This window comes from Emydura macquarii, unplaced genomic scaffold (assembly GCF_026122565.2).
Source record: "Emydura macquarii macquarii isolate MOO-44397 ecotype Brisbane River unplaced genomic scaffold, CSIRO-AGI_Emac_v2 contig_3451, whole genome shotgun sequence".
Lineage (NCBI taxonomy): Eukaryota > Metazoa > Chordata > Testudines > Chelidae > Emydura > Emydura macquarii.
In genome coordinates this window covers 1,152,863-1,267,249 of record NW_027133588.1, presented here as the reverse complement: position 1 = coordinate 1,267,249, position 114,387 = coordinate 1,152,863, and the positions used below count along the sequence as shown (strand labels likewise).

The 114,387-nt window shown below is 46.0% G+C and overlaps 1 protein-coding gene and 1 long non-coding RNA gene across 3 annotated transcripts; both read left to right on the top strand.

Annotated features, from left to right (window-relative positions):
- The first annotated feature begins 9,918 nt into the window (after window positions 1-9,918).
- LOC137144391 (uncharacterized) lies at window positions 9,919-14,477 on the top strand. The gene is made up of 2 exons (XR_010917392.1): window positions 9,919-10,890; window positions 13,832-14,477. It is a non-coding gene; the product is annotated as an uncharacterized lncRNA (long non-coding RNA).
- A 10,553-nt stretch (window positions 14,478-25,030) lies between these two features.
- Window positions 25,031-84,300, top strand: SIN3A (SIN3 transcription regulator family member A). Of its 2 annotated transcripts, none has more exons than XM_067534586.1 (21): window positions 25,031-25,471; window positions 44,635-44,856; window positions 47,597-47,773; window positions 49,856-49,962; window positions 50,535-50,811; window positions 53,768-54,019; window positions 54,380-54,532; window positions 54,872-55,030; window positions 56,474-56,563; window positions 58,261-58,379; window positions 61,861-62,071; window positions 63,795-63,911; window positions 65,034-65,272; window positions 68,277-68,460; window positions 69,014-69,587; window positions 71,325-71,494; window positions 76,258-76,431; window positions 77,698-77,790; window positions 78,194-78,288; window positions 78,876-79,083; window positions 81,515-84,300. In XM_067534586.1, exons 2-21 carry the CDS (start codon window positions 44,668-44,670, stop codon window positions 81,743-81,745), a joined length of 3,819 nt encoding a protein of 1,272 aa, XP_067390687.1. In that variant the 5' UTR covers window positions 25,031-25,471; window positions 44,635-44,667; the 3' UTR covers window positions 81,746-84,300. The 2 variants fall into 2 exon arrangements, with proteins under 2 accessions (XP_067390687.1, XP_067390686.1); XM_067534585.1 differs by having other exon boundaries at window positions 44,632-44,856.
- Window positions 84,301-114,387: the final 30,087 nt, after the last annotated feature.

The following is a 114,387-nucleotide window of genomic DNA, read 5'->3' as shown; positions in this document are numbered from 1 at the left end:
ATTACTGTAACAGAAAGAGATTAGAGGAACAATGTTCTGTATTTTTTCCATGTGGCAGCACTTCGCATATAGTCAGTTTCCCTTGTTGTTTGTTAGGGTCTCTTATTTGGCAACAGAGGAGATAGAAACACTAATGTAAACCCACAAAATTTGGCCGGAGGACTCAGAGATAGGTATGGAGGCCTGCTTTTAACTCTCTGTGTGAAACTGACCAGATTTCAGGTTGATGTTGCTTTTACTAGAGACAGATCCATTCTGAACAGCTGGTGCACTGGTTTAAAAATAAACAGGCTATCTAGTTTGATCTCTTTTGTTCTATATCCTTGATATGACTCCCGATTTTGTTCAGGTCTCTTAACTTGGGTTTTAAAGCAAACCATTAAAAAAGAAAAGGAGAACATAAATCGCAATTCTATACTAACTTGAGGAAATTTACTTAAATGGAGAAGAAACTTCTATCTTCTTAGATGTAAATAGGACAAAAGGTTATCCCTCCCCATTCTTCAGACTGCCCCTTAAAGGCAGGGGCCATACAACTTAAATGTTCAAATAAAAACAATACGTAGCTGTTACATAATGCTTTTCATCCATATGTCTCTGAGCACTTTCAAAAGGAGGCTAGTGTGATTAACCCAATTTTACAGATGGGGAAACTGAGGCACAGAGCTGTGATGTGACTTGATGTTGCAAATCCCTTCAGTGTGTGCATTGGGGAGGGCCCGTGCACAGAAGTATGCACACTTTGAACATTTGGGCCATTTTCTACCCTGCTCTAGAGATGCACCATCCCCAGTAATGCCAGTGGGAGCACATGCAAGGGTAGCTAAAGGCAGAATAAGGCCACTAGCGAGGACACTAGATGGGTAACTGTGAACCTGGTGGCTAGAGAGCGAGATGCGTTCTGATCACATGGGGATAAGCACAAGAGCGAAGCTTGAGTGATTTGAGGTGTCTGTGAGATACAGAGTCGTGTTTATCCTTAAACATTCCCAGCAGTGTGTTAATACCACAGGACGTTAGCCAGAAAACCAGAGATGTCATGGCAGTGACTGGCTGCCAGTATCTTAACCCAGGGCCCCCACAACATGCCTCCTTAGCCAGTAATAAGCCCTGTGGGCCAGGTGCACACGTGCTGCAGAGAAGACGGAGAGGGACTGGGCAAAATGTCAGAGGCAGGGAAATCCTAGCCTTCCTTTCAATTCATTTCGAGAATTTTACCATGCGCCTCTCGAGAGCCTCCTTCGGCACTTCCTGGTTGGGTGGGCACCCCATCGAAGCTCTCTGAGCCCACCCTCCCCAGCAGACCAGCCAAGGAGGGCTGAGTGAAGCTCCCAGCAGCTGCTCCCTATGGAGGGGTTGCCAGAGACATGGCTCTTTCTTGCCACATGAAGCATGGGAGCAAAGAAATGTCTTCATCAGTGCACCTCTACTCTAACTGCTCCTTCCTGCCTCTTGATTTTTAGAAGTATCTGTGCAGACTGGGAGAGAAACTTGGGGGTTTTCTCCTTGCCAACGTGCCCTGGTTCATGAGGGCAGGAGGTGGCATGGCCAGGCTGGCAGTGGTTACAGAAGCCATCTTGCCAGGGCAGGCCAGTCAGTGCCCAGTGGATTGCATGCTCCTGCACTCTGTCCTCTTTTTAAAAAGAGCAGTGCGCACTCCTGGCTAGCATGTGACAGCAGCTTGTGTGCTAACCGGATGGGGTTCTGGCCACACCCCCTTCCCAGCAGGCCACACCCCCATGTGCAATAACTTGTCCACCAGCCACTCCCTCTTGTAGGAATTCTGCCCTGCTGGTGGTGGGGAGAAAATGCTCCTGACATCCTTTGCCCCCACTAACTAGCCCTGGCAGCGGAAGGCAGGATCTAGCCCTTTGATTGCAAGACAGAGCTGAACAGCTGATGGTTGTGACACCAGAGGTAAGGCAGCAGTTGCCATGTCGCCATGCAGCTGACTCAATTGTTTGCACATTGCAGACTTGCTGACTACAACTGCTGTACGATTGGGCTTTCCTTGCACTAAAAAGACCTTTCATGGCTATATCTCTTCCAGCTGTGACATGCAGCCCTCTGCCTCTCTCGCAGCAGAGATGCATTTCTCACTGGCAGTGAGTGATGCGTGGTCCCCCTCTAACTAAGGCTGCTGGAAATACACATCACAAGGCTCCGCGGATTCTGCTCTTCTGCACCTGGGAAAGAATGGACCTTTGTGAGTCAGGGGGTGTCTCAGAGCAGGAAAGGGAGTGGTCAGTTCTGAAGCCGGACTGAGGAAAAGGCAACCGGGTCGAGCCCCATCGAGTGGGATGGGGCCCAAGTGGGGGCATCTCTGGGCTGGGAGGCAGCCTCTTGGAGAGCTGGGACAGCTAGACGTGTTGGTGCAGCTTCTTCCCTTGTTTGAGGCGACACCAGCACATTGATTCATTAAAATAAACTCTCCATTGGCTTTGGGGGATAAACTTTGTAGAAGCTTGAATCCATGGATTCCCAGCAGCCTTCCCCAATCCCCGTACCTCATGAGCAGCAGAATTCTGCCATGCACTTAATATAGTCTGATGAAATAATACAGTTCACTGATCTACGCCCGTACAGGTGGGAAACTCCTTTTTCTGTAGGTACGATGCGTTCAGTAGCTCAGCAAATGCTTCTTTTGAGAGCTGGAGCTTCATAGGAGACCCAGATGTGCATTATCCAGCCTTCAAAATGGAGCTGCCCAAATAGATGTATGCAGCCGTGCCCTAAGGAGTGGGTAAGACTGGAGTTGAGGGACCAATCACTGAGACGGGCACATGGCGGAAGCCAACACTTAGGGCAGTCGTGATGTCGCAAAGGGACACGGCTGACTTCTTCACTAATGTGCTCTCTCCCCTTGGTCCATGTAATATCATGTATCAAGCATATGCACACATGGCCGTAGAGTAATATGAAGTAACACTCTGTGGTCCTAAAGATACCCATGCGCCTTGTGGGAAGAGTACAACTGCACACTCTGGAGTAAGTTATTATTCCACTTATAAAATTGTACTTTTTATTTTTAATAAAACACATTAAATGGTTACATCTCCTCCAGTCTGGGGTACGAGTTGTTATTTTAAGTGTGTGGGGGGAGGGATTGCTACCACTGCCATTTCCAGGTTTTATTTTCAGATGAAATGTTTGGTATGGATGGACAGGAGCTGTTGTATTGGCGGGAGAATGAACAACACACTCCTGTGACTTCCAGCCAATGCCCCAATTCTGGAGGGTTCCAAAATCTACCATTACCATGGGATGGACCAGTCAGGGCACGTCCAGATGCCAAAGTGCAGCTGAATGCCCATCACAGTCTGTTGCACTTGGGTGCAGCGGTTTACTGATAGCAGGAATAGAGTAGAAGAGACTCTCCCTCAGAACTTGAAGGAATTCAATCCAGATTTATTCCTGGAGGCTGTGACAGGTGCATCTTACCCATTGATTACAGCCAGGTATCTAATCAGTTAAACCTTCCCCTGTGGCCAGCACCATTCTCATGAAGGTGCATGCTGCTTCTCAACACTTATTGGCAAAGTTTGCAGACTGGTTGCATCACATCACTTGCATTGACGGCCGTAAATTAGCACTAGGACCCTGTGTGCAAGGACAGCGTGCACATAACGGAGTTCCTGCCCCAGAGAGCTGGCTGGCTGAAGAACACGATGGGAAGATATAGCAGGTGGATCCTTTGGGATACAGGTACATGGGGAAACATATAGCAGTGGTCATTCCATGGGGAAAGCCTGAGTTGACGGTGAGCCAATCTCAATTAGCATAATTAGCAACGGTCACTGCACACTAGCTGCCTAGCCACTGTTGAGTGTTTTGTAAGCAGCCCAGCAGAAAGGAGTCTTAAGTGGGGACAGTGTGGCGGCTAGGCTCTTTCCATGCCAAATGGGCAACGCAGGAGAAAGTGCAAAGCCACTTGTGGGCAGACGGATGGGTGGGAGAAGCTGTCATCGCTGGCAGAGTGGAGGCAGGAGCGGACGTCCTGAGGGTACACAAGAGGTGAGAGGCAGGCTGCCGCTCAGCTCTGAGGGGTCTCAACAATTAAAACAATCGTAAGAATTAAGGGTAAGATTTTGCCACAGAGCTCACGGATTCTGTGACTTTCACAGACCTCCGTGACATTTTTTTCAGCTTCAGCCCCGGGCCCTGGGGTGGCAGGGCCAAAGCTGCCAGGGGCAGGAATCTGACCGCTCTGAGCCGCCACAGGCAGCGGGGGCCCAGAGCTCTGAGCCACTGCGGGCAGGAGGGACCCTGCAGCTCGGCGCCACTGCGGGCGGCCTAAGATCACCCAGTAGCGTTGGGAGTAGAATCCAGCTCTTCTGAGGCCGTCCGCTGCTCTATGCACTAGGGCACACTGTTACTCTATACAGGGAGTTTGTGTTGGATGCGGAGGAGAAGGGGAGCCAGTGGAGGGAGACCAAGAAGCAGGTGATATGTTTATAGCCCCAAACCAGAAAGATGTCTGCAGCAGCAATTTGCCTGACTGGGTAAGAGAGGCAGGCTGGCATTAGTCTATGACAGAGAGACGACGCCACAGCTGTCAATCTGTGTGGTGATAAGGGCCTAACCAAGTTGCATTTTTCCTGTGGATTTTCCCCACCAAGGGATGTGTGGGGAGACCAGGGGGGGACCTTTCCATCCCAGTGAGGGGTGAAGAACGGATTCTCAAACGGGGCTGCGGGCTGGCAGGGGTCTCTCCAGCACTTCTCGCTGGTCTGTGGAGCTGTTTCTGTCACAGCGATCGAACCTCTGTCATTCTCTCTGCTTCGCTCCAGAACCGTTTGGTTTGCCAGCGGCTAATTATCGACCATTTAGGTTCAGGAAAGCCAAGCGCTTCTTGTGTTGCCTTGGGGTGAATTCCAACCTGGTTAAATTTGCAGGTGTCACCACAACTGGAGGAGGCGCAGCAGCAGCAAACCACCAGGACAGAGCCAAACTGCAACATGAGCAGAGGCCAGAGAGCAGGGGAGGCTGCATGCAATAGAAGGCGCCTTGGTCCTCACGCACGCAAAGTGCTATAGCCAGGGAGAGGAGAGGAAAAGCCCAGATGCAGATGAGGGGTCTAGTGGAGCAGCCATGCCCACCACGTTCAAGGAGGCTGAGGGCCATGGGGGTTTTAGAATGCTGGTCTACTTAGCTTCCAGGGGCTGGGCGTGGGGAAGCTTGCTGTGAGCAGGCAGTGTGAGGACTTAGTCCTGGCTGGCTGCTGGCAGAGCTGGTGGGCATAGCAGTCAGGCAGTTCAGCTCCCCTCCGTACTAACACTCTGAGCACGCAGTTGCACAGGCCAGTAGATTGGGCACAGGACTGAGTTTCGGGAGACCCCGGTGCTGTTTCTGCCTCTGCCACTGATCTGCTGCATGACCTTGTGCAAATCACTTCCCGGCTCTGTGCCTCAATCTCCCCTCCCACCATTTGCCTTGTCCGTTTAGACAGTGAGCTCTTCGGGGCAGGGTCTGTCCTTACTGTGTGTTCGTACTGCACCTAGCACCGTGGGGCGGTCATCTCTGCCGGAAGCTATTGGAATACAAATAATCAGCAGCCGCAGCAGCGTTCTGAAGTTAGTGGTTCTGGGGAGAAAGAGAGGCTCTCCTCTAACCAGAGGCACAAGTCTGAATGCTGATCCTTTGGCACAAACAGTGGGGCAATGCCAGCCACTGAAGTGCTTGCTCAGCTGCAGCCTAGACAGTGCTAAAGCCAGAGAGGATTGCAACATTTTAAGCACATGATGAGGAGAATCATCTGCGCTCCAGGGGGGGGGAGATTTGGCTGCATGAATCAGAGTCGTGCAAAAGGACTTGACTCAAGGGAGCTGAGAGCAGCCAGCGCCTCTCAGGACTGAAGCCCAGAGTGGAAAGAGTGAAAAGCATTGGGGCAATTCTAAAACGTCAAGGGAAAGGAAATCCAATCAGCCGACTGACTGGTGCCTAAGCCGCTGGGTCACGGACGTCATAGAGTAAATAGCTTCTTCTCCCGCTAAAGTCAACCTAAGCTCGTAACATAAATGTTTTCTTCCTTTGGAAAACCCAGAGCCAGGAGGTACCTCAAGCAACAACCACTTGGCTCAGTGCCTTACAGCGCACCTGAAACGTGTTCGGGACACTCTAGGGCACGGCCCACCATGCCTTAGGTCTGCATCTAAAGCCCAGTGAAATCAAGGGGACTCTTTCCATCAGCTCCAATGGGCTTTGGATCAGGCCCTTCCTGTGCCCATTGTCCCGCTCCCTGGGCCTGGACATGCTATTTTCCACCCTCTCCCCCCGTAGGTGTGTGTAGGTTTTGTGTTGCGGTTAACAAACGGCACGAATGGCTCCTGCACTGTGAGCAATGACAAGTGCTGCTTTGTGCAGTACCCTGCACTTGCCTTTAGCTGGCTGCACTGGACAGTGAATTACCTTCAGGTTGGCTTGTTTAATCTCTCGTCGCCCATTCATTTGCCTGTTCCTGGGTGTGAGACTTTTCTTTTCCTTTTTGTAAACTCTGCAACTCCTGAAGCTCCCCCCCCCGCCCCGGAATCAAGCCATCTTTTGCCAGCTTGCAGAGGAAGAGTGGAGTTGAGATCAATAGTGGAATACATCACCCTCTCCCTGAACTACGGGAAGGGTTCCCTTCCCAGTGAGACACTCTCTGGTGCTTCCAACACCTGTCCGCCTGGGAAAAGAGAGCCTCCGTTACTTGGAATCAAACCCAGATTTCAGCTCAGGCATTAATCAGTAGGCCACCAGGCCACTCCACCTATGTCTCCAGCTACACGGGACCCTTATGGTCATCTAGTGTGACCTCTTGCATGACAAAAGGCAGAGAGCCTCACCTGATAATTCCTGCATCAAGCCCATGACTTGTGGATCAGCTAGAGCCTCTCTCTTAGAAAGACGTCCAAGGGAATTCACCCTGCAGGAGAGGAGGACTTTTAAGCCTCTGGTGTAGTACATGGTTTGTAGAACACACAGGGATCCTGTTGGCTGGAGGCAGTAGATGAGTACATGACTGACATTGTCTTCAGCATGGAAGAGCCTTGGGATTTCCTTGTCAGCATGCTCCAGGAGGGAAGGGAAACCTTCTCCTAATGCTACGGATCTCCTGGGAGAGATTCAACTGGTGCAAATGATTCCAGTGGAACCAGGACTTGGGCCAGTATCTCTAAGAACCAAAACCCAAAGCAAACAGAATGGGTGTCAGGCTCCACCTCATATTACCAGTTTCCTTCCTCCACCAGGTCACGGGTTTGTATCCAACTCAGGTCAAGCTAGATGAACAAAATGAAATATCCTTCAAGTGTGCTCTTGTCAACGTCCTGGAACAAGCTGGCATGTTACTCTTCGACTTCTATATAATATCACTCCGATGGGATTCAGAAGCCAATTAGTCATCTTTGCTGCTGCTACACGCTGCATGGAATGTGAAAACGTTGACTATCAATACACCAGATCCTGTTCTTCTACTGTACTAACTAAGGCCAGGCCATTTAAACTACACTCCGGTTTGGTATTATTTTTATTTGCCTGCATCACTGTACACGTATGATATGTCTACACTAGGAAAACAGGAATGTGTTTAGAACCTGATAGCTGCACTATGGAGGAATATAGGGTTCACCTCAACCAAGTGTTAAAACTACCACATTCTCTGTCTACACAGTTAGCTAAATGCTACTAAAATGTGCTTGCTCTCATGTTTTAATGACATGTCTTGTTTCTTAACATAGACAGACACAATGGGACCATTTCATCCCAGCTGTTATTCTATAGACTCAAGGTGGGTCACAGCAGGGATGAATGTGGATCCTTATTTTTTATATTCTATCTCTGAGCCCATATATCTAATCTGTCAAGACTGTCTTGTGAACCAGAACTTTGTTTGGGATCCAGTTCTGAACTGGGGTAAATTGATGCAGCTCCACTGAAGTTAATGGAGCTGTACCATTTAAACCAGCTGACAATTGCACCTTTGGTTTCCTCTAATGTAAACAAGCTTCCTCAAGGACTAAAAGATAAGCCTTTGGAAAAGGTACCTGCCGCATGGCCACTTGGATATAGTTCCTCCCACAACCAAGCTTTCTCTGCTCCGGGAGAACCAAGCTGCCTCATCATAGACCCTGTTCAGGCCCCGTCTGTGCTCTTCCACCATTTGCTATGTCTAAGGGCTTATGGGAAAGAGCCTTGATATTTTTGCACTCTAGACCAACACTAATGGCTTGGAAGAGGGACTGGAAAAGGCATAAATCAAATGCATGGATGCTATGAAGCTGGAGCCCCACAGACACTCTGGAGACAGGATTAGAAGGCAGCACCACTGTGACAGAGCAGTGCAGTTAGCTGAAATCAGGAAGGTTAGATTTAAATAAAGACCGACATGAAGTGGTTCACACAGGGAGGAGTTCATGTGGGCAAAGAGAGGCACTCTGAGCAGCAGCTTGCAGGGGGAGGGGCACCGAATGGGGGGCAATGGTGACTGGAGATCCTGTCACGGCAGCAGCAGCAGCACAGAGAAGGATCTGAAGCTGAGCCCATGCAAGACAGGTGATGCTGGTGGACAGAGCAGAAAGCACTTTGAAGAGTGAGCAGCCAGACAGCCATCATCTTTGGTTGAAAGGATCCACAGTTGGTCAGTTCCAGCCATAGCAGGGGGTGCTCTTGGATTCCTCGCTGATGCTAAGCTCTCGCATTGCAGCATCCACAGGTGCTGCTTTCTGCCATCTCCCGCTGGCTAGGGGACTCCATCCCAGTCTGGCAGATGATGAGCTGGTCTCAGTTATTCACCCCTTTGTCACCTCTTGGCTAGACTACAGCAATGCAATGTACGTGGGCATGAAGCCTGCAGCACTTTGGAACCTCCAACCAGTACAGACTGCGGCCCTAGATCTCCTCGGCAATACGAACTGCTATGGGCACGTCAAACCTGGCCTCCACTTTCTACACCGGCTTCCCATCGAATAGCCAGTCAAGATCATAGTCCTTATCATTACGACTCCCCATGGCCTTGGCCCTGGGTATCTAAAAGACTGCCTAAAACTCTGGGACAAAGACTGGTTGACAACTGTGCTTCTCTGGCACAATGGGACTCTCAACAAAAAGGGTAAAGCTCATCTGTGCGGGAGAGAGAACTTTGTTGGGGCCTGGCTGAAACTATGGGACAAACTCCCCCAGGAAATAAAGACCATCACAAACTTCATCACCTTCCATCTAAAGTGCAAAGGACATTTCCTTGGCCTTGTCTTCTCTGCCATAAGTACACAGCAACATGGATGTTTATATTAAAAGAAAAACAAAAATCCTACCCAAACCAAACCTTCCACTACACACACCACAGAGGTACTTACATTAATTAATTCTCTACTGGAAGGCGCTCAGGTACTATGGTAATGAGCGTGGTCTAAGAAATTACATAGAATAGAATCTAGGGATGATAGAGGATGACAAACAGAATGAAGCAGCAATGCAATACTGCTGCATAAAAATCCAGTGCTATATTGGGTTGATTTAATAGCTGTGTGTCAAATAAGCAAGGTAATCAGCTCTACCGAGCACTGATCAGGCCTCCACTGGAGTATCCTATTCAGCATTTGTTAGGCACCACATCTGGAAAAAGACAGACAAATTGGAGGGAGAGTCAGAGGCAATCAGCAGGAATGGCTAGAGATTTGGAAAGCAGACCCTGTGGGAGAGATGATAACAACCGAGCAGGCTCAGTCTCAGTCTAGACAAGGGAGGGGAGATTTGATAATTGTCTACAGCTACATGAAGGGATGTTCTAACGAGTAGAGGGGCCAATTATTCTCATTAGTCAACAGGGCAGAACAAGCAGCAATGAGCTTCAGGGGCAGCAGGGGGAAATTAAGCTTAATATTAGAGAGAACAAAATGGTCTAACGAGGAGGGTAGCTCAGTGATGGAACAAGCTGTCAAGGGAGGCAGTGGAATGACTGATCCTGGAGATCAGATCAGCTGCCTCACTATTACAGCTGTTGTAAGGCCAATGAAATCAACCCTGCCATGAGGGTTTGGGCTAGATGGCCCTCTAGAAGCACCTGCCAGCCTATGCAACTCTAGGAGTTGTTCATTTCCATCCTCAAACTTCACCTCTCCGGCCCCCCTCCTGATTATGCTGGACACTTGGGGTAGATGTACCAGACCTGGGTACAGCTCCTGATTTCAGGTGAGCCCTGATGACCAAGTCTGTGCTTTGGAGGCCACTGGCCTAAAGCCCTAGAGACTGCCTAAAGCATCAGCAAGTTTCTCAGCAGCCCCCTTTCAGACTCTCTCTCTGGAAAGGGAGTTTTTGTTGCATTTACACAGACCATGTAAAGCCTAGGAGGTCAGCTGAGGATGCGGAAGCTCCATGTTCGCCACATGCAGGCGCGCTGAATGCTGGGTGGTTGTGGTGAGACCCACACTCAGTACAAACCATGTGGCTCCATTGTCTGGGATGAGAAGAATTTGAGGAGGCCACATGTCCTGCAACCCAGGTCCAAGGAGGCATCCAGCCCATCCTGGCACAGCAGGGTTTGGAGGCAGGTCAGAGAAAAAGCAATGGCAGGGCTGGTGGATCTGCTGTTACACAGAGAGCTAGGACTCAGGACCACGCTAGCACCACCAGCCTGCTACTCCAAGGCCTAGGCCTCTTCTCCTCCCTGCCAGGTCCCTCAGCATCAAGCCCAGCGCGACAAGCAGGATGTATTGGAATAGCATGGGGGGAAGGAGAATACCTGATGAGGGGGGTCACTTATTTTTGTTGCTATTTTTAAAATTAAAGTGGAACTACCTCTGAGCATCCAGGATCACAGACTGAGCCCATGAAGACCCTGATACTGGCAGGTATTAACCAGCACCAAGTCCTGTTGGATCAGGAGCAGATCCTTGTGTTGTCAAACATGGACAGGTGAGGTTTTCAGAAGAGCCAGATTCCCTGGAAATCTGAAGTGAGCTGGCTCCTAACTCCCTCAGGTGCCTTTGGAAATTCCATCCTCAGCCATTGTCTGAAAGCAATACTCCCTATTCTGTTTCAGTGCCAGGTACAGCTTTAGTTGCAAAATAATTAGCAGTAGTAATAATTTCTTCCCAAGGGCTTTGAACAGAGTCCATTTCCCTGGATATTGCTCATTAAACACAAGTCAAGAAAAGACAATTGTCATTAAGAACTAAATTTAAAAATACTGGATTGGACATTTCCTCCAATCTCTGGCAACATTTTGCATTTATTCTAAAAAGACAAAATCTTGTTTAGTTATTTGCACTGTGGTAATGTCAAGATCCAAGCCCCATTGTGCTAGGTGCTGTACAAACACATAGTGTGAGAGCCCCTTATAGTCTAAACAGACAAGAAAGAGAAGAGGGGAAAGAGACACCATGGATGTCCTGACTCTGTCCCATATCTTGTCCAGTAGATCACACTGCTTCTCATTTTAATAATCACTGTTCTGCTCCTGGTTATGCTGGTTTTTTTTTTTTATTTTTTTTTATTGTTCAGATAAGAAACCAAGGAAAGGACTATGGAAGGGATAAATTTGCCAGATTTTGATGAGGAATTACTCATTATTTCAGATTTTAGCATATCTCTTATAGGTTGTGGGCAGAACTGATTTTGTTGTCGGCTTGAAAAAGAACGTAAGTGTTTTCCATGACAAAATATTTAATCTCTGTGTGTGTGTGTGTGTGTGTGTGTCTCTCTCTCTCTCTCTCTCTCTCTCTCTCTCTATATATATATATATATATATATATATATATATATATATAGTAGTAAATATTTCCTGTTTGTTAAACTTTTTTCCAAAACAAAAATTCATTTCATAACCAAAATCCTGTTTCCAGAAAGGAGTGGCTCCCCACTATATCCCCCCCATCAGAAAAGTGGGGAGAAATAAACCACAACCAGAGAAAAAAAATATTGAAATTTGACAAAACAATTTTTTTTTAAGTTGGAAATTTTTACAGAAAATTTATATTTTCATTTGAAAAACCATGTTTTTGATTGAAAACCTTTTGAGGAAGAAATTCCCACACATGCTTACTTTGCTGCCTCTGCTTTTTGGGCTGGGTTTTTTTTGTTTTTGTTTTTGTTTTATTTTGTTTTTTTGTTTGGTTTGATTATTTTCCTTTTCGTTACCTTTTAATATAATATTGTAACTGTCTTGTTTACCAGCCTCTAACTTTGGCACTGATCCTGAAATGAGCAGCCTTGCGTAGCCACATGGAGCTTGACTAACTTTAGTGGCTCTCGACAGGAGCCTGTCTGTCCACGTGGATCCTGTTGCAGGATCAGGGCCTTTCTTTGTGACTTTATTGAGGTGCCAGCAGACAAGTCTGAAAAATTCAAAACTTCAACCAAAAAATACTTTAGAGTGTTCTGCAGCCTTTGCTCAACTGATAAATGTAATAAACTGAATGTCCTCGCTGATGATCAAAGTCTCTTCCTCTTTGCACTTTGGGAGCCTGTCTAGACTAGAGGACTTGATGGGGGAGGATGGATCCCAGCTATTGGCAGAAGATTTGCATTCTATCTTTAGCAAAGTGATTTTTCTCATGCCCGTTACTGGGCGTGGTCTTTCAGATGAAACCTCAGAACCACAAAGCCAATTTCTCTGTCCTCTATCTGCTCTGACTGTCCTGCCCAGAGGAGAGCCAGCACAGAGTTAGTATAGAGCCAGCACAGCTCTAGACCCCCATTCACCCCTCTCTCCATGTAGTGGGCATACCAGGGAGGTAGCGAATCGGAGTGTGCTCGAGATAAGGTGGAACACATAGCTCTCTAGTGGCCGTTGGCAGGTGCAGCAACCCCTGTGGGACAGCCATAGGCTGCTTTAAATCAAGGACCATGATGGCCCCTGGCTGCCCCAGAAGTCAGGAAGTGGAAAAGTGTCTCCCTTCAGGATGAAGCTGAGAATCTGGTCTAGAGATGCTATCTGTTCACAGCCAAGAGGGGCTGGGCTTGAAAGGCCTAGGTCAGGAATGGCGGAATAGTAACATTAACTGAATATACAAACTTGTAAACTCTGAGAGCTGAACTATTTTGACTTTAAAACAAATTAAAAACAAACAGGGAAATTAAATCCAAAGGCTGTGTTAATGCCTAGTCAAGGTCGAGCAACAGAGTATGCCAAAGTTAGGGATGAGGTCACAACGAGTTCAGCCATACTGCTGAGAATACAGACATTATTTTTCATTCCTGTTTTCCTTGTCATGTGTAAATCTTCATGTCTTATTTGTTATGAATGGATCTTCATTGTTTGGTATGAACGGATACAATACAACATAGAGTTTGCGCAAGACAGCAGAATTAAGTCCTGTGCATTTTGAAATATCCTGACTTCATAGTGCTTAATTTTTCAACCTTAGTATTGAATTGCCACAAGGGATATTTTATTTTATTTAGCATTTCAGGACTGCCCTTTCTTTTATGGAAGTCACTGGCAAAATTCTCATTGAATTACATGCGAGTAAGATCAAACCTGTTATATTAATAAATTTTATATTTTCCAGCCTTACTGGAGAACCTTCAAACTATCACTGTAATTTGACCCTCCAGGTCTTACAATAAAACTAATTTTCCTGGAGACAGTTCTGATTCTTCTGTCCTAATTACTCATGTTTTGTTAGTTCCTCATGGGGCCTTCTGATGTGTTCATTGATCCTCAAATGTAAAGACTCCAGTTTTTTGTCTGATAATTGCATGTCCGTCTGCAGTCTTTATGGACGCTGAGCTGAAGGGTGAATCTTTGAGAGGGGAAGGTGACCTGCATGTGTGACCTTTTCTTTGCTTCATTGTGTTGAATTGAATGATCAGGCCTGAATAATTTTTTTTTCTGCTTTTTTTTTTTAAACAGAAGAAATGCAGATCTTTTATTTTTCCTGGAAGACACTCTGGATGACTGGAGAATTAACAGAACATCATAGACAGCAAGGAAATGAAACTGACCTGGAGGAGGAAGTGGTGTTTACTCCTGGGGTCTGATTTCCAGAGGTTCTGAGCACCCACCACTCTAACTAAATTCAGTGGAAATTGTGGATGAGCAGTACCTTCAAACATCGAGCCTTTTTCTTTGTCACTTACTGCCTACCAGCAACTGGAAAGAAAGCTCTCATGGTAAAGACTTGACACCTCTGTTCTGCAGGGGCAGAGAGAGATCCTAATCCACATTTCTGGGTCCTCCTCTGGGGAAAATCCAGTGCTTAAAGTGTAGGAGGGGAGGAGGGAAGGCTCACAAAGGATGGCATACATGCAAAACCAAACAAACAACTCAATCAAATCAAGCCAGGTCCCTGAAGGGTGTTCTTTAAGCACTGTCTTACCAAAACTGCTGTTCCCAGATTGATAGGACCCCTCCCAAAAAGACTTTTTTTCAGACCAGTTGAAGCACAGGGGAGACCGCCAGCAAAACACAGAAAACAAAACCTGACATTCTTGATGTTTCTGGGTGGGGGAGCCTTAAAAAATAACTCCCCTCTCAGATTTTTGTAATACATTATAAAGCATCACAACAGGGCACAAACCCACCAGTCTCTCCCCCTTCTTCACTCAACACCCCCCCCCCCCTTCACATCACCTTTAACTTTCTCTGATTTAGGGATATTTTCACCACAGAAATGTACCCAGAACAGTCAGGGATGTCTCACTCACACACACAGTTTCTCAATTGCACTAACTTTACCCCACTTTTGAAGCACAAAGTGCTATAAAGGGGGTGTAACCAGCCCCCTGAGACCACCTGTTGTGCATGGAGTCTCCCCGTCTGGTGCAGAGCTGGCACAAGGTTGTACACTTGCCCTGCTCTCAGTCCTCTGGTGCAGGGACCACATCATAGGTGCTTCAGGGGCATGGCCAAAGTGCACTGCACTACAGTTATTCTCTGCTTCCTTTGGCCTACAGGGGGCTATGGTAAGTAACGTGTAAGTTAGAGCAGTCTCAAGGCTACTCTAACTTACTGCTGGGGCACAATCCAGACTAATTAGTAGCTGTGTCACTCCCTGCCATGTAACCTGGGGTGTCCTTTACGATGCCTTGTTGCTGTAGCCTCTAACCTGGCCTGCTCACAAACGGCCTCCACAGGTAAGTCACTCCCAGCTATGTCTATGTGTGTGCTGCAGCCATCCAGCCACAGCTGGGCTCTTACCAGCCTTAGTTATGCTGCAAGGTGACCCAGTACATCCCCAGTTCCAAATTTCCCCCCTGAAATGTATGTACTGTACTGCCCAGCCCTCTCCTGGACAGTGCAAATATATTAAGTTTGTTATTCCTTTAATGCCATAACATGCCAGTTTTTTTTAAATTCTACCTTACAGTGGTGTGTAGGGTGTGTTCTGTCCTGGCATGGCCCTAGATTATAGGGAGTGGCAAGGAGGTTTAAAGTCAACTTTGGTCCCCTCTTCCAAGTGCAGGAATAGAGCAACCAAGAATCAGGCCCTCAAAGTCCAGCTGCTCCTTGACTTACTGTCGATCACAGATGGGTTTGCATGTAAGAATCTGGTTTTTAATTTGGTCACTCTGAGTTACCCCAGAGGTTGGAGCAAAGACTAAGGCTATGTGAATACTGACGGCACAGGCGACACCACCAGATCGATTCACTGGGATCAATTGAGCGGAAGTGGAGACTCACTCACTCAGTCGATCTAGAAATCGACGCTGCTAATCCGCTCTTGCCAAGAAGAGTAACGCTGCGTTGACGGGAGTGCATTTCCCATCGGCCCAGCACAGTGGGGACGCTGTAATAAGTAGAAGTTAGGAAGTTGACGGGAGATACGCAAGCTACTCTACATAGCTTATGTATCACCCGTCGACTGCTGCCCAATTTCGCAGTGAGTGTAGACAGAGTTTGAGAGGGGGTCTCAGCTGATCCTGGCATAGTAGAATCTTCTTAATTAGCTCCCCCAAGACCACATTGACCCTATTTTTAAGAAAGAAAACTGGAACCTCTCTCACATCACTGTGGAGTGTAGCTGGTAGGAGGGTCCAGGGAGCTGGTGGGATAATTTAGGCCTCTAACAAAACCTTATTCTAGGAAGGGCAGGGAGTTGAATCTGGAATGGGAAAGGGGCTTATTCTAGGGAGTGTGGTGCCATCTGAGTGTGGGGAAGGGCTGGAGGCACATGGCACTGGGAGCACATGCAGGGTTTGGCAATCCAATGGCAAAGGAGGGTGTGCTTAGGGAAGGATAGAGTGGGAGGGTTTAATAAGTGGAAGAGGGGAGAGCAACTGTTCATAAAGAGGTATCTAACAAATCAGGGGGCTCTGCTAATCCCTAATTAACCTTTTTGCCAGCCAATGTGCCCCCAGCTATTTGTCCCAACTAACCAGGCATCTCCACTCCCTTAGAAGTAAGCTGCAAAGGAAAATTAATTGGAATTGTGCACATCTTTCTTTATGATGTATCAAAGAGAGACTGGAGGGCTTGTCCCAGCTTGGTTTTTATGTTAAGTATTCAGGTGGTGCCTAAACTTGGAGGCTCAGATGAATGGTGAGCCAGTAAAGTGGTGACATCCCACGAGTCAAGGTAGCAAAAGCTGAGTAATTGAGAAGGGAAAGGAGAGCTAGATCAACGGCTTCCTTTTTGTATTTATTGCACCTATTTAACTTCAATTTACAGATGGTCCCTGCCCTCATATTGTTTACAGTCTAGGTAAAGTTCCCACAAAGGAAACCCAAAAGGGTATGAAAAGGGCTGGAGCTATTGGATACAAACTTTGGCCCCAATCTTGCAACAAGCTCCACATTTCATTGAAGGATCCAGGCCATTGAATTTTGTCCATATACGCACAGCTCTAATAATAATGCATTAGCACATACATTGCACTCCTCATCTTTAAAGCACTTTACCTGCTAATTCCCTACACCCTTGAGAGAGAGTAAGAACTAGTGTCCAATGTTACAAATGGAGAAACTGAGGCAGAGATGTTAGTGCCATGTTCCTTGTGTCAGAACCCAGGCTTTAGAAGTCAGAAGTTCCTGGCTGTGTACTGAGAGAGATTCCCTTTTATTACCTCACTTTAAAAACAAGGGATGTTCAAACACTTTTTAAAAAAACACAGCAGGGGAACAATGTGAAATGAACAAGAGACTGGCTAAGGAGAGATTCACATTAGCAGATGCTAATTCATACCTGTCAACTGGTTTACAGGTACCACCAGGCATGCCACTTAAGGGCTTCATCCTGCATGGTGCTAAACAACTCCAGCAGGTGCCAAGCACCCTCAGTTCCCATTGAAGTAAATGGGATGTAAGAATTCTCAGCATTATTCAGAATCAAGCCCTGAATGAGCTAATGACCCATCTACGCTTAGATCATTGCTACCAGTGGCACCAATAGCATAAATGCAAACTTTGACCAGACACTGAAAGGTCCAGGGATTTGCTTGTTTTTCACCACAAGTGTGCCTGATTTACACTCGCAGTTACCGGTGGTAGCACAGGTGCAGAAAACAAGGTTGCTGTTTTGTTGCGTGTAGATGCATTTCAGGCAGGCCACTTACCCATTGCTTAGAGCCACTGAAATGTACTTGAATCTCTCTTAGGAATCGTCCTAGTTAAGGAGGCCTGCTGTTTACCAGTGAATGGGGATGGGGACTTCAATTGTGTAGGTGAGCTATCCAGTTGGGATTATGGTAGGTGATCTTTCTCTCTGAATGAAAATGCTTCTAAGCAGTGCTGTTGTAGCTGTGTTGGTCCCAGGTCATTAGAGAGACAAGGTGGGTGAGGTAATATTTTATTGGACCAATTTCTGTTGGTGAAAAGACAAGCTTTGTTGGGCCCATAAAAGGTATTATCTCACCCACCTTGTCTCTCTAATGCAAACCTGAGATAAATCTAGTTCTATTTTCTTCTGTCTTCTTTCTGGAAATGGGGTCACAGATCTTCACCTGTTGGGACTGGAATGAAGTCCAGATTTTCCATGAAACTGGAAAAAGAGAGCATCAGATCCCAGGATCCAAATGTCTCCGAGACTCCTGGTGTCCAGGACCAGTTGTGTCTCATTGTTTCCCTGTACTCCCCCCATCTGCTCCTATCCAGCTGTTGTCTCTTGTCATATATAGATAAGATCTTTAGGGCAGGGACTTGTCTTTTTGTTGTATGTTTGTACAACACCTAAGCACCTGGAGTCCTGCTCCATGACTGGGACTGCTAGGTGCTATAATACTACAAATAAGTCCTATACATTTACATAGAACAGTCGGGGGCGGGGGAGAAGAGAGACGGGAGAGTGTCCCTTCCCAGCACTCACCCCTTCTCTAAGCGGTTCCCACTCTTCTTCCAAAAGAGGATCCTGTGCTCTCCATCCACCCTATGAGGCTCTTGCCCTTCTCACCCATTACACATTTGCTGTTTAACAAAATGTGTATGGCTGGCATAACAGCTTAAAGTGGAGGACCGAGACTCAGGAGATCAGAGTTCTGCTCCCCAGTCTGCCACAGCCCTCAGGCAAATTACTTACTCTCTCTGCCTCGGTTTCCCTGTCCATACAATGAGGGTAGTACCTACCTCACAAGCTTGTTGCAAGGGTTAATCGTGCATGCTTGTAAGCTGTCCTGAGATCCTGGGCAAGAAGACACTATAAAAGTGGGAGGATGGTGTTCCAGGAGTTAACGCTTGGATGGAAGCTGCTAGGATGAGGCACAGTACTATTGTTATTATTAAACAAGAACAATTTATGATGCTGTTGCTGTGCTCTCTGCCCTAGAGTTTAGCTACCAAGGGGGGCGTCTCCGCACAACCACACCGCTCCGCTCCCATGGCCCTAAGACTGGCACCGTGTGGCAGTCAGCCTAACTTTGCTTTGCCAGGGTGCTCCCTTAACACTGTAACAGGTAGGTTCCGAAAGTGCTTCAAATGCAGCTAGACACGCGGAAACCAAAGCTCCTGCAAGCCCTGGTGGGTGAGAGCTCACTTCACTCCCCGTCCGGCAGGCGTGAGTTTGATGGACGTCCATGGCTGATCAGCACAGCAGCCCAACTCCACTTTTGCACAAAGCCCTGCGTGTTTCGGGGACGAGGGCGTGTTTTCGGCTGCAGGTTTGGATCCAGCCTTCTTTTCACCCTCCCCTCCCGCCCCCTGATGGGTGGGATTAAAGTGACGAGTTTGAGCGGGCGGCCAATCCCGTCTGGGGGGAGTGCCCATCCATTCAGGACTCCTCGCCTGGGCTTTGAGGGTATGTAACAGCTGCTTTCAATTTAGTCCCAAAAATATTGGGCATTTTGGGGAGGGTGTGTGTGAAAATCACCCGCTCCGAGGCGGGCCGCCACCAGAGGAGGAAGGGGGTGGTGGCGGCAGGGGCTGCTGCTGCTGCTAGGCAAGGTGGGGAGGGACTGGGCAGTCGGCTCAGTTGAGGAAGAGGGGAGACATTAAAAGCAGTTTTCCCTGGGTTTTGCTTTGCCCTCGCTCTTCCTCTCCTTCCTCGCGTGGGGAGCCGGGGACGAGCAAGCGTTTGATCGGGTGGCGTGTCTGCTGGCGGCGCTTCTTCAACAGCGCGCTGGGTTCCTTCGATGCAGTTTGGGGGCAGGAGGAGGAGGAGCAGGGAGACTTCAGTGCCCCCGCCCCTTATTTTGCTTGGCAGTTGGCATAAACAAAGCTGCGTTGCGGGCTAGGGTCCCGACTCCCGGGAGGAGGTTTAGGACTTTGTTGAGTTGATTGTGGGGGCGGCTTTTGCCGCTCGGCGAGGGGTGCAGGGCTTTTCCAGGCGCTGCCGGCCGGAGCGTGGAGCTAGTTTACAAATCCCAAGGCCGGATGTTTTACGCACAAGGAGGGCGGAATCGGAATCTGTAGATTTGTGCTTCTCTACGTGAAACTTGGGGGGGGGGGGGGGAGAGGGGGAGGTTGTGTGTGTGAGTGAATGGATCTGCCTCTTGGCGCAGGCGGCAGCTCCGTCTTCCCTCTCTCTGCACCCGGCGGCAGCAGCTGCCTGAGTGTTGTTTTCAAATGCACACCACAACAACCCTCGCTGGAGCCCCGCTGAATGGAGCGGGGCCTTTAGCAGCCGCCGGGGCGGTCCTTTGCCGAACGCAGAGTAGCCAGGCAGCGGCTGAATGTTCCAGCGCCGAACCCCGGGCGACGCGTGGACGTTCCAGCGCCGAACCCTCGCTGCCTCCCGCGCACCGACCCCCCTTGACTGAACCTGATTGCCTTCCCTTTGCAAACATGGAGTTGCATCTCTCCACCCCGCCTCCTATCATGCCGGTGGGAGGGAAAGATGGGCAGCCCCGGGGCTGGGCTACTCCCGCTGGCAGCGGCTCCGTTTTCTCCCGCAATCCGGCGGTGGGGTGGCCCTCTTTGCTGCTCTCTTGCACAGTGGCTCAGACCAGTTTCAGGAAGCAAGGGAGCCGTGAAGGTCGGGGAGGGGGGACGAACTGGGATGGATCTGACCCGGGAAAAGGAAACGCTACAGAGGGGGCGCCCATCAGATGTGGGAGATAGGGAAGAGGGTTTAGGGGGTTGTACTGATCTGCATGGAGTTAGCTACCGTGACGGGCTGGCCCTCTCCACGCTGGACTCGCTGCCCGAGGGAGGAAGGGGCTTCTTTACTCTCTCATTACAGCACTAGCAATGTCAGTGAGGCCGCCCGCGACTCGGAGCCGCGGCCCGCCCCGCGCCACCCAGGCTGACTTCAGGGGCGGACTCTGGAGGGGGCGGGAGCAGCAGCAGGCTGGAAAGCGAAGGAGGGATCTTTACAAGGCGTGGATTTGGGTGAAGGAGGAGGGGGGATTTTGCCTCTTCTTTCTAAAGGAGACCCCCCCACACACACACACCCCACTGCCAGGGACTCGGGTGCTGCTAGCCTGACTCGCTTCCCCCCCCGTGTTGGAGGGAGACGGCTGTTTGCAACCCCAGCTATGCTAGCCGCAGCGGCAGAGCATGCGCCTGTCCGCGCTACCCTCCTAGCCGTGAATACGCAGTACACACACCCCACCTCCCTTCCCTTCTTCCTCATGTAGTCACAAGGCGGAGTTAGCCCCGCCCCTTCTATTTTATAGGGTTCCAAAATCGTCCCGCCTATCAAAAGACCTGGCTGTGTTTCAGGTTGGGCTTCCCGCCCCAAATGGTAAAAGACTCTCCAATTCCGTCGGGGAGAGGGAGGAGGGAAGTTTTCCTCTCCTTGCAGCTGATTGGTAGAAATGAAAGCATGGCCCCGCCTCCTTCTGCCTCCAAGAGGGAGGGAGAATGGGGGAGGGGGAGCAGGCAGGTTCGGTGTCTTCCCCCATCCTCCTCCCCCCCACGTGTAATAGATCCGCCCCACGTGGGGCGCAGCCATCCCGGAAGTGAAGCTGCCCAGTCAATGCAGGGCGGGGCGTAGGGACAAAAGGATTCGCCCAGAGAGATCAGAGGTGATCTCGCTCGGCAAAGAAGAGGAGAGGGGCAGTGCAGTCCCTCTTCCCCCCGGGCAAGCCCTCCTGCAGGCGAGCGGGGGCTCGGTGCCTCCCCTGCCTCTTTCCTAATAAAATCTCTCCCCCCTCACTGGGCAGGGGCAGGGGGTGCCTGACTGCCCGGTACGTTTTCGGGGGGAGCTCTCTCCCGCACCGCGGCTGTCGATTCATAGGCCAGCCCCTTTCTCTCCCAGCTTCGTGGGGGCGGGAGAGTCTTCCTAGCTTCCTTCTCCATTGCCTGGCAGCAAAAGCACTTGGCGGCCTTGTTTCCTCCCCCGTGCCGCACGTTTTTCTTGAGCGGGAGGCAGCAGACATCCAGCCTGGGCTCACTCCGGAGTCTTTTTAATCCGGAGGCTGCAGGGAATCTACTGGGCTGGGTATTTGAAATACTACAGATCCGCCGCTTGCAGAGTGCTTGCGCCCGTGAGATGGAAAACTGAGGTGCAGAACAGCTTGCATCGAGCTTGGCTTTTTGCGATGAAAGAACCACCTCCCCCCACCCCGCCTTTCCTAATGTCTTTTCGCTTCTTCCAAGTCCAGTCTGGCGCCAGAACATTTGAACTGCCTCGTGGGGGCAGATGTTGCTTTTCCCCTTCTCTGAGATCTAGCCTGAAGGTACGGAGGGTGGGGGTGGGGGGGCGAAGCTTGGCGTCCCTGTCCCAGCACTCTTCGTAACGCGATCGGGGAGAGGTGATGGTTTTCTCCAACCATTTTGTAAGTGTATCTTCCCCCCCATATTCGTGTCTTGAGCGTGTACCACCTTCTCTTGTGATGCCCCCCAGTACCTGGATAGACGAGCCCCAGTCAAAAGCAGACTGCGGGGTTGATTTCAGTGAAGCTCTTTGGCTGTGGATTGTACAATGTATCTGCCCTCGGGTTAAGCTACAAATCCTGTACTATGTAGTCAGCAAGGAGCAGAGAACGGGAGCTGCCTTGTGCTTCAGTGTCTTCCCGAAACATCACGTGTGGAAATGGTGTGTGCAGTTCGTGGATTTTCCCCTACGCTCTGTGTTACCCTAGTAGTGTTGTCGTGCTTTGCTTGAAGGTGGGAGGAGTGGCCGTGGTTGGTAGGCAGCTCATCATGCTTTCAGGAACAGACAAGTTAGTTAACACGTAGGAAGGAGGTATACTCCATGGACTAAGGGGGCGGGGCAAAAAAGCAAATCACCCCAGTTTTTCGGGACGGGTTAGTCGTTCCGAATTGGACAGTCCAATGCAGAGAAATCGATTCCCTTCCGCCCTGCTTTTACTTAGGCTCAAACTCATTGTAAAGGAAGGATGAAACTTCTCCCACTCTTTAGAAGGGAGTTTCATTGAAATCCCTCTTAATTCAGAACTACAAGTCCAGTCATGTTGGACGATTTTTTAAAACTAAAGCGTGCACGTCTGCTCCAAAGCTTCTGGCAGCTGGAGGCGTGTCTGTTGGAGGAAGCTAAAGCGAGTTTAATAGTAGCCCTCACTGTGTATGTGTGTGTACATGCACTAAGAGAATGTGTGACTGAGGGTGCTGGGCTGGCACTTGAGGATTTCAGAGCTGGCTGGGCGATGCGTAACCGGCTTATGTTTTTATTTTAATTACAATCATGCCTCGAAATATGAATCAGAAGGTCGCTTGTTTGAAACTGCAGCAACAGGCAGCATCCTGCCACCCCAATACTACAGCAAGGTTTTAAGTGGAATGTGAGAGACAATCTCCAAGTGATCCAGATATGGTCCCTTTTTACACCAGGGGAGAGAAAGGTGTTTGTCAGGCAACACACGAGAGGTATAGAAGCAAATCTTTAAAATAGTATCATCCATGTGCTTAAGACCTGTGTGCTTTTTTGCCTTGATTGTCCCATGCCTATCACAGTAGGCTCTTCCAATCAGGCGGGTGTTAAAGTCTCTGGTGTACTCTTGACTGTATCTAAGGTACCAATTATACTTCCAAATAATGATTCTGACAGTTTTAAAGTTTGGAATAGAAAGTGTGTGTAATGGTATCATTGACTTTTGGGAGGAGGGAGGAGCAAGGTAGGAAATAAGAATGCAGTTTCATTAGGGTATCACCAGAATGTATCTTTCATTTGTTGTCTACCTGGTGAGTTTTTAAATGGTGGGAATTTACTGTGACTCACAGTGCTAAGGATTTATTTTGACTCTCCTCTCCCTTGGAAGCATTTGGTTTGTATTGAATGGATACACTGTGTCACTGACTTCTGTAGTAAGGAAGTATTGAAGATGAGAACTGTACATGTTGCTGGCTTCCAGAAACCTCTAGGGCAGTTGGTCAATGCTCTGCCAGTCAGCAATGATGGAAATACACAGAAACTCCTATGTTGAATTAATAAAGCAAAGTCACCATAGTGGCTAACAGTGATCTAAGACTTGGATTCCCGTCTCAGTTAATTAGCAATGGGGTCATGTAAATTCATTGTGCTTTCTGTAAAAAATACACACTTTAATTTGTGGTGGTGTTTGCCTTATGGGCCTCTCTGTCCTTTGAGAAACGTAATGCCTTCTTGTTGAAATTTAGATGAAAAAGATTTCAGACTAGAGAAAAAATACACCTCTTTAATCCCATGGTAGCTTTTTCTTCCATGTGAATGTAAAAACATAGCTGAACTTTAAATTTGAATAGAAACCTGTCTTCCACATCTACTACCCTTTGGAGTAGCTCTGATCCAAAATGTGCTCAATAGGTTACCGGCAGTTCTTTGAGTCTGGATTCCAAATCCAGGGCGTGTGGTTTAATGCTACAATCCAATACAGTTTTTGTGTGGTTTTTTTTAAAGGTGTTCTTTTGGTATATGTTTCACTTGTTACCTCCTGTAAAGTTGCTGCAAGTTTAAAACTGGAGTAGAAAGAAACTAAATACCTTGCTTCCTGGAGGATGATATCCAAGAGGTTTCATCCCAGTTTAAATAGTAGGCAGGCGGATAAATACTTCCGAGATAATCTTGAAACTGGGAGGTATGATTGACCTCATGCAACTTGTTGCATTCATGCATTCTTAGTGCGAGCGCATAGTAGCTGGAGCTTGGGGGCTGCGTGTATTAAACAGGGCCACTGGCCGTGCGGCTGAAGCTTGCTGCAGCCATGCATCGTGCGTTAGTGATACTGGGCATACCGCTGCTGTGTTGGGATGGGGAGTTGTACAGAACTGGCGCCCGTGCTGCTGCAGCTTGTTGCACCCGTGCATTGTACAGCGTTAGTGCACGTGCTGGGACCACACGCTGAAGCAACAGGGGTGCAGCAGGTACAGAACACGCAAGTGCACCCCATGCACTAGCTGCTGCCCCCAGATCGTGGGCGGATTTTGCAGGGGCGCGAATCTGGATCCACTTGCAGATGTAAACATTCCACAAAAGGGCTCCCTAGAGAGGGGGCGGAGCTTCCTAGTATCCCGGGGCGGAGCCTGAGATAGGGGGAAGTCTAGGTTTGAGTGACATGCACCTCCTCCAGTCGTTGATCGGTTCCTGTAGGCGGCATCCAATGACAAGGGACTGGAGGAGGGACTGGGCGGGGCTTGTTTCCTATACGGACATTTTTCCTCCGTCCCCCCTTCACATCCCCTTCCTGGGGGTAGTGTCCAATGGGGGCGGAGGAGGGGGGCGGGCACTGTGCTATGATTGGTAGACGTGCTGAGTGGCAAGCGACGTACCCAGTGAGACCGCGGGGGACTCCCCCCGGGCCGGGGAGGGGCGGGATTTCCCGGGGAACAGAGAAGCGGGCAGCGCTCCGGCGGCCGCCGCCGATAGACGGTTACTCCATCTTACTCCCCCTCACCGGGGCCGACCGTCCCTGGTATCCGCCCAGGCCCCGCCGGCCCTCACCCCCCCTCCACTGCCCGGGCCGAGCAGCCGCCGCCCCCGCCGGCAAGAGGAGGAGGAGGGGCCCGGGGACCCCCCACCCCGCCCGGAGCAACCGCTGGGGCCGGGGCGCCCTCCCACAGCCCGACCCCGCCAGGGACCGTCCCTCTCGAGCAGCTGCCGGGGCCCGGAGCCGGGCTGGGAGCAGTCGCCGCCGACCCCGCCAGAGGCGGGAGGAGGGGCCCGCGAGCCGCCCCCGCGTGAGGAGAAGAGGCCCGGACAGCCACCGGCGGGGCGAGATCCCCTGGGCGCAGGGGCGGCTTTGAGGTGAGCGCCGAGGGGTCGGGCGGTGTGACAGTCCCGCCGGGCGCCGTGGGGGGCGGGTCGCTCCCTTCCCTTCTCGCTCTCCGTACGGGGCGGGGACTCGCGCCGGTGGCTCGCGCGCTTCGGGCACCACCGGGGGAGGGGAGCGGAGCGAGCACAGCCTCCCATGCTGAGCCTGTGCCGGGAGGGACGGCCCTTTCCCGCCCCGCCGTGAGAGGGCTGCGCCGGGCACGGGCAGCACCGGGCGCGTAGCGCACAGGGGTCGGTCCCCTCCCCTTCCCTCCCTCGGCGAGCGCAGCGCATTAGGAGCCACCCCCAGCCTCCGTCCTGGTCGGGTTGTCTTCCCGGGCTCTGGCTTAGCGGAGCGGAGCTCCTCGGCCCTTTCCTTCGCTTCGGATCGCCCGCATTGCACGCACAGCCGCCCCTTTCGCCGGGCACTCGGTGCGGCGGACGTGGGCCCGCCTCCCTTTCCGCGACAAACTCTTTTCCCCCAAGAACCGAGTGCATGGCCCATAAGCCGCACTCGGGGAGCCGGCGGGCTGCATCGCATTCAGCCCGCCACGCTCGTTCCCTTACCGGGCTCACCCCCCCCTCCCGCCCCCCGGTACCGAGTGCATTGCACACGGGCCCCGCCCCCGGCCTCTCGGTATTAACTGGACGCGTTCCACACAGGCTCCACCTCCGGGGCCACCGCCTTCCCCGCTGTATTGCACGGGGGCTCCTCCCACTCCCCCTTCTCTGCTGCTGACCCCGTGCCGGGCGGATGGGACACAGCCTCCTCCCCCGCGCCCGTCCGTCAATGGGAGCATTGCACACAGGCTCCACCTCTGGGGACGCCGCCTTCCCCGGTACACTGCACACTGCCTTCTCGTCCCACTCCCCTTCTCCGTTCACGCCGGTCCTGGAGGGATTGCGCACAGCCTTCTTCCCTTAGGGGGGCGTTGCATTTCGGCTCTGATCCCTTACCGGAGACTCGCAGTTAGCGGGTCCTTTGCGTCCAACACCCCTGCCGTCTCTTACTGAGGACCCACGGCGAGTGCGTGCACTGCCTCCTGGTTAGTCACTGCCTCGGCTAGTTGCACGGAGCAGTGCTGAGCCACGCCGCGGTGGCACGTTTCTGGCCGTTTTCCTCGGTTGTATCCCGTTCCAAACGCTCCGGAATAGCCGACTGGATTTGCTCGCTGTAGGGAGGCAGCGGTGCTGGAGGGTCTCCTTCCTTTAGCTTTTTGCAGGGTGGGTTACTGGACGCTAAGCATTTGGTAACTGACTGATGGAAGCTGGGTCAGCAAAGGCCAGTGTCCTGGGGACCCCCTGCCTTCCACGTGCCCGAGATGTGTGCCTGAAGGTGTCCAGAGCACATCCATACCTCCAGCCCACTTAGAGCTGTGTAACACAGCCTGTGTTGTCCACTGGGGCTCCTGCCGGCTCGCTAGGGTTATTTAAGGGCATCGAGGTGAAGTTCGGGGCTGGGATGAGGAGGTGTTCTGCATTTTGGGGGCAGTGGGAAAAGACTGTTCAGTGGTCCCTTATACTGCAAAGTCAGTTATCACGGGGGAGGGGCAACCAATCACTTCACAGGGTATAGTATGGCTGTAGTTTCTGCATTAATCATCAGCCTCTTTTGCCAGTGTAGCCTGTCCTCAAATGCTCCATGCATGTGCAGAGCCAGCTAGGCGATAATCAGGCAAGCAGAGTAAGGATGCTGAACTGCAGGAAAATGGGCATAGTTACTACAGAATATTTATGGGTTCTTGTAAAATTATCTGGTGTGTAATACTTAGATTTGGAGAATTTAAATCTCTTTTTAATGATGTGCATTTCTATGGTAATCAGAAACTTCAGGTATTTACAGATTAAAAAAAAATACAAACTGCCTTTTAGTACATTACTCTCATTTGATTCCTTGCTGTACATTGCTTATTGTTTACAAATACAAAGGAACAAGAGCTAAATAAAATATGTTTGAGGTGTGGAAATAAACTGAACTGAGTTTTAGTATGGATGAGCAACTGAAAGTGATATTAATGGGGTTTCTGCAGGTTTTTCATAAACTTAATTAAAATCTTCAGATTTCTTCCTTCAGCTCCCTTCGTTCATGACATATTAATCAGGTATTGGAGGGGTAGTCAATTATTTTTTGTCAAGGTCCAAATTTATTGGTCAAGGTATAGCCAAGGTCCAGACTCCAGAGAAAATAGTAATTAAAATAAGTAAATAAAAAAATTTGGGGGTCTGTTACGAAAATGTCTCGTGGTCCAGATTTGGCCTATGGTCCACCTATTGACTATCCTTGGTGTACAGTAACTGTTTTGAGTATTTCCTGTAGAAAGTGTGGTTTTTAAATTAAAAACAATATTTTACGTTTCCCATACTTCCTAACAATAATTAAATATATGTGGTTAGGTACCTCTGTGTCTTATGCTGCTGCTCCTTTTTGGTTTTGGACACAGCATCATTTATGAGTAACTGACCTATGCTGGTTTCACTCTTTATGCCCAGTCTGAAGGGGCGGGACGGACAAGTTTCCAGATAGGAGTTCTTTCAAAAGCAATCAAATGACCGTTGCAGTTTTTAGATATAAATACTGCACAGCTATGCATAAGAATCCTGTGCAGAATAACATATAGGCAGGTATGAGTGAGAATTACTCCGATAGTATTCTGCTAGTAATATTAATTTTTAAAATAGTTTAATCAAGAACTGGCATCCTTCCCTACAAGTATGCTCCCCACAGTCTTTAAACTTATCAGTGGTCTGCACTGAGTGTTTCAATTCCAATATGTTTAGGTTTTTTTTACCCCATTGCTTATTGTAAAACCCCAATACAATGTATTGATTTACCTGGGGTTGTAGATAACTGGTAGTGGTGTTCTCATATATTGTAGAAGAGGGGTTCTCAAACTGGGGGTTGTGAGGTTATTATGGGGGAGGGGTCGTGAACTGTCAGCCCCAAGGCATGCTGGTAAGGATGGCATGAACATGGGATGTCCTCACTTTTTTTGGAATGGTCACCACAGCCTGAAATATTTTCAAAGGGCGTCCCAACAAATAAAGTTTGAGAAGCCCTGTTGTAGAAGCACTAATACATTTTGTATCTGTCTTGTCAAATGCTATGCTTGCCTTGAATCTTGGCCAATGAAATCCAGAATAAAGAGGTGGTTTTTTTAATAGTATTGCCTATACAGATATTACATCATAAGAACATCATAACATGAGAACAGCCATACAGGTTCAGACCAATGGTCCATGTAGCCCAGTATCCTGTCTTCCAATAGTAGCCAATGCCAGGTGCTTTAGAGGGAATGAATAGAACAAGTAGTTATCAAGTGACCCATCCCATCGGCCATTCCCAGCCTCTGACAAACAGCAGTCCCTGCCTATTCTGGCTAATAGCCATTGATGGACCTATCCTTCAGGAACTTACCTAGTTCTTTTTTGAACCTTTACATCAGTGCATGCATCAATATAAAGTGGTAGCTGCTTAACATATGTCTGCTGTGTCAGAGCAAGATATTTTATTTGAACCACTGAAACTGTAAAACCGATAAATACTTGCCGTTTAAGTTGCAGCTGCTTGAGTGACCAAAAGTGAGTGTCAGGAATGTGTAAGCATTTTAATTACCAACTCTTTCTGAAAAATTGCAATCTAGAGCTGTGTTAGGCACATTACTAACTTGAAGGGGGTCAAAGAAATTTAATAATATAGGCTTTAAATCAATTTGTCAACTATGGCTTGTTTAGTGTCTAAGTACCCATTAAGTGAACAAACTTATTTAAAAGCACATTATGTACAATGAAGCACCTATAAATGAATATCTAATTAAATAGACTTGTGAGGTGGCATTGTGGTTATGGTCTGCACTACTGTGCTGGAGGCCCAGGCCCAGGTTTGATTTGGGGTCTCTGCCTCTGTGTGCCAACCATTATCTGTTTTGTAGCCCAGTGCACTCTTCTGTTGAAGCAGGGTATACCTGGGTGTTCAAGGTACTCCCTCTGGTTAGTTAAGGTGTGGATTTGGTGAGCACTAGCGACCTGTCAGTTCTAGGTGAAATTCACTGAGCAAAACCTTCATTAGTACAGAGTTAAGGTTGCCTGGTGGAATCTTGTGCTCTTTCAGACTGTTGAGTTCAGCAAAAGTCTAACTTCAGAAAATGAAGAATTAAGGTACATGCATGCCAGTGCAATCTTAGCTCAGCTCCCCTGTGTCTGGCAATAGCCGCTGGGAATTATCTGCATCTATTCTCTCTCTGTTAGGTGTAGCTGTATTGAATTGTGGAAGAATTTCATTAGTTGGAGCAGTTTTGCAGAGCTGTGATTGTGATATGAAGCAATTTGAAGGGGTGTGAGCCCCTCTCCCTAAACCCTTTGTGTGTGATCAAAGGAAAGAGGCGCATGTGTACCTTGAGAAATCCAGTATGCTTTATTTTGTCACTGTGTTGTATAGTTGTCAGTAGGAGGGCACTGGAGTCTTCTTGCCATGGGGATTGTCATCTGTTAGGTGGGAGACTGGCGTGATCTATAGGTTTAATGAGGGTAAGTGAATAGTGTTCAGTGGCATAAAGGTAAAACAGTTGGAGGAGTTGTAAATTTTAACGGATGTTGTGGTCTTTCTGTGGAGCAGGCAAAGTGTTTGAGTGTAGGGCAGGTGTAGTGTAGGTAGCTCCTGTTCAGGACAGTGCAAAGGCAGTGTATGTGTGATATGGACATACTGATTGTGTGCTGTGGTGTTGTAGCTGTGTTGGTCCCAGGATATTAGAGAGACATGATGGGTGAGGTAATATCTTTAATTGGACCAGTTTCTGTTGGTGAGAGAGACAAGCTCAGTGTAAGCTCGAAAGCTTGTCTCTCTCACCAACAGAACCTGGCCCAATAAAAGATATTACTTCACCCTCCTTGTCTCTACTGTGGACGTATTTAGGCATTGCCAAAAGAAGACAAAGTTAGGGTTGCATGGGCCTGTACCTTAACTCTTTATTTCCTGGTTTTAAGAAGATTTGAGCTTTGCTCAGTTCAGCATTCTGGAACAGCAGTGCACAAGATACGACGACCAGGCAACCTTAACTTGGTAATGAAGCTTTATGTGAGTGAATGTTCTAGTTTTTTGTTTTTGTTTTAACAAGCAGAAAAGCTATGGGAACTAATGGTCGTTTAGGCAGTTGTCACCATGTAGGTTTGCTGTTGAAATGCTTTTGTGGCCAGATGATGATATTCTATAGTGTTTTCATCAGTAGATCTCAAAGCGCTTCATCAAGGAGGGAAACATCATTGTACAGTGTTGGAAATTGAGGTACAAGGAGGAGAAGTAATTTGGAAGAGGCTCTACACATCTATTTGCCATATAGGAGGCCCAGAAAGGTGTGAAGTGGCCAATTCATTTTAATTTGATGTTCCCATCGTAATGAGAACAACCCATGGAGGTAAATACAGCCTGAAACAATAGCTCTGAGATTTGTGAACTCCATCTTTCATCTGCGTGGGTGTTCATTCCCTCTCCCTAGTGTCAGTAATATGCATCAAGCATGCCCCTCAGCTCCTACCCCCCAATCTTGCAGTGTGTTCTGGGTCCATGCCCCCAGCCTGCGTGGCTTCAGGTCCCCACCCAGAAGACACGGCTTCCTCAGATGCCTGCTCATATGGGGGTGGAGGGGCAGAGAGAATCTCAGATCTCTTCAGAGTGAAGAGGGCTCCCCAGATTCTGGCTTGTATGAGGGGCAGGGAGAGGGGCTCAGGTCCCCCTGGAGAGTCAGATGCCCCCAGATTCTGACATACGCATAGAAGGGGAGTATGTGGGGTGACAGGTTCACCACACATCCATCTCCATGTCAGCCCTCCTAGCATCCCTCACCTACCTCCTGTCCCCACGTATTCCCCTCCTGATAACCCTGAATTCTCCTCCTCCCCAGCAAGCATTTTCACACATAATTTACAGGGTTGATTGATTTAAATCAAGGCAATTTAAATCACTGATTTAAATCACCAAGAGAAAATCATTGATTTAAATCAAGTTTCCCACTGATACTTCTTCATACATTTCTTAAACAATGGTGCAAATCTGATCACTAAAACATGTTAATTTACAACTCAGTACAGCATTTTACAACATCTAGGAGGGTATGCTTTGTGTAATTTTTTAGATAACTTGATTTTTATTAATTTAGGAAATAGTACATAATACTCATTACCTGTGTCAAGCTGCAGATGCAGCAGCAGTACATTAGGAATGGTAAGAACTAAATCACACACACAAACACAATTGCGCTTATATTTTATTAAACTAAATCTTAAATGTTACATAAATGTTTTGCAATTGCAGCAGTCTCCTGAGTTGCCAGCTGATGGCTGTCCTTTAAACTTTTTTAAAAAAAATTTTCAATGTTAATTAACTCTTAACAGACAAGTCATCACAACACTAAACGTACGCTATCCTTAAAACTTCTACAACTAGCTCTCATCTTCCTCACTTCCACTGTCATTTTTATTCATAGACTGAAACAGAAATACGAGTTTTCCTGCTTTTTCAACTCCCAGTCGATTTCTTAGCTTTGAGTGAATAATACCAAATGATGACAATATTCTCTCTGTGCCTGCAGAGAGAGGAAGCTACTGCTCTGAAAAGTTGACTTAGCATCTGAAGGAACTCTGTTTCAAGGTGCCTGGCTAATGATTTCCACCAATTCAGGTGGAATTGTTTGTTCAAAACATCATCAGTAAACATGTACTGTTTAAGTGGTTCCGCTCCAGCCCTGAAATCTATTATGACTGGCATAACTCAGGAGTGATTTTGAGATGCCTGTGCCATCGCAGCATCATCATCTTCAGAAGTTGGGCATCTACTTTTATATCTGGGGTCGAGAATGTTCGCAAGAAAATGAGGTGGAGTTAGTGCTTGATCCATTCACTTCTTTATTGCCTGCAGTTTAACTTTCTGGGGAGGTATTTCTTTCTTCAATGTCTCTTGAAGTGCCTTCCAAATTTTGACAGCATCGGTAATACAGCAACAATTTCTCTGAAGTTTGTTTAAGGCCATGGATATAGGCGTCGGTATACTGAACATACCCTTTACATTCCTCTTTAATGCAACGTAGTTTGGATGAGATATTTCCATCTATTTTATCCACGGGTTTCTTCACAAAGTTTTATGAAAATAGGCCAGTTCTTAATAAATTGTTCATAACAATCAACCACAGAATTCCGTTGAACAGGGAAAATGAGTTTGGATCCTCCTGCTCTCTTCAGTGAAGCTGAAACGAAATGATTGTTATGGAAGTGTTTTGCGATTTCAACAACATTTTCTTTTATTCCTGGAGAAGACGTACTTAAGTCTTTGGCTAAAAGGTGCATTAAATGGGCACTGCAGCCATGTTATTAACGAGCATTCTTCCATTTCTTCATGACATCTTCATGATGTTCCAAAATAAGGGGCAAGTATTATGTAATATAAAATAAGAAAATGACACCCAGTGGCAACTAGATTTCTCTTATTGCAGCTTTCTGTATCGTATACTTGGGTGATAGATTCTAAACCTAGTTAACTAATTAAACAAGCCATAAGGATTACTACACTAAACTTTTTTTTCTAGCAACCTCCAACATAGTAAACAGCTTTGGAATTTACTTGTTAAATCACACTTATACTAAAAGGCATAGAGAGAGTCTTGAAGAATGATGCATTGCAAAGTGAATTATTTAAGTTACTAACCTGTTGATCCACATGGTTCTTCAGACATATCCACATCTTCATCCACATCATTTTCTCCCAATAAGCAGTTTTCATTATGATGTTTCATTCTTGCAACTAGGCCCTTCATCTCCTTCTTGCACTGCTTACGCTTGACACGTTTTCCTTATTTATCCAGGGAAGGAATTTATTAAAAATATTCCCAGATAGGGTTTCTCTTACACCCAGAAGCCATGACAGTTTTTCTGTGGCAGAAGTGTGGGGGAATATAGGAAGCTGTATGTGTACTGAATAATGTCTTCCCTTTTTCTTTCCAGTCCATTCCACTGTTCCGTCCTACTCTGCCTCCGTCCTTTGTCTCTCTGTTTTTAAGACACTGTCTTAACTAACTCCTCTGCCTTGCTTGGCCCAGCTCCACCACCACATAAGCACAGAACAACAGTCCTATCCAGCCTGTGTCTTTCTTTGCACATGTGACTTTAGTCTGCTGAGAAACAGAAACTGAAAGCCCAGAACTTTCAAGATGCAAGAGCTGGTAGTTAGGCTGGACAGACTAGAGCCATTAATTCATTTTTATGAGACCGCAAGTCTAGTTTTAGTGTGTTTTTGATGATATTTAATTGTAACTGTTGTTTTTTAAATGAGAGAGAAATTCAGGATTTTATTGATGATTTTAAAAAAAATCTGATTTAAATCAAGAAAATCCAATTAAAATTTTTTTTTTTTTAAATTGATTTTTATCCATCCTGGATTTATTTTCTTTTTGAAAATAGCTTGAGCACCTTCTTAATTTTATGATATACTCAGATTGTATTCCCCCTCTCCCCCAAAAAAACCAAAAAACCCTCTAGCAATATGCCTACATTTCATTTTCAGATTTCTGCGAGGAGCTGGGTGTTGCGCAGGTTTAATGGCCAAAATATATCCCCTTGAACCCCTCAGATCCTGTATTAGTAATTGGCCAGCATCCCTCTTGGGTTTTCTGTCTGCACATGAACAGTTTAATCTGTTTGGCTCATAAGCATTAGGCATGCATCTATCTAGAGACCCAAACTCAGTTTTGAATACTGTTCCTAATTTTGCTCCCAGAGGATTAGTGGGTGCCATGCACTAGCTGGGATCAGTGTTGAGTGATGGAGACCATTGTGGGCATGATCAGAGCCACGGTTTGATTCCTTAGGTCTGCACAAAAAAAGTTAGTAGAATCTTTCAACTTTAAGAAATGTTTCCCCCTCTCCAGTGCCAGGGTTCTATATCTTGAGAATTTCTTGCTTGAATGACCCCAAATTTGGATCACTAACCCTACCCTGAATCCCCTTGAGGCATACTAAATTTCAAAACAATATGAGTAAGCATATGGATTTCAGAGGATTTGAAGTCAGCAGAAATGAGTTCTCAGCCTTAACTATCGCAGAGCTGGTACTCGACAATAATAAGGGCTGCAGTATGGAATGGGAAAAGGTATGTATTTAGAAAATGGGTGTGTTGTTCGAAAATGGTTATATCCTCAAGAGTGTGATTGGAATTCAGTGGACGCTGTGTGCAAGGATTTAGAGAAAATTTCAATACACTAAAAGGTAAAGTGTAAAAGAAAACTGACTCAGTAAAACAGAAAACTATTAAATAATGCTCTTATTAATAAAAATGTTTAAGGAAACAGGAGTACGACCTTAAATGAGTGTCTACTGACAAGATTTTGGTGTAACAAGATGCTAAAAAACTCACCTTTGGTTGAACTGAGGAACAGTCTGAAACTTAGCTGGAGGCAATTTGTTGCATGCCCTTCCAGTGCAAATCTGTGAATTCCAGATGCCCTCAGCATGGATGATGGCACTTCAGTCTCCATCTTAGCTTTCATAGAGGAGGCTTTAGGATAAAGTGGCACTGGTAAGTGGGGGGTTTTTTTGGGTTTTTTTTTTTTGGTTTTTTTTCTTCCCCAGTGAGTGATTTCAGTTGGCCTTGATGCGTGTGTGCAGTGTTATTGATCTTGTGGTTAAGGCACTGGATTGAATCTCATGAGATTGCAGTTCAGTTCCTAGCCCTGCCATAGAAGCTCCCGTGTGACGCTGGCCAAGTCACCTAATCTTTCTCTGTGAACTTCCAATCCAAATGGGGATAAATACTCTCCTACTTAATGGGGCTGTTGTGAAAATAAACTTGTTGATTATTGTCATGCACTCAGGGAAGGGTGTGATCATACACACCTAGATGAAACATAGATTCATTAAAAATTAGACACATTTAGTTTTTGCTAGCTGGAAGGACAGTCCTGGCTGTCTCTAATCTGATTCTGCTTGGAACAGAGGTGCAGGTCTGACTTCCCAAACAACATTGGGTTTAGTTAGTAAAATAGTGGCTTTCAGTGAAATAGTGTGGAGGCTATTGTCTACTGCTAACACTGGAGACAAGTATTAAAAATATAAGAATAATATTAAAGACATTGAAATTATTAGATGTTGGCAGAACTGCACATTTGGCAATGTCTCTGCCTTGAACTGCATATGAACACAGTGTCATTGTAACAAAATATCACAGACACTAAACTATGGAAAACTCAAATTAAGAAATATTAGGCTGACTGGAGTTCCTGACGGTATGTAAAGAGGAGAGAGATACAGGATGTTTTTCACATTGGATTACAATGTGCAATGGACAGATCTCTTCAAATTTCCTTTGCCTGCTGTTGTGATGTGTCATATCCATGGTCAGGCCAGTCAGGGAGCACTCAGCACAGGTCTTGTGACACATGTAGGTCTTGAAATGAGAAATGTCATGTTGAAATTGGCACACAAGTCTGGTTTCCAGGATTTATGAATTTTCTGTCCAGATTGCAATTCTGGTCTTCTCCATCATTGGAAAGCTTTTATGGTTGTTAAAGCCAGAACAGAAAATATAGGCCTGTAATCTGTGTTCCTCTGTCCTGGCTGGCTGGGGATAAGGTCTTGGTTGCACACTTCTATCCTTTTCCTACCCGTTGCCTGGTTCTTAGGTATTCTGACCACTAATGATGGAAGAAATGTTCTTGTAGAAATTGGACACCATGGAGGTGGGGAAATATACTTCTTATGTAAAACTTTGATTCACTTTTTGTTCCCACAAGTTACCATGGAATTTTCAGAGTTGGGGCCATCATTAACAGCTGCTGCTGTGACAAAGTGTAAATGATCGTCCTACCAACAATTTTTTTTCTACCCTCCCCTTTCATGTCTGGGTTGAGGTGAATGGGGTTTAAGATTGCCCTAGCTGTCTCTAGTCTGAGGCCAAGGTAAGATCCATATCTGTATAATCAATGAACTGCCTTGCTGTCAATTCTTCTGAATGTTTCAGAGAGTTCATTTACAGCCTCTTCAGTATCTATATTAGGTACTTATATGGTCCCCAGTTCCATGGTGCCTCACAGTGAGTGCCTCACTGTCTTCAGTATATATTTGTTCTAGCAACACTCTTGTGAGGTAGGTCAGTGCCGCTATTCCCATTTTGCAAATGGGGAACTGAGGCGCAGAGATCAAGTAACTAGCCCAAGTTCACATAGGAAGTCTGTTGCGGAGCAGGAAATTGAGCCCGTGTCTTCTGAGTTCCAGGCACTAGCTAAGGTTCCTGCTGTTTCCCTGCCCCTACCCACCACTCTTTTCATGTCCTAAATGAGAAGAAGGGCCTAAAATACTTAAGGTGTTTTACTTTTTCAGTAAAACCTATCCATGTCTGTCTCCATCAAAAAAACAAAACCAAACCCAAAACTTTTCTGTCCCTCTTTCATCCTTTTCTCTTCCTCTCCCCCCTCCACCATTTTTTGCATCCACGATCCTTTTATTTCTGCTCTTTTACATCACCACACTTCCTTTGAGGTCCTTCTTTCTTTTGTCGTGTGTGTGTGTGTGTGTGTGTGTGTGTGTGTGTGTGTGTGTGTGTGTGTGTGTGTGTGTGTGTGTGTGTGTGTGTGTGTGTGTGTGTGTGTGTGTGTGTGTGTGTGTGTGTGTGTGTGTGTGTGTGTGTGTGTATTTCTAAGGTCCACTTGTTTTCTCTCCATATCAGGTCCTCTCCTCAATTGTAAAACCTTCCTCTCTTTTCTTTCTCTCTCCCCTCCTTTCATTAAATCAGGATGACCAGCCTCCTACAGACCAGATCTACACTACACTTACATCAGTATAACTACATCGCTCAGCGATGTGGATTTTTCACACCCCATAACAATATGATCTTAGCCCCCCCATGGAGACAGTGCTATGTTAGCGGGAGAGCTTCTCTCACCCATATAGCTACTGCCTCTCATGGAGGTGGAGTTACTAAAACAATAGGAGCGCTCTCTTACGTCAGATTAGAGCATCTTCACCAGATTAGAGCGTCTTCACCAGAACCTCCATAGGAGCCCAGCTCCATCAGTGCAGCTGTGCTGATGCAAGTTTGTAGTGTAGACCTTCTCCTCAGTTAGTGCAGTTCTGTGCAGTCTGTAACATTTAAAATCCAAAGTCATAACAGAACTGTCAGCATTGAACATATTATAGTTATAATGTATAAAAACCTTTAGGAACACACGTTAAAACTTCAGACAGCTTGTGAAAAGACATATGCTGCATGCAATTTGAATTAGGACATGAGGGTCACTGGGTAAATCAGTCTGTATTAAACTGTTCCTTGTTACACTTTTTTCTAAGAAATCCTGGAGTTTGGGAATATATCGAGCTCTCCCATTCCTTTAAAAAAAGGAGACAGTCTAGGGATACATGTTCATCTCCAAGTCCTTGATACTCTATCTAGATACTTAAATGGGTCACAACCATTACACATGTATCCTCAAAACAACATGTGTGCTTTCCTCATTCACAAGTACATGGAGAGAAAAAGATGCCAGAACAACCCTCCCCAAGGCAATTCATATATTTTACAGGCTGTCTTAAAAGATGGCACAAGTGCTGGGATATTCCACCCATTATTGACTCCACAGTCATATCGTCAACGAAGAAGTGTACTCACCTATGGAGGGGTCACTGCCTTTGAAGGACTTGTGTGACTGAAATTGGGAAATTTACAATTTCCTCTATGATGCTTTCCTGATCTTGTTCACACAATCTTCTTTCCTTCCTTACCATTCACTTTATGGATGGGAGTGTCTTCTAGTAATGCTCAGGGAGGGAAGAATTTGCCACAGAGCAGAAGCTCATTGCATCTCCCTTTTAATGGTGAAAAGTTCTTTGGGGAAGCACTAGATCATGCCTGCAGGATCTCAGTGATGAAAATAATGTAATTCCAGAGCCCAAGAGACCATATTTGTCTTCTCAGAATAGAGACTGATGGGCATAATGAAGGATCTCCACCCAGGCCTTGGTACAGGCCAGCGCTCCAGAGATTATGGCTGGCCAGAACCTCTTGAGTCGGCCCCTCTCCCTCAGCAGAATAGAGGATCTCTGATTTCTGTATGCTACTTTGTGAACTTTTGTACCTTCTTGCAATGTTATAGGTTTTTCCCCTAGCATTGGCTCAATCTCCACAAAGAGTGTAGCAGTGGCAGAGTCAGAGAGGAAACATCATGTTCTTCCATATGTGGGTGGCTGCTTGGCTGGAGAAGGGTCTCCCCTTTGCTAGGAGCAAGGGAAGCTGTCCAGGAATCAGCCACTCTTTTGATGTGGCTAAGATTTATGATCAAATACAAAAAAGCAAAACCTGATCCCAGCTCAGCAACTGAGTGAGGCCTTGCCTACGCTAACACTTAATGCCAACAAAACTTTTGTCACTCATGGGTGTGAAAAAAACACCCCCATGAGCGACATAAGTTTTGCTGGCATAAGCACTTGTGTGGAGAGTGCTGTGTTGGTGGGAGAGCTCTTTCCCATCAACATCATGCGGCTACACACGCTCTCTTACAGCAGCACAGCTGTATCGCTGTAAGTTTTAACTAGCCCTAACTAAGTAGACTAGCCCTTAGTATGGTGGCAGGCATGGGTCTCCCATCACAGAAAACAGACTAATAGCAAGACAACTTAGCAGAGCAGGTCCAAGTATCCTCCAGCATCTGAGCCAAAAAGATGTCTTCCTTAATTGATCTAGCTCTGTGGGTCAGGAAGCATTTTGATGCATCATCTGCTCTCACAGTGGTGACCAAAGGAATGGGGACTTACATATGAGGATCCAGCATCTCCTGGAGCTCAGGCAGTCCCTGCAGCTGTGGGAGAGATGTGACTAAACTTGAAGGCGGAGCTCACTTCAGGCCCTCAAGATTTGGGATAATGACTGATGCCCTGCAGTCCCATCCATCCCACTTGGGAGAGATCTCTGCATGTGAATTGGCTGGAACTTAGAGCAGTCAAAGTAGTGTGTGCTGGTCTCCAAGGATCAGATATGAGGATAAACGATGTTGCCTGGGTTGCCACCAGGCAGGAGGTACTAGGAGTGGAAAGCTGTCTCAAGCTGCAGTTATACATTGGGCAGAACACAATTTGTTGTTCACTAAAGTGGTCCATGTGGCATGGCCCCTCAACATATGGCCTGAGCTGCCAAAGATTCCATTGGAGGGATTTGTTGCTCAGGACTGAGGTTTTCCATCTAGTCTGCAATCTCTGGGGTGGGTTGCCCAGGCAATGACTTGTTTGTGACAGAGAGCAACAGTAAGTTTCCAAAACTATGCACCTGGATCAAGGAATCTTAAGCTTTTCTCCACGAATGGATCAGGCCTTCTGCTGTATCTTTCTTGTTCCTCCCTCTCATCCAAGAGTTCCTCAGTAAAGAAGCAATTGTCCCAGAGTGGAAATTTGTCCTCCACAAAATGTTTTTTCCTCACGTAAAGACCCAGAAGAACAGAACTGAATCAAGGATAGCTATGTTGGTGATTACCACCTCTGCCAGAAGGGGTCAGGAAATTGCCTGCCCTTTGTTGTAGGTACACACTCTGACTTTTCATAAGGATTGAGGGGGCACTTCGAACAGAATCCATTTCTTTTGGTCCCCAGAGTCAATTCAAACTTTCATAGGTGGGTAACTGTTTAATTTCTGCTTTTTTGCTCTGCCTTCCCCAGGGAGATTCTGCATCACACTCAGCTCTCCCGTTAGCTGGCAGAGTTTCTGTTTGAAATGATTATTGTAATGCTGCTGGGATTTTATTATATTGTATTATGGTGTGTAGAGCCCTGTATAGACTATTTTTAAATTTAAATATAAACAAATAACTGCTCTTGAACATGGTGAGGGCATCGAAGCACTCTTAGCATACAGCTAAAGACATATGCAAAGGAAGGGAATTCCTTTTATGGATTCCAAAGGGACTAGAAAAGATAACAAAGCCTCTAGGTCTTTAATAGAAAAATGGTTATTCAAGTGCATTAAGGAGACTTTAATTAACAGATGGATTCCCTTGCCTCCCCTTTTCCCCTTTGAGTGAAGGCTTATTTCATGGGGCATAGTCACTTCTTGGGCCAAGAAGATGTTTGTGGATGAAGACTGACAAGCAGCAATCTGGAGTTTGGTCCACACGTTTGCTCACCATTACAGAGAGTGAAGGTTCGCGCATCTGTGGACGTGGCCTTTGGGTGTAGTGCTAAGAGCTGCTCTCAGACATGAAGCGTCCTAGTCTCCCAGGTAGTGAGTGTGCATGGTATATCCCAATCCACAATATGGGGGCTTTCCATCACAGAAACGAGGCTTTTGGTATTCTCTTGGAAACTCACTTTCTTCACCGGTGTACCACAGTTTGGAAGCCTTGCATCATCTGAGTTCTAATTGGGTTATTGTCAGTTTCATGCTTTCCTTATAGTAACATTAGATGATGAGTAAGCATTCAACTAGAGAGCAGAGGCAGCTATAGTGCCTGTAGGGGAGCGGAGGTGCCAAAGCCTCACCACCACTACCTATCATTAAGAGAGCGAGGAGGTCCAGGTTTGGATGGACTGCTCACCCAGTAAATGAATGTACAGGAGAACGATAAAATTTGTCTAAATACAATGCCATTCAATTACTGTTTACTCTGGTGTGCAAGGCAGCTGTTTAGCCTATAATGTGCAGCCCCTGGGTGTAATTTGTGCAAAAATGGCTTTGGGATCCTTAGTGAAAATTAAGAGCAAACTGGGCCTGGCTTTAAGCTTCCATTTGGAAGATCCACATACAGTATGCTGTGTGGAACTGCATTGTCTACCTTGGGAAGCTAAAGGGTTGAGTTGACCCTGTAAGAATTTTAAACTGTTTTAGCAGGCAGTCTAGGAATTCCAAACTTGATGTTTAGACCACTAAGCCAGTCTTGCCAGCAGATGACCAACCTTGCCAGCAGATGTAGCTGATAACTCATCCATGCATCTCTGCGAGACAGTAGTAAGTCTATATCCAGTGGTCTTCAGTTGCTCCTTGGAAGAAAAGGCTGCCCTTGTAGCCCAAGGTGGAATTGTAATCCTCATGACAGGCGAGAGAGCAAGACTCTTCTAGCAGTTTTGTCCTTACGCAGCCTTTCATGCCAGCTCAGCATCTACTTTAAACCTTGACTAGCCGCAAAAAAGTGAGAAGTGGAATGTGTTTCTTTGGGCGAAGAGCAGAGCTTCATTAGGACATGCACATTGTCTGCAACTGTACCTTTCACTTCAGGGTTTCTATCTTGTGGAATTATACCCATATGCAGGTTATACATTAGGCCTATTTTAGCTGGTTTACTTGGGTGCAAACTGTGTGAATTTTGATTGAAAAGTTTCATGCCCAGCTTGTTGGGGTGAAGTGGGAGGAGAGAGAGCATTAACTTTGTAACTGTTGGAAGTGCTTTTGTGATGGTTGCCATACTAATGGTGTGCTACTGCTCTGTTAAAAGGGCAAGGAGTGAACTAAGCCTAGAGAGTAACATTGTAATGGGAGAGGAGGGAACAAATATTAAGTGCACACATAGAGATTTACCTCTCAGCTGCTCCGCATTCCTGAGCACGCATTGTGAGTGACCTCTACCAAAGCTTTGCTTTGACTTGACTTACTCCTGGTCTACACTACAGAGAGAGGTTGACGTGAGTCAGCTTACCTCGACCTAACTCTGTAAACGTTTACACTAAAATGTAGCTCGTACCAATGTAAGTCACCCACTACATGGACTTAATAACTCCACTGCTGCGAGAGGCATAGTGCTTAGGTTGACAGTGTCTGGTTAGATGCTGCGTTATTTACCTGTCGGCTGTCAGCTGTGGGGGTGGGTTCCAGCTGTGAGCCAGCCCCATGTGGGGCAGTGGGGCTTGGGCTGTCAGTGTCCGACAATGCCTCACACAGTTAAGTTGGTGGAAGCATTGCTGGTGAGGACGTGTGCCGCTGACAGAAGGAGAGTAGTACGGATGTGAAACACCACTTTAATTATTGCGATGGCTGTATGTCCGCTTAAGTAGACTTAATTTTGTAGTGTCGGCATGCCCATATTGTCACCATCTTGATTTGAAATCCTAGATGGGACTTCTATCAAATGGAAGATGCTTGGCCAAATTCTGCTGTTTTACTTATTTAGATTCCAGCTATGCTAACTGTAAAATAACTTTTTACAAAGCTAAAATGTTTCTAAACCCGAGGAGGGTAACAGTAAATGAAATAATGGGTCAGATGCTGGAGTCATTTGCAGAGACCAGTCCAAAAACAGCAGATAAAACCAGGAAAATCAACTCAGTGTCTCTTGGGTTTTTGCCTTTCTGTTCTCCAAATGTCACTGTTGTCTGCTAGGCCCAGTACCCTGTGAATTAGGTTTTAGTAATCTCCTGCTCGTTCCAGAGCTTATTGATCAATAGAAGAAGGCCCCTCACATAGATGTGAGGTACCTGACGGGGGATTCTCTTCTGAGATAGAGGGGCAAGCGTCACAGCACAATTTCAACAAATAAAAAAGAGATCCTGCAAGAGGGAGAGAGAAGGACTAGTGAACAAAAAAAGAGGCTCCAGGGAAAGCAATTATAAGTTACACAATTGAAGTCGGTACCTTCAAAAGCGTTCTTCAATGCTAAGAACACACACATGGATGCCAATAAATAGACAGTTTGTTGTGCGTATATTTGTTATACATACATGTACTGATTAATTTGATCACTGTTGCTCATCTGGTTGGCTAATTAAGCATTCAAACTGAAGAGTTAGTATAACTTCACAGTTTAGAATTTGTTTGGAAGCTGATGTTTGAAGTGAGGTGTGAGGGTTGTTGGTTTGTGGGTGTTTTTGGGGGGAGAAGGGTGAGCCCAGTTACATCTGCTGGGGGACCACTTCTGTTTGCTTCCTTTCCACCAATGAATTGTGTTAGTTAATTACACTGAAACTTACAAGGTTATATATTTGCTTTGGAAAGACCCAGGTGAATTCCAGACCACAGAGAGAGAAAGAGTTTCACTCCTTAGAATGTGGTGCTGGATTGGAGAGAGAAACTGAATGTGCTTCGATGCTCTCTGACCAATAGATAACGTCTCAGGAATGACATTAATTATCATCATCTAGAAGGCAGCAGTAGTTGAATAAATACCCTGCCTGGAAAGGAGAGGTGGTGCAATTAAAGTGAAGAATTTACAGCATTTGAAGGGGTGGAAGGGCAGAAGAGTGACACAAATTTAGAGTGAGTTCAGGAAACACTATTTGGATTAGAGCAGAAGCGTGCGCCTTTTGGGTACGTGTTGCAGGAAGATCTTGAGGGAGCTGTGGGAGGGGTTGTTCATCATTGTCTTCTGATGTCCTGAGCAAATATTGGGGCCAAATTTTGGCACTTAGCCCCACTTCAGTTTGTGCTTCCCTTTGTGACATTGGTGATCTGTAATGACACTGGGGAGCTGCGTAAAAAATTATTAGGGCAGGGGATGTGGAATCAAAGCTAAATTTACTAGCAAGTCTGCAGGATTTTTCTTATTAGGGATTTACTAATAACTTTGTTAGTATGTAAAATCTGAGAGGACCTCATTTTGACCCCTAAATTAATTAGAATTTAATCCCCAACCCTCTCCCAAAACTTTACTTCCTGAAAACCCTTCCCACAGGTCTGGCTACCATCCTACCTGGACTGTTGCTGCTGCAGTTTCACAACTGACATAATATGAGGTTCACACTTACAATGTAAGCATGTTAGGCCTTTAGTTGTCCACAGAAGATTCACCACCACAATGAAAAAGTTACTTGGACTTCCCTTGCCAGAAACTCCTCAACCCTCTCTAGTCTGTGTTGTATGCAAACATGGCTTTGTTCAGAATCTACATATTAACGATGTTCAAATTAGAAATATACTTCTGTTTGATAATTTCTTCAACAAACTAAATTAACTTCTACTTTTAACCTGAATTTTTAAATTCTAAAAATGGCTTGTATTTAAAAAACTACAATTTTACTATTTAGCCTGAAATAATTATTCCTAACTCCAAACCCACTTCGTTCCTCAAAAAAATGATCTAAGAAATAATTAAGTTAAATGGATGCCCAGAAACTTGCCTTACCTCTGTTATGCCTCCTGTTGATGAACTCAGCATCCTATTCATTGAGGGAGAATGATTAATCACTTATGTTTATCAATTGACCTGTTTTAGCAGGTTTTGTAGTGCTTCCCTGAGCATGAATTCAGAATGAAGCGGCGATTGGATGAGCAGGAGTCACCGGTGTATGCGTCACAGCAGAGACGTATCACCAGCAGCACAGAAGCTTTCCAACACCAGCACCGTGTGCTTGCTCCAGCACCTCCTGTATATGAGGCGGTTTCAGAGACCATGCAGTCTGCCACTGGAATTCAGTACTCCGTAACTCCCAGCTACCAGGTACACCTGCTTGTTACTTAGTGTGCACCAGGGGAATAATCCACAGTCTCGTTGTGTGAATAGCATTGACCATATAATGCAAGACACTTGTTTATTAATCCATGGTAGAATTCTACATGTGACAGCAGTTATTATTTTGCCAATAATGGCCTTTTAAACGAAGACCCGAATTTAGCAGTATGCTTAAACACGTGCCTGGTTTTAAGCACTTGCTTTAAATCCCACATATTTTAGTGGCAATTGATTACAACCTTAAAATTAGGTATGTGCTTAAGTACCTTGTTGAGTAAGGCGTAAATTGGGGACACTTGTATCCTGATCTCTGAATTATCTCCCCTAGTCAGAAGTAGGCCAGTAAGTAGGATAATTTGTCTTGCAGCCACTCAACCTTTGCTATGATTTTTTCATCTCATAAACGCAGCAAGACTGAATTGGATCAATACTTGGATGGGAGACTTCCAAGGAAAATCCAGGTGGAGCAGGAAGTGATGTGGGTGGTTCATTAGGTGGCTCTCTTCCCTTTGAGAGCCTGACTATTTGTGCTTATTAAAGGAATATTGCCAATTTGAAAATCGCATCATCTGAAAAATTTGTATTACTTATTCTAACAGCAGCATTTAAGATTTCTATAAATGAAACACTGGAGAGAAAATATTTGTCCTTTATTTTTCTTGGTGTTTACTTAGCTTTTGCCAGCACTCTATATATAATCCATGCCATGGTTTTGTTGTTGGTCAATTGCACTTCCTGTCTCATGCTCTGACCTGGGGAGCGACTCGTGCACACGCTACCCCAGGCTCTACAAAAGGATGTTCACTACTAATAGCAATAGCAGCAAATCTCAAACTGCAGAGGTAGCAGGCAGGCATGTACTCAGAGGAGGGGATAGAGGTCAGGAGAGGCGGCCCAGGTACGTTTGAGATTTGTTCTCAGGCCTTCTTAAAAGAATCTTCTAAATGTGGATGGGGGAGCAAAAAACCTTTTTTGTTTTTGTTTGTTTGTTGCTCTATTAGAAAACTAAGGCCTTTTAAATCATATTTTTTAAAAATTCAAGCTAAGTATTCCATTAAAGAATTTTTTAATTGAACTTGTTTATGATGTATAAAGGAGGCCTGAAAAGTGTGTGTTTAAAAGAATTTGTTCTGCATGTCTTCCCTAATTTATTTTTCTAAAGGTAAACGTCAAGTTTGGGTCTTCCCAGGTTTTTGTTGGAGGATCTCTGAGAGGTCCAAACGATGTTAAATGAGAGCTCTAACACCTAAATTGAAGAGCTACTGTGTTGAATCTTTAACAAAGGCTTTCTTCATCCAAAATGTTAGTTATTGTGCCATTAAATAGGCATTAATTGATTCAAACTCTGGTTTTGTTTCTGTCTCATAGAATCAGAGTTTAAGGCCAAAAAGGACTACCAGATCATTTAGCTTGATCTCCTGTGTATGTCACAGGCCAACAATCCTACCCGCACACCAACCACAACAACAGAAATGAGATCAAAGTATTACAGCCTACAGAAGAGTAGACTATTATGTTGCCACAGGCAGAGAATAGGAAGGACCCAGGTGCACTGGTGCCTGAGGCCCCCAAAATGTCAGGGAAATGATTAAGTGAGATATGCCCAGATAATCCTGGCAAGTGACTAGCACCCACATGCTGCAGAGGAGGGTGAAACACCCCCATGGTCACTGCCATTCTGACCTGGGGGAAAATTCCTTCCTGACCCCACATTCAGTGGTCAGTTGGATCCTGAGCATGTGAGCAAGAGCCAGTTAGCCAAGCAGCTGAGAGAGACTGGCCCACCCCTCAAATGTCCCATCGCCAACCAAGGCCGTCACTGATGTGTCGGAGGAAGGAGATAAAAAAAATCCTGCCAGAATCCATAGGGCAGGGGCGGAGAATCCGTTCTGTCCCTTGCCAGTAGCTGGCTGAAACCCTGAAGCACCAGCCTTTTTAGAAACGTAAGACATAAACCAGAAGTGAGCCCCAGGGCTGTTGACCTCACCCCCCACCATCACAAGCAACCCTGATCATACAATCCCACTCATAAATTTGTCCAAATCTTCCTGAAAATCTCTTCCCCTTCTCTACTTTCACTCCTGACTCTTGGGCTGGTGTCACTTCACTAGTTCTACAGTCGTTAAAGAGTCTTCAAGGCTGGACAGGACCTGAATTTCTATCATAAACAGAGAGAGGGTTCCCTTCTTTCATACTTTTGAAAAAAATCTTCAAGACCTTTGTAAATCAGAAATAAGTTGAAAGACACCAGCCATTTTTTTTTCTTTTTTCAGGTCATGGTTAAAGAGCCCAAAATGCATTTTACGAATAAGGCTGTTAGCCTTGGTGCTCTGATGAAAGTACAGACTTGGTAACATTCTGCCAATTCAAAATTGTATTTTGTACTTTTCATCCAGAGATGCTGAAGCAATTATTTATAAACAGCTACAGTGCACAGCTGTAAAGGTTATCATACCCATATTACAGATAGTCACCAGATGAAGTTCACGCAGCATCTGTGCAGTCAGGGATAGGACTCAAGGCTGCTTTTAAATTAGCTTTGCAATAACCACAGAAGTGGTTGCATTTCAGTACTGAGAGGTTGGTTGCTCCTTGGTGAAAGGTGCTGTGTAAGTCCATGTCTTTACTGAAGCACAAATTGTTAATGTACACAGTTTTTTCCAGTAGGAAATTTCCAAGAGCAGATAAAGCCCTAACCCCCAGCTGCTTTCTTTTCTCTCCTTCCCAGGTGTCAGCTGTGCCACAGAGCTCAGGCAGTCATGGGCCTGCTATAGCGACCGTCCATAGTGGACATCATCATACTGCACCAGTGCAGCCTCATGGAAGCCAGGTGGTGCAGAGTCATGCTCACCCGGCCCCTCCAGCAGCACCAGTGCAGGGGCAGCAGCAGTTCCAGAGGCTTAAGGTAACACCAAGCTCCAATTTATCATTCTGTAAAATGGGTGTTTTGAAAGGCAGCATCTGCTTGGTCGATAGTCGTTCCATCTGCACGGGTATCTGATCTAACCAGAAGAGAGATCTCAGGTAATAGTTGCTGGTTTTGTAACAATGTTTTTGTAATGAAGGGCAGTTAGGCTAGGTATATGGACAACTTGGTGTGAGTAGGGACTTGGTCCTTGGCCTGGTGTTCAGAACAAGCCCAAGGAGCCTGGTGCTAGCATTATATGTGGGGAATACAGAGTCCCATATAGTCTGTGCTGTACCAATGTTCATCAGCAGATCCCCTGATTCCTGTGACCTGGTAAACTCTGTGGTGAGTTTATTTGTGCAGCAGCCTAAATGAATGGAAAAATCACATTTTATTGACTATCAGCCGTACGTATTGAAGTACTGTATGTTCATTCAATAAAATTGCTAAAGGGAGTGACTTCTGTTTGTGTTATGCTGCTGCAGAGCAGGCAGCAGTTTCTGAGGCCTGTGCCAGAAGTTTGGCTATTGCATATGTAATGCCGGCTTCCTAGAAGAGCCAGTCGGATTGCCTGTTAAAAGCTTTCCTGATGAGCCATAGAAGCCCACCTTTAATCTTATGGAGTTCATGACTCGAAGGTTGGCCTTATACACAGCTAATATTTCAGTATGAAGGAGGGAATTTAGGCTGTGTATACCAAAGACTACTGCTTCTACCCCCAACCCCCATGTGTGCGTTTTCTTTTCAAATACTATAGTGAAATAATGGAAGCTGGAATTCCCATCAACCGGTTTGGGGAGGAAAGAAGGGGGACTAAGGAGCATTGATGCACAGCCCATGTGTGAAAGGGTTAAACTACCACAGCATCTAGTGGCTTTTCTGAATGGGTATGGAGGAGGTGCTTGGGAGAGAGCGAGGCTCTGTTCTTAAACTGTTTGCAATAAAATCCCTTAACTTCCTCCCCCCACCAAAAATAACACATTGAAGTGGTTAAATTCAGATCAACTGTAGTAAGAACACATGTGCATGATTCTGTTTTACCCTTCTCTTTTGGAAAACATAATGATGTGTCTTTCATTGCTCCCATATTAAAACAGTAAACAGAGCAACAGAACACTTACTTTCCAGAGGACCTAGTTTCCACAAGTTCTGGGATCAGATTTTGCTTCCTTTGAAATCAATGGCAAAACCTCTCATGGCTTTAGATAAATATGGATTAAAAACTCTTGCTCTGCCATTTTATTTAAACTTCAGTATTTCCCATACAATAGAACAGGAGCAATTCCCAGTGACTGCCTCAGGTATTATTCCAGAAGGTTTCTATTGCATGTAGGTCCTTTTGTACCTCCAGGCAATCTGGTAATGAACATAGGGGGTTGTTAGATGGCTTTTGCAGTGTATTTGTTGTGGCCTGACTTTCAGATGTAAGGACCCAGAATTCTCACAGAGGACTGTTGCACCTCCTGAAAATCAAATATTGGTACATGGACCATTCAGAAATATAAATTAAGTTTTCACATGATGGTCTTGCTATTTGGGATACGTCAGCTTTAACAACCACAGTTAGCATTTTCCAAATCCTTATGAGCCAAATTGAAATGTTTATTTAAAAAGAAAAAAAAAAGTGCAAGTGTGTACCATGCAGCACCAATACATGGAATCTCCTCTGTCTTTATTTTCACAAACAATTTAATAATATTAAATACTAATAATAATTTCCACAAGCAAATGTAAGAAAAATAGTGCATGTCCAGCTCTGAGTTTTTACTAACAGCCAGTGATGAAATGGTAACTTTTAAGTGTGTTCACTCTGACTATTTCTGCTGATGCATACATTGCATCATCACAGAAAAGTACCAAGATCTTTCTAGTGGGAGCCCAGCATTAAAATGTGGGTGTGTCAAATGGTCAAGTAGCACTGATTATAAACTAGCCAATGTTATGATCATGCTGCTAATTAATTTACTCTTAGTGGCTTACTGTAGGCAGCTGCCTTTCCAAATGTGCATGGTCATGCACAAGAGTGGATGCTCACTTTTCTCTGCTAGTGTATTTTTAACTCCTTTATTTTGCCTTCAGGTGGAGGATGCGCTGTCCTATCTTGACCAGGTGAAACTGCAGTTTGGTAGTCAGCCTCAGGTCTACAATGATTTCCTGGACATAATGAAGGAATTTAAGTCTCAAAGGTAATGACTTACATTCTGCTTTCCTCATACTAGATTAGAGAGAGTGAGTGTGTTTGGGAAGTGTGGGCAAGAGATGGTTAGTGCTTTCCACTTTGGAGATTACCCATCCCTTTGTAATCTCTAGAGTCCTTTTCCTCCTCTTTGCTCCATCCATGCTGCTGGTTGGAGGGTTCTGGGAGTGCAGTGTTGGTCAGTATTTCCCATTCTGGATTCCAAGCAGATCTCCTCAAATGTGCCAAATCTCTGCTTAGAGAGTGGGAGTTCACAGGTTCAGTCCTTACAGCTAATTCATCTGGCTGTCTGCTTACCAGTAGCTGCATAGTGGTCAGATTTGTGACCAAATCACATTGAATTAGTGTTGTTTGGACAAATAAAATTGTTCTTACATTACAGCCAAGTTAAATAATATATGAGTAAGAAGCGGTTTTGTCTTGTTCCCTGGGTTTGTCGCAGGCTAGGGATGGCTAGATCAAAATTTGAATGGAAATGAAAGTTCCATTGTGTGAGGTTCCTGGCTTGCCAGTGAAAGACCCTTGCAAGATCTGTGACCTTTCTGTCTTCTTCCTTTACAGTATTGACACTCCAGGAGTGATCAGCCGTGTGTCCCAGCTCTTCAAAGGTCACCCTGACTTGATAATGGGCTTCAATACCTTCTTGCCACCTGGCTACAAAATTGAGGTGCAGACTAATGACATGGTGAATGTGACAACGCCAGGGCAGGTTCACCAGATCCCCACCCATGGCCTCCAGCCACAGCCTCAGCCTCAGCATCAATCTCAGCCTTCAGCACAGTCGACCCCAACCCCAGCACAGCCAGCACCACAGCCACCACCTGCCAAAATCAGTAAGGTGAGAGACTTTGGCGGCCACAGGCAGAGTGAAACATGTAATCCCTGTTTAGAAATGGTAGGGAACTAAAGATTGCAAAAGGCTCAATATTTCATCAAAGGAAATGTTGTAAAAATTGAAATATCTGTAAAATCACTTTTGCATCTTTTCACATTATGAAAACTACAGCAAACGTGTACCAGTTTGGCTCCCCAGCAGTAGCTATGAGTGTGCATGTGAATGGTAGGATGATCACTGATGGAGACCAGACCGTCTCTGCAGAGCAGTCATATTGCCTGGTGATATGATACAAGTGTGAAAATAATCAGATGCCAAACTGCCAGCGCAATGAAAAGTACTATATGTGAATATAAATGGTTCTACAGAATTGTTCAGGAAATTACTGACTTTAGAAAATTCTATGGATGTAAAGTAAATTTTAGAAGGAATCTGAAGTGATGAATTTGGAATTCGTGTCAGAAACTGCTTTTTTAAATTTTAGATTTGGAAAAGGCAAATTCAGGTATAAAGGGGTGGCTGTTTTTGTTACTGTAGTTTCTCAAAGCCCTAGTTTGTGCTCCTTGCCTTGGCTTCAGCTCAGTTTCCTTTCTTAAAAGCTTTTTTTTTTTTTTTTAAATCTCACGGATTGGTTTGGAAATATTGCATTGATTTAAAAAATGAACTTGCTATCCAAAATCAGTAAATTATTCCAAACGTCTCCATTGGAGACTACCAAAGGAGATGCAGGCCATTGTTATACACTTTATTTGGGGGAAGAAAGATACCCAGAATCTCTAGCAAAATACGGTAGTGACCAATATTAGAGGATGGTCTGGTAGGCCCAGAATAAGTGCCTTTTTTTTAGGTAGCTCAATTGCACTTGATACAGGATCCCTGTTAAAGCATTAGGTAAGCATTGAACACAGTGGATTTCTGGATATTCCCCTGGATTATTTTTCTTTTCTGATAAGAAACATAAACCCCGATAAAAGGGTTGTCCATCAGTAAGAAACTTTCATGTAGAATTTTCCGTTGTTGTTTGCAGTGTTGGAGTTGTGTTGGTCCCAAATGTGAGCAGAACAAGGAGGGTGAGGTAATATCTTTTATTGGACCAACTTCTGTTGGTGGAAGGGACAAGCTTTTGAGCTTGAAAGAGCTCTTCCTCAGGTCATGTGAGGGAGAGTTCTGTGATGCTTGAAAATTGTCCCTTCCATCAACAGAAGTTGGTCCAATAAAAGATATTACCTCACCCACCTTGTCTCTCTCATATGGAATCTTAACAGTTGGGGTAATTAACCACTGCAACAATTTGCCTATGGACATGATGGATTTGCCTTCTCTTGAAGTCTTTAAATGTCTGCCTTTCTAAAAACATGCGTTCTAGCTCAACCAGAAATTATGGGCTTAATGCTGGAATCACTGGTGAAATCCTATGTCCCGTGTTATGCAGGAAGCCAGATTAGATGACCACCATAGCTTTCCCTTTTTCCAACGTTGGTAGCATGCAGCAAGATTCTCTGTGACAATTAAGAGTCCTCACAAAGATGCACTAGTGGTACTTCTCTTCTGTCGTTATTTAAAAATGACACAAAAAACATATGAAGAGAACATTAAGGTTGGTTGCAAAGTCAAGCATTCAAAAATGAGGAAATCTCAGATTTCAAGCCTCTGCTCCAAAGCATGGAAGCACTAGAGTGTCTCAATGAATTTTTTTTAACATGGGCAGAACGTGCTTTTCCTTGATCTCCTCAGAACTAGCTGAACAGCTTATGCTGAAACTTTAGCCTGAGGCAGCTGCCAGGTATGAGAAACTTGAGCTTGAGGAGTTAGTTTGGCAAAGTTATAAGTGACTGAAAACAAGATCTTATAATGGGACGTTTTGGGCAACCTTAACTACAGGGTTGTTACCAGAACTGCCAGTAATGCTCTCCAAATATAGTTCTGATGTGTGTTGGAAGACAGTGGAGGGTGTAGTACTTTTATTTGCATTGAAAATTACCAGCTCCAAGTTGCTTGTAGACCCTTCTGTGGTTTTGTGGAGCTTCCCACTAAAGGATAGCTACCAGATTTAAAAATCCTACATTGCTTTTCATATTTATGTGATTTATGACTCAATATTGGAAAAGGAAAGTATCTGCAGATGCAATTGCCTGGCTTTCTGGAGTACAGGGCACCTTCATAATGGAGACAATAACTGGTCACACTGGAGCAAGTTTGGTTCTGTTATTTTGACATATGAAAAGACAAAAATGGCTCAGTCAAAATCCAGTTGCTTTGTAATATCCAAATTTGTTTCCTCACTCCTTGAAAAGTGAGGTCTCCCTTTGTTTTACCAAGTGCACTTTGAATCAGCTCTTTAGATGATTGTCACATCGTGTGTTAGTTTTCTTCTGCTTTAGTCAGATGTATTTTTTCTGTACATCCGTTAATGTTCAGAATCGGTTTTCTGAAAATAAAACAATTCCTACAGGGACAACCGTTAGGACATTTTCTTGTGTACACAAGCTGCTTATTGTTAAGAAGCACTAAACTAAGTGAACATTGCCTTATTCCCTTTTCTCTTGGTCTCCATCAGTGTAAACAAAAAACAGAATCTGCTGCAACAGTCCCAGCTGTGTAGCTAAGCACACCAAGAAATAAGCATGCCACAAACTCCAGTATTAAAACATATGGATGAGGCTATTTTGCTGGACATTAGTAACATCAAGGTATGTCCAGCTTCCTCAGCCTCTCCATTGGTCAAATCAGAGTATCTTGGGAAAAGTGTGAGAGCTTTCATCCAACAGAGGTACCCTGTGCATGATGCTTCACTGTTGGCATCAGTTATGGGAACATCTCCTATCCCCTGTTATTGTGTGCAATTGATTTTGTTGAGTTCTATAACTACTTGTCCTCTTCCTAGGATTTGATCTGAATGAAATAAACTACTCCTGACCCAATTCTCTAAGACAAAACTAAGCGTCCCTTTTCTTCACAGCCATCACAATTGCAGGCACATACTCCAGCCAGCCAGCAGACTCCCCCAATTCCTCCCTATGCATCACCACGCTCTCCACCTGTGCAGCCTCATACACCTGTGACAATCTCTCTTGGAACCACGCCGTCCCTGCAGAACAATCAGCCAGTTGAGTTTAATCATGCCATCAACTACGTCAACAAGATCAAGAATCGGTTCCAGGGACAGCCAGACATCTATAAGGCCTTCCTGGAGATCCTCCACACATATCAGGTTAGTGGAATGGCATAGAGGGGCAATGCATATAATACATCTACATACAGCATTGTGAAGGAGAGAGAAAAACCTATCCAGCATCTGTATCTTGTCAGTTGATGGTTGCCCCCTGAGAATTTAGAATGACTCTTTGTTTTTAGAGGAGCTGCTAGCCACCATCTTCCGTTTTTCTTTCTGATGCTGATTTTTCAGTGAGTGATACAGGAGCAACAAACAAAAACTCTCCTCAGCTCAGGGATGAATGCTTTGAGTTGCATTAAGTATTGCTCCCCAGAGAAAGAAAAGCAGACACCAATGAAAGCAGCTGTAATGGTTCTTGTTTCCTTTGCTCTGACACATCCCCCATTCCTGTGACAGAAAGAGCAGCGGAATGCCAAGGAGGCAGGTGGTAACTACACACCAGCTTTGACAGAGCAGGAGGTGTATGCACAGGTGGCGCGCCTCTTCAAGAACCAGGAGGATTTACTGTCTGAGTTTGGGCAGTTCCTGCCAGATGCTAACAGCTCTGTGGTGAGTTCAAGCCCGCTAATTAGTTGGTAGCAGAAACACTTGGTAGAAAGCTGGCTATGGAAGAAAACTGAGTCCAGAAAAGCTTTTCTGATGGTTAGGCATGTTTTCAAACGGCCTTTCACTGCACATAGGGAAAAGGGGGCAGGGAATACAGCCTCTGTTGACAAATCCTTACATTGGATTCCTGTGCCTCAAAGACCTGTTCTGGGACTATAATCATTGCTGTAAACTGCAATGGTCAGCTAGAGTTAAAGGGCAGGGGGTCCACATGCACCGTTGTCACAGTACCAGAAGCTCAGGTGACTAATAGTCTTGTTTTTTGGGGGATTTTTAAATAAGCTGTTAAGCAAGACAACTGCAGAGAAAGTGGAGTCAGTGAGAAATGACCATGGTGGTACAGTCAAGAAACCCCAGCTCAACAACAAGCAACAAAGACCCAACCAAAATGGCTGTCAAATCAGACGGCACTCAGGAACTGGAGCAACCCCGCCAGTGAAGGTAAGATCATGCACAGTTCACAGCTTTACTTCACGAATCAGTGGCAGTGGGTGAAAATTGAGGGGGCAAAGTAGAATACACTTTACATACTTGTTTATATTGAGGCTCAAATTCCAGGTTATGATTAGATTGAGGGTGAAGGAGACCCAACCCCATTTCTAATTAGACCCTGCTCAGGTCTGCCTTTAAGTGCAGGACTTACTAGTACCCATCCAAAGAGGGCTAGAGATTTAGATCTAGCGTGTGTGAGAGTAGCAGTGGTTGCTTCTGGAGAAAGGGGAACAGTGCTTGCTTTCTCTGATGTTGCTATGTAATTCACAGGGATGTGTGTATTGATTATATTGTTTTATTTAATAAAGTGGCATTTGGAGAGGGAGTAGATAAGGAGAAGCCTCAGTAAACCTTACTAAGTGAAAGGTTGTCTAAGGTTTGCAATACTGTTCTCAAGATATTTGGGGGAAGTAAACAAGCAGAAGAATTACAGTATATCCCAGGGGTTGCATTAAAACAGAACTCAGTGCAGGTACATTAGGCTCCTCTCTGTTTTTCCCATGATAAAAGTAATTCGAGAGTTCTAGTGATTCTGCATTCTGTTAGCCGAGTCTTGTCTTTACAGGCTACCAGAGTTTCTGGGTAAGTAAGGCTCTGCAATACAACAGAAATGGCACAGTGGTGTAGTGTTTGGATATTGAGGTTGTAAGGGCCAATTTGCCTCTCTTCTCCCTGTGCAACTAGGTCTAGGATCACTATAGTAAGACTATGTATTTTGCTTTGTAAAGGAAAGGAACAGCACACACCTCTCTAGTAATTTAATCCCACTTACCTCCAGAATGACTGAACAAATAACAATAATGGTCAGCTTCCAGCCTTCCTCTGAGAATGAAAAATGTGGCTTTGGGAAGAAGGGATCCTTGAAGACCCTGGGAAAAAATAAAAGAAGAGAGCAAAGAAATACACAAACTATGGGGAGGTGCAAGATTGGAGTAAGTGGGAGAGATGCTGGCAGAAATCAAAAGGAGTTTGTCTTCATTGTTAAGTACAGAATTAACATATTGAGGTGTATTCTGTGCATGACTGTTGCAAGTGACTTGATGTGTTTTTCCATCCTTGCATTAAACATTATTTGAAGTTTTGCTGCCAGTAAAAAAATAAAGTTTTTTCATCTCTTCCCCTTCCCCCATCAAACAGGAGTATGGAGAAGACAATTACTCAAAGTTCATGAGAAACAAAAAGGGGAGCTAAGTGAATACTTAATTTTTGGGAGACTGATAAAAACTCAAATATACGATTCTCCTCCTAAAAACTTGGTGTCGACTGCTCTATTTGAAAGCACATGGTGTGTCAGGGAAGTTGAAACACACGCCATCGAATGATGGATGGACGAAACGTAATCCATTGCATACTTGAATCCTTCTTTTGTGGTTTTACTTTTGCTTTTTGTAGAAGAAACCGAAGCTGCTTGGTTTAAAGGACCAGTCATTGGCAGAAGCCAGCAAACATGGAGTGGGGACAGAATCTCTGTTCTTCGAGAAGGTGAGTGATGAAATTCTGAATAGACAGTTTTGCATATCTGTTTCATGCTTGTAGCAAATTGGCTTTCCAATGCGAGTATAAACAGCGAAGTCTGTGGTGTTCTCTCCAGAATGAGAGTTCTGTCAACTTTTAACTACACATGTGCTATCAACTGGTCTTTAAATCTGATACACAGAATTTTTAAAATTTAAAAAATTCTGTGTATGTCCCCTTCCCTAAAGTGCATCTCTGGCTCTTCAGTTCCTCTGATCCACTGCTTTGTCCCCTCTGGGGAGGTAGGATTGGCAGCAGAGCATAACCGTCAGGGGTTGTGGCCACCGATTCTCATGGAAGACAAAAACCTGCAGGAAAAGACATCTTTGTCCATAGTTCACATTCCATCTCCCTTCACCCTAGGCCCCCTAGACTACTGGTTATATGACTAGCCTACCTTGTTGTATTGGCACTGTCTGTCTCTCCCTTCCTCTCTTCTGTCCAGCTGCATTAAGTGTGGGCAGCTTTGCTTAAATGAGTCAGTTGTAAGCTATGTTTTCTGGAGTGGGAACATACCATGTTGTGCAGTTGTTACCTATTTCTTGCCATGCCTCCTGGCCACACAGACTAGACTGAGGCAGGTAGACAGTATGGGATGTCTCCAGGTAGTCTTTTATCCTCTTCCTGGAGGTATATGCAATTCTTTCTCTTCTCCACTGCATGGAGGACAGCATGTGACCCTAAGTAAATGGACATTTTAACTGTATCCATGTGCTAATGACACCATCCTGTTTCCATGGCACAGTTTGCAGGCCAGGTAATGGTAACCGGAAGCCCATATGTTGCTTGGAAAACACGTAGGTGTTAACATGAGTAAATGTAGAAATCCCTGCAGTTGAGTCTGAATCGTAACTATGAATGACCTGATGCTGCTACTTCATTTGATGTGTGGATGCAAACTGTTCTCATGGGGAAGATAGTAGTGTTCTAAAAATCGGATTCAGCTGTGTCTTATTGAGAAGAGGAGGGTTACAAACACCAGTTTATGGTGATAATGCAAGCTGAAAAGTCAGTTGTGACTGCTGTAGCGTGCAGTACTGTTAATTAGGCTACAGTGGATTGTTCTGTTGCTTTGACTTCCTGCATGCAGCTTGCCCTAGTGGGTAGAGGATACTGGAGTGATGCGTCTGCTTCTAGAAGCAGAACAGCAGACAACTGTTGTAGTTCCTGCTTGCAGTGTTACATCAATCAGTTTTCACTGAGGCTCTTCTCAGTGGTCCCATATTTCACTCTTCTCCTTATGAGTGGACACACACATTTCGATTGCTTACCTCTTTAAGTTGGAGGAGAGTGTCCAGTTGGAGAATGGCATCTTTGAATCGTCACTCTGCCCTCATGCTCTGGGCAAGTGAGAGCCAGAGACCCAGTTTAACTTATATTTTATTCTAGTCTATTCTATCGAGGTTCTTATACCTTACCTGTTCACCGTATTAATGCATGGGCAGGGAAAATGCATTTAAATGCAATTGCATAAAACTCCCAAGGTAATCAAAAGGCAAGTAGATAACTTTTATGAATCAGTTCAAACTTCAAAATGTTCTGAGAGAAGCTACAGGTTCAGGATAACAGTTCAGGATAACAACTGGGGACCACAATATTGAATCTAGGTTGCACTTATTCTCCACTCTGTATTGACTGTTTTCCTCCTCCCATGTATTTGTAAGGTCCGCAAGGCTCTGCGTAGCACGGAGGCGTATGAAAATTTTCTTCGCTGCCTGGTTATTTTTAATCAGGAGGTGATCTCCCGGGCTGAGCTTGTGCAGCTAGTTTCTCCATTCTTGGGGTAAGTGGAGATGGGCAAATCCATTTCTGCATGTGGACAGTGCTTGGAGGTGGGTGATGCTAGGGGATCTAGTCTGCTTTTGTTTGGGTGCTGGATGGAAATGCTGACTTGTGTGGCCATTTAAAGAAAACAATTTGCTGCAATTTAAGGCCACTATGTCCTGTCCTGTTCTCAAGGGTTAAGGAGAACAATTTATCACCCTCCTTTGTATAACAACATTTTATGTACTTGAAGATTGTTATCATGTCCCCAGTCAGTCTTCTCTTCTCAGACTAAACAAACCCATTTTTCCCCCAATCTTTCATCATAGATCATGTTTTCTAGACACTTAATAATTTTTGTTGCTCTCCTTTGGACTTTCTCCAGTTTGTCCACATCTTTCTCAAAATGTGGTGGCCAGAACTGGACACAATATTCCAGCTGAGGACTTGTCAGTGCTGAGTCTTGCTTACAACACTCCTGCTAGGACCTCCCAGAATGATGTTAGCTTTTTTTGCAATAGTATTACATTGTTGACTCATATTTAGTTTGTGATCCACTATAATCCCCAGATCTTTTTCTGCAGTACTACTTCCTAGGCAGTCCTTTCCCATTTTGTATTTGTGCAGTTAATCATTCCTTCTAAAGTGGAGTACTTTGCATTTGTCCTTATTGAATTTCGTCCTGTTTATTTCAGACCACTTATCCAGTTTGTCAAGACCATTTTGAATTCTAATCCTGTCCTCCAAAGAGCTTGAAATCCTTCCCAGCTTGGTATCTTCCACAAACTTTATAAATGTACTCTCTATGCCATTATCCAAATCATTTATGAAGCTCTTGATTAGAACTGGACCCAGGACAAGTCTCTTTGGGACCCCTCTTGATATGCCCTTTCAGCTTGATTGTGAACCATTGATAACTAATTTCTGAGTATGCTTTTCCAACCAGTTGTGCGTCCACCTTATACTACGTTTGTTGAGGCTGTATTTATCTAGTGCGTTTATGAGACGGTCATGTGAGATGGTATCAAAAGCCTTACTAAAGTGGAGATATATCATATCTACTGCTTCCTCACCCCATCCACAAGGCTTGTTACTCTGTCAGAGAAGGATGTTAAGTTTGTCTGAAGCGATTTATTCTTGACAAATCCATGTTGATTCTTACTCATTACCATGTTTGCTTCTAAGTACGTACTAATTGATTGGTTGATTTTTCTGTTATCTTTCTGGGTACTGAAGTTAAGCTGGCTGGTCTACAATTCCCTGGGATGTCCTTATTCGCTTTTTTACAGATAGTTACTACATTTGCCCTTTCCAAGGCCCCTGGGATCTTACCTGTCCTCCACAAGTTCTCAGAGATAATCGCTAATGGCTCAGAGATCTCTTCAGCCAGTTCCTTAAGTATTCTAGGATATATTTCGTTAGGCCCTGCTGACTTGAAGACATCTAACTTGCCTAAGTCATTCTAAACTTGTCCTTTCTCTGTTTGAGCCTGAGATCCTAGCCCTTTTATACACATGTTCACTGTGTTAATGGTCTAAGCACTGCTAACTTTTTTGGTGAAAATTGAAATGAAAAAGGCAATTAACACTTTGGCCATTGCTGCGTTTTCGGTTTTCTGTCTTTTCCTCCTTATTGAGTTAATGGGCCTGTCCTGGATCTTCCTCTTGCTTCTAATGTACTTGTAAAATGTTTTCTTGTTACCCTTCATGTCCCTACTGAGTTGAATCTTGTTTTGTGCCTTGGTCTTTCTCATTTTGTCCCGATGTGCTTGTGTTGTTTTTTAATATTCATCCTTTGTAGTTTGACATAGTTTCCACTTTTTGTATGCTCTGTTTTGAGTTTCAGGACATTGAAGATCTCCTGGTTAAGCCAGGGTGGTTTCTTAACCATACATCCTTCCTTTCTTGTGCACTAGGATAGTTTGCTCCTGTGTCCTTAATAAGGTCTCTTTAAAAAAACTGCCAGCTCTCCTGAACTCTTTTGTCCTTTAGACTTGCTTCCCATGGGATCTTACTTACCAATTCTCTGAGTTTTCTAAAGTCTGCCTTCTTGAATTCCATTGTTGTTATTCTGCTGTTTTCCCCTCCTACTTGTTCCTTAGACTCATAAACTCTTGTCATGTCATGATCACTTTCACCCAAGCTGCATTCCACCTTCAGATTCTCAACCAGTTGCTGTCTGTTAGTTAGACTCACATTTAGAATAGCTTGTCCCCTAGTCATTTTGTCCACCGTCTGTAATAAAAAGTTGTCTCCGATACATTGCAAGAATTTGCTGGATAATCTGTGCCCTGCTGCATTATTTTCGCAACAGGTGACTGGGGTAGTTGAAGTCCCCCATCATTACCAAGTCCTGTGTTTTGGATGATTTTATTAGTTGTTTAAAAAAAGCCTTATCAGCCTCTTCTTCCTGGTTGAGTGAGCTGTAGTAGACACCCACCATGACATCACTTTTGGTTTTTTTTTACCCCTTTTATCCTTACCCGGAAACTTTCAACAGGTCTACCTCCCACTTCTATCTCATCCTCAGTGCAAGTGTATATGTCTTTGATATACAAGGCAACATCTCCTCCCTTTTTTCCCTGCTCGTTCTTCCTGAACGAGCTGTATCCTTCTATACCAATAGTCTAGTCATGTGAATTATCCCACCAAATTTCTGTGATGCCGGTTATGTCATCATTAGTATTTTTAGTCTTCCTGCATTGTTTTTTTAGCTTCTAATAAAGTCTTCAGAGAGTAAGATTATTTTTTCAGAAGCAGAATTCAGGGTCTTCAGGTACCAATATGGATGTGCTTGGATGTCAGCTGATATTTTCTAAACCTCCCACCTAATGGTGCAAAAGTATATGCTTCTTTTTTAAGACACCAACTAAAACTTTGGTACTGTGAGGATCACTCTTCAAAGCTGGAATTTTTCTTCAATAGAGTCCTAGAATCCTTTCTCAGATTCTTTACCCCTTTCTATTTTAAGGCTGAGTGGCAGATAGGTTAGCAACCAGCCAACTGGCTTTCATATCTAACCTAAATGGTCAGAGAGATTTCAGCTTGAAAATACTGTCATACTGCTCCTGACAAGTCTTGTCAGCTCTGTGAGAGAGGCTGCTGACACAGTTCCTCATATCCTCACTCATCTGAAAGGCTGTGTTCATGAGGCAGAAGAAGAGTGTTCCAGCAGTCACATTTTCTCCTTTTGCTCTCAGACATCATGGCAATAGCCTCCCAGGTGGGAAGGCATTTGCCACGAAAAAAGGTCTTCAAGAGGGAGAGAGGCAGGAGCAATCCAGAGAAAAACAGAGTGACTTTCTGCACTGGCATCCACTTATCAGGCCACATCAAAGTGGAATTGAGTGGCCAAGAGTCTTCTGTCAGATTGTGACTTCCAAGAGCCATCTTGCACAGTTTCTCAGGTGGCAGCTCTGATCCAATACCTTAGAGCGCTGGTATTTGATTTCTAAGTTACTACAGTTTTCATGGCTTTCTTGTATGTTTCTTTTCTCTTAGGAAATTCCCAGAACTGTTCACTTGGTTTAAAAACTTTCTGGGTTACAAAGAGTCTGTTCACATGGAGACATTTCCAAAAGAACGGGCTACAGAGGGGATTGCCATGGAGATAGACTATGCCTCCTGTAAGAGACTGGGTTCCAGCTACCGAGCCTTGCCCAAGAGTTACCAGCAGCCCAAGTGCACAGGGCGGACTCCACTGTGTAAAGAGGTAAGGTGTTCTAGCCAGAGGAATTGCATGCCAGAAGAAGCCCATTTCCAGTCTGCTATGATTTGAGTAGTAGCTGGTAAAAAGGAGCAATAAGAGGAGTTGATTTGTATAACTCTAGTATGCTGAAAGGTTGCAAAGTCAAGCACTCAGAAGGTAGGAAATGCTAAAGGTTGCCAGTGTAACCTTAATTCACCGCTATATGTGTATGCATTATAATATAATCTTTAATTTTGTGTTCACATATTATTTTTTCCACGGAACCCCTGCCTCATTTAGTAACAGTGCAGCTACCAGCCACATGCTTGTGCGTGCATGTGTGTGTGAGAGTGAGAGAACAGATTCCTCACAAATCATGTATTCTGAGAATCCCATGAAGTTTTCCTGCGTTTCAGCTGTGGTGTATATATACACCAGAAAATCTTTGTGTTCTGAGAATCCCATAATTTGTAAAATATCTGTCCAGTTTATAAAGACTTCATAGATCAACAACCAAAGCTTCAATTTCTGGTCTCCTGGCAGGAAGTGCAGCAGAGTCTGTGTGTGCATCCAGGCCTTGCGCTGCTCTATAATGTTTTTTTGATCAATGCAGGAACGGTGCTGCCTAGTACTGTTTACCTATCCAGCTGAGGAAGGCTAATGGTTCTGACGTGTGTGGGGCAGGGACTTTTACAGGAGATCAACGAAGATCTCAATGGTCTATAAGAGGGATTAAGAGAATTTGCTGGAGAAGAGGGGAACCCCAGAGCACAGCTAAATTTTGCCTAGATGGCTGTGAAAGTCTTTGCCACCACAAACATCTTAGGCGATAGGCAGGTCTTTGCTCCTCATGCCAGGGAGAAGGGAAGGCCAGGATGAGGCTGACCAGTTGTCTGCAAATGGAGGTGCTTTCTTGTAGTAGGTGATAAGCATCTAGTTGAACTGATGGTAGGATAGCTTAAAATAACAGGGTTAAAACCAATTGCATCATTTGAAAACCTTACTGTAACATGGCTCTAAAAGATGTCCTGTGTGGTATCATTACAAACCATGCCTTGCAGGAGTTCAGTGATTCAGGCTCTCACACTTCAGGGTCTGTGAAAATGGGCCAAAGTTTTCAAACCAGCTTGGCTGAAGTTGGGCTCCCACATCTTTATTTTGGCACCTTGGCCTCTTTTTTACAGAGGTTCTGACAAATCCCAGCTCCCATTGAAGTCAATGGAAGTTCCATTTGCTCAGGACCTTTGAGAATGAGGCTGAGGTTCCAATGTATGGATTTAAGCACCTAACTAGGCTTACATCCTATATTTAAATATTAAGTCCATACAAAAAGTCATAGGCACCTTAACAGTCAATTATACTTATAATAATCCAGTGATCACCCAGCATAATTAAGAATCATATTCACAGACCAGTTTTAACTCAGCTAGCCAATAAATCCAAAGCAACAAAAAAACTACTTTCACCCTCTCCTTCACTTCCCTGGGAGAAAAACCTCTAGCTTTCCCCAAGACAATATCAAATCAATAGTTTGGGTAGCATGCCCAGGAGGTCATTGAATTTTGGTATAAGGGGTGCTGTGGTGTGTACAAGACAGAATCTTCACCAAGGAAAAAAGAGAGAATCCATGTAGGGAATCTGAGATTCCTTGTCCGAGGAACTGGTGATGATATACATTTGGGTTTCTGCTTCTCTGATGGCTCACAGAGAAGATCCATCAGTCTTCTGCTTTTCTCCTTCATCTAAGGTTTTGAATGATACTTGGGTCTCCTTCCCTTCCTGGTCTGAGGATTCCACCTTTGTTAGCTCCAAGAAGACACAATACGAAGAACACATCTACAGATGTGAGGATGAGCGTTTTGAGGTAGAAATTTTTCCAAATTCATCTCTTGGAAAGTTTGGGATTCTATGAATGGTTAGCTATATGGTATAATACTGCTTTAATACTGATGCCTGGAATCATTTTTTCTGGGTGATGCATGTCTCACATGGTTACAGGGTCATAGAATCATAAAAATATAGGGCTGGAAAGGACTTCAAGAAGTAATCAAGTCCAGCCCCCTGTGCTGAGATGGACAAAGTGAACCAAGGCCATCCTGACAGAAGTTTGTCCAACCTGTTTGTAAAACCTCCAATGATGGGGATTCCACAGTCTTCCTTGGAAGCCTATTCCGGTGTTAACTACCCTTATAGTTAAAAAGTTATCCTGATATTTAACTTAAATCTCCCTTGCTGCAGATTAAGCCCATTACCTCTTGTCCTGCTTCGGTGGACATGGTTATGCTTCTAATTAAGGACTACTCAGCCTTTGTGAATACAAGAAGCAAAACCCAAGTAACTGCTTCTGGTCAGCAACCCCTTTCCCTCCAATCCATTGACTTTATCTTGGTCAGTAGCTTTGGCATTGTTTTCTTTCTCTTCTGTTTAGGTCATTCCAAATGAAATTGTTCAAAGGCAGGAGCATAATTGATGCTTCCTTTTATTAGCCAAGTAGGAATTTATTTCAGCCACTATGTACTGTGTTAAATCTGAAAAATGACACATTCACAGAGCGTTCAATGATTGACACTCCAAATGGAAGTCAGCACAGCAATTATTTGCATATGCTAAGATTTATCACATCCTTTTGTAGTATAGCTGTCAACTGTATACCTCCCACACATGGAAAATCTTATTTCCTAAAGGTAGCGTTTTGGTAGCTCATAACTTCTTGTGGAAGGATGTAATACAGTATAGGAAGCAGATGAAATAGAGATTAGAACAACCAAATGTGGAAATATTAAACCACTGCTCAAGTGCCTCCTGTTCTACATGCACAGCATTACAGAAGTATTAGGTCGGTATAACTGGTCGCTCGGTGTGGTTTTTTCACACCCCTGAGTGACACAATTATACCAATACAGGTCTGTAGTGTAGACCTGACCTTAGTTTCCAGAAAGTTAATGTTTTATCTATTGTACCACAGCTAATGCACCTTCCCTTTCAGCTGGATGTTGTCTTGGAGACCAACTTGGCAACAATCAGAGTCTTAGAGGCAATCCAAAAGAAACTCTCTCGCTTGTCTGCCGAGGAGCAAGCTAAATTCCGACTGGACAACACTCTGGGTGGCACATCGGAGGTGATCCACCGCAAGGCGCTGCAGAGGATATATGCTGACAAAGCGGCCGACATCATAGATGGGCTGAGGAAAAACCCATCTGTTGCAGTTCCTATTGTGCTGAAAAGGTACTTCACATGTTCTAGCATTATTACTTCTGTTTGGTAAAACTCATCGTGTGCTATATGTCCGGATCGTGCCTAATACACACAGAGGTTCCAGTCCAGGAAAGCATACAGTCTGAGAAATGCAGATGCTTTTTATGTTATAGTTAGTTGTTGCATTTCATAGTACCCAGTTATGAATGGGCTGTTGTGTCCATTAAAGCCAAAACATCACTGGCCCCGCTGGCAGGTGTGAATTTATTATTTTTCCTATACAGATATGGCAGGTTTGACTTCAGAAATCAAGATGGGGTGGGGTTGTGGATTGTCAGATTGGAGCACAACTGAGTTTGATCCCATTATAAATCCCATCTGTGAAAGTCAACAAGGCTTCAGAGTGTAGAGTCTGTGTTGGATTCAAGTTCCAACTTAAAGAATATTGCTTGGGTTCTACGGCCAGCCTCCTGATCAGAAAAAGGGAGCGAGTGCACAATATTTGAGGGGGGCCAGAGACAGCTATCTCGAACAATGGTTATAACTGACAACATCAGCTCCCCACATATAAAATGTCACCTCTGCACACGGCCAGGAGAAGGAGTTTTTCAATATTTTAAATGATTACTTCTTGGGATAGGTAGCCTGTAGCTACACAAGAGGGGAGGCTACTGACTCTAGCCCTGAATAACACTCAGACATTGAATCAAGAAATAACTATGGTCAAACCATTGAGTGGCAGCAACTGCAATATATAACTAAGTCCAGCATCCTTGGTGGAAGGGATTATACCAAAAATTAGCACTGTGATATGAAACTTGGGAAGGTGGAAGCTAAGTCAAAAGTTGGACAATTTTTAAAATCCTTAAAGCGTAGGTTCTTGAACTGATCAGTGGACCACCGGTAGTCAATGTGGTCTTGAATTGGAAGAGATGTGGTTGACAGAATCTTCATTTCTTACGTATCCTCAATCTCTGCTGTGAATTGAAGCAGATATGCCATTATATTGAAAAAACAAGCACATCCCCCACTTAGCTGGAATTCTGTGTTCTGGTCTGGTCACCCTATCTCGAAAAGGACATCGAAGTAACAAAGGGTTGAAAGATGGGCCAGGGGAAAGATGAAGCATGGAAAGACTTTAATGTGAGAAGTGATTGATGGTAATGAAACTATATTTAGGTTTGAGAGATGGTGGTATCAGAGGGGTTTTTACAGAGGTATACAAAATATGATTGCTGCTGCTATTTACCCTTTCATATACAAACATGGGGATATTCAGTGAAAATGGAAGGCAGGAAATGTAAAACTGATGAAAGGAAATACTCTTCTCTAGTTGTACCAATCTGTGCAGGACTTGCTGGTGTCTTAGACCCTTAGCACAAGACTTTTAGAACTTCCTTAGCTCTCCTTTTGTTTAAAACAAAAAACAAAACAAAAACTTGAGGGTGGCGATAGTAGACTGGAGCAAAAGTCAGTCCCCCTAGTGTCACTCACGCCTGAGTGTAAGTGCTGTCTTCCAACCAGTTCCTCAATGAGCATGGTCAGTGAGCCGGACATGTGCGCTGTAAAGAGAAGGTGGAAATTGAGCTATCCAAAGAAGTATGTGCAGAATGTGCTGCTACTAAACTGCCTGAAGAGAATAGTCCCATAAATGAATGAGAACTAACCTTTTTATTCTTTATAGCTTCTTCTGTCCTCCTGGCTGATTCTGGATTTGTACAGCAAGAGGCTACAAATGTGTTTTGATGGAACCGTGTCATCATACATTTCCACTTTCCAGATACATCTCTAACAATGTAAAACAAAGGATAATTAGAAATAAAAGTAATTCCTTTTAGCATGTGGTTGTCATATCTATATTATGGTGGCAGCCAAATGCCCCAGACAGAATTAGGGCTCCATTATACAAACGCAGAAAGAGAACTCCTGTCTGGAAGGACTTGTTTTTGTGTTGTCATGTGCAGGACTTGTGCATTCTTCAACAGGCTCTCTACTGAGGAAGGGTACAAACTGAGAACTAGACACAAAGAAACGAGATGAAAGGAGAGGGGTAAGACTGTGAGGAAGAGGTGCTTAGTCATGAGGGTATGGGCATGGTATAAAAACTAGATTAGAGGAGGGATACAGTTCTGAGAAAAACTACCAAGTCTGAGGTACTTCTGGCATCTGTGTATGTTCAGCAATTATCCCATGTCTCATAAAAAGCATCTGGGCTGTCTAGATGTAAGATGTGATTTCTTAATCTTCAGTGAAGAGAGCTGGTTTTCCCATTATGTCAAGATGTGAGAGGTGGCGAGTGGTGTCTGATTTCCAATTGATGTGTGTTTTTCCTTTAAATCTGATCAAGCTGGTTACAATGCACTCTTTGTTAACTGACAGAATTGACTTCTTTCTTCTGGACTAGGTATAGGCTGGCTGAGGGGTTCAGCATTTGGTATATGCCTGTGTTGCATGAGGTGAAAAGAATATCTAGTTACAGGACCATAAAAAGTGTCAGAGAAACTTGAGAGCTCTGTAATGTCCAGCAAGTGGTTAAATCCCATATATTAAATAAATGATGGGATGTCACAGATACCTGGGACTCTTTGGGCCAGCTGGTTACAATAGCTGAGATTTCTGGTATTAGTAATTCCTCACAATGCAAAATTCCGGGATATTGATAATGAACCCAGAACCAGGCCTATGACTCTGTAGGAGCTGCACAGGAGAAAAAAAAAAGTTTGGTTTATGCTCTGTTGAATGCCCTCTTCAGCCTGGTTAGCAGGGTCAAGCCGCAAATGTGTGACCGGCTCAAACCTCTGTAAAATAACAGCAGCAAACCCAGTCTAAAGTTTAATGGCCATTTATGGAGAATTTTGCTATGGACGTTGTCCCTCATTTGAACTTCTTTTATAAGTTGCTGCTGTTTCAGTGGGCGATGGATATTGAGCAGAAACCTAGTCTCTAGCTTGTCTGGTTTGGTTTTTTCCTACACCCATCAATGTGGTATCTTAGCATATCTTAGCTCCTGTTCTTGTTTTTTATTGCTGCTAAGGTTAAAGATGAAAGAGGAAGAGTGGCGAGAAGCCCAGAGAGGATTCAATAAGGTCTGGAGGGAGCAGAATGAGAAATATTACCTGAAATCCCTTGACCACCAGGGCATCAACTTCAAACAAAATGACACCAAGGTCCTGAGGTCAAAGAGTCTGCTCAATGAGATTGAGAGCATCTATGATGAGGTAAGGTGGTCACTGATAGTGTCATTTCGTCAACTGTCTGGGCTCTGAGCATGCGCTCTCACCTCTTCCCTCGTGCCCCCCACCTCTTGTTTGCCAGGGTATACTTATAGTGTGGCATTTGTATCCCTCTACATGGCCACCAGTTTCTGGGGGAAGGAAAGAATGCAGACTACTTGTCTGGTCGTGGTCGTTAGTGGTGGCTGCTGATATGGAGAGAGTGAGTTAGCACTCGAGGGTACAGATGACTTATCCTTTTGGCAACAGAGATCGTGTGTGTGTGTGTGTGTGTGTGTGTGTGTGTGTGTGTGTGTGTGTGTGTGTGTGTGTGTGTGTGTGTATAAAAAATACGTATAGGCCCTTGACACCTGATATGGGTTGTTGTAATGGATACTGTGAAGTCTGGTCCTTCCCCCATAGGGCTTGGGGTTGTAATGAGAAAGGACCAACCAAGAGAGAGTTCACAGGCAGAGCTTTGTACAGGGGTCTTGGCAACATGGTAAGTTGCATATGTGTGACTGACCCATGCTCTGTGTATTTGCTCTTCCTCCCTCAGAGGCAAGAGCAGGCATCAGAAGATAACGCTGGAGTACCCATAGGCCCACACCTGTCACTAGCCTACGAGGACAAGCAAATCCTGGAGGATGCTGCGTCTCTTATTATCCACCATGTGAAACGGCAGACAGGAATCCAGAAAGAGGACAAGTACAAAATCAAGCAGATCATGTACCACTTCATTCCGGACCTGCTGTTCGCGCAGCGAGGCGAGCTCTCAGATGTGGAGGAGGAAGAAGAGGAGGAAATGGATGTGGATGAAGCCACTGGGGCTGCAAAAAAGCACAATGGCGTTGGGAGCAGCCCCACTAAAGCCAAGCTGCTGTTCAGCAACACAGCGGCTCAAAAGCTACGGGGGGTGGACGAAGCGTACAACCTCTTCTATGTCAACAACAACTGGTACATCTTCATGCGGCTTCACCAGATTCTGTGTTTGCGGCTGCTGAGGATTTGCACCCAGGCCGAACGGCAAATCGAAGAGGAGAACCGGGAAAGAGAGTGGGAGCGGGAAGTACTAGGCATAAAACGAGACAAGAGTGACAGCCCAGCAATTCAGCTGCGACTGAAGGAGCCCAGTGAGTGTTCTTCTACATGGGTCTGAGTAGGGGAGGGCAGTTGTGACAGACAGTTGCTGTAATTTGCATTGTGGGGAGCTGGTGCTTGAACAGTTTCTTGGTGTCTTGAGGAATCTGTGTTCTTCCTCCCTCACCTGCCTTTAGGTATTGTCTCTTTAAATACAGTATCTGCACTTTGGTACTTTCCAAAATGCAAGGATGCTGGTGGGCAGTGAATGTAGCACAGCATGTTACCAAGAAGGCAATGTCTAGACCTGACCCCAGGGCTGGGAGCATCTTACTTCATGGGACTGTGGGGGAGAGGCGTGGTACTTTGTATTGCATTGACACGCCTTGCCAGCTGAATTTCTCTATTTTGGGTTGCACTACTTTCCTATCTCATGGATTTACAAGTTGGATATAAATAAAAATGTGCTCTGGCCTCAAGCTTGTTATAAAATATCTCAATGGAGGAGTCAGCCCTTGACAACTGACAAAGCAGTCAGCTTTGGATCTGGTATTAAAAAGTCTGTCCTTTTAAATTGGAGTCCAGATGATTTACAGACTAAAGGAAGCGGGGCAGGGCAGACCTAAGTAAGTCTAGGCAGTCATATGTAGACCAGTAAAAGAGCCTCCTTTATCTTCCACTTTCTGTTACAGTGTTAGTGTAATCTGAGTGGTCTCAGGATATATATAAAATATATATTTAGAATCCTGCAAGGGATGGCTTCCTTAGTGGTGATAATGCTACAGTACTAAACTGCCTATGGCTGCCTGTTTCCTGCCAGCAAAACTGGAGTAAAGTAGCTAATTTGGATTAAAGCAAGGGAGGAGGTGTGGACGGTCTTTGTTGGCCTTGAGGGATGCAGAGGTGTTTGAACCCGTAACACTTAAAAACAGACAGAAAATGGAGATAACTTTTTTCAAGTCCTCTTTAAAAAGGCGTTGTTCCTTAACCAGTATTTTCAGAAACTTTGTTTTCGTCTTCCTTTGATGCCCATACCACAGTGATGAGTGCTGGTTTAAGACTGGCTTTTTCCATTTTCCTTCCTTTTTTGCTGTTTCTGCTATAGCACGCTAAACCTTTTGGAAGCTGTCTTGGCACATTCTGCTGTTGGCAAGGAGGCTACTGTGCATGTCACTTACTGGATAAAGCACAGGACTGAGAAACACGGGACCTGGGCTCTAGTCCTAGCTCTGCCCCTTAGTCACTGTGTAACCTCCAGCAATTTGCTTCTCCTCTCTGGGCCTCTGTTCCCCCAATCCCTTGGTCTCTGTTTTACGTTCTTCAGGGCAGGGATTATGATTGGTTATGTGTCTGTATGGTGCCAAGCACAGCAGGGGCTCTGTATCGTTTGGGGTCTCTGTGCGCTACTGAAATACAAGTAATAATAATGTGCAATGGGTATATTTCATAAGAGCCAAGGTACATGTCTGCGTTCATGTCCTTTTTTGGTGAGGTCTCTCCTTTATGGTTGTTTTGGTAGTGAAAAGCGCTTTAGTTCTGACATATTTACCACCTCTGCCCTCCTCCATGAAGCCTATGTCAGGGGTTACAAGCCTGCCATTAATTTGAAAAGCTCTCATTTAAAGTCTTACAACATTGTCCCTCATTTTATAGACCATTCTGGTAATTCCTCAGCTTGTTGAGGCCTTTAACATGTGGCCCTTTTGCTCCCAGAACTCCCAGCAGACATGTAGGAACTGCCTTTGTGGGGTGTTACAATGTTGTTCATGTTGCACCTTCTCTTCCTCTAGTGGATATTGATGTGGAGGATTATTACCCAGCTTTCCTGGACATGGTGCGGAACCTGCTAGATGGCAACATGGATTCGTCCCAGTATGAGGACTCTCTGCGTGAGATGTTCACCATTCATGCCTACATTGCCTTTACCATGGACAAGCTGATCCAAAGCATTGTTAGACAGGTGACTTTCAGCATATTGCCTGGGGAAGGGGAACTGGTATTCAGGTGACAGAGGTGCTTTCCTGCATAAGAGAACTCCTCAAGATTTAAAGGAAGCTTGGGAGTATTGAATGTATGTGTGTGATGTATCTGAGTGGAGGAGAGAACAGCAAGGGTTTCCTTCTGTCTCTCTAACGTATTCTGGAGATGGGGGAGGATAAGTGTTAGTGTATTTGAGTGATAATACTCAAAAAAGACTACAGATATATTGGTTACCCAGCTACTGTGATGCTTGGCCTTCCTTCTTCAGTATCTGTATCTGGCATAACAACACTTCTTCTTGGAATAGTGTCCCTATAGATGCTCCACTGTAGGTGTGTCTACGTCCCTGTGCTGCTGATCGGAGAACTTTGGTCACAGAGTCCGTTGGCTAGGCAGAGCGCACAGGCTAACCATCCTCAGTTCCTTCTCAACCATCCCTTGCTAGAGGTGGACAAGTACTCCCACTGTGTTCACTGCCTCAGCAATGGCCACATCCAGCAAAAGTGTTACCTCTGCCAGCAGCTCCGACGGAGATCCTAAAAGGACAGAGAGCTCTGCCAGAAAATCATCTTTTTGGAGGCCGCTCTCTGACCTCTGCCCTCTGGTGAAGTGAGTTTTCCCCTCAACTTTCAACACTGAAGGACAGTGGGTCAAAGAAATGGTCCGGGAACCCCCTCTCATAAGTCAAAAAAGAGAGCAGGAAGTCCCCATAGCAAGGCCAGGGATAACCGAAAGTGATTGCCTTCTCACTTGATTCTGCCAGCACTGAGATCATCCAGCACCCATGCCTCACGGCAACCATGGGCATCTGGTACCATTGATAAACTCACAGATCCTTTGGACACAGGCACCATATCTTCGATACAGAGAGAGAAGGGCAGACGCACTAAGACACTCCCGGTACGCGAGCTGATGTCGGTACCATCAGCTGCATAGGCCCATCTGGCATTGGAGAGATTGGTAGAGGCGAGGTCTCCATCGCTCCTGCCACTGACACAGGGGTGCTCAGTACCGGCTGAATTCCATCAGTCTGTGGACCTGTTTATACTGGAAGCACCTGACTCTCCACCCCTCGGTACCGAAATCCCATCACCAAGCCAAGGCTGACCAAGGAGCATTTCCCCACAATCATGCCATGCCCCTCTGTTGTCAAGTGAGAGGTTGGACAGTGAGCCGGAAGGAACTTCTCAATACCCTTCCCAAGCTCCATATGGGACTCAATGTCAACAGGCTCCAGGAATGTGCCATCAGATGGCACTTCCACCCGTGGGCACCTCCACCAGGCCCTGTGCCACCTCAGTGGCCATACTGGGACCCCGGGCAGTGTACCGACAGGCTGCCTCAGGGGTACTGAGCATTGCCTGGGAACCTTCCAGGCATGCTCCCTTGTCCACCGCATCGCAGGCCTCAGAACCTCAAGAAGTGGAGGACCAGGAGGTAGACACAGAAGAGGAGGTAACATCAAAAGCCATATCATCTTCTTTGTCAGATGAAGTGATCATGCCATCACCTCCTTCAATGGTGGACAACTTCTGCTTGTTCCAAGAGGTGGCAAAAAGAGTGGCTGACACCCTCTGCATACTATTAGGTTAAAGATGCACACCACCACCTCATTGATATCCTCCATGCTTCATCTGCCTCCAAAATCGCCCTCCCAATTAACGAGGCCATCCTAGACCCAGCTAAGACAGTGTGGCAAACCCCGGCTTTGGTGGCCCTGACATGCAAGCAGGCAGACAAAAAATGTTATGTTCCTGCGAAGGAATCAGAGTTCTTGTTCATCTGCCTGCCACCCAATTCCATCATGGTGGACACTGTGAACTCTAGTGGCCGACAGCACCACTTTAGGACAACACCATATGACACAGACTGGAAGTGCTTTGATTTTGTCAAAGCTCAGAAGTTCAAGATGGTCACCTTATCGATGATCATTCTGTCATTGGAACAGGGAAACTGATTTTTGGTCTTCCACTTACAAGACGCCTACTTTCACATTTCAGTATTGCCCGCTCACAGATATTTTCTCAGGTTCACTCTGGACATGGCCACTACCAATACAAAGTCCTCCCTTTGGACTTTCCTCAGTCCTGAGAGTATTTTCCAAAGTTTTCTCAGTAGTGGCCACCCATTTACGATCACAAGGGATAATGATCCACCTTTACCTGGACGATTGTATCCTCTGAGCCTGGGCACTTTAGGAGGCTTGTTGAGCAACTGAGAACTCGATACACTTGTTGACAGAAATGGGCCAGAAGTCGACTCTCATGCCAGTGCAACACTTAGAATTCATAGGGGCCAACCTAGACGCACTACAGGTCAAATCCTTCCTACCTCAAGACAGGTTTCTGTCCCTGGTTTCCCTTATAGACCCAGCTCAGTGCAGCTCTCAAGTGCCAGCTAGAATCTGCCTCCAGCTCCTGGGGCATATGGCAGCAAGCATGGCAGTGATTCCACATGTCAGACTTCACATGCGATGCCTGCAGCTGAGGTTCAGTTCGGTTTACAAACAGAACAGAGAGTGTCTGGACAAACCCGTCACTGCCCACCAGGATCAAGAACTCCCTGAACTGGTGGAAGACCCCAGTCAATGCTTGGAAAAGGACTCCTATTTTACTGGTGCCATCTTTGTCGCTCCTTATCACTGACATATCCTTCATTGGATGGGGCACGCATTTAAATGGTTTCACAATGCAAGGCAAATGGTCACCTGCACATCAATCTCCTCTAACTGAGAGCAGTCAGGAATGCCTGCGCCCATTTCCTCCCACTGATAACAGGATCACAAATGAAGATCCTAATAGACATCATAGCCTGCATTGTATTATATCAACCACTGGGGAAGAGCCAAGTCGCCCTCCCTATGCTCGGAAGTGAACTGGTGCATCTGTCACAACGTCACCTTGTCTGCAGCTTACCTCCCGGTAAGCTCAGTCACAAATTCCCGCACGACCACGAGTGGGAGATGCTCCAGTCAGTCAATACTTCACGACTTGTTTGCATGATGCATTTTCTCCGATCAGCAACTCATGGATGCAGACACATCTACAGTGGAGCACCCATAGGGGGGACACATCTTGAAGAACCATCATTACTGCACAAGGTGAATAACTTCTTCCCCAAGTAATGTTGCTTTAACAAAGAAATATTAAGCGTACTAAACAATATTTAAAATGCTAGTTTTTGAGGTTTTTGTAAACCTTCTATAAAAAGCAAAAAGTTTTAATATTCAAATAGTCAGAAATTTGTTTAAAACGTACCTCCTTCTTGAGGGCAGGAATAACATGAGCCCAGAGGATTTTTTCAGACTAGCATATGCCTGAAATCAGAGGGATTATAGTAAAGCTCCTCGTTCAGAAAGATAGTGCTACTTGCACTGTGTTGTAATAAGTGGTCCACCTCCTGTGTGACTGTAATACACTCCTCAGGTATGTTGAAGCCTCATTCTTAAGGCAGATTGTCTTCAGCTATCCAAGAGGAGCCTGGTATAAGATGAGAGCACATTTCTAGTATCTTGTTGTTGTTAGAAAACCTGAAGCATTTGTAAGCACAAAAACCAAAATTGTAAGGACTGTTGGGGAAGGTTCTGTGTTTCTTTTGAATAAAAACTTCCTTCTGGATTTCACACACAGTGGCTGGCTCTTGAAGCTGGTATATTTGTTGATTTCAGCTGCTAGCTGTCAGTTTAAGTCTGTAAGCACAAATTTTAATTTTCACTTGATGACTACCTTGCTGATTCCATTTCCATGGAGAATTGGAGTAAGCAAGAATTAGAGTATAAAGACAGGGCTTTAAAACAAGTTCTTAATTTCAGTTTTGATAGAAATTGGCAGCCAACAGGCTCTTGATTTAAAGTTGGGGAAATAATTAATAATTAGAATTTGATTTAATTATTTTAATTCCCCTCCCCCCAGACAAACAAACCTTTAGATTTAATGTAGTGATTTCATGGCAAGAGAACTGCCTAACAAGCCCTTCCCATGGACTTATGCCATGTACCCCTATGGTTTAAACCTTTGCTAGTTGTCAGTCAATTTCCTTCACAGTGCTCATGTAAGGTTATTTATCCATAGTTACTTTGCATGTGTAACTGTACTTCGCCAGCATCACGATTTATTTTACAGGACACAATGTATTTCAGTGGGTGTAGTGATAATCCATATGTCCGTAACCTAAATTGCTTTTTAGTTTTAATACTTAGATGGCTAGAATCCTTTTTGCTATGTTTTGACCAGACAAAGGTTTGAAGCAGTAATTTGTAAGGGTGTGTTCGCTTCCAGTCTACATTGATTGACATATCCTTTAGCTGAGTATGAGACTTGCATGGTGCGTGGGGGGGAAGAACTGGAAATCTGACCAATTCTGCCACAACATATATGTATCCAGGGGAGATAAAATGGTTTCCCTCTTATCAAGTATAGCTTTCAACATAGGTATTTGCATGCAAACTTGCAAGTCTAGAAGTACAGGCAAATGATGAAGGCTCAGATTTGCTTACTCCTGTTCATGAATGTCAAACTCTGCTTGATGCTGCATGGAGAAGTTTATTTTGGAGATTTTCTTAGTGCTCTGTTTTGTCTAAGGCCTGATTGTGGAAGGCAGGTTGTCCATACTGCACACTAGTACAGGGCCCTCTGACTTGGGGAGGAGAAAGGGGGGGTTCTGCAGTATACTATGCACCAAGTCCAGAGGCATTTTAAAACCCTCTTCACTAACTCCTCATCTCCATGTCCTTCCTGCTCCCAGCTTCAGCACATAGTGAGTGACGAGATCTGCGTGCAGGTAACAGACCTTTACCTGTTGGAGAATAGCAACGGAGCTACCGGAGGCCTGCTGTCCTCACAATCGTCTCGGACCCTTGTGGAGGCCACGTACCAGCGCAAAGCTGAGCAGCTCATGTCGGACGAGAATTGTTTCAAGGTAAAAACCACATCTGCCTGCACTGACACTTGGAGCAGGACTCCTGGATGAGCTTGCTGAGAGAGTAGAGGAAGTACAGAGGCTCGCAGAGAAAGGAGAATGGGTTCAGCTTTTCATTTTACATAATTCTCCAAATAGCCAAAGGACTTCTGGACACTCGTGTGCTCCGAAGCGCTCCTAGAGCTTGAAGGGAAATATGATTGTGCATTCTAGCCTGGTGGAGCTGTGGAGTACCTGCTCAGTGACTGTCAGTCTTAATATAGTCCTTGGTGGGGCTTGCATAAATCCAGACAGGAACTGTAGGACATACCAAAACAAGAGAAATATTTCTATAAAGTGTTTCTCAGAAATGGGGCATTTCCAAGAAAGATGGAAAAATACATATCCTGAAGTAAAGCTAGGATAGCTCCCCATATTTCTTAGTATCCCAAAGCTAGAGTAGTACTGTATTGATGGATTGCTGTCACTAGGCTTTAAATCTTTCTCTCTCTCTCCTGGTGAAGGTCAGGGAAGCTTTCCACCTTTTTCTCCATCTCATCTATTATAGACTGACAGTCTCTTACTAATATTTGCCACCTGTGCATTAAATAAACCTAGCAGACAGTTAAAATTAAATCCATACGTCTCATTGCTGGGAAATCAGAAGTGGTCAGGCCCATCTTTAGCTAATGAAATTCATTGATAATGGCTTTGATATTTGTAGTGTGTGTCTGCTCTCACACTGAGCATCTTAAAATAAGCAGGGAAGCAAAGAATTGAAACTGCACAAATTGATCAGAAAACGGCATGCAGCTAAAAGGGCTCCAGCTCCTTGCTCTGCCCTTACAAACTTCCCAATGTTGAGCAAACTTTGTGGACAACAGAGAGATTTTGTATTATCGTTAATAAAATACCAACTGTTCACTGCAGCAGTTCATGCTTTTCTCTTCAAACTCTCTTTAAGCGTGTCATGGTTCTCTATCCAGGAATTCTCTTCTGCTGATATACGTTGAATAATTTCTCTATCCTTATTCCCTTTACCCTCTGTTAGATCAGCTCCTTAGTGATTTAGAACGTTCCATTTATTGTCAAAACTGCTGCATTCCTGTGTTCAGATTGTGTAACTGGGGCCAGTAGCTCCTCTCTGTTCCCAGTAAACTAGGAGACACAGTATTATGCCTGAGCATTGCATGAAGTTTATTGGAATCTCCCCTGGGTCCTGATGGAAAGGGATTTATTTTTCTGAATAATCTGTTACCAAGTCCCCTTCTGCATTCTGCTTTGTAGTTGATGTACATTCAGAGCAGAGGCCAGGTCCAATTAACTATCGAGCTGCTGGACACAGAAGAGGAGAACTCGGATGATCCTGTAGAGGCAGAGGTAAGAGCGGATTGTCCTCAGCGTTGTGGCTGCTGCTGCTAAGCATGTAACGTTTAAATAGGGGTATACCGGATGGAGATGGCAGTAATGTTTCAGAGGCTATAGGCTATGACCTGCTCCTAGTTCTACAGGACACATTCATTGTGTGACACACTGCACTCAGTCAACTAGGCTGAGGAATCCTTGTTGGCATCTTTTATAATGACTTCAAAACCCAAACAATACAGGTGCATGTCCTTCCACTGGGGGAGAGTGAGTGGGACCTGCGTGAAATATATGCGGTCTCCAACGATTACTTTTCTTTCATCCCCATAACTTCCAACCTAACCCCTTGGGAGTTGGGTTTGAATTGTTTGATTTGGAGGATGTTGGTTAACCCCTTGTGTTCTGTGCCCAATTTCAGCGTTGGTCAGACTATGTAGAGCGGTACGTCAACTCTGATTCTACCTCTCCCGAACTTCGGGAACACCTGGCCCAGAAGCCGGTCTTCCTGCCAAGGTGAGTGAACGAGCTGTGGCTATGAACAGTGACATATAGAGCACAAGTACCCATGGCAGCAGAGGGAAGAAATCTAACTCCATCACAATGTTGGCTATTGCAGTCTCTTGTTTGTTTTTAGTACTCCGCTGCTTTAGAAGACATTAACCTGGGAGTGGCGTATGGAAACACCATGCTGCTGTTTATTCCTGCAGGCCTACTCAGAGAGGGCATAGTCCACAGGCAGTAGGGAGGTCAGAGGTTTGGGGAGTCACCAGCCCTTTTTTTTTTTTTGGTGGTGGAGGGGGTTGGCAATCCTGTTTTGGCTTACTGTAGCCCTCTAGCTGAGTACGGAAGGTGCTGAGCCAGTGCTTTTCATTAGCAGGGAGTTGGTTGCAAAATATCTTTGAAAGGCCCTCGCTGTCTGTCAATAGCTGAGATCAGTGGGTTGACTGATGGTAGGCACATGAACCTGAATTACTTCAATTTGTGACAGTTCCACGGTGAGCAATTATTTGGGTGCCAAAGGGCTGGCATGCCACCAGATACATCCAGCCTAGTGGACAGAGGGTGAGCACTAATCCCAGCAGGGATTCTCTGGTTTACAGGAACCTGAGGCGGATCCGTAAGTGTCAGCGTGGTCGGGAGCAGCAGGAGAAGGAAGGGAAGGAGGGAAACAGTAAGAAATCCATGGAGAATGTGGAGAGCTTGGACAAGCTGGAGTGTAAATTCAAACTGAACTCCTATAAGATGGTGTACGTGATCAAATCGGAGGATTACATGTACAGGAGGACTGCTCTGCTGCGTGCTCAGCAGGTAGGAATTGAGTGAAAGGAATGGGATGAGCAGCTGGTGTTTCCCTGAACCTCTTGCTCCCGAAGGGCATCTGGGGAGAGTCAGATAAAGTTTCCAGAGGGGTTTTGTTCTCCTGTAACATTTAATAGTCTTTATATTGCTTTGAGGACTGGACGTGACTTGGTTTAGTCCACTGGGCGCTGTTAACGTCCTCTGAACGTTCCTGAGTTGTAAACCTTCCTTTCCTACCCCTCCATTTCCCAAACTCCTGTTAGAATAGGCAGCTATTACCATCCTTTTGCTCTTAGGTTTCTTGCCAAGGGGCACCTCACATGGGCTGCTGTCACCCTTGCGATGGTGGGCCTAAAAAAGGGGGATAGGAAAGGACTGAAATGCTTGAAAAACTAACGGATGTTCTGACACAGCTCTGCAAACTCATCTTCCCAAGGAGACATGCCTTGTCCCCACAGACACTGGGAGTCTAGGCTTGCTCCCGTGTAGCAGAGCACTGCAAATGAATGTACTAGCTGCTTGAAAGTGCTGGGTTTGTGACCAAGTAGCTGCAGTAATGTCATCATTACAGAAATTTCCAGGGTGGATAAAAATTGAAGTCTTGGGGGTGGGAGGGAGAATCCTATTTTTTTTTATTTTGTAACTTACAAGTTTTTCTTTTTAAAAATAAGCCTGTTTAAAATGAAATCTGAATTTAATACGACATATGTTAAGGCCTAAACTACTTATATTCTTCTAAGACATTTAAATAAAAAATAAACCTTTGAATTAAAGGCTTCTTTTCTATATAAAGAAGAAGTCAGGGAAGGCATCTAACTTTTGAGGTCAAGCTTCATAAATATAACACAACTGGTTAGCTTAGATAATTTAGGAGACTCTTTTTTCAAGAGATTTAGGCTAGACTAGAAATTTAAGCCCCAGTCACTTTCACTTAGGCATATTTGAAAATTTTCCCAGACCTGAAATAATCAGTTTAATTCACTACAGTTAATCCCATTGTTTAATAAATCATTTATTGTAAATGTGAAACATCTTTTGATAGAATTTCTTGTGCTTAAAACATTTAAGGTTGTCTTGTTTAATAAAAATAAATTTTTATATGCTCTTTTCTGTGTTTTAAATGCCATTTAAGTTACCACTCTAATGCAAATTGACACACATCATGGGCAAAAAGTTAATTATATAAGTAAATAAGCAATATATCATTCACTGGTTTCTGACATACTAAAAATGTTCAGTTAATAAGAATCTGAAAACATTAAGCTATATAATAGCTTAAATACATTTATATAGTTATGGTGTCCATTCCTAGGTATCAAATAAATGTACCAAAACTACTGTAATGGCTCTATTTAGTTGTAAATCAGCATGTTTTAATGGTTATATCCACCAATTAGTGCATCTTTCTTTAGAAAATAACTGAAATACAAATGGAAAAATTGATTATTTAAATCAAGGCTTTCCAGTTGGTGATTTAAATCAGTCCAATCACAATGCATATTTTCTCAGGACTCAGAAGTCCAGGTTCTAACTGAATAGCACAGCTGTGGGAACATGTATAGCAGTTACTGGAACTGACCACTTTCATTAAGTTGATGTTAAATTTCCACTAACCTTTTATTAAATTACTCCCAACTTTACTCATTCCTTTTTGGTTTGAAACTTCTTAGGCTCTGATTCAGTCCAAAAATAACTTTATTTCAGTGGGGGTGCTGTGCATGTGCCTGCATGCTATGAGAGGTTGGGAAGAAATATGTCCATGTCATCACCCCCCTTTTCTCCCCTCTTCTATTCCAGCTGCAATTCTTGCAGCATATGAGAATGTTTCTGTATTGTTTTTTATAAACACTTGCATTTAAGGCTGAGCACAGTTTTGCATCACTTGACACGTCCATTAATCAGGGAAATGATATGAAAAGCTTCGCATTATTGCAGTGTTACGGGTGTAATCAAGCAGTGAAGTCAGTAGCTCCTAGAAGTTACTTCTATTGCAGTGTTTAAATCTAATCAGATGCATGTGTATTTTTTTGTCCCTGTTTTGATCATTAAATGCAACCCTTTAACATGGTGTGGAATCCATTCCATAAAACATACAGAATATACACTGTGGCAGAGTTAACATTGTAGTTCAAAGTTTGACAACAGACTTTGGAGCACTGGATTTCAGTCTTGGTTTTCATTGACGCTAGGCTTTGGGGGATTTCCAGTGGGGAGTAACGATGTCTGTATCTGCTTGTTCATACTCTGCCTCCAACTTACTTATGCTCTCCCTTGATCAGATGGTAAGGGCCAATGTTTGTATTGCCAGTGTCCCTGAGGAGTTTAACTTCCTAATTCTCTTGGCCTAGGGAAGTGGCTTTGTTTTCTCTTTTTAAGTGGTTAGTGATCTTGAAAGTTGGTGGTTATAGCCTTTTATTTTTGTCTCTTTCCATTTCTGTAGTCCCATGAAAGAGTGAGCAAGCGGCTGCACCAGAGGTTCCAGGCCTGGGTGGACAAATGGACCAAGGAGCATGTGACCCGTGAAATGGCAGCTGAGACAAACAAGTGGCTAATGGGAGAAGGGTTGGAGGGTTTGGTGCCCTGTACCACTACCTGTGACACAGAGACCCTGCACTTTGTGAGCATTAACAAGTACCGCGTCAAGTACGGCACAATATTCAAGACACCATAAAGTTCCTGAGTGAGGGAAGATCACGTGGTGTGTGTGTGCGCGCGTATCAAGGAAACGAGGAAGATGCCTTTCTCCCCTCACTGTGTATCTCCGTAACATGGCCAGTTGACTAGTGCGCGGCTGGTACAGCCTGTCACCAGCGAGATTCGGTTTAGGAATACGGATCTCTACAAACCTACGCTGGAACTGTTGCCAACAGGCCTCTGACTTCAGCATGCACTGGGGAGGGACGGACCCTTCTCAGAACTGAGTGATCCTAGAGAAATGCAGCTAGCTCGTACGCACCAGCAGTTTTGAGACTAACTCCCCAATGGCCTGAGCTTCAAGGGAAAAGAACTGGATGTTGCATGCATCTTGACTGGAGCAGTGCATTTGAAGTTACGTGCTCAGATATGTCACAAAACCCAGAGGTATCACAACTGGATTCTCCTCTGTTAGGCTGCTGCAGGTTTGCAAGGATCTCACACAGGGTCACTCAGCACTGCAGTCCGGCTGTTGAGAACACCATCTCCTGGATCTGACCCCCAACTCCTCTCTCCTTCACCCTGCTGGACACCTGATTCAACCAGTTCAGATTGGTCTGTCCTTTCTAGTGCCAGTGGGACTGTTTTGTACCTGCTTGTTTACTAGTTTCTCCTAGTGCCATGCACCAGCTTTTCACACACGTACACACACACAACAGAAACAACACAATTTTAACATGTTCCTCTTCCTTTTTTTGTAAATAAATGTACATATTGTCAATTTTTTTTGTTTTTTTTATTAAAGGACGTATGCTTGATGTGCTAGCATAACTGTACCAGCTTCTTGTGTACCATAGCACCAGGTGGCTTGAGATTTAGTACCTACAGACAGACCGATGGATACATTTATTACACTTTTTACCAAAGGGAGTTATCATTGTAGTGCTTTTGTGTGGAAACTTTTCTTTTTTTTTTTTTTGTAAATAACAATATGTCTTTGTTCTTACTGAGGAAGACACTTGCTCACCCACAGCCCTGTTCCTGTTCTGAAAGGCACCATGCAGCATGCAGTTTGCAGTGGGGAGAGGGGACATTTGACCATTTTATTATTGGCTTCACAATCTGAGGGGAGAAGGCAGAGGCAATGTGTGTGTTTTGTGGTGAACATGACTATGTTCTAAGCAGCCGATTGAGATATATAAATATATATTATATAATTTTTAATTTTTTAATTTTTTTTTGGTGGGTAATTTTATCCACCTGGTCTTCCAGCTCCGAGAACCTTCGCTTTTGGGAAGTGTTGCTGAGCTACTTAGCTGGGGTTGATTGTGCTTATGTATTTTCCCTCTCAGTATTGGAGAAAACATCCTAAGTACCAAACCAGTATTTGATTAGAGCTGCTTTGTGTGTCGTCTGCGTGCATGTGTCTGTATGTGAGAGAGAGAGAAGGGCAAGGCGAGTGGGCTGTGTGATGCATTTCACTAGTGAAATCCACAAAGGGGATATATATTTTTTTAAACAGAAGTTTAGTGCTGGCAGATATTTAAGCATTGGAAGCTTTTCGTTTTCAGACAAGTTGGCATGGACTTCGTGAGCCACGACAGACCCAACTTCACTGTCTCTCCTCCTCAAAGGAGGCACCTTTCCCTTGCACAAAACAATGCTGCCAGCAGTGCCCAAACAGCTTCCATCATCCCAGCTGGAGAGCTGTGACTGCAGCTTTGCTGCTTTTCCAAGTCCACTTCTTAAATCTGTCCCAGGGATTTCAAGACAGCTGGTTGTCCCCTCTCAGAACTGAGCTCTCGCTTTCCCCGGCAGAAAGCTGGAGAAGTTGAGGAGAGGGTCTGGGGGAGGGAAATCTCTCCAGCCTTGGTGCCACCTGGGAGAGCAGAGTGGTGAAAGTGCACGGCCTATAAAGGGGCACTAGTCATTGGCAGCCAATGTACAGAGTAGTTCCAGCCATGGTGATGAATGGGAGCCTCCTATGGAGAGAGGAAAAGAGAGTAAAGAGCCCACTGGGGAGTATCAGAGTTTGCCAGCAATAAGTTACCTGTCCTGTTTCTCCTTTTGCTGTGTTCAGACAGGAAGGGGGTTCTGTTATGTCCTCTTCCATTTCAAAGGTTTTACACACACTCCCCTGCTCCTTCCCCACCCTCAGGTGTTTCTTTTTAATGTATGTTAAAGCTGATCTGGAAGTGGAAGCCTGGATGATTTAGACTTTACCAGCTTGGAAGTAACAGCTGCTGCTGCTTTGTGGGTGTTTTGTCCAAGAGTCTGTGCCTGCATGTTATTTGATCAGAATGGGGTTAACATGGCGGGATTCCTGCTGTTCAAGGTACCCAGGAAAAAACCAGTAAAACCCAAGGAGATCTCCTCCTGCAGCAGGGTTTTCACCTACAGCTTTCATCCCTCCCGCTATCTGAGCTCTGAGCTCTGATCCCAGCCTGTACAATAGCAAAGATTTCTTTTTACTTTAAATTGCTTTTTGTATTCTGTAATGTGATCCTTGGCCACCTATCCATGTGATGATTTCTATACAAATGTTGTAAACTTGACTGTAGTGCAGTATTTCCATTAAAATATCAGGGCTAATCATTGTGTACAAATTTTTCTTCCTCCTTGATCATACACAATGAAATCTTGACACACACTCTTGAGGGACGGGGGAAGGGAGGAAGATGCATCTGACAGAATCACTCCTTTAATAAAAACAGAAATAGAGGTTGAGGGAGAAGATATTAGACCTGAGAGAATGTGATCTCCGTTTAGGACGCTGTCACAGATAGTCAGCGTTTGACTGACCTTAAATTGATCTGCTAGGCTATTGCCTCTGGAGTCCAGATACTAATTAGTAAGCAATTCCCAGTTCCTGTTCAGAGGCCATAAACTCTTTATTTTGTAGCACTTGCAACATTTTGTGGTGGCGAGAGCCAATAATTAATCACCTTTTCCCCTGGATTTGTGGGGAGGTCATACCAGATGCTTGTAGATTGGAACAAATAAGAAAGTCGTCAGCCATGTAAATTTCAGTTCCACTAAAGCTGCTGGGGGAAGGGGTTGACTTCTCCCCACCCCCATCCCTTGAGTCAGTCTGGGAAAAGGGGTAATACAATTTACCAGCCAATGGAAATGTCAACAAAATTCTTTCCCTGTCTCCTGTGAGTAGCATGGCTGTTAAATAACAAATCAGTCATTTTTGGTTCCTTAACAAATTAATACTTCTCTTTAGATGGATTATTTTCTGATTTAGAGCTGTCTTCAGCCCTCACTTTGCCTCCATCCAGTGCTTCGAGACTTGAGGTCTGTCACATACACAGTCATAGAGTTAAGGGCCACTAAACATTCCCCAGCCACCCTGACGTGAACGTTGAATTTTTTTTGCCTATGTGGTAACATTGCACTTTTTGTGGCTTGGGATTTTCTGGAATAACGTGATAAAGTTCTTACTTCCAGCTCTGTCTCTTTCAGTTGGGTGATGAAGCCCAATGAGGTAATTCCATGCTTATGTTGTATGAATACACAGGCAGAACTTCCAGAAAAGCTCAACCGGCCGCCGTTGGGTATCCAAAATCATGCTAAGGAGCACTGAATACAGACTTCAAGTCCTTTTACTATGAATATGGGGACCCAAGAGATGCAATTAGTGTCCATGTCCGAAGCTACTGTAACTTACTGTATAGCCTTTCTGATTCATTTGAGACTGCCTTTGAAGTCATCCCTTTTGCCCCCCTTCGGGATGCCAGCAAGCAAGATTCATAGATCGCAATGATCCCTTCTGGCCTTGGAATCTTGTCTGACCTCCTGTATAGCAGGGGTCGTGGAACTTACCCCAAAAAACCATTCCTTTGGAACTGTAGGTTATCTTTTTTTTTTTTTTTTTTTTTTTTAAAAGATGAATGTGTGGAAGTGCAGCCCACAGGCTCCAGTTCAACAGTCATTCATTCATCTCCCCTTCTTTGGGCTTGGAGGCTGTCCTGAGATGCTGCCCTACATGCATGTCTGTAAAGCTGGGCTGTTGGAGCATTTTCAAGGGAGCTAGAACATCTGGTGAGTGTTGTCTTGACTCAGCGATGCTGCCAAGCGCATTGGTGTGGCCAGATCAGAAGCACTCTGGAGTGTTCCAGAGGAGTAGCCGTGTTAGTCTGTATACAGCAAAAACGAGAGTCCTGGAGCACTTTAAAGACTAAAGCTTATGCCTGCAGAAATTAAATTTGTTAGTCTTTAAAGTGCTCCAGGACTCGTTGTTTTTACTATGGAGTGTGCCACTTCCTTCGCCAGGAGGTGGTGACAGGCCAGGAAATGTTTGTGACTTCAGGGTAGCTATTGTGTGTCTCCAGGCAGTTTCTTGCTCGTCTCCGTAACTGCCACGGCTGCCGTGTCTTACTGAAGGATGAAAGTCTGAAGAAGCATTTGCCTCCCTGGTGCATAAAGCTGTATCTCTTTCAAAGGTTCGAAAGAATCTGTTGTTCCTTCCCCGCCCAGGCAAAAGGAGAATTCCATATCCAGGTCAAACAATACAGCTGCGAGAAAACCGTGTGTTTTCCACCTCTCCTTTGCATTCTGTGTTGTCCCTGGCATGCTGGATTAGTGACGTGGCACGTGAGGCATTTACCTCACATCAGCTTCATAGATGATACCTGGTGCTGTCTGGTGATCAGAGCAGTTTCACCAAGTGGCGCTTTAAAAGTTCTCACTCTCAGCTTCCAGGAATTGGATGTTTTGGGCCCATAAGTGGTTTCGTCTTTGACACACATGGAGATTTTTCCCAGTTGTGTGGTAGGGAATCTGTTGGAAGTACATGTCCACAAGGCAGCAGTACACCTCTCTCCTTAGCTGCTTTCTGGAAGGTGTCCCAAACAAAATCCAGTCCCTTTGGATTCCCCCAGGAAGTGGCTGTGTGGCAGAAGCAATTTATTGGTCTTCCAGGAGCATGTTTATAAAACATTACCTCCACAACTGCAACCCCATCCTAACATCTTCCCATCCAACCAGCAGAACTTGCATGGGGGCAGGAGTTGGCTTTGCATGGTCCAAGCATTATTAAAGGTCTGCCTTGTGTGCATTTACCCCATTTTGGACAGTGGTGGTGCAGATACCATAGTCTCATTCTAGATTAATTCTTCAATGTTGCTGCTGTATGTATATGTCTGACATGCAGCTTGTAGTCTGCTGAAGAGGAGATTCAATGAGAGCTGTGGCTTCACGCTTCTCTTCGCTGAGTTCCCCTACTGAGATGTGAACAAAAGAAGTTTGTTCTTGCTTTGAGTCCAATAGCTTGCATTGTTCAAGGACCCTCTGTGTAACGATGCTACACTGTTCGTCTGCCTCCTTACACGGGTCCCCATCAGTGCAGTATTTGAGTGCCTATTTCTGCCCAACTTGCAGAACCGCTCTGCCTGCATCCACAACATGGGCATCTTTCATGGTCTTAATACCGTAGATTTTGATGTTCGGTTTTGGATGAGGACAGAATGCAGACTTGATTTACATGCCAGGTGTCTTCCCAGACGAGGCTGAATGTGATGATGTCTTTGGATTGGCAGTGTAAGCTCTGCTGCGGATTGTCAAGCTCTCCTGCCAAAGGGAGGAAGCTCAGCCTGGGCTCATGTAGTTAGGGCTGCCTGCCAGAGGTGAATTCTCACTCATTGGTACCCTTCGTGCAGCCTGCATGTAAGACGTGTAGCTCAGAGGCCCTGGGGAAGATTTGAGGGACTGGGCTTTTTTTCCAAGCCTGAGTCCCTGAGTGTATATGCAGCAGCCCTCTATGCTCTTGGCCACTAATCTGTTGTTTTTCTGTTCGGATCCATCCGGAGATAACTGATTGCAGACAGCAAACTTGAGAGAGGTTCTGGACTCCATAGGCAAGTCAGGGGAAATACCCTGGTCTCCAGGGATCCCTATTTAGTCCCCCAGTAAGTCACTGCTGACCAAGGTGTGTTCCCAATAGCCCAATTCAGGAGCTGCAGCTCCTCGGAGGAGGAGAAGGAGGAAAAGTTGCCTTAGACAAACCAAAAGGGCACCCGGGAGGTGAGTGAGCCTGACCACCTGTTGTCTGGTGCAAACGGAGCTCTCAAAGGCCTTGCTTGTGTGAGTGTATGAGTGAGGTCTGCTGAGCCAAACAAAAGGCTCCTCCCCTAGATTCAGAGCTCGGGTAGCTCTTGGTGACACACACAGAGAGAGAGAGAGAGAGAGAGAGAGCTCCCTCCAGGAACTCTGCAAGGCAGCAACCTGGGCATCCCCTCCTACCTTCTCTTGCATTAAAGACACAGGTCTCTGCAAGCGCTCTCCTGCCTGTGTGTGGGCATCCACTGGCATCCTTTCGGGTCAGACTCCCTCTGCTGGACTGTTGCAGCATCGCATCCTGACCCAAGTTTGGTCTGAGAGCATCTTCAGCATGCGTGTGCCCAGGTAGGCTACTTCAGCCTGCCATTTTACACCATGCCTTCCATAGTCTCCCCTCATCCACATAGCAGCGTGTGTATGTTTAGCCTGCCTGTGCTAGCAGAGCATCTACGTAGCTAGACCCTGCAGCAAAAGCAACCCCTGAAATTTCTCTCTGCCTGAATCTTTGTTTGCACCGAAGGGGATGGATAACACACAACGGAAGGTTGCAATGTGCACTTGTTTTTAAAAAGCAGCCCGACTGCATGGATTGCTTCTCAGCCAGGTCTTGTCGTCTTTAATTGCTCCCTTGAACCCACCCATCCTTTCACAGGCTTCCTGCTTCTGACAGCCTCTAATTATTTGTCCTCAGCCCTTCAGTTATTTGCTCTGCACAATGCATCTTCGCCCTTCTCGTTGCCCTCTTCCATACAACCTGCTGTAATTTAGGCTCCTGTTTACTGCCTAGCCTAGGGTCAGACTCGCCGTCTTTTAAAGGATGGGTTTAGCTCAAATAACTGCCGGCCGGCCCGGCTGTTTAGGAACTCGCTTCACTGCAGCCAATGGAAGGAGCTCAAACGCCTCCTTGCTAAGCAAGAGGTGGCCCCCAGGGCCGGGTCCTTAGGGCAGAGAGGCTGGGTGAGAGTTGCTTGTTCAAAGGAGCTGGGGAGTTTTCTGAGCTGGGAGAACCTGGACCTGCAGCTGCCGTGAGGGAAATTCTGGCTGCCGCAGCCTTAGTCCTGTCTTGCTCTGCGGATCCTGGGGCTGAGAAGCTATTTACACTGTTTGCTCCTTGCCATGCACTGTACAGCCTGGCAGCGGGCAGGATATGCGGCCCCCTCCCCAAAGCACAGCTGGGTCTTTGTGTGGGTTGGAGGGGGGGGGGTCAGCTGCTCAGTGCAGGGTGTCTTGGAGCTGCCACTTGTGGGTGGGCTGGCAGCAATCCTAGGGAGCGGAGGAGAGTGCTGGGTCTGCAACAAGAATTCCTGGCACCGCCCATGCTGGGCTCTGCGGAGTTAGTGCCAAATGAAGCCCTGGGCTGGGGCTGCTCCACCAGAGTCCCTGGCTGCAGCCCCCCAGCTGGTGAAGGAGGGAGGTGTGGGTGTCTCCTCCAGCAGCCATGTGGAGGGTGTTTCCCAGCTTCTCTGCTTGCCACTGACCCCTGCATGCTGGGAGTGAGACACTGCTGACGAGCCATGGCCCCTGCCTTGGCAAGGACTGGAATACCCCAGGGGGCAGGGAGTTTCAGTCTAGGGCAGGGGTGTGGATACCCTGGAACTAGCCCCAAGGGCTTTAGCTCCCTACTCGTACACATTGCAGATCACTGCCTGTGCTCTGGGTTGTGGCTCCCACCCCCACGGCACTGTGTACTCCTGCCCCTAGAATCCCCCTGGGCTGGAGTTCCCCAATCCCCCTCAGCAGTGACTTATGGCTGGCCGGGAGCGCCGAGCCTCCTGTTCTTCTCCAGCTTCACTTGTCCACCATGAATCCTAGGGGGAGGCAGGCCGGCCTGGCTATTTGACAGCACCGAAAGCGCCTCCCACCGCTTGTATTTCCGTCCTTCAGCGTGCCCCGTCCCTCCCCCGCCCCTCGTTTGTCCCCAACCCATCAGCTCGCAGCGTCACTCCAGGATTGCTAGGACCATTTTGCCTTTGGTCTTGTGTGCCACGTGGGCTGGAGGGGGCTGTGCTCCAGAGGCAGCTTGGCACACGAGCCCCACTGAGTGTTGGGGGGAGGGAGATGAAGTGGGGGTGTCCCTGCTGGCCTAGGGTCCTGGGTGCTGCAAGTCAGCACTGAGGAGAAGTGGGGTTGGTGGGGGGGAAGGGGACTTTGCACCGCCCCTGCCATGTTGTTATACTGCCCCCGACCACCCCATGGTGCCCCCTCCCGTGAACCCCCAGCTGGGCTCACCTGGGGTCGCTGTCCAGCAGGCGGATGAGCAGGTCCCCACGCTCTTCTCCACCTCAGCCGCAAAGAGGGACGACTTCATGGAGAAGAATGGGCTGAGGTGGCCAAAGAGCTCCATGGAGGCCAGCCTCAGGCTGCTGCTCTCCTGCGGCGGGTGGGGAAAGGGGGTGCAGAATGGGTAGGGTGGAAAGGCTCATCCCCCAGAGGCACAGAAAGGGTTAACCCGGGCCCCATGTGCTTTGGGAATCAGCCTGGCAGCTGCGGAGTCCCGAGAGGTTTCATCTCACTGCAGTGACCTCGTGATTCTCTGCACACTCCCCTCGTTCCTGCTAGGTCCAGGGGGGCCCAAGATTTTTGTCTCCTTGTCTCCCTGGTGGAGCAGCTGAGCTGCCCCTCCAGTCCAGGAGCAACATGGCTGGATCGGGCCCTGAGCACCCTACACCGGGGGGCATCTCGCTGTGGGGCGCTGTAGTGCCTGTCCCCATCGCGCCACGGTGCGTGCCCTGCTCGGTGCTTGCATCCTCAAAGAGCAATCTCGCCTGCAGGGCCGGCTGGAGAGCACCACGACTTCAGCAACGCCTGTGGGTCCCGCAGCAGCCAACAGAGCCCAGCCATGGTGTGCAGGATGGCGTGGGGGGGGAGGGTCACAGGACTCGCACACAGCGTGAGTGAAGCGCCCCAGGATCTTGTCTTGCTTCTTCCTGGCCTGCAAGGAAGGGGTGGGACGCCGCTCAGTGGGCAACGGCCCCGGCTCCGTCAGCCTGGGAGTAATCGCATGGGCCCAGTCCCACAGCAGCCTCTCTCATAGGCTGAGGAGAAGGGGAAATGGGAGCTTCCTACCCAGCCAGCTCTGCCTGTGGCAGCCTCCACCCCATCCCCCAGGGAGGAAGCCTGTCTGTGTGGGGGCTAACAAACCTTGGCCGCCTCCAGCACCTTCCAGCCACACAGCTCCAGCCAGTTGATTACGGCAGGTGGGAAACTGAGGCCTAATCCAATACTCTGCCCACTGGACCACGCTCTATGGGCTCTTTCAAACCAGCGGCCTGGGCTCTCGTATCCTGCCATTCCCTCAGCTCTGCCAGACCCACCTTGTCCGGGAACTCGGTCACTGCGTTCTAGAGGCCATGCAACGCTCTGCCTCGAATGGCCGTGCTGCTGTCCTCTGCCCGCTGCAGCAGGGCCTTCACTACGTGCTTCCGCACGCCCTGGGGCTCGTCCTCCATCAGCAGGAGCTAAAGGGACCAAACAGAGCAGGCAGGGTGGGAGCTAGGGTTGGATCTCTGAGCTGGGGAGGGAGGGTGCAAAGCTGGGGCAGGGGGCTGGGCTGCAGGCATGGAGAGCAGGAGGGAGCTGAGTTAGCTCAGCTCCATCCAATTCACCAACCTGCCAGGTTCCCCCAGGCCAGCTGCTGAATCAGAGGCCAGCCTCTATGGGTGGGAAGAGGTTTCTAAGTGCATGGGGCGATGGGGAGGATCCTGGGCTGGGGTTTCAGGGGAGAGAGGACATTGCCCAGCTGGGCTCAGTGTAGGGGCGTCCATGGGAGATGCAGTTAGGCTTAGAGCTGTGCTGGCGGGTGGTGGACCCTGCTCCCTTGGGGTCTCTGCTGGCCCGTGTTGTGATGGGGGGCCCTATAGGATGGTGCTAACCTCCAGCCAGCCATGCCGGTGTGGAGGTAGCGATTCCCTGCAGAGCCTAATGGGGTGGGATGGGCCGGCTAGCACAGAGTAGCGGGGGCGGGTGACAGCTGCGTTAGGAATCGCTCAGCTGGACGGGCTGCTGCCCTTCCTTCCCCGGAGGAGCCTACCTCCCTCCTGGGCTCCCAAACCCCACACTGAGCTGGGGTCTGGAGGGAAGGCCTCCACCAGCCCCCTCTGGAAGGGCCTCAGCTGCCCACCTCCTCCTTGCTGGCTTGCCAAGGGCTGAGCTGTTTATCCCCACTCCAGCAAATCTCTGTTTCTGTGGCAGGGCGAGTTGTCCAGCCGGGTGGCTGTACCGAATCCATGCTTTGCTCCCTGTGCACCAAATGCTGTTTAACAGCACTGAGCCTCAGCTGGTGTAAATGGGTGTAGGATCTAGCTCCCGGTCCAAGAATCCACGGTCATTCTCTGAGCAGTCTTACAGATACTCACCCCTTCAGCTGTCCTCCCTGCCAGCCCAGCTGCAGAGTTAACAGCGTACCTCTTTGGAAAATAAACCAAGGGCGTGAATCTCGGCCGGACATGCAGCGCTTTGTATCAGGCCAGGATCCGGCTACTCAGCAGGGGAATTGCTGGGTTCCCCAGCCAAAGTGGCAGGTAGGAGCTGCAGCTTTGTCCACGCCTCACTAACCTCTCCCCGGATAACGGAGCCTTCTGCCACCTCAGTCCTTCTAGCGCCTCCAGTGCTGGGAGCGACGGGGTGTTGGCGATACAAGTGCTGATGGCTTTGGCCTCCTCTTCCTGGGACGGGGGAGGCTGGAGTTTCCTGATGTGGAAGGAAAGGAGCAGACGGGGCCATTAGAAGGGAGACGGTCCCGGCACGAGCCAGGCTGGGTTTGATGGCACAAGGGACAACCCAGCTCCCTCCCCATGCTGGGGGCTTCTGTGTCCTCATCCTTCCCCAGGCCAGTCACTTTCCTCTGTGTTCAACCTTGTAGGCTCTTCCCACTGGGGAGCAGCCGTGGGCACGGCTTTCGTTTGCCGGGGGTGGGGTGGGGGGTGGAGGAGCTACCAACTCAAGGGCCCCAAGGGGACACCACGGCTCTGTGCAAATTGCTCGTGGACAGCCCTGGATGTGAAATGCCCAGGGGTGTGAGGTCCTGGAAAGCATCCTTCCTCTCTAGACACTGGGGGCTGGCGAGATGACCCCAGGGATATGATCCTGACATGATCCCCTCTGATTACAGGATCACAGTCTCATATTAGCCTGGATTGGCGGGGGGGCGCCTAGCCTCTCCATCTCTGAGCCCAGCATCGCAATGTCCCTTCCCATCACAGTGTGAGCTGCTCCTGCGATGTGAGACCGCCCCCCGCCTCACCTTCTGTGTAGAGGAGCATGTCCTTCGTGTAGACGTCCCAGAATCCTCTCGACCTGGCCTGGAACACGCTCTTCAGCTGGTAGAGGAGGAACAGGGCTGCCCGGCTGACCTGCACCGGCACATACGGAGATGCACTCAGCACCTGGGCAGACAAAGATGCAGAGGTGGCTCTACCCCTGTGAGATGTGGGCCCCTACAGGCGCAGGGGGGGAGCTCAGTGACGGGCTGGGGGGAGGATACAGCAGGGAGGTGGATGGACAGGACAGGATGGAGATGGATAGTTCAGCTGATCGGGGAAGTGCCATGGAGCAGCTATTGGCTCCTTCCATCCTCTCGCTCTTGGGCCGGCTCCAGCCCAGAGGAAAGGAGACGGGATTATCTGGATGCCTTGATGCAGCTGCTGAGTCAGATCCTTGGCCCAGGCTAGAGCAGTACAAGGGGAGCTTGAAGCAACTCGAAAGAGGCAGCGGGGCCATAAAGGAAATCCCCCGCTGCCCCTTTGTGATGGAAGATGAGCTGTCCGGAGGATGAGCCATGAGATCCAGCATGACTGACAACAGGGGATGGCAGAGGGGAAGAGCCCCTGCAATGCCACGCCCTGGCACGCAGGGGCTCTCTGCTGGTGAGTGTGCCCTCTTACAAAGACCTAGGTCCGGCTCAGATCCAGGGTCCATTTTACCCAACCCCAGGACGTTCTGGAGTGGGGAGGCTCTGATAAATGTCTAGTTAGGGCCTGTCTCATAGAAAAGCTCAGACCCAGAGATGCCTGTGCCCATTGGCAAGGGGTAGGGTCACTTACACTGCCCATTCTGGGGGAGTCACCCAGGGACTGCAGACTGCTGGCGCAGAGCTGGCAGACCTCCAGCTCCAAGGTGGGCCTCCCATCTGCTGCCTCCTGATTGTGAGAAATAAGGGAGATCCTGGGGATATTTAGATTCAGTGGAGCCCTACGTGGCACAGTAACTGTAGTGGGTGTGGCAGGGGGTGAAAATAGGGCTTGAAGCAGAAAGCTGCTCCTCCTTCCCTACCCAGTGACCCCCATGTTCTGCCCTGATTACACACGCCCATTGCTAGGGTCTCAGTGGATCCTTACCGGGCTGTGGAGGGGCAGGGCACACTGACTCACCAAGAAGTCAATAAAAGATCTTGATGCAGATCTCTCCAAGAGCTCGTGCTCCCCCATTGTCCGTATAAAATAAGCGAGGGCTTCTCTGACCTGCTAGACCCAGACAGAAACGGAAATGATTTGCACACAATGTGGAGGGATCCTCTCCCTTCCCGGTCCAGGCTGAAATGTTGCTAGGCAGCCCAGCGATGGGAGTGCAGCCGTGGCCCTGCTGGACTTCTTTCTCCCACCTGCTTTCAACGTATAGGTTTCTGGGAGCTCTGCACCGGCTGGCTGGCAGACAGACATTCACTAGCTTTGGCAGCGTTGGTCGGGTTTCCAGACTCACCCTCATGCTTGTGCTCTGCAGGGCTGGCCCAGTGCTATGCACAGCTCCTCGGTGTAGTGTGTCACTTCAGAAACTGCAAGAGACACGGCTGCATGGCTCAGCAGGGCTGGTGTTAAACCGGGTGGGCAGGGCTCTGAGATCTCAGGAACAACGACTCAGGGTGTGTCTTCACAAATTCAGATTCGTGAGTTTAGACCAGGCCTCAGAGCGGCCCCAAGCCTCCCAGCGACCCTAACGGCAGGCGAGCCCCATGGCAACTCTCCCCACCCTTGCCGCAGCATCGGCCGAGGGGCTGCAGGACTTGGATTCTCTACTGCAGATGTGTATGAATGACGCCAGCGCGGCCCGGTGCTAAGCGCTGCTAGTTCTGAGGCACAAGAGGCCATAACACAGCAAAAGCCGAGGCCTCCCTGTGGAGCTACTTACTGCTGGATCGGACGATCTGGTCCAGAATGACAAGACTGGCACAAGTTTCCTCCTCCTCCTCTTTCAGCCTCCTGAACAAGAACAGAAGCAGCTCCTCCAGGAACAAGTGAGCTGCTGGAAGAGTTAGACTCACGGTCGGTGACCCTTTGCCCTAATGGGGTGACTCATAATGAGGAAGAGAAAACAGTTCTAGGCTCAGGAATTCCACAGGCTGTGATCTCCTTCTCTGGGAAAGGTGAATGTTTCTTACCCAGATGGACCAGAGTCCAGGACCTCGCTCCGCTCCTCCAGGTGCTCTCCGGGAAGGTGACACATCTAAAGGAAGAAAGCAGCACCAGCAAAGACAAACTAGATCAAGCGTCTCCCAGACCAAGCCCTCAGTAGGCAGAGCGAAGGGGTGAGGGCAGAGGGGCAGGGTCTAGTTCCAACTGGCCGGCCTGTTCTTTAGATGGGGTCAGTCTGTCAGTGACGCTGAGGCTTCAGGTGCCGGGCCTCACTTAGCAGCAGACTTGACAGGTCAGAACCAACGCCATGGAGTGCTGGAACAAGGTGCTGGATGCTGATGTTCCAGGTCAAAGGGGATGGGGTGGGTGAGAGGAAAAGAAACCCCAGGAGAGTTCTTCCAGATTCATCACCCAGTGGGATGTAGGGACACCTCTGTGATGATGCCCACAGCCTACGCAGTTTAAGCCAACAGGCACTGGTACTGTGCCTGAGTGGTCCCGGCATCTCTTACCATGGAGTGGAGCGCTGGGAAGAGGGTGCCAATGTCCTTCCTCAGGTCAGCCTTGTCCATGTCCCTCACGCGAGCAAGGCTCTGTACAAGCGAAGAGATGCAGGCCATGGGGATGCTGGGGCCGCCGGACAAGCCGCAATAGGTAGAGTCACCGTCAGCTGCTAAGTTACCATGACTCGGACTTGGAAGGAATAAAGTTATGGCCCTGATGGAGAGCAGCTTCCAACTGGTGATGGACTCGCCCCCTCCCTGGGCGGGGCATTTGACCCTTTTGTCTGCACTAGGTTAGTATTGCTTAGTGTGTGTGCAGCAGGAGCGTTGTACCTGAGTCTTTGGCAACAGCTGGGGTGGTGTGTGCTGAGAGGACGGCAGGGCCTGCTTTGGAAGAACAGAGCCTGTCCTGATCATGATTCCTTAGCACTGTTGATGTTCTGGTAGTGCCCAGAGGCTCCAGACAGGATCAGGCCCCGTTGCACTATGTGCGGCACAGCACAGAAAGAGACAATCCCTGTCCTTCAGGGCTGACGGTCTAGAGCCCCACACAGCCAGGTCAGGGGTGAGGAAACAGCATCCAAGGCCCCTCCCTGCCCCCACACTAGGGGAAGGAGACAATGGGGGAACTTGGAAGGGGAATTCTCAGCAGCCCTTTACAGTTTAAGGTCCCTTCATGCTGCCTTACCAGGGGCCAAGGATCTGGCCCGTTGCCTCCTGCCTGCTCGTGTCCTACAAGGGTCACTTCTGGATGCCTTGATTTCTGCAGCTATGTGCTGGGATAACAGCTCACCCTTCCCTGGCCCCGGCAGCTGGGCCCAGGGAGTGTTTGGGACACTGGGTGGAGGGGACGCTCAGCATGGTGCTTTATTATTTCCTTCCCTCGTTCCCTAACGCAGCCTGTTGCTGGCCAGCCAGCAGAGATCTCTGCAGCTCTCCCAGCCCAGAGGCTGGGCGCTCGAGGCACTAGCCTTTTCCCTTTAAAGAAAGCAGAGCCAGGAGCTGGGCATAGAGTCTCCTCTCTCCCTCCATCTCCCACGGCCCTAGGGCAAAGAACAGCAGTGAGTCTGGGAGCGAGGAGATGGGGAAAGGGGTCTTAGAGCATCAGCGCATGGTGATGAAGGCATCAGGGGCCAGGAGTCCAGGCTGGGTTGATGATGGAGGGAACCTTATACCATCTCTGCAGTGGGCCCTTCCCCAGTGTGCTCTGCATTTCCCTGCTCTCTCCTCACTCACTCTGGCCTCCCTCGGTCTCTTCTCACTGACATGGGCGAGCTGTCCCCTGGCCGCCGAATCGGCCTCTCACTCATCACCTAAAATGACCAGAAGCAAACTCCGTTTGCTCTTAAGCAACATAGGCAATCGGGCTAAGAGGGAAGGCCCTCGCCTGGACTGTGGCTGGTTAAAGGACAGGAAGCAAAGGGTCAGAGTATATGGTGTGTTTTCATGATGAGGTAAATCGCAGGGTCCTCCAGAGAGCTGTACTGGGCCCAGTGCTGCTCAGCGTATTCATAAATGATCTGGACAAGGGGGTAAAACAGTGAGGTGGCCAAATGTGCGGATGATGTGAAATTACTCAACATCGTTCAGTCCAAAGCTGACAGCGAAGAGTTGCAAAGGGATCTCACTAAACTGGTGACCGGGCAACGAAATGGCATATGAAATTCAGTGTTGATGAGTGCAAAGTAATGCACGTGGGAAAACATCATCCCACCAATACATACAAAATGATGGAGTCTAAACTAGCTGTTACCACTCAAGAAAGAGAGGTGGGCGTCATTGTGGAGTATTTGCTGAAAACATCCACTCAGTGTGCAGCAACAGTCAAAAGAGCTAACAGAAAATTAGGAAAGGGCTGGATAATAAGACAGAAAATATCATGATGCTACTATATAAATCCATGGTCCGCTCACACCTTGAATACTGCATGCAGTTCTGCTCACACCATCTCAGAAAAGATGTATTAGACTTGGAAAAGGTACAGGGAAGGGCAACAAAAATGATTAGGGTTAGGGGACACCTTCCATATGAGGAGAGATGAAAAGGACTGGGACTGTTCATCTTAGACAAGAGACAGCTGGGGGGGGGGGGGGGGATGTGATAGGGGTTCTATAAAATCATGAATGATGTGGACAAAGTGACCAAAGAAGTGTTATTTACCCCTTCACATTACAAGAACCAGGGGTCACCCAATGAACTTAATAGGCTGCTGGTTTAAAACAAATAAAAGGAAATACTTCTGTACACAACGGACAGTCAACCTGTGGAACTCATTGCTGGGGGATATTGTGAAGGCCAAAAGTATAACTGGGTTAAAAAAAGAATTAGATCAGTTCCTGGAGGATAGGTCTATCAATAGCTATTAGCCAAGATGGTTAGGGCCACAGCCCCATGCTCTAGTGTCCTTAAACCTCTGATTTGCAGAAGCTGGGGCTGGATGACAGAGGATTGATCACATGATAATTGCTCTGTCCTTTTCATTTCCCCTGCAGCATCTGCGCTAGCCACTGTCAGAGACAGGATACTGGGCTAGACGGACCATGGGTCTGATTATGGCCGGTCTTATGAAGAGTCAATGAGGAGCTGAGCTGGTAGGAGGGTGCTGCTTGGTGGGTCTGTGTCCCCTTTACTGGCATGATGGGCCCTGGGCTGCCTGGTGGAGATTCCATTGCTGCCCTATGGCAGCAGTGCTGGAGTTTGGGGTGGGGTGGCGTGGAGGCTGTCGTGTAGGGTGGCGCACGGGGCAGTGGATTGTGTGCAGAGCAGGGCACAAAGCGTGAATGGAGTCTCTTCTTGCCATGCTCAGTACTAGGAATTTGCTGTCACTGTGGCTGCTTTCCCCCCTTTATTCGTGGGACTGAATAGAGAGTATGGGCCTACCTGCAGCAGGAGGCTCTGCACAGGAAGTGCTGCAGTTGCCGCCTCTTCCTGCAGCCAGGGTTTGTGGTTCCAGCTCTTGTTTTGGGGCCTCCTTCTGCTCCTCTGTGTCTGTGGGTATAGGGCAGATGGGGTTAGTTGCCCTCAGACATGGTCACTAATAAAATGCCCTGAGAGTAACCGGGGACATACAGCCGGGTGGGAACCGTCTGCACTGTATGGAACCACTGGAGAAGGATTTCCACCAATCACAGCCCAGACACTGTCATGTTACTTAGCATTGAGACTGGGCATTTCGTCTTCCAATCCCTTTACAAACATTACCCACACCTCCCAGACCCCAGAAAGGGTGGAGAGTTATTATACAGCTAGGGAAACTGAGGCACAGAGTGATTCTGTGTGCACTGGGCTGGAACTTCCTGCTGGGACTGAAATAGACATGTGGTGATTTGTCACAGTGAAAGGCTGTTGACTCCTACCTGGGGCAGAAGAGTCAGCGGGGCCTGGCTGGCTGGAGTCCAGATTTGTCATGTCCATTTGGAAAGGCATCTTTCCTGTAATTCAGAAGGGCAGTGGTGGGGTGAGGCATCATCTGACTTGTTCTGTGTAAGGGCAGTGGCAATCGGAGGAGAACTGGGGTAAAGCTGCAATGTGGGGTACACTTCCAGGTGGAATTTCTACTCACCAACAGTCCGATTCATCTCTGCCAGAAATGGTCCATGTCTGAGACAAGAACCAATGGAAACAGCTCACAGGAGTTTCTCTTCTACCTCACAGACCTCGGCACATGCACACCTCACTCTTGGGAGGCCCAGCTGGCGCTCTGGTGCCCAGCGCTCTGCCTTGCTATGTACAAAGAGACCCAGGCTCAATTCCCTCTGCTGGTCTGCTGCTTCCAAGCTGGCGGGAATGGCTCCAGAGCAGGGCTCTCCATTTCCCAGGGGAGGCGCCCTGCTCGATTAAGGGTTTTGAAGGGGATTCCACTGGGTTCTCCTCAGCCGGAAGGATGTAGCTCAGGAACTGGAGAAGCCCAAGGATCCAGGGACATTGCACGCTTTGGATGGCGGTGGATGCACAGAGCTGGAGCACTGAAATGTGGGATTCCCCCTTCCGTGGTGATAAAACCTTTGTGGTGCCTCTCCTGTTCCACGGATTCAGCAAAGGGTCGGAATAAATGGCCAGTTTTCAGACTGGAGAGAGAGAGAGGTGAACAGTCATGTCCCCCATGGGTCTGTTTTGGAACCAGTAGTGTTCAATGTATTCATAAATCATCTGGAAAAGGGGGTAAATAGTGAGGTGGGAAAACTTGCTTATGATACAAAATTACTCAAGACAGTTCAGTCCAAAGCAGACTGCACAGAGTTACAAAGGATCTCACAAAACTGGGTGACTGGTTAACAAAATGGCAGATGAAATTCAATGTTGATAAATGCAAAGTAATGCACATTGGAAAACATAATTCCAACTATACATATAAAATGATGGGGGATCTAAATTAACTGTTACCACTCTAGAAAGAGATCTTGGAGTCATTATGGATAGTTCTCTGAAAACATCCACTCAATGTGCAGCAGTAGTCAAAAAAGCTAACAGGATGTTGGGAATCATTATAAAAGGAATAGATAATATGACAGAAAATATCATATTGCCTCCTTATAAATCCATGGTATATCCACATCATGAATACTGCGTGCAGATCTGGTCACCCCATCTCAAAAAAATATATATTGGAATTAGAAAAGGTACAGAAAAAGGCAACTAAAATGATTAGGGGTATGGAAAAGCTTCCACATGAGGAGAGATTAATAAGATTGGGACTTTTCAGCTTGGAAAAGAGACGACTGAGGGAAGAACATGATATAGGTCTATAAAATCATGACTGGTGTAGAGAAAGTAAATAACACAAGAACAAAGGGTCACCAAATGAAATTACTAGGCAGCAGGTTTAAAACGAACAAAAGGAAGTGTTTCTTCACACAATGCACAGTCAACCTCTGGAACTCCTTGCCAGAGGATGTTGTGAAATCCAAGACTATAACAGGGTTCAAAAAAGAACTAGATAAGTTCATGGGGGATGGTCCATTACTGACTATTATCCAGGATAGGCATGGATTGCTGTTTGCCAAAGGCTGGGAATGGCTGACGGGATGGATCACTTGATGATTACCTGTTCTATTCATTCCCTCTGTAGCATCTGGTACTGGCCACTGTCGGAAGACAGGCTATTGGGCTAGATGGATCATTGGTCTGACCCAATATGGCCGTTCTCATGTTCTTATGTAATTCTGGATGTTTATCATGCTGCTTTCTACCTACCTGGACCAGGAGGCTCTGTGTCAGGTGTGTTGCCATCTCTGGCTAACACTGCGGGCTCGTGCTCTGCTGTGTCTGTCATACAGTGAGAAGAAGGGTTAAATTTCTCTCTTAAAGGTCTCTGGTTGATACCCTATGGGCGTGAGCTGGATGACAGAGCTGGAGGGGAGTTTTCTGTACCCAAAGCAGCAGATTTCAGTCCTCTGGGGTTCAATCAATATCTCTGATTTCACTGGGTAACAAATACAGTCAAACATGGGTCACCAAAGAACTTTCTCAATTACAGAAAACACCGGGGAGGGAGAATTTCAGGCCTTGAGCATGGAAGATGGAGAATCATAAGAGCCCATTCAGGCAGTGTGGGCCGCAAGGTCTCTGGAAAAGTCGAATGCCAGGAACAAGCAGAGCCTCAGTAATGGGAAGGAGAAGGGAGTTGGCAAGGACAGGTATATCCTATAGGATGATTAGGTTAAGAAATAAATAAAAATTAGGTTTTCAGATGTGTAGAAAAGTCTGGGAAACTGACATCGTTAGGGTGAGGAAAGTTAGAACTTGGAGATCCTGTTACGGGAAAGTAAGAGTTAGCAAGGACATGGCCCAGGGTTCTGCTGCTCTTAGGTTTCGGTTATAACTGGCTTAAGCCAGGTTTTTGATGAGTGTTTTTGAGAATTGTAACTATTTTATTAAAATGCCGTCTGTGCTGATCATATGGGAAAGCTATTGGTGAGATGTTAATTTAAACCATGTGAAATGTAAAGAGTCATTAAGGAGATGACGGAAATATAAGTAGCATAAGAGGCAGTTTAATGTTCAAGAGCATGAGAATGGATTATATAGGAGTAGCTTTGTTAATTTGAGGAGAGCTCCAATTAACATCCAAAGGTTACCATTAGTTCCCAGAGTTATACGGCTGCCCTTCTCTCAGGGGGTCAGTGGACTGATCCCCCATTGATACACAATGCTACAATTACACATATATGCAACAATGACATACTGTAAGTAGTTGCATGCCTGTTTGCTTAACTAATCGTTTGAAGTTTGGTTTTATCATTCATAGCGCTGCCTCATGCCCCTCTACTGAATACATTTTCTGTAACCAGCTAAGTTGGGTTTTATTGCAACCTTATCTTTAACAACTTAATATTCATTGAAACATTTCAACATGAAGGTTATAAGGAAAAGGGTGAATCTGAGGAATCTGTCCCACTGTTTCCGACCTACCTGAAGCAGGAAACTCAGACAGTGAGGGGTGCAACTCTCAAAAGCTGCTACATCCCTCTTCAGCTGGCCTGTGGCTGTGGATAAGTGTAAAAATGGGGGGTCATTTCCTCCCTTCCTGGCCACTGTTAGACACCCCAGGGGGGTGATTTAGACAATACAGCTGTGTGGGAACTAATCACACTGCATGGCACCTCTGATTGCCACCAATCACAGCCCAGCAGGGAGATTCTGTAGCACTTATATTGTGCATTCATCTCCAAGGCATTTTACAAACACGTCACCCAACTGGGAAGGAGCTGAGTATTTTTATCCCATGTGAGATAATATGGGCAGGGGCAATAGGGGCTGGAGGGAAATTTAGGAGAGAATCTGCCCCAAATTCTTCCCAACTCAGCAGGATTCCATTAGGGATTTTAACCCAAGTGGCCAGGATTTCCCCAGCCCTGCTTGTCCCTGCTTCTCTAGTTAATAACAGATCTCCCTCAGGAGACAAGGAGAGTGCAGACTAGGTTGGGATGGCAGTGCTGCATTGGGGTCCCAGCAGAGAGTTCCCTGCTAGTCCAGAGAGACTAGAAATATCTGGGGATTTAAATGAAGCTAAAATGCTCCAAGGAACTTTGGGAGAACAAACCTCCTCTGTCAGGAGACCTGGTCTCACCACCCGAGCACAGGGAGATTCCGTGCAGATAAAAACCCTGGAGCATGTGGCTCCGGGGAGAACAGCAATGGGAAAAGAGGAGGGTCCATTTCTGGGGAGAATTCCTACTTACCTCTAGGCCCGTCCAGCAGTTGGCAGAGGCGACTGCAAAGATCCATATCAACTCCTAAGACAAGAACCAACATGAATGAGTCCCAGAGAGTTCCTTCCCATGATGACACAGACCCCTGCCATACTCAGACATGGTTCTGGTTGGGCCAAGCTGGGGCTCTAGTGCCCAGGGCCCTACGGAATCACATGCCAGGAGCCCCAGACCTAGCTTTTTTGCTGCCTGCCTGGCTGGAGACACAAGACCCCCAGGACGTGGAGAGACCTCAATATTGAGGCAAAAATTGTATTAATAACATTATTATAACTTATTTTTATAACGTTAGGTTTGTTTGTGCTTTTACTGAACATTCAAATGTACCTACAAGTATATTATAACCAGAGTGCTTGATACTATCACAAATACCTGCATATGTTTTAGTTAGCTATGTTGTAAAATGTTCAAGCTAATCAAAGAAATTGCAGAAGGTTTCTGCTTTCTGTCATCCAGAAACAAGCCAATGTCTGGAAAATAACATCTCCTTGGCCATAACACTATGTCCCCCAAGTGTGTCTGTACAAACTTTAAAAGGCAACTGTCCTCATTTTAATCTGCTTTAACTTTTATACTATTTTATTCTGTGCTGTGTTTAAAATATGCATTGATTATTGACATTTGTGCTTTTTACAAAATATTTAATAGAAGTTTAATTGCTATAACAAACAGCTTGTAACTCTAAGGAGCTTGGGTCAAGAGTCAAACCAACCAAGAGGGTCTTATCTAGATCAGAACACTTCCCTCTTCTATAAAATGCCAGTTTATTATAGCTATAATCCTTTATCTCACTGAAACAAACTTTATAAAGAAAACTGCTTTAGGGAAGATGTGGCCCTGTAGAAGAATGTGAGGATGTTATTTATGCTGGATGTTCCAAAAGGAATTTAAGGATGTGTTAGAACAATAAATCTAGGTTGTAAATTGGACTCTATCAGTCTTTCTTTGCAAGAAAGACCTCTGCTTGTGTCCTTAAGTCTTTAGAGAAAAATGTGTGTAGTTGAGAACATTTTGTAGAGAACCTTAGTTTATTTCTAAAATATTGAAATGGCAGATTGTTTTGAAAGGCGTACTTGCAAGTATTTTAACTGAATGCAAAGTTGTTTCCTAATATCGTTGCTGTGTGTGGTAAAATGCATTATGTAGTAACACGAAGTCTAATGACTTTGCTCAGCTGATTACCAATACAAGAAGATATTTAAGTATAGAATATTTATGCAGAATTAATTAGTAACTGGCAGTGCTTTAGCAACTCAACTCAGAAAGACAAGAAGAATCATCTCCCCAAAGATTGTTATAAAGAATCAACAACTTCTTCAATAACTATAGAGACTATCATATATATAATATTTATATATTATATATATAATAACTGTAGAGACTCTCTAAAAATGATTTAATTTTAAAAGACTGCTTTGAGATCTAAAAACCTTTACATAAAGAATAGGCATTATTGGACTTTTTAAAAACAGAATTTCATTTCCTGTTTAACCCTAATGAAGAAATATTTCAGAAAATGAACTGAATAAAAAGTTCAAAGACTAAACATAAAGATGTTCCAAGAATCTCCCTCACAAAAACAAAGGAAATGTAACTGCCAAGAAAGACTTACAACGCTTTATATATATATATATATATATATATATATATATATATATATATATATATCTCGGCTCCGTGAATGTACTGAGCCAATAAAAAGATGACTGCAGCCAACTTTGAACTGAAACAAGCCTGAGAGAGGTGTGCTTTCCTAAAATGGCGTGTCAATAGGAAAGCGAAGAGTATAAAAACTCTGCAGTGAGCACCCCAAACCCTCTCTTCTACCCTGCTCAAATTCAGCTCCTCCTCTGCATCTCTCCAAGCAAGCTGCCAGAGACAGCTAAGAAGAACAGAGAAGACTTGAGAAGAAACCAGCTCAAGGAAACCTCCACAAAACTGCAACATGTGTTGGTAAGAGTAGTTAACTAAAACCCTGCCGAGGCATTAGATTTATAAACTCTTGTAACACTTTTGTTGTGATATGGAAATGCTGTTGTAATTTAAGATGTTAACAGTTTCCCCTGTGAATCGCTAAATGGTTAGATTATGCATTTGGAGAAGGTACCCAGACTAAACATTAGGACACAGAGAAATAGTGGGATTTAACTGAATTTTGGGCAGGGATTGCTGTTTGCCAGAAGCTGGGAATGGGCAACGGGATGGATTATTTGATGATTGCCTGTTCTGTTCATTCCTTCTGAAGCATCTGGCATTGGCCACTGTCAGAAGACAGGATACTGGGCCATTGATCTGACCCAGTATAGCCATTCTTATGTTCTTAAGATTCTAAATATTTTGTTAATCGTCTCAGGACTGCTCCTTAAATGGTTTCTTCTAAGTAAATAATTTAACTACTTTCTTGGATTTCAGAGGATTTAGCTAAAATTGCTTACTTTGCCCATCTATAAACTGTCTGGTTATTAATAGGATCCACCTGGTCTTAAACAAACAGTCTTAGTATCTATGAGGGACTGGACTCACAATAATTTTGGGAAATAAGGCCTTGGTTTCAATTTACCAAGAGAAAAGTGCCCCATCGAAGGCAGGCCTGATCACAAAGGTGTAATCTGTTAAAAACTCTCCAGAAAGAAGTGTACAGAAGAGATTGTAACAGAAGGCAGCGGTTTATCATTTGTGTTCTGTCTTTTGTTGTTTTGTTTAGTGTTTTCTTTTCTTTAATAATAAAATAGTCCTGGTTAATAATTGTGATTATTTTGGTTGGCTTAAATCAGGTGTCCCTTAAGGTATGTAAAAGAACCCCTGTGACTAAAATAATGGAGTCATATCCATTAATTGTCAGAAAAAGAAATCAAAGAGCAAGCCTACCATTTCTTCTTTCTCTAGACTAAATATTTTTATTAAATTTTGGGATAAAATTACTTGACATCCAACACAATTTAAAATTACCCTTTTCCACCCCCACGCCCAGTTCATGGCAGTATGGACTGATTTAAATCAAAGTGAGTTAAATCAATGATTTCCATCATGATTTAAATCAGCAAGCAGAGAAAACCTTGGTTTAAATCAGTGATTTTAATCTTCTTTTCCCTTTTTGCTTTTTAGTTATTTACCTAACGAAAGGTTGAGTCTCAATGCTTGGTATAATTTGGTACTTTTTTGCTAACCTGGAGGATATACTAAATGTGTACACACTTGTGTAAGCAATTATATAGCTTAACATATGTTTATTCAGAGTCTTAATTTTTCCATTTTTTATTGTGATAGAAAATGGTGAATGAATGAAACATTTCCTATTTACTGGATGATGATTATTTACTCATTTGTGTCAAGTTGAATTTGGGTGGAAACTGGAATTCAATTAAAAATGCACAAAAGTATTTTAAAATTGTTTGTTATTAATTAAAGAAAATGCTTTTAAATGTGCTGGGTGCACAAGAAAACATGTAAGTTTATCAAGGCATGTTTTGCATTTAAATCTAACTGATTTATTAAACAAAAGAAGTATTATCTGCAACTGATGAATTGAACTGATTTTTTCTGGCCATCACGTTCGTCAAGATTTTAGAACTAGTAGAGTTCATCATCTCACATCTCCTTTTAATTCATCGATTCAAAGAGAAAAACAAGCATTCCTGCTTTTTCAACTCATTATTGATTTCTAAAGTTTGGATGAGCTACTCATTGAACTGAACTAGTTGGGTACACTGAAATGAAGAAAATATTCTCTCTGCATCTGAAGAGGAGGCTACTGCCATCAGAAGATAGTTTAGCACTTCAGCAAACTCTGGTTTCTTCCATGTGCTTAGTCAGTGACATCCACCAGCTCAGTACTTTGACTTTCTTTAAAACTTTGACAGCAAACATGGACTGCTAGAATATTTGCTCATTTAATTTCAATTATATTAATAGATTATACTAAATTTAGGCCTAAACATAGGTTGTCATACTTTCAAATTAAATTTTCAGTAGATTTATTTATAAAAATATATTTAATTTGAAGAAAAATATCTGATTAAAATAAAAATATCTGATATTTTAAATATTTTTAACTGATTTTTTTTTTAATCCACCCTGTTTCATGGAGGAATCAGGAAGAGGGAGGAAGGGGCATTAAGGGAGAAGAACAAGGGGGTAGAGAGAGATGGAAGAAGTAAGGGAGAAGAGAGCTCAGATTCCTTCTACCAGCCCCTTATTAAAATGTTTCCCACAGGTCAAGTTGTGGGGAAAACTGGAAGATTCCCCTGTCTGTGGATTCTTGGGAAAGGCCTTTCAGCTCTGTGCTGGGAAAGGCCTCTCATCTCTGCCTAGCCGAGCCCCATTGTGATCCGGGGCCATGGCTGACATCACAGGGGCAAGGTGGGCTGGGGTTGTCTATCCAGGCCCTTGGAGTTTGCATCCCCCAGATTGGATTAAGGGAGAAAAATCCTGGCAAGAGAAATAACTGGCTTTTGATGGGGATTCCCATCCAAAGTGGAGCCTGGGGGCCTCCCAACAAACCTTAGAATGTGTCCCGAGAAAACAAGATTCTACCAATAGGTACCAAATAACTGAGTATCAGACTCTGCCGAGTCCCAGGCCAGTTAGTGCATCTTGTCCAGTATCCCGCCTCCTGCAGCAGCAAAGAGGAAGGTGAAATCCCCACAATGCACCTGGCCATCTTTGCAGCACCCTAACAATGGGGGGGCGGGGAGGGGGAGGGAGGAGATTCTTTCCTGACCCCCACAATGCCCAGTGCAGTCTCCAAAGAATGAGATCTGATTGGCTGTGTCTCTTTGTCTGCAGGGCTCCAGTGGCTGTGGCAGCCCTGGTTGTGCTGGTGTCGTGGGGGTGGCTGTCCTGTAAGGGTGCTCTATCAGGCTGTGAAATGCTCTCTGCAGGGAAGAGCTGGGAGCCCCCTCAGTATGGGCCCCCCCTCTCAGAGCAGACTGCACACAGTTCTGGGCAGCATCCCGTCCGCACAATCCCACGTTGGACCCTGGGGAAGACCTGGTGACCTCCTAAGGCTTGGCCAGGTTTCGGGTCCACCCTATGAGCTGCTCCCTGCAGGCGGGGCCCCACAATGGGCTCCCAGATTAGCCCTGGGCTCCCACTCTAGGGAACAGTCCTTCTCTGGCCCAGGTGAGGGTTGGACTGGATAGTTGAATGGGTCTTTTCTCTCTCCCAGCTCTGTGAGTCTATGATACGGGGGGATTACTAACCCGCACAGTAACTGCAGCCATTTCAGGGGTGGAGCCCAGCTGGCATTCTGCAGCTGGGACAGCACAGAGCAGTTCTGAGGAAGGGAAAGTTACCTGGGGGAGTGTGTGTAGAGAGGAGACAGCCATTAAGAGGCACTGGATTCTGGGGTGGATTGGGAGGAATCAAGAAGAGACTGGAAGGGACAGAGAGATGGAAGACGGAAGGGAGAAGAGTATTCATTCTCCCAGCTCCTCACTAGATTGTTTTTCCCTAGATCAGCCTGTGGGAAAACTGAAAGATCCACCCCTGCTCTATGGAATGTCTGGAAAGGCCGCTCACCTCTGCGCCGGGATGGTCAATCTGCAGAAGAATCCTGATGTCTCAGGTACAACCAGGGATTGGAATGGGGATGTGGATTCCTCCCTGACTTCTGTGTGAACTAGCGCTGTCCATTCCAAAAAGGCACCTACCTGTCTGCAAAGCAGAGCCCAGACAGCGGTGTGCTCCCTCCTCCAGCTCCCAGAGCACACTGAGCCGCTGGCTGGCTGCCTAGCCCCATTGTGACCCAGGGCCACTGCTGACATCACAGGGGCAAGGTGGGCTGGGGCTGACTGTCTAGGGCCCTTGGGGTTTACATCCCCCAGAGTGGATTAAGGGAGGATGGCTCCTGGCAAGAGCAATAACTGGCTTTTGTTGGGGATTTCAATCCAAAGTGAAGCCCAGAGGACTCCCCCAAACCTTGTCCATATAATGTGTCACAAGAAAAGGAGATTCTCTCTCACATTGCAAAACCATTCTGTGTCAGACACTCTGGAGTCCCTGATCATTTGGTCAGTCCACTCCAGTATCTTCCTCCTGCAGCAACAAAGAAATCTACACAATGAACCTGGCCAGCTTTGCAGTTCTCTCACATATGGGTAAAAATTACTTCCTGACTCCTTAGTAACCATGGAATCCCTGAAGCATGGGATTGATCTTCTCTCTCAGCCTGAGGGGCTCCAATTGCTATTCCAGCTGCAGCTGCATCAGTGCTGTGAGCGGAGAGAATAAAAGGGTTGGGAAGATTTTTTTCTTAGGATACACACAGACACTAAATCTCATTCTTAAAGGCTGTAATAAAAGGCAGCCAAGAGTGCAGAACCATGGGTGTTTATTGAGTCCCAATAGCTCGCTAGGGGCTGTACAAACAGAGGGGAGGGCACAAGCCCTTCCCCAAAGAGCTGAGAATATCAGTTGGGTGATGCATTTATTTGATTTCCCATTCTCCTAAGAAGGAATTTTGAAGGAAAAGAGGGAGGTTTGGGGCAGGAGGCAGGGTGAATAATGTTAGACTGAGGAGCAGCATGGCAGGGCAGAGCAAGGGGAGGGCACAAAGCGAATGGCTAGGAGAGTTCCAGGGGAATGAACCCGGAGAGCTAGGTGGGGACGAAGTTTGCAAAGATTCAACAAGGAGCTGCACTCGTGCTGAACGGAGCCAAGTGAATCATTGATTTTTCACTTTGGGGGCCAGACTGAGAAATATGAAAAAAAAATATTGGTTCGGTTTGACCTGAAACTAAATTGTTTTGTTTTTTTCTTCTGGGTTGTTTGTGGGTGTTTTTCACTTCCCCCTCCTCCCTCCCCCCCCCCTTTTTTTTTTTCTTTTTTTAAAGTTACCTCGATTTCAAAATGAAAAGTGACAAAGTTTTGTTTTGGAATGGTCCAAACAACTGATTTGACTTTAAAAATAACCAAAAGAAATCCTTTTTTGTGTGTGGCTGAAAGGATTTACCGAACTGGTGCATAGTTTCGGTGGCCCTGAGAAATGCATTTCTGGTTAATTTGCTAGTTCTAGCATAGGACCTGCGAGGGAGCCAGGGGAGGGATCAGAAAGGGCTGATCTGATGGGTGGGAGAATTTTACCATGGGATCTGAAGGGGAACGAGGGGAGATGTGGGAGGATGGGGAGGGAAGAGTTAATGGGAGGGATGATCAAGGCCTGGAGCAGGTGGGCTGGAGAGGACAAGGAGGATAAAGGAAGGACTGGCAGGGTGGGGCAGCAGCCTGGATGTAGGAGGGGAAGGGAGCAAAGGAGGAACAGAGTTGTAGCCGACTCCAAAGTTGAGACCCAGATGATGGAGAGGAGGATGGCTTTGGTGCTGGCACTAGGAGGGGAGAGTTTGGGGCAGCTGGGCATTGCAGCTCTCCCAATGGCAAGTGTGAGCTGTGGGGAGATGAGGGCGGAGAGGTAGCCGTAGCCTGGAGGGTTTTTGTATTCGTTTTAATGGAATAAATTGGCCTAGAGATTGAAAGGTGTCAACATGACCCTGTCACTGTATAGCACTAAACAGTGAAACAAGGCTTGGGATTGTGGAATACCCAGACCTCACTCCCACAGCAAAAACCCTGTTAAAATCTTTGTAACCTTTTATTAAAGATACAGAACAAGAAGAAAAACAGTTAAAGCCTTTGAAATGTGGAGTATTGAGTGAGACTTTTGTTTTAGCAATATTATTTTGCTATAGAGCACTTTTAGACAGGAAAACCCCTGTATGAAGGTCTCTTTGATGGCATTAAAGATGTCAATAATTGTCTTCTGTTATTTTTCTATTTTTGGTTGGTTTTTGTTTGTTTGCTTGGTTTTGGTAAAGAGAAATTAGTTGAGATGGGCTGGTGCTGTTGTTGTTGCAGCCGGATGCTGTTTCCTAAAAGACAAAACAAGACAAACACATATAAAAAGGGAAAGGAAAAAACAGCAAAGATAGAAAAAGCAGCGTCAGTCTCCGGTGTTTACTTTCACTTACAACCTTACTGCTTGAGAAATAGAGGCACAGCACACTGACTGATCAGTGTTATTTATTCCTTCTCGTAACACAAGAAATAGGGGTGACCAAATGAAATTAATAAGCATCAGGTTTAAAACAAACAAAAGGAAGTGTTTCTTCACACAATGCACAGTCAACCTGTGGAACTCCTTGCCAGAGGATGTTGTGAAGGCCAAAACTATAACAGGTTTCAAAAAAGAATTAGATAAGTTCATGGAGGATAGATCCATCAATGGCTATTAGCCAGGATAGGCAAGGATTGCTGTTTGCCAGAAGCTGGGAATGGGTGAGGGGATGGATCACTTGATGATTACCTGTTCTTTTCATTCCCTCTGAAGCACCAGGTATTGGCCACTGTTGGAAGACAAGATACTGGGCTACATGGACAATTGGTCTGACCCAGTATGGTCATTCTTGTCAGCCACTCTAAGACCTGGCAAACTCATACCAGTGTTGGGCTGCTTAGAACATTGCTTTTGGCTGCCTCTTTAGTCACAAAATCACAGCAGTGGTGCAAAATATGCAGTTTTGGCCAGCTAAGCCATGCTCTTATTAAACAGAAGGCAAAAGGAGAGGGATAGAAAAGAGAAGAATTGGAAGTCAGAAAAATGATGCACAAAGTTTGGGGTTGTTGACAGCAGGAACCAAAGTCTTGCATCTCAGGTGGTGGTCGGATTTGGCAAGAGCCAGTGGAGCTGGCAATGTCATCTGGGTCCCTCTGTCTCAGGCCTGGTCTGGACAGAATATTTATCAGGATTATGAAGACCCAACAATGTTACGGTGGATCCTGAGGTCCCCAGAAGATGGTGGGTGTGGCAGCCATGATGGTGAAGCTCACATCTTCCTGTCCACCTATCTCCCAGTGAGTCAGACCTCTTCATTTTCCCCACTAAATCATCTTTCTAATGGCCCCGAACGGGAACAATGGGTGGAATAGTCCATCCCCTCATTATTTTGTCAGCCAGTTAGGACTAATTTACAACACACCAGTTTTAGTCCATTGATTTCCAGTCCTGCACTTCTCTTGTTGACCAGACATGATCTTAATACAGTCCTTGAGTTATTAGTAAACCTTTCTGTATGGACCAATGCAGTCTGTCTCCCTTGCATGCCCCTGTCACCAATGTTCCCTGTTATGAGTTATTGTAACATTTATCAACTTTTTATCCACTTTCCCAAAATTTGGAGAATGGAGACTCATCCTAGTGAAGGTGAGTAAAATCTCCTTCATTCAATGGGGTGCTGTTGGATTCCTCTTTGTAATAGTCCCATAGGTAAAGAGAGCACGGATCTCAGTACATATAAAGTGCAAGATGGGTGAGGATCATTATCTGAATTTTGCAGGTGGGGAAACTGAAGCACAGAGAGGGCAGGTCGACATTCTCAAAAGTGGGTACTGATTTTTGGCTGCCTTCATTTTTGAGGCCCAGCTGGGGAGAGCTGGGAGCTGATTTTCTGCAGTGCTGCACAGCCTGTGCTCCCATTGCTTTCAACTGGATTTGGGGGCTAGAGCTGGTGTGGCAGTAAAAGGCTTCTGCTTGGAGAACCCTGGCCTTCTGCAGAACTCTTGGGTCATGCAGGGTTTGAAGGTGAACTTTGTGGTCTTGTCCTTTGGAGGCAAATCCCATTTTCACTCCCTACCAGTGTTAGGGAAGACTTTGCCAACCAGAAGGATGCCCAGACCACTGCCAGTAACTGGGGTAGACAGGTCTGAGGAATTTGGATTTGACGTTCTGGACATGTCTTGGAATCCCCAGCGACAGGCAGGTAGCTGGCCATTTAACCTGGTGGTTTGATCACTCAAGACCCCTCCAGACCATGGGTAACTACAGTTTGGGGGTGCTCTAACCCTTTTGCATATCTCTGTGTGCTTGAGATCTAATAAAATAGTGAGTGTGGATGAAAGCACTTTTGTGTTTGTGCTAAATTTTAATCAGACGGACGCGCTGTGTCCCCCTTTGATTTGTTCCTGACACTGCCTCCCAAAGAGCACAGTTACCCTGTGCTTAGGGTTGAGAGAACCCCAGCTAACACCAGGATGATGTGGAGGTATCTCAGCCAGGGGTTCCTCCTGGAGGCTTCCTCTCCCGGAGCCTTCTACCATGGGTTTGACCTTGAGGGTGGGATGATCTGAGCCACAGAATACCAAGAAACTGCATCATGAAAACAATTCAGGTCAAGTCAAAACCTCCATTTGACAAAGGATTATGGTGCAGTGTGAGTGCTTGGAGAGAACAAGCAAAGCCAGTGTGGACTTTCTGAACTCTGCTACTTTCTGGAGCACAAATTCTGCAACATGGGAAATTCACAGGGCCCAAATTCTTCTCTTCCAGATCTGTATCTTAAAATGACTGTTCTTGTCTGATTTCTAGACCTACACTAGCACATGCTTGTTGAACTCTTAGGAAACAAGTTGAATGCCTACTGAGCACATTTACAGAAGTGATTCCTTGAAGTGGCTATGGAGAATGTATATTTTAAGGCATAATTGAGTTCAAGCTTCTGTGGCTGCTCACACTTCTGGGAATGATTTCAACAACTGTTCTGATCATCAGAGAACTTGTCACAATGAAGGCCCTGGTCTAACGAGCTGATCATTGTGGGTGGCTCACTGCACCTAGGATGAAGCTCACTGAAGACTCTGCAGGGGGGGGGGGCACCTACACAGAGCTGCTAACAGGGTTTGGGCCGGAGAGCATTTGAAATGGGGTCCCCTTTGTACCTATGATTCATTTACAATGCAGCAAACCAATGTAACAATGACAATATAGTTGTGTGAGTAAAAATGTGTGTGTGGTTTGGGGGGGGGAGCGTTTGAAATGGGGTCCCTTTTGTACCTATGATTCATTTACAATGCAGCAAACCAATGTAACAGTGACAATATAGTTGTGTGAGTAAAAATATTTGAAGGTGTAAAATTGCCATGCAATGAAGTTAAGCTCAGAAGAAGTACCAGTCCTATCACTAATTAAAATGGATTAATCATCTCTCTTGCATGCAGTCATGACTATAATGTAGCACATTAAAGGGGGATATCTGTAAATGCTGAGATGAAAGAGCCTTGTTCTTTCAAAGATCCCAATCCTACGATGAGATGAGTGTGGGTGGACCCCTGAGGCTGTATTGAGCTCAGACAAGTCTGGGGGCCAAAGGCACTGATCCTGCAATTGATCCACATGGAAGGACTTTTCTGCGGGTGCAGAGCCCCCATGAAGCCAATTACACATGAGCAAACTTATGCAGAAGTGACACAATCCTACAAGCGGATCCACATCGGTGGATCCCTGCATGCATGTGGCAGAACCTCCTTGGCTTCCATTCTGCTCCTTGCAGGGCAGCTTGTGAGATACTGGCCAGTGGTTGTAGGGTCTAGGCCAGATTTAAAACAAGTGAGTGTGACAAACATTAGGAGGAAAGGGGTATGGAATGAGGGTGACAGTAACAATTTCATCCTGGCCCATGGGCTAGTTGTGTGTGGTTGGGGGGGTTTATAACATACATTACCTGCCTGGATCTGTTTGGGGGTATATATGTGTTTTATCACTCTGCTTGTTTCTGTTTGGGGATGTGT

Bases quoted from the DNA above. Each gene is read 5' to 3' on its own strand.
- SIN3A (XM_067534586.1), top strand. From the start codon at position 44,668: ATGAAGCGGCGATTGGATGAGCAGGAGTCACCGGTGTATGCGTCACAG. The intron at 62,072-63,794 runs GTAAGGTGTTCT...CCTTCATCTAAG, and splicing joins GGACTCCACTGTGTAAAGAG to GTTTTGAATGATACTTGGGT. The intron at 79,084-81,514 runs GTAGGAATTGAG...CCATTTCTGTAG, and splicing joins CTCTGCTGCGTGCTCAGCAG to TCCCATGAAAGAGTGAGCAA.